At 41.9% G+C, this 121,896-nt stretch overlaps 4 protein-coding genes across 6 annotated transcripts in view; 1 reads left to right on the top strand and 3 right to left on the bottom strand.

The window, feature by feature from the left end:
- Positions 1-1,297: 1,297 nt before the first annotated feature.
- On the bottom strand, positions 1,298-28,475 carry LOC106915532 (homeobox protein Mohawk-like). Of its 2 annotated transcripts, none has more exons than XM_088001310.1 (7): positions 28,335-28,475; positions 16,462-16,718; positions 13,840-13,999; positions 11,750-11,903; positions 9,579-9,926; positions 3,619-3,652; positions 1,298-3,503 (listed from the first exon to the last, which is right to left on the bottom strand). In XM_088001310.1, the coding sequence occupies exons 2-7, from the start codon at positions 16,635-16,637 to the stop codon at positions 3,296-3,298; spliced, it is 1,080 nt and encodes a 359-aa protein (XP_087857436.1). In that variant the 5' UTR covers positions 16,638-16,718; positions 28,335-28,475; the 3' UTR covers positions 1,298-3,295. The 2 variants fall into 2 exon arrangements, with proteins under 2 accessions (XP_087857436.1, XP_087857435.1); XM_088001309.1 differs by lacking the exon at positions 28,335-28,475 and adding an exon at positions 17,419-17,523.
- Positions 19,533-24,150, top strand: LOC148153310 (uncharacterized). Of its 2 annotated transcripts, XM_088001308.1 has the most exons (11): positions 19,533-19,758; positions 20,664-20,750; positions 20,912-21,052; positions 21,148-21,272; positions 21,726-21,862; positions 21,969-22,062; positions 22,354-22,453; positions 22,578-22,837; positions 22,964-23,150; positions 23,283-23,410; positions 23,598-24,150. In XM_088001308.1, the coding sequence occupies exons 1-11, from the start codon at positions 19,614-19,616 to the stop codon at positions 23,913-23,915; spliced, it is 1,722 nt and encodes a 573-aa protein (XP_087857434.1). In that variant the 5' UTR covers positions 19,533-19,613; the 3' UTR covers positions 23,916-24,150. The 2 variants fall into 2 exon arrangements, with proteins under 2 accessions (XP_087857434.1, XP_087857433.1); XM_088001307.1 differs by lacking the exon at positions 19,533-19,758 and having other exon boundaries at positions 19,827-20,750.
- Positions 28,476-31,887: 3,412 nt separating the features above from the next.
- LOC148153309 (outer dynein arm-docking complex subunit 2-like) lies at positions 31,888-47,720 on the bottom strand. Its single transcript, XM_088001620.1, has 7 exons — positions 47,661-47,720; positions 41,774-41,928; positions 37,959-38,139; positions 37,817-37,878; positions 35,573-35,687; positions 32,911-33,099; positions 31,888-32,734 (listed from the first exon to the last, which is right to left on the bottom strand). The coding sequence occupies exons 1-7, from the start codon at positions 47,718-47,720 to the stop codon at positions 32,474-32,476; spliced, it is 1,023 nt and encodes a 340-aa protein (XP_087857746.1). The 3' UTR covers positions 31,888-32,473.
- Positions 47,721-120,531: 72,811 nt separating this feature from the next.
- The window catches only part of mkxa (mohawk homeobox a), a 13,961-nt gene continuing 12,596 nt past the window's right edge, over positions 120,532-121,896 (bottom strand). Inside the window, exon 6 of the mRNA XM_088001370.1 lies at positions 120,532-121,896. This exon is cut by the window's right edge and continues 62 nt beyond it. Within this exon, the coding sequence (XP_087857496.1) occupies positions 121,679-121,896 (218 nt within the window). The 3' untranslated portion in view covers positions 120,532-121,678.

Genomic DNA, 121,896 nt, shown 5'->3' with positions numbered 1-121,896 from the left:
TGCGGTGTGTGGTTGATGCACATCCTTGGTGTATGCACTGGGCTCCTCCAGTGGTCTGTCATGATTAGTGTGTTTAGCTCTTAAAGACCGCCCTGCCTTCTGTCACAAACAACATCTCTAAAGATGTGATCCACGACGAGTGGTGCCCAAAACAGAGATCTGAACAAACCCAAGACACTTTAACTGAGTTGTTTACACGCTAAAAATACGCTGCTTTGGGGGAAATCCCAATACATTAAAAATGCTTTCTGCCAGCATTTTTGTTGTAGCGTGTGTGCTTCTGCCAGTTCACTCCAGGATAATTAAGATACAGAGTGAAGCTGAGGTGGAAGGGAAAGCATGCAGGAGGGACTGGGCAGTCGGTCCCGTCTGGCTCAGGGGCACGTTGTCACTTCTCTGCTTCCACAGTGAAATGTACGAGACACACGTCTGGTCTGTGGCGACCACACGTTTTGGGGAACAAAACCTTCCATTGTTCTTTTCTTGGTTCAATCGGGGTCATCAAGTCTCACCTTCTGGGATGAGAGTCAATGCTTTGCTGATAAATCTCACAACAAAGACAGACACTGCCTGCATAAAAGGCCTCGTGCTGTTTTTGTGATTGTGGAGCAGAGTGGGATGACTGGTTCACATAGCAACCGAAAGAAATCATCAACAAAAAGGAACAGAGATTAAAAACTTCTTTCTGCTCCATATTCACAAAATGAGAATACTAACTATTTAACTCGCATACATTTTAAATGCACAAGAAATGTAACAAACATCAACGTGTTCGATGCCATGTCGCTTCATTATAATGATTTTTAAATTTCGCTTAAATGCAGAAAGAAGTTTAGACGGTTTTATTTCACTGTGGAGATGGTTCTGCAAACGGACGGCGTTAAATGAAATATGACTTCAGAAAGGTCACACTAATCTAAAAACTGAAGACCTGAAAATGTGTGTGTGTGTGTGTGTGTGTGTGTGTGTGACAAAAGAGACATTAGTTACTATGACAGAAAACACCTTTTACCTTCAGGATTCCCAGGAGAATCCTGAAGAGTAAACACAGTTTGCACATCAATAATAGATTTAGGTTCTTAAATTAAACCATGACTAAATTGCTTTTTTTGAGAATTCCCATGATTAAGCAAAACTTACTTTGTATTTGTTTATTAAATAGAAACTAAAATCAAATAACATCCCATTTTTATTAGCTATGAAAGCTAGTGCTGCTAGATATTTGCAAGCATGCCCGAATGTTGGAGTTTTTAGGTAGTTAGTGTCACTAGCGCCAATGGAGGGAAAATTACACCAGTCATGTTGCTCAGATGTTTATTTATCATCATCACCAAGTAACAACAGTTTTATCAAACACATTTTACAGGAAGGCAGATGAAACGGTACAAGAAGATATAAATCTGATCATTGGATGGAAAATCCAGTCTTTATCAAAATAATTTTTTTTAAAAATCCATTCATATAAATTAACAATAAAATACAAGTTACGGTCACCACTTTCATTGCTTTTTCAATGCAATAATTTATACATTTACAAAACACACATTTTCATATCTCTCAGCGTGGTTAAGAGCAGAGTTGGTGCTGGAGAGCGTTACAGTACCGGGTCATGGCTGTGGAGCCCATTTGCTTATACATCTGGTGTTCCTGTTGCTGCCTTTGAACTCCCCTTGACCTTTTTCTGCCTCCGCCACCAGCACGCGGCCGTTGTGCGAGGCGTGAGCAGCCCAGAGGCTCAGAGCTGCAAACTGAAACGCGAGCCGTGGATCCAGTTCTCCCAGCGCTTGGATCAGCTGGCTGAAAAACACCCGCCGGAGGTGGAGGCCAACGTCCCGAGTGCATACACAAACAGAGCCTGAGGTATGGTGTGATGAATTACAAACTACTTCCATGTATACACAAACTGATATAACCAAAAGATTCGTTTCTTTGACTTTTCTTTGTTAAAAACGCCTACGTAGCCGTGAACGTCTGGTTAAACATTCATGTTGAAAAAAAAAAAAGTAATTGTGCAGTTTTGTTCTCTTTTAAAGTCCTTCATCATGGCAGTCAGACCACTGTAAATACAAAACGTTCATTTTCAGGCACACCAATAGTACCTCCAAGACATCCTTAAAGCTAAAAATCAGGTGCAACTGCAATAAGCACTTTCTCAGAAACGGATTCTTTCCACTGTGTGACGGAGACGATTTTAATGCAGCACAGTTAGACGAGACAGTTTTAATCAAAACCGACACAAGATACACACAGGCAGCCATAATAAATGCTTTAAACACTTGGCTGACAAAGAAATAATACTGTGCAGGACAGAAAGAGGCCATGGAAGAGAAAGTTACATTTTTAAGCCTGTCCTCAGGCTTCTTGTAAACAGCAATTTAAATGTAATGCCGAACATCTGGGGAGGCTGCGGATCAAAAGGCAGAGAGGGAGCGGAGCTTGGCTTTTTGGGTTCGTTTCTTTACTCTGCACCATCCTGTTCTTTGCAGCAACAACAAAAAAAAAAAAACAAAAAAAAGGGGGGGAAAAGATACGACACTTCACATGGCAGACTGATAACGTAAAGTAAAAACATCCCTTTTAGGTCGCTGCAGTCTTTTGCTCGACCTCATCGGCCTGGCCACGTGGGCGATTAGCGGCTTTGGGTCCAGCTATGAACTTGTGCACGTTTCGGCGGATACACGGCTCAGTAAGAGAAAAATTCTTCAGCGGCTGACGGAATTCAAGGTTAAGAGGCGGACGACATGGACAAAGCTCTACGCTTCGAAACGTGTTGAGCAGTCACAAAGCAGAGCTCTGTTTACAGCCCAAATGGAAACTCCAGTCAAAATAGGAACAGTTCCTGTGCAGATGCATGCTATTTGAGTTCATCAATGCCAATGAGCTCACTCTGTTCTTAAGGCACATAATGTTACAAGGGACAAATCCTGAATAACACTGACTAACAGCCTGCACTCGACAAAACATTCCTTCACAAATCTCTCTGATCATATATTCCATTGCGCACAATCAGTGAGCAAATTGCTGAAAACAAAGGCACTTTGGAAAATATATTTGTAGCAATAAAAAAACTCAAAAAATAAGTTAAAATTACAAAATATTTGTTTTTCTTTTCTTTTCTTTTTCTTTTTTTAAAGGAATCCATCATTTGAACAGTTTCAGAAAGACCAAAACATTTTTTTTATTCACAAGCCCACCTTGCTCCTAAAGCACCGGTTCTTTAAATGTCACAGAGAGTTTTTGGACTCCATCAAGTTTACTGAGAGAAATGTTTCTGCTTTGCATAGGCAAATCGGAGCTAAAACTTTTGCAACAATGGCACTTTAACAGTCTTCACCTCGGCTATATGGGAGGACTTCTGGATGATGCAGCTGGTTGTCCCGGAGACGCTGTCCTTCCCCTGAGCCAAGTTGGTCAAGGCCATGGCGGCGTTGATCTCCTTCCAGTACGTCTCATCTTTGGCCTTCACCTTCTCCTTCTGCGTCGCTGCGACGCCACCGTTGCCCCTGACGACCGGCACAACACACAAACACGCACAGAGAGAACAAAACACAGAGCGTTACAGCTCACGTTCAGCTGGTGATTGGACACAGGTTATCTGGGGAGAAAAGGTCGACTCACTTGTCATGTTGACTTGATCCATGGTCTGTGGCTTCTGAAAGCAGAGAGAGAAAAGCTCAGTAGACTTCTCTGGGTCAGAACACCAGGACACTCTAGGAAAAGAGGTTTTTAATCTCAAGGAGTTTTTTATCCTGGTTAAATAAAGGTTGATGATGCGGACCTGCATGTTCAGCAGATTAGTGGATGTGTGTGTGTGTGTGTGTGTGTGTGTGTGTGTGTGCGTGCGCGTGTGTGTGTGCGTGTGTGTGTGTGGTTTTTGACTTGTGTTTTGTTCTTCCAGTGGACATCGTGTCCTCAGCAAACATGTGCTGCTCTGGTTTCTGTCTTTATTTGAGATGCTGGAGGAAAAAAACACGTTTTAGCAAGAAGGCTTCAAGCGTAAAGGTGACTGATAGGATGGAGCTGAAAGATGTTTCTTATGACTCATAAAATCCACGGTGTAATATCTAGTTGGAAAACAAATGGAGCCCAGCCAGCATAATTGAGTTGTCTGAAGAAATCAGATCGAAAAAGACGGAGCGAAACAGATCAGAGAGGGAATGAAAAGGCAGCGAGTGAGTCAGTGGGAGAAAGATGGCCGCCTGCTGGCTCTCCTCCCCCCTCCTCAATGGGACCAATCTCCATCTCATCTGTGAAACATTAGTGAGAAACAGCAAAGTCATTAAACAATGAAAGTAAAGTTGTCTTTATGGCAGCCAGAGTGTTTACTTCAGCTGTTTACTGAGAGTTCTTGGTGTTTTCAGACCTCAACCTGTCTTCTGTCTCGCGTCCAGCCTTCGCTCAGATCTGCCCAGCAGTGAAAATGACAACACAAGCTTGGAGTTTCATGAGGCATTAAAAGACAGCAGAACATCTGGACTTTTTAGCTGTGCAGCCTCCAGGCTCTCTCCTTAAGTTCACTAAACATTTAAGAAGTTTGCTCTTTACCAGCTAGAGATGACTGGATGAGCAGAAAATGTTCAGAAGAGGAAAATAATCTGAAAGTTTCCATTTAGTCCAAAGGTATTAAGAGTGTCAGACGTGCAGCAGGTCATCCTTTGTTCAGAATAAATCCCTCACAGGGAAACCCCGTCTTCTACAACCTCACTCTGCACATCCTGCATGTCAATCGGTTCCTCCTCCTGAGTAACATTTTCATCTTCATTGCATCTTTTCTTATGAATATAAAAGTCAAACATCGTGAAAGCCAAAACATTAAACTGCTCTGATTTTACAGCTTTATCTTGGTCACCTCTCTCTCTGCTTTAAAAGCCTCCAGAGTTTCCAAACATCCTGATCCACTGATCTCATCTCTGCAGGCTCCACCAGCCTCAGACTCTCCATCTCCTCGCTGCTCTTCTGTCTGCTTCCCATGCAGTCTGAGCCATGATGACAGGACAAGGTCTGAGACGCTCCGGGCTGATACGGCCTGATTAGGAAATGCTCCTCTAGTTTTCTGGTTCATTTTTGGATTCTTCCACAGAGAGGAGCCTGACCTCACTCACCACAGTTCTCTCCTTAGAAGAAGACAAGGAATGTGTGAGAGGGAGATGAGGACGTGATAACCCAGAGTTACAAACCACTCACTTTTAGTTCAGGTTGTAGTTTGTCAGAGACTTCCAACAATATCCTCACATTTCTGTCTGTCCACAATTCCCTGCTGTGCCGTCTTTTCCTCTGCTGTCGTCCTGCTTTATCTGGGAGTCTCTGTTTCACTGACGTTCCCTCGGTCTCCATCCTCTGCACTAAAAGTACAAACCAGTTTCACAGTTTGATGGGATCTGTTCATCCAAACTTCAGTGTGTGTGAGGCAGCCATTGCTCAGATGATCTGTTCTGATTGGTGGAGAAGGTTCACTAAGCTACCATAAACTCACAGACACCAACTGGTTCCTCTGGTTGCTCACAATCACAGAATGTGGAGACACACCTCTGCTTACAAAGAGTCTATTTCCAAAGCTTCTTGCCTAAAACATCTGAAACTCTGATTTTTCCAAACAAAAGTAGCTCCAACGACTCAATAAATCAGCAATAAATCACTGGCCCAGTTTCTGCGTCTTTCCTCCTTTGCTGCTGAACACTCAGTCAGCTCTGCTGCTGCCTCTGGGCCGCTCTGACAGCACGCTTTATGGAGCACCGAAGGGGAAAAGCTGAGATGTCTGCTGGTTTCTGGCATGGAGGTGGAAAATCCAAAATACTGGCTGACTGAACACTGAGGCGAGAGGAGGGAGAGAAGAGAGGAAAAAGATGGAGTTTAACAAAGACGGAGCGATGCTCCACCTGTTCAGATGACTGTGGTGGAGACTGGTTTTGCTCCCATTGTTACCATCTGCTGCCGTTAGCAGCTAGCACCAACTAGCAACTAGCATGTCCAGTTTTGTTATGAGTCAACTATAAACCTATACCTTAACCTGTTTTCACTGTCACTGTTACTGGTGTATAAAAAAACCCTATTTAAAATAAACAAAAAACACTTAGCCTGGTGAGCTAACTGTCGGCAACACCGAGCTGATGAGGTTGAGAGCTGGCGGAAACAGCTGCAAGGATGCACAGTGTGATCGTCATTCTGTGCAGCACTGACAGTTGTGCATGGCGGCCAGGTGGAGAACAAACAGAGCTAGGTGCCATCTTCTACCAGGAGCTTTTATTACAGCTTTCTCTGAAACATTCTTAGGAATGATCAGCTCTTGCTGGTGGCAAATAAAACGCTCACATTATTGTGGAAAAAAGCAGCAGTAACCACAGGGAAACATTACTCACATTTGTAAGTGTTTACATGTGGACTAAATCAGCCTTTTTTGGGGATCTGGAGGCCAAATGACATGTTTGTGCAGGACTTACTGCATCATTATGTTACAGTTGTTCACATTGGGAGCTCAGCTGCCCTCTCTGTGTGTCCTGACTGGGTTACACCTCTGCTCTCTGGTTGTGAAGCTCTCTTTTCCTCCATCCCGTGGGAACACAGAGGCTACCTATTGTTCTACAGCCGACTCAGCTTTTAAAATGGAAACAGTTTGTGTTTTCCACAGAGTCGGGCAGTGTGGCTCCCTGAGCAGGCGGACAGCTGTGTTCCTCACATCTCAACATCTGATGGTGTGTGTGTGTGTGTGTGTGCGTGAGCCTCATTGTCCTACAAAGTCTTGGCATGCCGACCATTTAAAACCCCTCAGACTGGCAGAGCTTTTTATTCCTCTCTCTTCCAGTTCCATGTTGGGGAGCTGCCTACATGTAAACTGTGTCTGTGTTGATGTTTGGGAACCTTTCTCTGCAGCTTCACAGACAGCATGAACATGCTGGTCTCAGTCTGCTGCTGTCCTCAGTCTGTGTCCATGAAGTGGCAGAAACAACATCACATCATCTTCCAGTGACAGAGATCCACCATCTGGTGTTTTTATTCCTGTCTCTCTGGGTTTTTATCCACCTCCCCATGAACATGAAGCATTATGTCAAGGTCATGCCAGGACTCTACTTCAGCTCTGCCAACTCAGACACACCCTGAGGCCTCTCACATCAAACTCTGCTGACAGTCTGTCTGAGATCCACTCTGTTAGTGATGCACCTTGTCTGCTGCACGTGATGGTTGTTACTTGCTGCGACATTAAAGGGTTTAGACTTAAAGAGTTGGCAAAACACTAAAAAGCAAATTAAGTTGTTTTGTTGCCAAAACAGGAAACATTAGAAGCAACTTTTTCATTAAAAGCTTGTTAAAAAAAGGTTTATCTCAAGTAGCTGGTGAGACTCTTCACATGTTTACAATTAGGGTTAGGGTTACGTAGTTACACGGTACGCTTAAAACATTAACACTTCTCAATTCATTCATCTTAAGACATTGTTACTGCAACATCCTCCAGTATTATCACATGCTGCTTGTTTTCCTTCCACCAGGCAGCTCTAGTGTGGATGTGATGTTTGAGGTCTTGGAGCTTCACCAGTGGGATTCCTTTCAAGTCGACTGAAGTTTAGTTTTTAACTGGAGCCAATCCATGATCTCCATTTGCTGCCACGTCTGACTGCTCTTTGTAGTCAGGAGTTCTGGCTGAGCCCACAACAACCAACTGGGACACAAATGGACTTTGAACCAATGGGACGGCAGCTACCAGGTTCACCACTTTTCCTTGATCAATCCCAACTTTGTTACAAAAATGTCCCTGTACAAACTAAATGTGAAGATTTTATTTTAAAGATAAATAACTGAACCAAGACTGACTGGGCTTAAAGCTTTCAAGGAAAGGAACAGTGTGATGGTTTTAGGAATTCGTCTCACAATCTTGGTGGATTGCTGGTTTGATTCCTGCTGTGCCCAAGGACACTCTAGCGTCGTGTCCTTGGGCAAAACACTTCATCTACCTTTGCCATGTGGTGGTGGTCAGAAGGCCAGATGGTAGCTTCACCTCTGTCAGACTGCCCCAGGGTAGATGTGGCCTCTCTCCAGTAACTTGCCACCATCAGCATGTGAATGACTGAAAGTAGTTTGAAGTGCCATGGTGTCCTTTGTACTTGATGAAGTGCTATACAAGTACAGGACATTAAACATTTCAGTAATCTTAAATCACATTTATTTGGACATTGTGTCCTCTGTGTAGCTGATAAAAAAACAGATTTATGTCAGATATGTCGCACAGGGACACATTTGTCTCCCTGAACATAAAAACTATTTATAAAAGAAGAATGTGTTCTCGAAAGAAATATCTGGAATCTGCATCTAATAGAAGGGAAAAACTGCAGGAAATTAGGAAAGTGTGACCTTGAAATCATTTCTCTCTCCCTGCAGTTTTTAATTTGCTTTGTTCCTCAAAAATCAGATGGAATGAAAATTTTATTTTCTCAACTCTTATTCTAATTTCCCAGAAGGAGCTTGTCCCTTTTGAATGAATCTTTCCATTTGACCCAATAAGCTTCTGTCACATGTAACAGAGTCATACTTGTGTAAAAGTATCAGAGTCCAGGGAGGCCAAGAGGGAGACGTCAGCGGCCAGAAATTATAATAACCAGAGAGATAAAACAGTCAGTGTCTATTAAAGGCAGCAGGTCGGCCAGCTGAATTCAGCCCTGCTGGGATTTGTCTTGATAAAATCTGCTGGAGTGAAGCTTCTGCAGTGAAAACAGCCTGATGTTGGCTCAGGTCAAAGGGTTTTAATTGTTCCTGTCGGACTCATTGATTCATTTCAGATACACACACTCTGTCTGCTTCACACTCAGACAAGAAGAAACACTTTTGTCCAAAAGAGACACAATAACAGCAGCTCTTCCCTCCAACAATCCAGCTCAGATCCGGACCCTCCTTGTTCTGGTCGTGTTCAACACAAAGGGAAAATGTTACTACTGGATGTGAAGTCCACCTGAACAAAGACCCAGTGTTCTCAGCCGATACAAACACAGCTGACCTTCATTGGTTACATCTCAGAAACGCTGCAGGAACTCCTGCAAAGGTCCCACATTCAACTCTCAGTCTCAAGAAGCCTGTTGGACATTTTGCTCTGCTCCCTCTTCTGGAGCCACAGCAGGATCAAAGACGGGACAAACAGCAGCCTGACAGTCTTCAACATGGCCTTGGTGTGTCTGACCTGTTAGACCCTGGTCAGCTGGAGGTGAAGCTCCTCCCACCTCTCTGGACGGCCTCAGAGACAACCAGTGGTTCAGTGTGTGTGGGTTTGACAGTGTGCAGGTTACTGGATATGCTTGTGTGTTTCAGATGAACTGCACCTTGTTTAAATTTTACAAAATACTTCAAGAAGCTCCTGAACAGCCTCTCCATTTCAGCAACCATGAGGAGAAAATTCAGCAACACATCCAACATGTTCAATTAAAGGAAGAAGAGAGAGAGTTAGCAGGAGAGATAGAGACCCTGCAGAGGGACAGACAGCTGGACATAATGGACAAGCTGCAGGGATGAAAACAAACGTCCAGAAAGAAGACAAAGATCAGACATGAGGAATGTGGTGTGTGTTGGAGAGTTCCTGGAAGAGTCAGTGGTCTCCTTACCGGCTCGATAGACAAAGTGGGCCTCAGCTTCAGAGGACGACGGCGACAGCAGCTCGTCATCGAACTCGTTGGAGCTGAAGGAGCCAGAGTGGTTCCTCTTGCGAGCGTCCATGACAGCGTTGGCCACCATGACGTGCCGCAGAGAGTCGTTCAGGTAGCGGTGCAGCAGGCTGCTCTTGTACTTGGGTGGAGACACGTAGTCCTCGGCCTCCACGGCAGAACGCAGCCCTGGGTCCATGCCGATGGCCACGCCCACCATGGGGGAGCCCTCCTTCTTGATGACGCTCTGGTACAAGGGCTTGGTGAGATCCTGAGGACCGCTCTGTGTCCTCTGAGGGTTGTCTCCGTCTGCAACATCAGGACATGCTCACATGACTGTTCTGTAGGTGGAGGACAGGAAGTCTTCTCCACAACAAGAACAATCTCTTAAAACTTCAGAACAAACTTCTGTTGCCATGGTGATCTGTAGTACAAGATAAACATCATTTTTATTCAGGCTCTTGTCCCGACTCCTAACTGGGATCAGTTAACAACATAGAACAGTAAATGAAGCTCAACTCTCCACAGCCAGTAAGGAAAACTGTCTGAATTGATCTCTGTTGGTTTGTCTCTCAGGTCTGTTCTTCATTTACTGACAGTGAAAACCTGAAGGGAATCTGGTCTTCAAGTCTCTCAACCTACAATAAGAGCTCAGTCGACTCGTTGGGTTGTAGAACTCTCTATGGTTCAAGAACATCTGTTGTTGGTCTCACATTGATGCAGAAACAGTAAATCCTGCAGCATAAGGCCTGTATATACATAAGGTGATGTAAACCAGTGGAGCTGACTGGTTCCAGTCTCTCCATCTTCATCTGGGTCGCTGCATTTAGGTCCCATCAGTTTTTATGTGGTCATAAAGTCACTAAAACAATCAGTGGAAGTCCACATTGTAATGACTCATTTCCTCCATCAGATGTTGGACTCCAGGTTCAGTTATTGTCTCAGTTCTGTTCACCAGTCTGAAGGAAAACGGTTATTTGGAGCTAATCTTTAATTCAAACAGCAGAACCAGGAGACTTCATCCTGCTGCTCCTGCCCACATGTTGGCATCGCCTCCAGAACAGAAAGCCCAGTCCAGACTTCAGACCCAGAACCAAACCGTAATGAATGCTGGTCCATTTCCTCTATCTGAACTCAGCCTCTGTCCCCTGCAGAATTAAATCCTTCCCAGAATGCTTTGCAGCTGAGGAGACTGAATTAGAGCCCAGCTTCCCACCTGATGAAAGAAACAGGAAGAAGACAAAACTCTGATGAAAACCCAGAGATTCTCTGGCAGCAGGGAAATCAGAAACACGTCACTTCAGATTGTGTCGCTGCCAGAACTGCAGTTCTGTCATTTGGCCGGGTTAGACGTCTGGTTCAGCCTGGTCCAAATTGAGATGAGAGCTTCCATTAATCAGAACCACATGGTTCTTCCAGCATCTCCTCTGTCACCAAACAATCTGACCTTTTGATTTAATCCAATAAAAGTATTAAACTGTTCTCCTGATCAGAACATCACGTCTGCTCTGGACTCCAAGCAGAAAACAGTTTTTACTTCAGCCTGGATTTGCTGCTGCAGCTCCAAAACAAGCTGGACCGTTTCAGGACAGTAAGAGGAATGAAGACACGGTCAGCGGGGTCAGATCTGCTCCCAGAAATAGTCTCTGGAACAAAAGCATAGGCTTCAGAACATAATGGAGGGCCTTGCAGCACACGGGCCAGCAGTGGGAGCGGGCTGCGGATCGCTCCAGAACCAGAATATGACAGGGAGACGAGTCAGGGAGATATACGGAGCCTCTGGTGGTGCAGCGGCCTGCGGCACACACAACACAAACACCATGCACACATTCCTCTGGGAGCCACACGCTCAGCTTCTCCTCCTCACACACTGAGGGAGAGATTACTGACACCACAGCGCTCTGAACTTTCTGTTCATTCACTGCTGGACGACTGAACTTTGACTTTCTAACGCTTCCTCACCAAAACGGGCCGGACCTTCCCGTGAGAGCCACCCTGTGTTTGCACATTTGTCAGCTCCTCTGACTGATAGAAGGAGAACATGCAGTGTTCTGGTTCTGAGCTCAGAAAATCAGATCCAAGTGTTTGTGCAGTTTGGACAGTTTGTCCTCAGAGCAGCAGGTGAGGCGTACCTTGGGAGCAGCTGTCGTCGCTGCTGACGCTCAGCCTCTCTGCGTTGCCCTGAACGTATTTGTTGTAGAGTTTGATCCGGAGCGCCCAGCTCAGGTCCGGCTGCCTCACCGTGTTCTTCAGGCGTCTCCTGGCGTTGGCGAACCAGTTGGACACCTGAGGGGGACAAAGCAGGAAGGGGACACACACGGCAAACAGGAAGACATGTTAATGTCTAGAGTCCACACTCGTCCACATCCACAGCCAGACTAAACGTTGATCCTCAGTGGAGACGACGCCTCACTGCCTGCTACCAGTCTCAGGGAGAAAAACAGCAAAAGGAGCGAGAAAGAAGACAGAGACAGAAGTCAGAGACAGAAGACAGAGACAGAAGACAGAGACAGAAGACAGAGACAGAAGACAGAGACAGAGACTTATTCCGGCTGCAGGTAGCTGCAGCTCTCTGAACGGAGCTGAGAGGAACATCCCAGACGTTCTGCAGGAAAACTGAAGCCTCTCAGCTTTTTACTGTGTACAAAGAATCGGCTGATGGCCAGTGAACGCATCATTTCATGATCTAATGCTCTGACTGAGACACACGTCCCCATCCTGCTCATTCTGGACACGTCCAGCCTCCCTCCAATAAGACGTTTTTTCCATCTCTGTCTTTAAGATCCAATAAAAGAGACACTTGAGCCGCTGCTCTTTCTTCCACTGGGACTGGAGACCATTAGATGTTCTACTGGAATAACTTTTCATGCTCAATAGATTTCAAGCTGCTTATGAACGGCCGGGGACGGCGGCCTCATGCTGGACTACTTAGTTTTCACGTCCTCTCCTTCAGGATCACATTTCCCACCATCTTCATTCTGCAGCCCAGTAGGCAGGAAGCAGCAACCAGTTGACCAGCAGGACTGGGAGGGGAAGGGACGGTGTCCTCATGAGGACGGGAGGTCCCAGAGGAGACAGCATATTACCACGGAGACAGAGTTCAGGAACCATGGAGTCGGCACCGGATCATCAGCTCCATCTCACAACACTGACATGGAACAAAGCTAACTGCTGCGCTACAACATGACAGATTTAGCTGCTGTTTAACACCTACTGCCAGGTCGGCCTCTCCAGGGAAAAACACGCAGGAAGTGATGCGTTCAACGCCACTGGCAGTCTGAACAGCGGTCTGTCTGGACTAAACAGTGGAAGAACTGGGCTGTTCTCAGCAGCAATCAGTGGAAAGACAGAAAGACATCATGGTCACATCTGAGTTTATGTTCACACTTTGGGACAAAATGATCACTTGTTCAGTCCAAGAATATTGAAAAAGACTGAGAAGAAGTTAAAGATTTCTAACTATCTGTTTTCATTTTACTAACAGGCAAAAAGCAAGATTTTTTATCCTCAATAAAGTGAAAACAGAACCAGGTTCTTCCAACAAGGAGAACAGAGTGAAGGTGCACAATAATTTGGCCCCGAATTTGTTAATTTGGGGAGATCTGATATCTGTAAAGTTGATCTTATCTATCTCAGTAAAGGTCTGAAAATCAACCACGCCTTTTTCCCTCTGCCATGAGAGTCTTGACTGACAGACATCAGGTCATGTCTTCACGTTTGCAGTTAACAGTAGTCACTCCACTGTTGCCAAGTCAACAACTTTCTTGCTACATCAAAAACATCAGTATCAGCCAAAATCAGAATCAGAAAACTGCAATCGGTGCACCTCTAAGGAATATCTAAAGAAAATCATATGGGAATAATTTGCAAACAGGTAAACATCTATTCTTCTTCAACAGAAAAATTCAGCAGGACAAATGTATTGTTATTCAACAAAACATATTTAGTTCTGACACTATTAGACTCTCTGGGACATGAGATGAAGCTGAGCTGCAGCTTTTGGAAGAAACAATCAAAGCCTGAGACGCTCAGCAGAGAGAGGAGAAGCTGCAGGAGGATCTGGAAGGCAGAGGAAACAACACTTCACTCCTGCTCAGCTGCTGCTAAACATTCAGGAACAGTAAAAGCTGAACCATCTAAACTCCAGCAGCCTGATCACTCTCCTGTCTCTGTGACTTTTCTTTCTCTCCTACTGGAATCAGAGCAGAAGAAAGCGTCTCACCTGGACCAGAGTCATCTGTGAGCCGAGCGCCAGCAGGATTTTCTCCGTCTTGGTCGGGTACGGGTTGTCTCTGTGCTTGTAGAGCCATTGCTTGAGCGGCCGCGCCATGTTCTGCAGGGCCTGGCGCTTGTGTCGCACTTTGCTGCCGCTGGGACGACCCCTGTGCACCAGCAGGGACAGCATTTAGACGCAGGCAAACAACCGGACAGACCCGGGGCTTCAGCAAGCAGATGTCAGAAATTCACGGCAAGTCTAAAATGTCGACAGATGAATCAGAGGAACGTCCTGAACCCACAGGAGGAACACCTGAACCTGCAGATGTCTGTATGGTGCTGCTCTCCACTTCTCCTTTAGCTCCCAAAACGGCTCCACTGGCTGCAGATGGAACCCATTTTAGTCGGACCTCAAAGCGGGCCCGAGGTTCTGGTTCTCCAAATATTTTCCTTGTAATCTGGATCAGCCTGAACATCGTGGAGCGCATTTCACTCTGACCTTTGACCCCAGAGCTCTGTTAGAGAACATTCCTTCACCTGATCCTGAATGTTTCTGCAGCTCCTTCCTCTCTCTGCTCATTTCAGCCTCACAAACAGCTGATCCAAACAAACCAAACTTTCTTCTCTTCTAATTGCTTCCTGTTCCAGACATACAATGTCAGATCCATTCAGACCAGCTCTTCATGTGATGAACTAGAACACAGAGCTGAAGGTGGATTTGTTTACTGGAAACAGATGTGGAGTTGGGGTAGCAGTCTGGCGATGCATCAATTGTTATGAATTTAATAGTTATCTTTTAAGCAAAAGTTCCACCTGTTTACACACAGATCTACTATTTGTCCTCTCCAGCAGTACATGTGTCTTTCTGTCATATTTCAGCTGCGCTCAGCTCCAGTCATCGACTCCATGAGACAAACATGAAGGATAAAGCTTCTGCTTCCTGTCAATCAGTGGATGATACACTGGGGGTTGGAGGCTCTGAAAGCGTTCATGGTGACACCAATAGGAGCACCATACATGATGAGCATTTGAAAACTTAATAACTTTCTGTAGATTATTGTGGCAAATTCATCACATTAAACCACAACGCGACCAATGTATACCACTATTGACTGTTGATGTAGGAGGCAAGTTGTCGCCATCTAGTGGAGGGAATTATGCCCAAATATGCGTCATTTCGCATAAATTAATCTTCATATGTGTCCTTTAGGTTCCCCTGCGACGGACTGGTCACCTGTCCGGGGTGTACCCCGTTTCCCGCCCACTGACCGCTGAAGATGGGCACCAGTAGCCCTCATGACACCAATGGGGATGAGAGTGTAATGGACGGATTCATGCATGTGTTCTTTCGATGGATCTGTACCTAATTAAAATTAGCGTGACAAAAGAGAAAAGTATTTTATATAAAACTGTAAAAAATCAAATCAAATCAGGGCAGTGAGATAGAATGTGTTGATGTGAGACTTTGTTCAGTTTTAAAAACATTTCATGTAATTAGTAATTCCTTTATTATTTAAATTTAAATGAGGCAATAATAATAATGATAATAATAATAATAATAATAATAATAATAATAATAATAATAATAATAATAATAATAATAATAATAATAATAAAGAAGTTATGTGTAGTTACAGATACAAGCAGTATAGTTTGATTTGAGTGTTTATTTGAAACAGATTTTTTTCTTTTCGAGGTCCACTCAGCACTCAACTATTTTTTTTTTCCCAGATCAGCTTCATCTTATTTTACATTTTGAACAATCAGATTTTTTATTTGAATATCTTTATGCATTTTACAGGTCTTATTTGGTCATAATAACAAAGGCTTCATCCCGTTAATTTTCATCACGCTGGAGGTGGCACTTCATATATTACATACTTCAAGGAACAAATTTTCATTTACATTATATTTGGTCAGATGTGAAAAATGCTGAACTATATTTGAAAATAAAAGTGTTTTTTGTGAAGAGACAGTAATTGTTTGCATTCACTGAATAATTAGTTAAGAGTTTAATTAATTGAATAGTCTTTAGGTGAAGCTTTAAATTGTGTCTTTGGAACAACGAGCTGCACAACAAGTATGAGGTTTATGATTCTAACCTGAAATGTAATTATTAAATCAGCAGGAGTCGGGGAAGAAGTAAGGGTTCATTATCTGATTTGTTAGATTGTTCTACAACACAACCCCAGGAAGAAAATATCGTGAATTTAAAAAAAGCACCATTACGCAATAATCCGAACGGAGATGCTTTTAAAATTCGGTACAAATGCGTATTTACGCACAACAGAAAAACTTCCATCATGTTCATGAATTGATTTATAGTTTGTCATTTAAAAACCTTGCTGCTGGACTTTATATTCATATGGGTTTTAAATCTAAACCCATATCAGTCTTTAAGTCTCTGGTTTAGATGTTTCATTTGCGGCGCTTATTTGCGCAAAACCCGAAGATTTAATCCCTGAGATCTGAAGAGAGTTTTTCTCCGTTTCTCGCTCAGCTAACGAGTGACCAGCAGGTTGACCTGGCTGTCAGATTTCCCCCCCGTGGGTTCCTTCACCCACTAAAGCCGACCCACATCCACGCATGCTGAGCAGCAGCTTCTACCAGAACAGAGAGCCTCACATACCCGCTCCGCCGGTGTCTGTCCGCCTGGCTGTCTCTGATGGCCGGGCTGCTGCAGAGGAGGTCTGGATGTTGGCCGTCGATGACCTCCAGGTAATTTCTGCTGCTCATTTCCACTTCCTTCGCCTTCTCCTCAAACAGGACCTGACTGCTCAGCTTGTTAAACACAACGGTGTTCATCTTTGGCCGCTCGGTCCGCAGATCTCTCTGCTGCGCTCAAATCCAAAAGGTTCGTGGAGGAAAAGTGTCCCCGCGTCTCTCCTGCGGAAGAATAGATGACATTTAGTTTGAGGATCATATGAACTAAATCCTTCATCTGAACTCCTCCACATGCAGCAGCTTCAGAGTTAAAGGCGAGCGGAGCCGCGGCGCTCTGACTCCACTTCAGTGTCTCTCTGGAAACAATCACAACCTGTTTGCTTCATTCAGAGTCTCCTCCCGCTTCTAACGCGGAGAGGCGCTTCTTTCTGCGCACTTTCATTGCGCATTAATTAGCACAATCAGCTAAGAAATAAATCCGGGATGAGTCGGTGCGGACAGCGGAACAGTTACTGGTTCTAGATCCACTTTCCTGCTGCGCTGTGGGGAAAAACCCACGGAGAGACACGCTGACTGTGGATGGTGCAAAACTCATTTATTCTACAGGAAGAAATTCATAAGAATTCTGTTAAAGCGACTCTAAACTACAGTTTGAAGCAAATGAACCGACTTCCTGCTTCAGAAACGACCTGCTCTTTCTTTCTCTCTGCAGCTTCATCACCATCAGCTGATCTGTCTCGGACGCGGATCCATCAGCAGCAGCTTCGTGGAAAACAGCTGGAATAGTTCCTTGACATCAACTACAGTGATGCTGGCAGTAATGTGACTGATTCAAAGTCGGGCTGAAGCAGCTGGAGCTGCGCCTTCAGAACATCTGAACCTGTCCTTTCATTCAACAAGTGAGTGGATCTGTGGCAGTTACCTTCCCCGGCTCCCTCCTGCGTCTCTCGGCTGTGCTGAACAATAATCCCGCTCCCAGCCGCCCATGCCCCGCTCACATGTTCCCCGCCTGAGTTTCTGAGCTCCAACCACACGGACCGCCGTCTCCTCCTCTGGTTTTATCCGGCGGCCCGGGACTCTGAATATCTGCGCCTGCTCATGTTTCCTTGCACAGAGGCTGAGCCTGCGAACATCCTGCTGCTGCTTTAGGCCGGTTCAGGGGCAGCGGCCCCCAGAGGGAAGGAGAGGGAGGCGGGCATGAGTCTGAAAGAAGCAGGCTGTCTGTCTGAGCCACTGAGCTCGAAGGTACTGAGGATTAGAGATCCAATGGACAAATAATGTCTGTTTAGGAGCTGCTGGCTGCTGCTGATGGAGATGAATTTATGATCTCAAAAGGTTGAATAGATTTTAGCTGCTAAAGATTCAAGGTTTGATTTGTTTGGTCCGGAAGCTGAAGGACAGAGCAACTTAAAACTTTCACAAATGAAAAAGAGAAAACAGCAGCTGTAACTGAATCTGCATTTCTTGTTCCTGTTTATGTTAGCTAGCATTAGCACTGTAGCTCAGCCAGCTGCTGCAGGAGTTTAGAAAAGTTAGAGTTTAAAACTACATTTCTCTAAATCAAATCCAGTTTCAGTGAAAATAGCAAGTTTGTTTGGTAGCCTTCATTATCAATGTTGCTGAGGATGTTGTTTCCTTGGCAACATTGCTGATCCTAATCACTAACAATTATCAGGATTGTTATTCTGATAATTATGAGTAATTATCAGGATAATTGTATTTGTTTAGTTATATCCATAAACAAAGTTGTCCATCTTCCTTTGGACCATCTGCCTAAAGCTGAAGTTACCACGTCTGCTCTCTGCTACTTCAGTGAAATCCAGACAAATAGAAGAATAGTTGGACTATAAATAGCCGTGCCACAGCTGATTACTCCTGTCACATTATGTGCCCATGACTCAGAGGTTCTGAGGTTCTCAGCTGTGGGTTCCTTTGGGGTTTATCCAGAGTAGTTATTCCAGGGATGTGACTAACCATCTGAAGCGTTCAGCCTCTGTGTAATTATTGTTTATTTGTGCTTATTTTCATTTAACAGAGGGAACTGACTTTTACTAAGAGTTTTGTGCAAACATGCAATGATTGACCCAGTCATGTAATGGGGTTAATTAAGGTCAGGAAGGGTTTATTTGCCCAGGTTTTCCACAATATTGTAGGTTGGACTTCTGGCCTGAGGTGAACTTCTGTTACCTCCTCTGTTATCCAAACCTGCGGCTCAGCAGCAACCTGCTGCAGCTTCTCTTTAATCTTAATCCACCTCAGACTGCTGCCTGTCTGTCGTCCTCTGTGGTTGAATAAAACCATTCAACAGGTAGACCAACATTAATCATGATGTCCCAACTCCAAAGGGATCAGTGACGGGGAGTCTGCAGGCGATCCTTATTCACAGCTCTGTTTCATCTCAGACTGGACTTCAGGAATTACACTGGCATCTGCTTTCTTTGGTATCCATTCAATGGCTGCTTGGACAAGTAATGAGTTTTGAGGCCTGGCACCAGAGTTCTGATGTCAGAGACAGTGGATATCTGCTGAGGAGCTTTGCAGACCCAAGATGTTCTGCAGCTTCACATATTGCAACAGGAACTCTTTACCAAATCCTCTTCTGACAAACTTCTTTATGACTCTGAGGTTAAGAATAAAGACATGTAAAGACATTAAAAAGGAACCAAAATAATTTAACAGTTTGATCTGTGGTTTGAAGAGGAACAGAAGAGATTTTCCTGAGAGTTACGTTTCTATTTTCTGTATTGTCCAATTTGTTCACTGTCATTAAACACAGACTTCACCTCCTGCATGTTTAGATCATTCACAGGAAATATAACAATAAAATAAACTGATTCTAAACCATTTAGTTCATTTAGGTGTGAGCTCATTCTGACTTAAAGGAAACTGAAAGGAAAGTTATAGAGTCATTTCATCAAAGTTGTATTTCCTGTCTCGGTTTACGAATGATCTGAGATCTAAGGAAAAATACATTTTAGAAAGACATTACCCTTTTTAATAATTATTTTGCAAGAACAGTGACAGAGGTTCAGTACACAGTAAATTTCGCAGTGTTAAATATGCGGTGTCACAATTCATTGACTCTTTCAGAGCTAATACAACAACAGATTGAGTATAATGGCACCTAGTGTCGGTGTAAATTTACAGAGTGTATACACGTCGTGTCAATTTAACTCTAACAAGCTCCGCCCACCTCCTCCTCTCAAACCAACAAGTCTAACCGTTGCGTGGACGCCATTTTTCTCCTGCTTGAAAGACTTCGGTAAGTTTCTTTTTATAAGATAATAATACAATTTGAATTGTTTTATACGAATATTTTTTGTAAGCCCCATTATCCGAGTGAGTTTTAATATCTTAATACTGAGTTTACTGCTAACCTGACCGAGTGAATGGCTAGCTTAAAATGTTCGCCTGTCCAACTCGACTATATCCGCCTTAAATCCATGTCCAAGCGATATTACATAGATATGTGTTTTATTTATTTAAGAAAAATAATATAAATTTAGCAAAAGATGTCTGGGTTGAGACAAAATAAGTCACGTTGGCTTTATGGCTTTTCAGGTCAACAGTAATGCTAACTGTCCAGCTATTTTTTATTTTTTTGCTAAGTAAATTATATCGTTGGTGCCACGAGTTTGCTAAACTAGCTATTAGCTGCTCTGCTCCTTTTTTACGTTAGTCCATATTTTATTCGGGTTGAGTATGTCTAACACAGTTTGGTTCATTTTCAATTAGGCCTCACGACTCTGAAGTGTTGGAACCGCAAGCGGGGGCTAATAGTCCAGGTAGTTTCATAGTTAACACTGAATTTGGCGCGAGTGATGTCTCTCCCTCGTGCCCAGCACAATACCTCCACTGTAAACCGTGCTCGACTCCTCCATTAACCGTTGCTAATGCTAATGGAAAAGCCGAAAAATAAGCGAGGCAATTTAATAAACTGTTATAGTTGTTACAAAAGGACAGGGTGTTTAGCAACTGTCTAACCTAGATAAGAGTCCAACGAAGTCAAGTTACTTTGTGCCCAAGCCATTAATGTGTAAACTTTAATTGTGTTCTATAAAAATCATGTAATGTAAGCTGTATTCGTTTGTGATGCAGTTGGTACGTTTCACAAATTGAAAGGATTCCAGTACTAAAGATGAATGACTGAGGAATTATGTCCTGCAGGAACCATGTTGATTAAAACAAGACTTGGCGAGCTGCAAAAATTTGTCCGACTAACAGAGCCGAATCTGAAGGAGTTTTTGATAGCAGGTAAGACACTGGTAGTTGTACACAGGAAGCTATGAAGTGCTTGTAATGTTACTTCACATTGTTTATTCAAAAGTAATATCCCAGAGTCTATGCACATGTGAATATTAGAGCAACATAACTTCATAATTGTGGTTTAGACAAGCATTTGTCTTTTTCTCTAGCATTCACAAAATTTGGCGTGCCAGCTATAACAGAGGGCGTGAAGGTTGTTGACAGTTCTGGGACCGAGTTGGATGAAGATGTATTTGAGGATGTTGTTAAGGATCCCTCTGCTGGAGTCCTAACCATCAAATATGAAACCGGTTTGTTATATTAGTAATTCATGTTAGTATTTAATAAGCTTGCTATTTCATAGTGGTTAATGTTTTTGTCTTTCATCTGCTTCTCTTATGTTCAGAATTTGTTTCCATGGTGGAATCGCCTGAGGAATCTCAACCAAGCTCATCTGATTCTCAAGAGACACTCATTCTTTCAGAGAGTCCTTCCGCTAAACGCCAGCGCCTGGACACAGAAGCTAAGCATGTAAGAATTGACTTGCGCAAAACAAAAAGTATATTGTTTTAAAAGCCTTTATCACCGTTTCCCCCAGAAAACCTGCTATGCTCAGTAGGGATGCTAGAACAGTTTTTGTGTTAAATGTTAAAAGTTACAAAAAATCAGAGGTGCAATAACAAATCTCTGCACCTGCCAAGGGACAGGTGCAGAGATTTGTCAATTGGTTTGCACATCCTTGTACCAAGTTCAGTGCGTCAAACCTAGCTTTGTTCATTTTTACTGTTACTAGGGTATAAAAAAACCCTACTTATAATGAACAAACAAGTAAAATAAACAAATAAATGTTGGTGGTCCACCAGTCTTATAATACACGCTGCTTTATTATCGCTTATATTTGAGAAGAGAATGTTTTTTTGTTTTACTAACGATTACTGTTTTGATATGTATTTAATAAAAGCTGAAATGTTTTGTTGTTTGAAGTTGGTGGAATCCATTCTTAACAACAAACCTGGAGGCGAACGGATCATGAAGGAATATAATCGAAGCAAGTGCCTTACAGATGAAACCAGAAGGAAAATGGTTAACATACTGGCAGCTGATATGACAGAGAAGAATGGGTAATTATGTAAAGGGGCTTTAGTTAGCTGTCTAGATGAAATAAAAGTTTTTGTTAAATCCAGTGCATACCTTGGATAATATACCTTGTCCATTTTAATTTTGCAGGACATCACCACCCAGAGAGGTTAAAGAAATGTATGCCAGAGGAATTGTGAGCTTATTCCCCTACCTCAGTGATCCATTCTCCAGGAATGGTTATGTAAGTCACATACTATAATTGACTGTGTTCGGTAATCACAATAACACATTGAAAACTTTTAGTTTTTAATCGGATTATATGTTTAACTGATGCAGTTGCTCTCAGCAGATTTACTGGTTGTATCAGTCAAAATCATGTGATCTGACATTTTATTGCCATTTGGTTTTCTGATTCAGTGCTTGTAGTGGCAACTGTTTGGTTTGCATAGAAATTCTTCATCAGCTTTTAGCTATAATTCTGATGTTCTTCTTTCTATGTCTGTCTGTTTTTGCAATCCTTTTGATCCTCAAGGAGCATTATTATGATGCTGCAAGTGGTACCGGGTACTTAGCCTGGAGGATAAAAACTATTCAGAGATCCACTGCTAGAGACAGACGATCATCATATGGAGGTAAACCATTAATAACACTTGAAGAAGAAATGCAACTATGGGTGTGGTGTTGCATTTTTGGGGGGCAGAGGAGGTTTTATTGTTGTTCTTTTTTTAAGTTGAAGGATTTTCTTATTTTGACTAGCATCTTCCGAAGAAGCATCGTGTGAACATGGGCTTGGAGGACCAGCTGCTAGACGGGAGACCCAGTTTGTTCCAGAGACTGTCCTGAGTGAGGAAGAGTGTAAGGAAGCCATCGCACTGATGAAGCATTCAGTCGATGAGGACACAATCAAAAAGAAGATGAAGCTCACATTTGATTTCCGGCGCAACATGGTCCTCGACCCCCAACAGTCAAACAACATACTCTCCGTCTTTCCACGTTTCAAAGATGTCAAAGGCTTGGTAATTATTTAAATGGTGATTTTGATAATTTCACAGTTACGTAATTTTTTTTATTTTTGTGACAAGTCAAAATGAAAACAATTAATGTGGTTGGGAAATGTTTGTTTTTTACTATCTACATCCTAGGTGGAGCAGGATTTTGTCCTGATGTTTGGAGAAGATATGTCTGGCAAGTTTCTGGAGAAATGGACAACCACATTCAAGAAAAAGATCATCCAACAATGCAGAAAGCTTCCAACCACCAGTGACCTTGAAGAACTTCTCCTGGCAGCTGATACTCCTGAGGATAGCACTGAAGTGGATGATGACATGAGTAAGGATGACTTTCCACATTATGTAGGATTCAGTTATTGTGTGAGCTTCACTTACTGATGTACACATAATTTAAATTACATAATCACTAGATTTTGATGGTCAATTCAACATCAAATTTCTCTTATCACAGGTTGGGACAGTGACTTCTCATCGATTTTGCTGCTGCTACACCTGATTCCCCCCTCTGCCTTGGGTCGGAAGAGACCAGGGAAGGTGTCTGCCTCCCAAGCAGAGAAGCATCTTGTGGTCTTCAAGAAGGTTTGTATTTGTTGCAAATTTTATTTTATATTTTACTCAAGGTTGTGTCACTGGGAGAGTTTCAGTTTTAGGGTGATATCACCCTGGGAAAATGCTGTTTTCCCATATGAAAGCTGTTTTTTGTGTAGCATTGCAGCTATGAAATTGTAATTGTACTGTGTGTTCCCCCTCCTGACTTTCCCCACAGACGGGAACCAACATCCAAGAACATCTTGATGCCATCATGACGAGCACACAACCCTATCTCCTGGCTGTAGGACGGAGGAAGAAAGTAGCCCACCAGTTCTTCATCATCCTTGACAAAAATGCCATCGCTTGCAGGTCAACCTCCTCTCTTGGTGCTTTTGACGAACTGTTTAAGGCACATTACGTGTTTGCCACAACATACAACCCCATGCTGTGCAACATGTTTACGTTCATCCAGACCACTGTGTACAATATAGATGTAGGTAAAGTGAAAGAAAGTCCTCGTGTGGCAGAAATTCGGGCTAGGTTGCTTCACTAGTACTTGAACAAATCTGTTTGACAGAGTTAAGTTGCACAAATGCACTTGTTCGGCATATACGAGTAGTTAGTTCATGGTTACTTGGATGGAAAAACTCTGTCTTAAATGTACTCTGTCAACTTTGACCTCTCTAATGTAATGGGATGTACATCATGTGATGTTTCTGTGACACTAACAAAAGTTAACAGTGGATGTTAAAAATGTGCTTTAGTTCAATAAAGTAAAGTTAAATGCATTTCTGTGGTAATTTGTTTTTATTCAATTGAACATTTAACTCTACAAAAGTGTAAAAATAGCACTTCACATTTATCTGTGCAGAGTTGTTTTTTCACAGCTAAAGAGTAAATTATCAACACAGTAGTGTGTCAGATTAACACTCACTGGAGTTATATGAGCCTCCAGTGTAAACCCTCAATAACTCAATGCAGTGTTGAAAAGCATGAAAATCCGAGTTATGTTGTCACCACTGTGGAGTAACTTATTAACTCTGATTAGAATCATATTTACTCTTATCAGAGTTATTTGACTAGGAGTGTTAAGTTTTATTAACACTGTACAGTGTTAGTCAGTGTTAAATTTTAACTCTATTTTGAGTTAAATTTTACTCTGAAAATGGAACACTATCGAAAGAGTTAAATTGACACCAATTCCGATAAGGACCAAATAGACTCGGACACAGTGTTAAATTTAACTCTTTAAGTGTTGATTTAACACTGCAAAATTTACTGTGTACATGAAGATCCAGACTTGTAAAATCAAAAAGCAGACATCTAGAACCCATCATGGCTCTGGCTGGAACATCCTGTTTTTATTCATTCAGTTAGAATTAAAGGAGCTGCCAGTTAAAGTTGTCCTTTACTCTAAATCTGTGTTTCCTCAATGGAAACATGCTAGGTCATTACAGACCAGATTATATTTATGCTTCTGTCTGTAACCACAATCTCTCATTGAGGATGATGTTTTTCCTCTAGACTTGGACCTCATTGCTCCATGTAATCCAGGCTGGAATTACAAGCCGTCTCACACAAACTAAAGCCACAGGCAGATTCGTTGGGTAGCTTAGCCAACTTTGGAAACTGTGACTGAAGGGAAAGTGAGCAGGTTGCTTAAATGACCCAATTCCAACTTTTAAGATACATTTTCAGCATTTGGGATGCCAGTCAGTGCTGTGAATTAAGTTATTTTGATTGATCTCTAGAATCACAGAGAGGAAGTATAACTGATACAATCCAAACCCTGACCTCTGTTGCATCCCAAAATAAGATTTTCTAAACACAAGAATTTTTGTATATATTAGTGCTGTCCATAGATTACAAAATAATCAGATTAATCACCATTAATCACTATTTTCTACTCTGTAAGCTTGGAAAGTAAATAGTTTACAAATGTTTTGTTTCAAACACTAATATTAATATATATATATATATATATATATATAAAAAAAAAAATTCCCCTCTCACCCTCCGTGGGTGGTCTCTTTCATCCTCTGAGCTCGGGTCCTCTACCAGAGGCCTGGGAGCTTGAGGGTTATATGTTATATGTGATTTAGGAGCAACTTTAAAGGAGCAGTTCCATTTTAAAACAACAGAACTTATCCCACCAAAGAGGAAAGTCTGAAAATCTGACAGGAACTCTTCTCACAGTACAGTCTGGTGTGCTTGCATACACCTCCCACGAGTGAACCACGAGTCTGGAGATGGGGTGAAGGTTAGGCCAGTGGTGAGACACTTTCCATGGTCCCTCAAAACAGAAGAACTGCCATCAGGGTTATCCCTCTCCTTTTCCCTCCACTTGACAATTATTTAAAAAGTGCTGGGTCCTGGATGGTGATATGGAAAGTCAGAGCTGGACATAATTGCTGCACCTGTCAGAGAACAGAGACCGAACCTTTAATTTCACTGAGTAATGTCCCAGAGAGCACGGACAACGTTTCTTCTCAGAAGGCTTGTGGCACAACTAATACTCTGAACTGTGGCTTCATGACAAACCAGCCTGAGGACTGAGTTCCTTGAAAAGTTCTGCTGCTTCCTTCCAGCCTGACCTCAAAGCTGCAGACGTTTCAGCTTCAGGCACATGCAGGACAGATATGCCTCATAAATACTATTCTATGAACTATATGCTGAGTTATTGTTTTATTATAAACTAGTTTCTAAAGCTAATTATTCTATTTCTTTATTTATTTGATGGGCCTTGTGGTTTAAGCTAGGCACTTTCTCCATGTTTTATCAAAGAGCTGTGAAAAAGTACTTTGTGCCCCATATCAGATGTGTTTTTGCTTAAATAATTTAGATCAAACTAATCTTAGTAAAGGATAAAGATGGCCTGATTAAATACAAAAACACAGTTTTCAGTTAATGATTTCATTCACTAATGGGAAAGCTGTCCAAACCACCCTGGACATATGGGACAAATAATTGCCCTCTTAACTTTCTAACTAGTTTTCCCAAAATTTGCAGCAACAATTGGTATTAAGAGTTTGTGATAACAGACAAAGAGTCTTTATAATCAGCAGAGAAGAATTTTGGTTGACTCTGTGCAGAAATGACGTCTTAATCATCGCGAGGACAGCAATGTTTTTGTGGAATCATTGTTTGACATACAAGCATTTTGGGGGTGATGTTATTTCAACCACATTCAAGAGTTTGAGTATTTCATATCACAGTCCAGCATCTGAATGATGGTTTATGTCTGACTTTCCTTCAGCCGATTTATTACAGTTCAGTTACAAACTGTTTCTTGTTTCTTCCATTTGGTTTTTATTTCTTTTGTTGTACATTTCCAACTTCCAAATCATGGTGTTGACAGTTTTCTGTCCTGATCTTCAGACGACTTCTTTAGTCTCTGTGTGTTTTCAGTTTTACAATCTCCTCTTTCTGCTGCTACTTCCTCCAAACTCTAGACCCAGCTGACTGGAAACAACCAACATGTTCTTGGTGCAAATCCTTTGAGCTGACAGATGTCTCGTGGGGATCATCAGTCTTTCATCACTGAGTGATTCCATCATTTCTTTCTGCCGTATTTCATCTGATTGGTTGTTTTGTCCATAATTCATCCTGATGGCAAACAGAAGCTGAGCTATTGGACCACATTAAGTATGACGGTGTGATGTCATATGTTGCCGTTTCTACCTCGGGGTGTTTAGCAGTCAAAGGAGAGTCTGATGGATCAGAACCTAGAACATCATAACAGAACCAGCTTCTCCAGAGCTGATGTACCCTGAACATCAAGCTAACTGCTTTGTTTCCAGGTAAACTCCACATTTTAGCTCCACATGGTGGAGTCACTTTGTTCAGAGTTGAAAAATCTTTAGGACTTTTTCCTGACAGCACTTCAAGTAGCAGTAAGCATCCATCTTGTTGTTCTATTGGTTCTGTGATTTTCCCTCCGAGTTTCTGTCTTCACCAGTTTGTGTTGTTTTGTAGAGGAAGTTCCATCTTCACATGAAACCAGTGATCTCAGCCACTCTTCCCTCATCATGCTCTTCCAGTGACCCCTGCAAGCAGCTGCTGGTGCTTAGACTTCAAAGAGCGATGAAGATCTTCAGCCACATATTTTCTATGTTTTACTAATTTTCTGTTCTTGCATGCAGCACATATTGATGAAAATCCCTTTAGACTTTGTTACAGCGACTGAGGTGGAGAGCCCAGCATGTCGGAGCTTAGTGGGTCCAGGACAGCAGAGGAGGATCAGAGGAGGATCCATGATTGAAGCCAACAGTTTGCTATGGAGGGCCTGTGGAGCCCGACCCAGAATGTTTCTAATAAACAGAACCAGAAGACGAGCCCAGATCAGCAGCAATGATAACCACTCACACATCCCAAGAAATATAATGTCTGCAAGCTGGAAGAACAGAAAGAGATGGGATTAGTGAAGGAATCTGCAACAGAAACAAAAAAAAACAAGTTTAAGAAAAAACCTGAGCAGCTTTTCTGTTGTTCTCTAACTCACTGGGATTTTCTGTAGCTGCTGCTGACTGAAAGCAACAGAAGTGTGTTGGGACACAGATGAGTCCTGCAGGCCAAAAGGAGTTTAAATTTTACTGACTGAAAAAATGAGCTGCTTTATAAAATAGATTTGACAGTTTCTAATAAAAGTTCAAACTAAAAATGGAATCAGTGGGATGAAGCTGTGGAAGCACAACACACTGCTGTTCTACAGATATATGACACTTTTCTCACAGTTGTAGCTAAATTCTTGTTTAAACTTCATGAAGTCAAACAATATTCAAATTAGAATATAACTTTTTTTAAGAAACACATTTATACACAGAATACATATTTTAGGTTTGATTTTAATAAAGATACAGTTTACAAAACAGCAGTGCATATTGTTCCTTCAATAAAACACTACAAATTCTTTAACTCAAATACACAAACAAAACCAGATCACATTTCCAGTAAAACCAAATGAACAGCTTACCGGTACTCCTTTTTAAATCCAAGTCTTTTTTCCCATGAGTTTGATCAGTTTGCCTCTGAAACGCTTCTTTAGTAACCGCTTCATGTCTTCTTCAGCTCTGTTGTAAAACCAGCAGAGTGACTGGTGCATTCCTTATACTGCTGCTGATTTGACCAGAATGCTTTCAGCTGCTGAGGCCTGCTGCAGAGTGGCAGAGAGTGTGCACACATCTGCACCTAAAAGCAGATCAGTGCTACATTTCTTCTCCACTGTTGCTAACAAAATGACATTGATGACCTATTATCACTGGATGCTATATAGACTCAGTGTGTTCAACAGAACCAAAATGTTTTCTTGCATTTTTATAAACGCTGCATTGCAGCTTTGGGTCTGTTCATATAAGTACACATGGATATAAACTACGGCAGCAGACTGAGCTCCCAGAAGCAGATGTGGCTGTTTAGATATTGTGGTCTCCTCTGGATCACTTAACAAAAGCAGAGACGGGGGCTCCAAAGTGTTTCACTTTTAAAACACATTTGGCAAAAGAAGCATCAAAAATCTTTTATTTTGATCATCATAGATTCCAGACTGTAGGAGAGCAAGAGAAGGGTTTGTTTGGATGAACTTGTGATGATGTCATTGATAGAAACAAGAAGGTCAAGATAAAAGTTTCCAGGTAAACAGAAGAAGAGGACAAATAAAAGCACTCTCATCAACATAGATCAAACTTTTCATGTGTCTCCTTTCAGATTATCTGATGGAGAAGATCTGAAACACTTGGAGCTTTTTGCAACATTTTCCTCTTCCATCAAAAAAAAAAACATTTAAAACCGTGTGCAGTAAGTTTTTCTATAGGACACATGATAATGTCAATATTGTTTTATCTGAAATAAACAGGTGGATGTAACCATAGCAACAACAGCATCAATTCTACATGCTCATCGCTGACAGATGGCAGCAAGAACTTTCACTCTGCTTGATGTGGTTCAGAGTGATTTGGATCTTTTTAAGCCGAAACAAAGAGCTAAATTCAAAAACATGCTTTAAAAATGTCCCTGCAGAAAGAGACTCTTCATTGTGTCTTCAGCTTTCAATCAAACATGAGCTCAGTCTGTCTCCAACAAGCTGAGCTGCAACTTGAACATAAATTCTGTCTGATCTCCACCAGCTGATCAGGTTCTCTACATGTTACATGAACTCTCCACATTAATGAGGATAACCAGCAGACTGAGGGGCAGAGAGAAAACATTCCCATGAATTTCAACACAAAGATAAACAGAGACAGGAAAACAAAGGAAAGATGGACAGCCTGAGTCCAATTCAACGGAGAAGCTAACATCCTTCTTTCCGACTAGAATCACATCAGTTTGGGGAAGAAGGTGAGCATCAGACCAACATGTCAGATCCTCTTCGTAAACTTGAGATGAGAATTATTTATGACACATTTAGCAGGATTATTATCCCATTCATCAGAGCTCCAGCAGCACATTTCCCTCCAGCAGCTCCAGAAAACATGCAGCTCCCTAAACAAGGCTCTTTAGTGAAAAACAGGATGCCTGAGAAGTGCCAGGGTTGCTTTATTTGCCAGCCTCGTGGCGTGTTATTCAGACGGGGCCAAATAAGGTCTCCTGAAGAGCAAAGCTAGGCTAAGATAAGCACGTCTCTCTTTGCAGCCTTTCTTCCAGCTCCATCTCTCCCTCCCAGTTGGGATCTCTGGGAATATAATCCAGTACTTGTTACACATTCCCTGACTGAAGGAACATCAACACTTGCTCAGCGTTTGAAAACTGCAGCAGGAATTCTGAAGATGTGTCCAGGGAGTCCAGGGAGTCCCCCTTCCCAGTTTCCCCATGTTTTACACTCAACTGTGGAGGCAAACAGGACAGACGGACGGCTGTGTTCAGCCAGGTCGAGGGGAACTTGCTGCAGAAGTCCAGGTAAACAACATTCCCTGCAGCCTCCAGTCAGCCACAGATGCTGAGCTGCTTTTCCTGGGTCTCCAAAGAGGAAAAGGAGGGAAAGTTTCAGGCTGAACCCAGAGTCTGTTAGAGCTGAACAACAAGAGGGACAGAAGCTTCAGTCAAAGGCTCTGAGACGTTCCCCTCTCTGGATTTAAATTATGGTGGTCCTAGTAAAGCTGTAGCCACAGCTCCTGTGTCATCTGCTCAGCACAGCCACAAGCTGAAAATAGTTTTTGTACAAACTGTGAGGCTGAATCTCCAGGTACTCCTGGTTCCTCTTTTGGTTCATTTGATCAAATCTCCAGAAGAACAAAACATGAGAGAAGAATCAGATGAAAACACACCGTGCCAGGGTGAGAGGTGAACTCAGAGCACCTAAAGAGCAAACGTTTTTCTCATTTAGATTAGTAAAATCCTAAAATACACACCAGGACCTGGCAAAAGCTGCACTCTGGAAACATTCAGCTGAAAATGACCAATAATTACGGTTTGCATTTAGTAATTTTCAGCAATTTCCTTCACAAAGCTTTGCTTATGAAAGAGGCTGTTTAACACAAGCAGCTGTCTGAATCCGTCTGAATGGATGTATGGCTTCAGCTTACAATTCCCAGAACTTTGGAGGCAACATACAGGCCAGGAGGAAGGCAGCTTGATTTGATACACAACACAAAACGAGGCTCATCCAGAGGAAAGTGGGAGATCCTGAGAGCGGACATTAGATCAATCCTAGAGGCTAGTTACTCCCTCAGGTGTTTTGGTTGGAGTGCATTTCCCCTGTGAGAAGCAGTTCCATCATTTCTGGTTGTTTTCATTATTTATCCAACAGAAAAAGAAAAAAATATGATTTCACTAAATCATGAAGTCCAGAGTTGGAGCAACACACTCGGCTGTGGAGACGGACAAGCTCCCACACAGTGTTTCCTCTGGACTCAGACAGGTTAGTATCAGCATCCCTGTTCAGAAGAGCTGAGATGAAGTTCAATCTGACCAATGAGGCGATCTGTGTTGTGTTTCCATGTCTGACATTCAATTAAAATGCTGAGCTGCTGCAGCTACAAGGTCTTTGGTGATTAAGCTCTTTAAAGTCCAAAAATACCTCATGGCGAAGTGTTGCAACTGTGAGCTGCCACATTAATAACAAGCACACACACACACACACGCACACACACACACACACACACACACACACACGCACACACACAGTAAAAAGGAGGAGTGTTTCACACTAATATAGACAAATAAAGGAACAATCCAGTTTCTGATGCGGCTCAAACTTTAAACACATTTGATTTCAGCAGCTTTTGTAAACTGGGTTGAACTCTTTGAGGTTCAGTTCAGCTGAACCATCATGGCTGCTGCTTCTGAGTTCAAGTAAACCAGTTCAATGAACATGGGAACATCTGGCTTCAGCTGCAGAACCAGCTCCGAGTTTAGAGTCCAGTTGGTACTGGGAGGCAGTTTCACACACTTGTGGTCACAGATGGATTTTTATGTGGTAGTTTTTCTGTAAAACCTCATTTAATGAAAGGATCAGACAGAAAAGGTTTTACCAACATGCTGAAACATGAACATTTTATCCTTCATAATAAGACTTCAGTCACAGCATCGTCTTGATGTTCAATCTGTTTTACTGTGAGACACAAATAGAGTGTGTGGAGTTGAGCAGGAAAATACAGAACAAGCTCCTAGTTGGAAGACATGATGGCCTCAATGAAAAGGTTGGTGGATGTAACCAACTGTGAGGAAAATAAACAGAACCGTGGATGGGTTTCAGCTCTCAGCCGTTTCTCCATCAGTCCTTGGTCTGAAACATATTGCTGCTGCATTCTGCCCTGAGGTCCAGCAACAGCCCTTAGCAACAGTTGCCCCCAGTTACAGTCATTTGCCTTGTGCTGCAATGGCATCTAGGGTCCAGTGCAGGGTTGACACTTTGCACACACTGAGCTGTTTGCTTTTCTCAATTCCCATGATGGCTGGAAAGTGGAGACTTGTTTCCACCGACTGTTTCTGCTCCATCGGTCAAAGGCTCTGAAAATAGTCTCGGCCTCTCAAAGTTTATTACTCTGTGTTTTTCACACATCACTGAAACAAGGGCGGCAGGAGACCAAAGCACATTTTCCTCAATGCAGCTATGCTAAAATTAGCTTCAAGACTGTGAAACAGACTGGAAACTGGAAGTGAGCAACAAATAAGGACTTAATGAAGGTATCCAGTCAAAGAGGAAGCCCAACTGACCTGGACGACTCCTTCCTTATGCATGCTGATGATGTTGTTGGGGTCTTTGGACAGTTGGTACAGGGCCATGGTTGTGTTAAGGAGGAGTGAACTGTCGTTCGACTCCAGGTAATGAACCACAGGGCCAACGGCTTTATGTTCAACAAAGCATGCCCTGTTGGAGCTCCACGTGCAGCAGTGGCCGATGGCCTCGGCCAGGTGGCAGCGAAGTCTGACATCGGTCTGTAGAGAGGAGAACAGGAAGGAATTTTTGACCAACAACATCCTCCTGATCAGCTGATATCTGAAGAAACTGGAAGCAAAACACCAGCTAAACTTCAACCTGACTGTAAACCAGACAGAATCTTGGTATTCAGACATTAAAAGCTGTTTTGTTGTCAGTAGTGACATGTTCTTACTGTGCTAGTCAGCCCGGCCAGCAGCGGGACAACCCCGCGATCAGAGAGGACACCCAGGATCTCCTTGTCTTTGGCTAGTTTGGCGATGACGGCAAAAATGCTCGTCAGCACCTCGTTGCTTGGTGACTTCAGTAACTGAATGATCAGCTTGAGTCCACCAATCAGGAAGAGAACCATTTCCCCGGCGTCCTGCAGTCACATAGACACACATTAGCTGCTGTTCAGTGAAGGTCAACACAGGAGACGATGCAATGGAGGGACAGTGATGTGGAAAAGGAGAGGAGGGCAGGTTAAGTTAATAACATTTAGGAAATCTGGATGAAGAACTGGAATCAGTCCAAACCTATCCTGCAGTTTGTTTGGTTTGTTGAGTTTTCCTTCCTATATCATAACTTGTCCCAATGATTCTGAAACTGGATTTAGAGATTTAAAGGAACATGTAAAACTTTGTTCCACAGTGAGGACTCTGTGCCCTCCAGCTTTGAGTTCCTGGTACCGCAAGTCTCTGAACCAGTTGTGGTGAGATTCCTACCAAACAGAGTGAACCACAGAGGAAGAGAGGCTGCTTTCAGCAGAACTTGGAGCAGCAGGCTGATGTTTAAAAACTCAACATACCATATCACTGCCATAGAAGAACACATGAAGGTGGCTCAGTCTGTAATGTTCAGGGCTTTTAAGATGCAGATGAAATATCTTTCAAAGCATTAATTTTGGATGACTGAATGGAAAACACAAAGTCGACTGAAGTCAAGTCTGTTTCAACATCGTCTGTATGTCAGCAGCCGATGCATGGTTCTGTGCTGCCGACCAGAAAAATCAATTGATTTTCTTCATTTTTCTGGTTAAATCAAGCAACTTGATGAAATTCAGCAAAGATAAAAAGCAGAAGCTGATTTGCAGTTTGACTTGTCGACTCCTGGGGGAGAACTGGATGTACTTTAGTGTTCCTCCCTCCACCAGGGAACTCAGAGCTGGGATCAGGAGTCAGTGCAGTGTATGGGCCCTGTGATGCCATGCCAGAGGATGAGGCGTGTGCACAGTGCAGGCCAGTGAGGGAGCTGCCAGGGCCACAGACCCCCGACACACAGGAAGCTTTTCCTCAGGAATACTGATGATGGCTGGCTGGGAGTCCCTGCGACAGAGGAAGCTCTCTCAAGCCACCAGCTGCCACAGACTACCCAGAATCCCTTTCATGCCCCGGACGGGCCCCCAGTTCTTAATGCTGCCGCATTAAGACGCTGCACTTGGAAAGACATTTGTTGCTAACCTCCCCCTCCACTCTTACTCAGGATGAAATGAAATAGAAAACACATTATCAGTTGTGTTTGATATGAAGCTGAGATCAGAAGAACGCTCTGAGGCTCTTCTCTGCACCAATCAGACTTCCAGGACTTACACTGCTCACATGCAAAGGAAAAATCAACCGAGCATTTAAATGTGCTTCTGCAACCAGGCAGATTAATGACACAACTCATCATGTGGAACTGAGAGGGGTGTGTTTACTTGATTGGAAGGACCTGCTGCTCTGTAGTTTGGTTCATTTTACTGAATAAAATCAGTTCCAGTTAATAACCTACAGACAGTTGGTGTAGCTCCTGTAGATATCTGTGTCTGCAGAGCAGCAACATCACTGCATGAAGTATTAGAACAGTTTATATGCATTTATACCACTGTTCTGTCATAAATTTACAACCGATCTGCCAACTCAACATTTTGGGTTTTTGTCTAAACAAAGACGGCAATAAAGCAGTTGGATCAGGTTCAGCTCGTCACTGCCTCGTCCATAAAAACACCAAGAAACTGTCTTTATGAAGCTCCCTCAAAACTGGAATGCAGATGTTCAAATAACACTTGTTGTTGAGAAGAGAAGGGTAAAACCACAACCCTGCTAATGTGTTTATGATTATTGATACCGACTGAGTGGGTCGGATCGCTCTGTTCTGATTGAATGTCTTAAATTTTTTCATGATTTCACTTCTGATGTAACAAAACAGCTCCATATAAACTGAGCTAATGTCTGACAAATTATGTTCCAGCAGATGGTCTGGCCTTGTAGACAAAGATATATTATAACATGCAGTGTTAGTTATAGTGATGTCTAAATGCAGGTAAGATCTTTTGTTTTCATGACAGAAAATCGACCAACAAAAGCTCTTAATGTTGAAGTAAACATAGCAGCAGCTAAAATGATATAAGCAGCATTTATAGTCATGTAGTTGTTCCAGTTTCATAGTGTTTTTATTGTAGAAGTGGCTTCTCAGAAGTTGCATGGTCCACCATCTCTCAGCATGTTGAGGGAAGATTTTCAGGAAGGAAATCAGACCCACAGGATATTACAGACTTTTTCTCAGTCTGTTCCTCACTTCATCAGTCCCAGTGTGCCAAGGAAGCTCCTCTGCTTCATATTAGCCCAGGGTTCATGTAAGCCTCTGCTGACACAGCTCTGCCTCTGCTGACCTCCCAGCAGAAGCAGCAGCTTGAAAGACAAGCTGGGTGACAGAAACAGGCTTCTGCCTTCTGACTGAGACAAGCCTTTAATGTGAAAATGTATGATTGATAAATGTGTGGACCAGATGATTTAAGAGGCAAACATTCTGCATAGATGAGGAACAATAATGGACTTAATGTCTCCCAGATCTACAAAGACGTATCTTTACTTTACCTTTGCATTCTCGATGCACGGACAAATGGCCCATGCAGCACTAGCCTGAACTTCTGCATTGGGGTTCTTTAGCAGTGACCACACCAGGCGGACTCCATCAAGCTGGTCAATGATTCTGAGGCAAACACAGAGAATCGTTTCATTGTAAAATCAAATCAAAGTGAAGATTTGTCTCCATCAGACCGACCAGAAGCAGATTAAACAATGACTATGACTAAACAGCACGGAAGCAGAAATTGATTTCAGCACTTTTTATTCCCACTTAGATCTTTTTCAGGGTCTGTGGCCCACCCACTCTCTACTCATTTTCCACAAAAATCTCAGAAAAGCTCAGGTCAGAGGTCAACCAGCACACATCTGGATCTAGTTCTTCCTACATGGATTTATAAATAGATGCTGAGACAAACTTTGACTTGATGTTTGCCAAAACTCCTTTCCTGAATTAGAAGGGAGTTCTGTTTGACTCCTTCCCAAGACAAACAGAACCAGAGACAGGTGGCTCCGTATTTCAGAAAGTCTGAGTGAAGTTTTCTGAAGGAGCAGTTTGATTTCATCTCATTTACATGACTCGTTTCAAACTGGAGTTGATTCTGAGAGGTCAAAGATTTACACCACAGACCCTCCATTGTCTGCTATAAAAACATGGAACATGTTCCCCATGTGTGCTTCAACCAACAAAGCCCACACTGATGCTGTCATAATGACCTAAACGCTCCCTAATCACAGTGTCTTCATGACTGCAATGAGTAGACGCTCATCAGGGACGTCCTCTGCTCCATCTGTCTTCCTTCTGCACAGAAATCAGTCCAGAGGGATCAGAACATCAGACTCCAGTCTGCAGGGCCTCTTCAGTCCAGGACCAAAAATTAAAGTGAAGCTTCGTATCATCCTCCAAAACGGCTCCATCTTCCCATGATGAAGCTAGGAAACAGATTTCAATGAAGCTGCAGCCGACAGTGACGGATTATAGGGGAGACCACAGACGTTGAAGGCATTAAAAATCCGTCTTCACTCTTGTTCTTCCACTGGACTCATTGGAGGAAGTGTGATGCCATTAACCACACACTGGTGGAGAATGAAAACAACAGGAGGATCTGATGGAAAACTGGGAAGTGATCATGGACCTGATTCAGGATCATGATGAGAGAAGAACTGTGGTGACCAGCAGAAGGTTTGATCTGAGAACAGAAACTTTGTTGGTAACATGATGTCCAGCAGGGACAAACATGTTGCAGCTGATTGGGTTTTACCACACATCATCATCAGCAATACATCATCTAAAACTGGTGATCTGACAAACATTTCTGTCAGTTCTGGTTTGGAATAAATATCTACTGTGAGTTATGCTAATTGCTCTGCAAACGACTCAACATGTGTGGAAACAAGCCACCGGGCCCAACATCCAGACAAAGGTTGTTTGAATAAGAGCTCTGTTGACAGATGGAGGCTGACAGACCGGAAGATCTGCTGTAAAAATGTAGAACATGGAGAACATGATGATCTGATGTAATAGACGTCTCTGGTTGTGTCAAGTTTACCACAGTTAGCAGCTTTATTTAGACAGGCTTCATTTCTATCCAGCCCAGGGTTTGTTTGTTTCCCAATGTAACAGAGTTGTACCACAGCAGAAGCAGCTAATTAACACCATAAACTCACAGGTTCAGTGATATTTCTGCCCAGTGATAATTAAGGCAGCTCTTATAGCCTGGAACAGGTTTATAAAAGCGACGAGGTGCAGATGGAAGCTCCATGATGCTTGAGGTTAAATGCAGAGAGAAAGCCACCGCTCTGGACTGCTTCTCTGGGTTTTCCAGCCGTGGAGTTTTGGACGGGGCAGGGCTTTAGGCACGTTAGTCTGAGCAGCTCAGTGACCGCATGGCTATAGTAAAACACTGAGAATGAAACCACAACCATATTTAACACAGCAGCTACAATAAACAAAGCTTTTAAAATCGGTCATTGGGCTAAGGATGAAAGAGACGCCTACCTGCACAGCTCCCAATGAAAACTACAGGAATCTTTCTGAGCAGCAGCCCAGGACAGGTTAATGAGGCTGTGTTTACATCCTACAATTGGTCTCATTTCCTTGTGAAAACACATGACATCAATAAACAGCCAGGAGTGAGTTTGGGCTGATTCACTGATTCACTGATCAGCCACTAATCACATTTTAACAGGCGCCTCATGGATCTACTGTAAATATAAGCAGAGCGTGAAACATTGAAAAGGAAGAGATAAACTTACGCCACGTTGTCCCTTTCTGTGGCACAAGCTCCCACAGCCTTTGCTACATTTACAAGTAGAGCCTGGTTAAATGACACAGAGCAGATGTTGGACCAATAACTGAGTTTGAACAAGAACTGCAGGAAGAACCAATGTTATATACCTGGTTTGTTCCATTGAGCAGATTAATGAGAGCCCTCATGCCCCCACCGTTGCAGATGATGGACTTGTTAGCTGGTATCTGAGCAAACTGTCCCAGAGCTCCCACTACATTGACCAGGACCTCTTCAGGCTGCTCAGTCAGCAGACCAATCAGGATCTGCAGAGCTTTGTACTCCTGGAAGCTTTGAGGGAACAACAAGAAGAAGAGATGATTGCATTAGAATATAATTAAGGTGCTTTGATTCATTTATTACAGAAACTGGACAACTAACATGGACCAAGAGTCAGTTCAACAGATCTTGTTGCTCTTGAGAGACAAGACGAAACTGTGAAACAAAACTGAAACTAGTTTAGTTTTCAACCCAGGTGCCAAATTTATTAAAGATTCTAATGATCCAGTGATTTGACAGCCAGACTAACGGTGTGTCTCCTGAACCTGACTCTGTACAGAGCTACATGATCATCCGATGACTGGGTCAAAGGTAAAGATTGTTGTCCCTTCAGTAACATCAGCATCTTGCTGTAACTCAGGAGGACAAACAATTTTCCCACGGCTCCTCACAGCCGTCACTCGTCTTTGCTTTGCAGAACCAAACCTTGGAAACTCTTCCTCCGTCTTTAACCGAGTGATTTTGCCCTGTTTGCCTTTGCTATAGAGTAGTAAACTATAGTCAACATTCAGAAGGGATATACTGTGGTTCCACTAAAACCTCAGCAACCCTCTGGTGCACAGTTCATTTCTCTGACTGTTTTTATTCCCAGTTACGGTTGCTGGCATCATAGCCTGTAAGCTACTGTAGACGGCTAAGGTCATTTGGTTCTGGGCAGGGTCCACTGAACCACAGCCTCTTCTTCAGAGTGAAAACATTGCTAATGAACAGAGGAGCTGCCAATGTTAACTTTAGTCCAGTTCAGCATCGTGAACGTCAATGGTCTTCCTCCATCATCTGAGGTATCATCTGCAGCTCACTACCCTACAATGATGTTGTTTTGATAAATCAACACTGTGTCATGTCTATTTCTGTCAGGTCCTGCTGAGGAAATTGTTTTCTGGCAGGAGTAACTTGACACAAAGCTGCCTGAAGCAGCTCCAACTGAAAACACAGGCCTCTACATGGCTGGAGGCTCATAAAGCATGTTAGAGCAGACAGGGACCACAGAAGAGCTTCTGTGTGAACAACACGTCGTCATCTTCAGTCTTTTCTCCACCAATTCATCATTATAGAGAATTAATTTTCTACTGTGATGACTATGAGCTTCACAGAAGGTCCAGGTGATATTAAGACGTTTCAGGGATTCTGAGATCTCCAGCAACAACCACAGAAACCTGACAATCATTAAATCAATGAGGAATATAATAAACAGATCAATCTATCAGAGCAGAGACCAACATGGGGGAACGCTGAGCTGCAGTCGGATAAAGAGAAGAATCATTTAAAGAGGAGATTATGTTCTGCTCATGGTCGGCCTGCAGCAGAACTACGATGGAAGGAAGCCAGGATCTGGAAGAAAACTTCACAATCTTGACCCAAACGTTGCTGCTCTGGCAAACACACTCCAAGACTTGGCAGTCTCCACTTTCCACTGCAAACTTATTGCCTCAGCCTTTTGTTAAAGCCTTTTACAGCATTTCTGTGTGTCTATAACACCTCTGTCCACAGACCCAAGAGGCCACATCTGGACACAGCTAAAAATCTGAACTAAATGTTTCACTGTTGCTCAGTCCTCAGATTTTATTCAGAGCCTTGTCCTTGGTTCAGTGGGAGGCCTTTAAAAAGTACAAACTGTGACAATGTGCTTTTTACACATTTAGGTTTCAGGACATCAATCATGTCTCATTTCATTTCTTCATTAAATCAGTGAAGGTTTAACATTTGCTGCTACTTGTCTCAAGTCCACATGACCTCCATACTGACTAGACCAAATAAATCAGCCACTAAAGTAAGACTGAATCCTGTCTGCAGGAAGATGAATTTAACTTAATCAAAGACAGAAAATCTCAGACTGCTCCAGTAATTACAGCAGCCTAAAATCTTCCAAAAGGATTTTCTTTTCACTTGTCAGCCTATGATAGATTCTGAAAAGAGGGTGGGGCCTTAAAACCTTGTTTGATTATCAGCCTCTTTTTCCTGACAGTAATGCTTTAACTTCACTCAGATTCTGATCAGAGACTCAATAATCTTGAGAAAACAAAAATAAATCCACTGACATGTTTCAGTGAACATCAACATCCTCACAGCATCATGCTGGTTTCCTTTCAAAAAGTCAGCCATGTTAGCAAACAGTCCAAAACAACAACATGTGACAGTGAAACTTTACAAGATGAGAGCGCTTTTATTCTGAAAGGTTGTTAAAATGCTGCACCAAAAGCAAAGTGTTCTTACCATTTCTAACTGAGTTGTTACTGAATGTGACGAGGAATGATTAAAGCATCATAATAATCATTCCTATTAGAGTTATTATTAGTAATAGGGTAACTATTTTACCTAGCAACAATGTGACAGGATTATGTTTGGAGGAGTGTGTGTGTTCTGGCTCTGAGTGTATTAAGCTGCCACATTTTATAACAAGCTGCTTCATCATCATCATCATCACCACCAAGTTGGGACAGCTTAACATGGACTTTAACTGGTCCATGTTAAGCCACTTGGTCAGTTCTGATCCAGGAAGTGATGACAGATCCTTCTCAGAGCTTTACAGCAGTTTTGAGCCAAACATTATTTTAGATTAAGAAAAGTGTTTTTACAACATTTCACCTCAGCTGAAACCTTCAGATTCATATTTATTTTCATGAAATATTTAAAAGGACAACAACAGAAGAAGTTGCAGATTAATGAATGTGTTTCTGTTGCATTAAATCACTGCATGTGGGTTCCTCGTTACACTCTCAGAGTCACCCTGAAGAAGAAAATAAATATGGATCAGTCAGTCTGTCAAGGCCTCAGTAGTGGGAATGTTCAGGGCTGCCAGGACTCACCCTGAAGGTTTGATTTATTTTAGAGGCAAAATTACTGACTCAAAACTCATCTGACACTAAAGTCCGAGTCAGGAACCATTCCAACCATCCTAAGAAACACTTCAATAAATCTAGCCTTACATGACTAATGATTAAAGTTCCCATCAACTCTCTAACATTAAAAATGTCTCCAGGCTGATTTCACTGTGATCCTGACTGGTGCAGTTCTAACGGGCCTTAAATGACATGACTGAGGCCTGTAAAGTCTGCACATCTGCCTGATCCATTGTTAATGGAGGAAAAGTCTGAAATCTAAAAGTAAAGCACTCACATCAAAGATCAGAGCTGATAGAATCTGAACAAAATCTGAACATTTTACACCAATAATCTCTTTAACTGCATAAACAGAGAAAGGATCTGACAGAGTAGAGTGGAAACAGTGACACAGTGAGTCGTGACTAAGTGATGGCTGCATATTAAACTCACATATGAACTGATGGCACAGAGCTGCAGCAGGCTAAACCTCCTGTTCTGGATCCATTGTGTTAATTCTTTACACACTGAGCAACTGCTGTGAAGCACATCAGCTCCGCAAGCACAGTCTCCAAATGTTATTTGACACATGGGGATAAAATGTCTAATTCTTATTAAACCTCTTTCACACAGTAATGCATCAAACGCTGCTCCAGTAAGCAGGTAGAAATTTGTTCAAGTCACTCTGATCTGTTATCCCCACCCCCCCAAAAAAAAATCACAAAAAGAAAGGCAGAGAACATGTGTTCTGTATGTCTAACATGGTGTTTTAACATGTATCTCCATGTCACCAGGTGGGACAATATATAGTAAAGTTGTGTGCGTACATAGCTACGTTCTCCATGCTGATTGAACACTTCCAAATGGCCCCGGTGGCAGCAGCCAGTAGCTTCTTGTTTTCTGCTTTAGAGAGCAGTGACACCAGAGGCTGCAGGCCTTGGTGGCTGCGGACCAGATCCCGGGTCAGTTTGTCCTCTGCACACTGTGAAGCAAACAAGAGGTCTGAGAGAGATCTGGAGTCTGGCTCTATTCAGTAACACAGAGATCAGGTGTTTGGGTCCATGATATGCAGGAAGGGCTTTGTTTCTCGACTGGCCTGGGAACATCCTGGGATTCCCTTGGAGAAGCTGGGTCAAGTGGCTGGGTAGAGGGAAGTCTGAGCTTCCAGAAGAAAATGGATGGATGTAAATGTAGGACTGTGCTAAATATGTCAGCACATGTCACCAAAATGTTAGATTTGTTCTTTGGGTTGTGGAAGCTGGTAAAGTGTGTCCGTTGAAGAACGCCTTACTTGGCGTCTATTACTGTGCGCTGGCAGTACAAGATAAGCAAAGCAATACTGACCACCAGCTCCTCACTGTAGCCAAATGTTACTTTTAATGTCCAAGTAGTTAATTTTGTATCATTTTGTCTTTGTTAATTTATGCTGTATCTGTAAAAAAATAAATAAATAACTGCGTTAATGAGACTTATGTTGACATGCAGTATTTGCTGTGAATTCTGAAGGCAAAGCCGCTGCGCTGTCGGGTGGTCCGAATAAACGGTTTGAACTACAATCTCAACCGTGTGCGTACCTCATTACACTCTCAGAGTCACCCTGAAGAAGAAAATAAATATGGATCAGTCAGTCTGTCAAGGCCTCGTGTTTGTTTGATTCTTGCCTCAAGTTTCCTTCCGACAACAACCTATTAAAGAAAACACGATGCAGAGTCTAAAGAACAGCGAGGTGTCATCTCACACGGACAGGGTTACATAAAGATCAATAATTTTCAAACAGGCTCATCAGTGGAGACCTACATCCACAATCTCAGTTGTGTGATCAGATCTTCTTCACAGAGCAGTTCTCTGACACTGCAGGACAACAGGAACATGTGTTCTCCATATCATGAAGCTAAAACCTAAATGTGAACCATTTGTCCATTAACAGCAGTGGATCTACTGCTTCCTTTGTCTCCTCCATTCTAACTCTTCAAAGGATTTGCTGGGCCAGCTTCATACCTTGTAAAAACAAGAAAAAATTTGATGTTCAGGAGCGATAGCTGGGAAATCAGTAAACAGATCATATGTTTTCATTTTCAGACGCTTTGGTCTGGAGGGATTGTCGACATTGTTTAAAACATCGACACCATCTGAAGGATTTCTGACTTTCCTTCAGCAGGACCAGAGCAGATGCTCCAAGACGAAAACATTCAACCATAGAAGAAATTATTCAAATCAATGTAAAGTGTTTAAAAACTGCATCAATGTTTTCTTTGTCCTCAAGTGTTAACTGTGATTATTTAACAATCTTTGTTTACTGAGCTATAACTTGTTTCCACATGTTGCAGAGCTGACATTGAAAGAAAATCTAAATAATTTCAACAGTAATAACCTCTGTAGCCCCATGGCATTACAACATGGTGGCTATAGAAGATCTATTGAAGGTTTAATGAATATCACAACATGAAAGAATCTTCTTGGAGGTCACTCTGTAGTGATCTTTGAGGAAATGCACACGGGCAAAGGAAACAGCATTAGCATGAGTTGGTACCATGGTTCTGAAGGAGATGACACACAGAGAGAGTAAAACTATCCAGGATAAAGTCTAGAGCTGTTAAAATACACCTAAATAAAGCAGAAGATGTCAGTATAAAGGCTGCACAGTGGTACAGTTGGTAGCTTTGTTGACTTGCAGCAAGAAGGTCCTGGTTTCTGCATGGAGCTAGCATGTTCTCCCTGAGCATGTCCGGTTCCACAAAGACATGACTGTCAGCTGGATTAATCTCTCTAAATTCTCCTTAGGTGTGGGTGTGTGTGATTATAGTCACAACCCCACAAGCGTGTTGGGTAATGGATGGATGTGAGCCTCATGAAGATTCCTTCAACATGTTGCTGCTTCAGGTTTCTCTGCCTGAGCTGCTAACAGCAGAAGCCTCCACGTGGCTGAATGAAGGTCTTCTTGTAATCGGGTTCCTCTGGAGCTGCAGCTGGGATTCTGCAGACACAGTTTGACCTGCTGCAGCTCCAGGCCAATAAATCACAGCACTAAGGATGTGGAGCAAGAACGAGGTGAGCAGCACTGCCAGTGAAGCACTGGTGACCCTTTATGCAGCGCTTTTCTGCACGTGACCTGGACATGTTGCTAGAAGGAGTGAACATCTGTGGTTAGTGTGGAGTTCTGATCTGCAGCGTTTGGTTGGTGCAGATGAATGCAGGCCGCTGACAGAGCTTTGTAGATCTTAATGTCAGAGAGGAAACCTGGCAGAATTTAAACTGATGAGGACAGATCAGTGTTCAAACTGCAGGTTCAGAGTGAAGATCACCCAGTAACAAGAACAATCCAGTCTCTGGATGCTCCATAGGAAGGATGCTGGTAGAACTGGACAGAATGAATGATTACTGATGTCCAATAAAATAAAACTGAATCACTTAATATTCATCAGTGTCATAAAAGGAGTTAACCTTTTATGGTTAACCTCTAAAAGGTTAGATCTTGATCTAGATCTAGTCAAAGATCTAGTTTTTTGACTAGATCTTTATTCTAGTCAAAGACCCGACTAGAATAAAGATCTAATCAGGTCTTTGAGTTGAGAAATGCTTTGTTCACAAAAAGAAAAATTATGTCATCTTTAAAGAATAAATAATTATTAGAAAAAATAAAACAAACCATCAGATGTTAGACAACATAATGAGACAGAAATGAGCTTCTGGTGATAAAACCTGCTGCTACCGACTACTTTATGGATCAGTTTTATTACAGCAATCAGTCATGAAGAACTGAGAAGAACAATGCAGCAGTTCTGCTTCTGGCCAGCAGAGGGAGGAAACCTTAATGAGGACATAGCTTGTAGCAATCAGCTACTGTTAAATTCATTAGTTTAATGAAAATCTCTGTTGATATTTAAACAAATTTAACATCGTCTTCCTAAAATATCTCGTTTTATCAGCTCAGTTTTTTCTACAATAATTAGACTGAAGTTTTAAAATCTAGCATTAGTTCTACCTGCTGCATCCTTCCTGTTAAAATAAATCTGTTTATAACAGGGATGATGAAACGAAGCTTGTACTTTAATACTGATGCATTAGAAACTGGAGATTGAAGTGAGAACCATGTAAAACAAACACATAAGTTCATGTTTGTCAGAAACTGACTTCAGATTGGATTCTGGATGTTGTGAGAATCAACATGAGCCTCATAGAGGAACAGGTCTGTAGCCGTCCAGGTAGAAAAACTAACACTTCAGACCCCTGAGCAAATATCCCCACATAAACATCATTAAAACATCAAACAGATCATGCATGTGTCGCTGTGTGAAAGTGTTTCACTTCCTAAACAACAATCAGCAGTCTGTGGTGTGAGAGGGAAAAGATCTGCTCCTAAAATGAAAACAGATATTTTTTATTTGTTTTATTTATGGTGATTATATTATGAAATGACTGCAGATCTAAGGTCATAAATAACTGCACTGTGGGGTTTCCAGACAGAAAGAAAGCAGGGACATGCTGTGTAGAGTTACATGCATCTTTCTGCGGCAGGAAAACACAAAACCCTAAAACCATCAGCACAGTCCTGATGTTAAACTTTAAAATACACTGCATAGTGTGTTGATTTTATCTGAATGTTGCCTCTTTCATATCACTTCCATCTCTTTGTTCCCCTTTTGGAAAGAGTGAATGCCTACTTTTAGACAGGGAATTTCCTTCCATTATTTTCTATTTTCTTCTCACTTCGAAATCTTCTCAACTGCAGAGTTTTCCACAAAACATTTTCTCAACTGAAGTGAGAAGGATCTTATTTAGCAACAAGCTCTGAAAGTCACAAGGGAATCAATTCAGAAAATCACAAACTGCTTCCTGAACATCAAGCCCTTCAGTATCACTAAGATTATTGAGCTATGATGGTATTCTACTGCTGAAGAATGATAGAATTAAGGAGATCATTTTCTAATGTAGTCTGTTCGAATGATCCTGTCTAGATTAGGGCGGCAACTAACAGTTATTTTAGTAAGCAGTTATTCTATAGATTATTCTGATGATTAAATGGATTTAAAAAGCATTTTATTGCCTAAAATACAACAACATTGCATCCCTTTATTCTACACTAAAGGTAAATACTTCTACCATCAACATGTGAAACTCTCAGCCCTTTCTATTTGACATACAGTATAGGGCTAATCTGTTGATTATTTTTTGGATTAATAGTTGGATAACTAAAAGTGTTGAGTAGGAGTTCCTTCTTTTGTTTTTCTAAAGAATTTGAACCACTTGAGACTGAAACCCTGTGAGTAGAACTCTGGGTAAAACATACTTACAGAAATCTTTAATCTCTTAAAAGGAAAATGTATATGCTTTGTACAGTGTTGGCTTTTTTATTGCTCTGATAATCTGGCCATGGCCTTCCTACGCAAGTCCACTTGATTCTAATCGAGTTCAGGGCTCCATCTGGACTTTCTACAATTAAAGTGGATTTCTCTGGTAGAATTTCTATTGAGCCAATCAGTGAACAAAAGGAAAAGTCGTGAACGATGACATCCATTTTCTGCGCTGCAGAATTGTAGCACGGCTGTAGTTTTAGCAATGGCAGCAGAGGAAGTGAACAAAGTTGTTCAATCCGTGTCTGCCAAGCTTCAAAATACTGGATTAACATTAACAGCCTTTTTGTTAATAACATGGCTCTTCTTCCACTTTCTAACAGCTTCTGTAGCCCTGTTCTGGAATTTGCTTTATGATGTACAAACGATGTTGAAACCACAACTAGGTTTCTTTATCAGATACAGGGTTATTTTAGATCAAACAGAACAAAGTTGAGAGAGCTTTGGTTTTCTCCAGCGTTTCTGGCCTTCCCTTCTTCATTTTTTGTGAATTTGTTTCCATCACCACTTCTGCTGCAGCTGCCACATGTAAACATTGCTGTAGTTGTCGGAGTTACAACTTTCATCACTTCTGCTGCTTTCATTTAACAAAACACAAGCTTCCTTTTTCTAGTTTTTGTGATTATGTAAACTGGGAGTTTTTCAGCTGTGGAGCAAAAACCTTTCCTTCTAGACCCAAGCACTCCGCATGGTCGAGCTGAACTGCAAAAGTGAGAAATCAGTTCTAACTGTTGCAGGTGCGTGATGAAAATTGTGTCATTTTGTTTTCGTTCTCATCCTCATGTCATCCATCCTTCTTGTCACAACCTCCCCAGTGAATTGTTCGCCCACGTCTCTATGCAAACCTATCGTGCGATTGGTCTGAATTTCACAGGTACTTTTATTTGTGTGCTACTCTACCTCCATGGCTCATGCTGAGCAACCATGAGCCTATATTCTGACTATTTGTGCAAGGTAGGACAGATTTTCAGGTAACACAGATGGTTATAATGCTGATTTTAGTCAGATTTTGAGGAGCAATTGTCCAAGGGAGTGATGAATTGTGTACTGAAATATACAACTCTGCCATTTGTTCCTTTTTCTTCAAATTGTGAAAAGGTTTTCCAGCCCATCAATTATTATATCCTCCTCCTCCTCCAAACTTGTGAACTCGTAATAGTCGTTCCTCTCTGCAATGATTGCTGTGATTACTGTGTCGCAAGTCACGCATGTGTAACACCATGGCGTATACTGCAGCGGGAGGGGGAGTTTGGCTCGGTGTGCCTTGTGGACTGTGAAAAGTCAGTGCAAACGAACATCAAACAAAAGCCGACAATTCAACCAAGCTGGGCCCTTGAGAAAGATAATAATCTTGAACACTTACCTTTTCAGGAATGTTGTGAGTCCAGGTGAAGATGATGCAGAGAGTCCACCCTTTCATCATGGTCTTGGTTTTGGATCCCAGTCTTTTCCACTCTGCAGAACTCATCAAGAGCTCCTCTTCCTCTGCTGCACTGCAATAATTTCAAGTAAGAGTCTTTATGACTGCTTCTATTTTTTATCATCATCATCATTTAACAATCTGAGACAAGGCTGGTACTTTTTAGCCACTGAGATCCTTTCAACTTGAGCCTCCAGTGTGTCCACTTATCAAAAGCTCCAGCTGCAACAGCTCAGCTCTTTCTAGATCTATTTATCAGTCAGAGACCAGATGTGATCGCTGGGTTTTTTTCACAACTTCTCTTGGTTTGGTGTCTGTAATTGGGCAGACATGGTTCCCACACTATGAAGTCTTTATTAACTCCGATCACTGAGCCATCAGGAATATTACCACTGATATTCATAAAGCATCCAATCATCTCTTCATAAAGTGTGACTGCTGGCAGGCATGCTGAGCAGATGTGGAAAGAGCTCGGCATCCTTCTGCTCCAAAGCTCCTCTGCACTAACAGAGGGATCACTGCCTCGCTCTCTTCATGGTAGTCTGGTCAGATTTAAAGCCACTTTTCTTACATCACTTCTCACTTACCCACATATAGTCAGCACACCAAGATTCCTCCATCTCTGACATGGCTCACGTTTCTTCCTGCCGTACAGAGCTCGCCGTAGTTTCTCCCACTCTCGTTTTTCAGGTGTCTTAGGTTGGGCTTGTTCTATTTCATAAACCACGTGTGCAAGATGAATACTCCTACGAGGTTTCTGTTCTACAAAATACTGATGGTGACAGAAAAAGACAGAGATTAGAAATAGAGACCAAAGATTCCCTTTTGTCAAATATAATAAATCTTGATGGAACAAATCTGTAAAATACGTCTGTAAAACTCTGCAAATGTTACTTATTAAACCCAAATGGTCAGTTTGATTCCTGCTACTTGTGAAGATGTGTTCTGAATATTGTCCCAACCAACATCAGAGTTTAGTTACGTTTCATTGTTGGACAAAAGGATATTAATGTCTAAAAGTGTTGTCATGTCAGTCCAAGAAGAGTGAAATGAAAAAAGAGCAGTTATTAGAGGCAAACGAGAAACCCTGAACTCCCATAAAATCCCTTATGAACAATCTGCAGGCCTGCAACAGGACTAGGTCTTTATTGAGGAACTGGAACAAAAGAACATGTTCCCAAAGCTTTCCAAAGCACAAATCCCTCTTTAATCATTAAATGACAAATATCTCCCATTCCTCAGAATCCAGCTAAAAGCTTCCAGCTCAGTCTGAACTGAGCTGCTGCTCTTCCGGTCTGATTCTGGTTCTGGAGGATTTGAAGTTCTAACAACAAACTTTACAGCCTGTAGAAAAATGCCAATGTCCCTGTCTGAATGGAGAGCAGGTCACAGTTTAATCACAGACACCTGCTTCTGCAGGAACAGCTCAGACTGTGATTGGCTGTTAGGAGCTGCACATTGTTAAGGGCAGGGAAAAGAATGAACATGTACGTCTGCAGGTTGGGTTCACCATCAGCTGGAGCCAAGCACGGCCCATCGTCTCTCATTAAACACAAAGTGACTCGCTACTGGAAACATACAAGTCAATTCACCCAACCACAGACTAACAGGCAGACTTTATTAGGCTAACCAAGATTCTGTAATTCTCTTATATGTGAAATGGACAAGAGCCATGTGTTTGCTGAAGGGAACACTCCCTAGAATAAAATCAAACTCTGTTCCAGATGCTTTTAAAACTCTGTGAGAGTGATGTTGGAGAGTTCTGAGCAAAACCCATTTTATTTGTAGGTGACCTAACATCCCCTCTGGGATCCTCTGGGATCCTCTGGGATCCTCTGGGATCCTCTGGTCCAGCACTGCTCAGCATCTTATCAAAAGCTAAACTTTAACTGTTGGTTAAACTTCAACAACAAACAGACATATTTGGAGATCAGCTGCTGGTGTCTCTGGCTGCTGCTTTGTGGGTTTGAGCTTCTGCTTTCCCATCAGGCGAGGGAGCTGCAATGATGCAACTTTGTTTCATCAATTAGACCCTGAAGAGAGCCTGTCCATAAGAATGACTGTGATTCCTAAATATCTCCCAGATATGGTGCTTGTTGTTCCATTTCACTAGAATCATCAGCAAACAACTGCCATAATATATCCTGCAGAGATAAAAATCTAAACTAACAGGACAGTGAGCTGTATGGATCAAAGCAATGAAGGAATCTAAGGGGAACAGATCCAGACAATGATTTGTTGAGAGTATTTGAATTGATGCTGCTAGAGAGCAGAATGATATGGAAACTTGTGCTGTTGCATGCTTTGTTTTCAGTTAGACAACAAGCATCTGCAGACTAAAGACTCTGTAAACCAGAATCTGTCAGATAGAATGACCTCCATGTTGGCTCCAGCTGCACAATATTAATATTTTTGTTATGGAAAAGCCAGCATTCCTGTTAACAGTGAAATGTGAAGAAGATTTCCACCTGATGTGTATCTCAGTGACTTCAGCAGCCTCTTCCCCCCTTCAGTGCAGTACTGTCTCAAGAACTCCACTTCCTCCTCCACTGCGGTGGGTAAAAGCTTGACTTGTCTGTAGTCAAAATGTAGAAAGATAAACACAGATCAAAGATCTTATCTGATTCAGTCATGGTACCATCTTTTATCATGCTGCCTGTGTCTGTCAGACAGAAACAGGCTGCAGCATAATTTCAGAAACATGAAGATGTGTCCAAGTAGAGAGAGAGAGAGGTACTCACTTTGCTATTTCTCCAACAAACTTGAGGATCTTTTCATCAGTGTTTTTGAGCAGGACAAACAGCTTGACTCTGACGTCTAACTCCAGAGCTGAGAGGTCTTCCTCTGATGTGTTGGCGAGACTCTGACTATCAATCTTAACCATGAGGTCTCTATTTTCTGCACACAGAACAGATCATATTTACAGTCACACACAAACAATGATAGTTATTATTTTACATAATTTCTTCCCCAGAGCCAAGGAAATCAGTTCCACCTTCTTTTCTCAGACACATACTGTCCATATTACCATCTCTGTCTATGGTGCTAAAGTAAAAAGCCATCAATGAAAAAGTGCCAAAGGCAACATAACTGGATGCTTTCAGAGTGCCAGCAGGAACACAGACAAATGAGATCAGGTGGTGATGGAGGAACGCTGGACAGCTTAGGATGGAAACAGTTACCTTCTAGACACACTTGGACCTCATGACGCTTCCTGTCATCTGCCAGATGCAGCAGTTTAGAGAGCTGGCTGAAGGTACGAACAGAAATAGAAGGTGGAAAAAACTGCAACAGTGGCTTCCCCTCACTGTCTTTTTCAAGGGACTGTATAGCTGTCCCACCTCTACAAACTATTTTTAATTGAACACACAGAAAACTTAAAAAGTTCAAAATAAAAAGTAACAAAGTGTTGTTTTTATATCCCGTCACTGCATGGGAAATAAAAGCAAAAAATAAAATAAATAACAGGGTCACCTAAAATTTTGGAGAAACTAGGCAAAACTTCATCTGGCACACAAAAAAGACAATAATGGCTTTCGCCTAAAAAAAATATGGAAATGAAAAGTGAAAAATGAAAGGTTGATTTGATTATGCTTAATTTAACTTGACACACAGGCATGTAGCTGCCTTGCCTCTTGCTCCAAAACACTGGAAGGAATGTTTAATCTGGTTGTTGCATTTCTCCACTACACACCTCGGAGGTTCAGCTTCAATCACACAATAAAAGCAGACCAGAACATCTGATTATATAAAAATGGAACCTTCTCTGTTTCACTGAAGATGAAAAATACATTAATTGCAACAAAACTAAGCTATTCAGCTGGATAGAGTCTGAATTGCTACAGCAGAGCCCAGGAAAACGAACTTTCTGAGATTGTGTTGACACTAAGAGACTGAGTGATGACAGCCTGCCTCAGTGAGACAGATAATAGTGAAAGCAGCAGCCAGTTCATCATTAGACTAACTTGATGTCTTCTTTGAAATCAGATTTCGCTAAAGTGGTGTTCCACTGAAGCGCCTCCTCAAACACGTTCTGCCTCCTGCGGGTGTTTGGAACCTAAATTCCCCAACAAGTCCAGGATTTCCTTATACCCGGTAAGTTACGTGGACTCCAAATTGCCTGTGCTCGTACCGGTGTTCTGGAGCTGGTCCACTTGGCCGCCCTGGTCAGTATCAGCCCAATAGCGACTCCTGAAGTTCAAAAGTAGAACACATTGGAGGAAAAACTTAACTGTCGCTTCAGTTCAGTGTGGTTCCTGAACAAAGAACTTCAAGCTGAGGAAATTCACATAAATAGTTGTCTCTTGGTTTTACCAGTCTTGTATAGCAAATAAAATAACACGAGCGGCAGTTACGAGCGGAGCAGCTAGTAGCCATATTCTCGCTAAGCTCAGTTTTGAGACAGAAAGCAGCTGAAGCTCAACTATCGTTGAACAAACTCAGTTATTCAGCTGAAGGCAGTTTGAACACATCGAAGTGCTAGAAACTAGTTATTGTCCATTGTAAAAGTGTTTTAATATAATTAAAATATAACATTACCGTAATTTAACAAGGAGGTTCGGTAGAATCGTCAGCAGGTGACATTAATGGTTACCAGGGAAACCAAACTGGTCAGGGAAACCCGTAAGCAGCTATGATACTGCTATGCTGTATCTTACTGCGTTAATTAAGTCTTCTCAAAATTTAAAATTCGTTTCAAAATTAATTTCAGTTCAATTCAAAAATACTTTATTGATCCCAAAAACAAATAAAATAAGGAAAAAATACATCCAGGTGTGAGCAGAAGTGGCTATAGTAGTCAAGAATTATTCTCAAGTAAGAGTAAAAAGCGACTTGAATACTGATTTATTGTTTTTGATACTTTAATATTTTAGTGTCTTAAAATAATTAGACAGACAAAAATAGAAGGTTATGTCCAAATTCTGTATTTTTAACAAATAATTACAGTATTTTTAAAGACATACTTTCAGAATGTACACTGCTCAAAAAAATAAAGGGAACACTCAAATAACACATCCTAGATCTGAATGAATGAAATATTCTCATTGAATACTTTGTTCTGTACAAAATTGAATGTGCTGACAACAAAATCACACAAAAATCATCAATGGAAATCAAACTTGGAGCCACACACAAAATTAAAGTAAAATGTTCCCTTTATTTTTTTGAGCAGCATATTTTAGAACAGGGTTAAGTACTTCCAGTGACAGTATATAGTGTTTCAGTAATTTGGTGAAAAATGGGTACCTGAAAAATATATTTTTATTGCAAACCATTTTTTTTTTTTTTTTTTTTGCTTTTATTTCACCTACTGGTTGTAATTCTTGTTTTTGTCAGTATGTGGTGCTGTTTTTACAAAAAGGTCTAAAACGACCAGAAATTGAAAAAAACCTCTTGTTCACGTATTCTGGCATTCTTAACTTCGGAGCCCTCTAGGGGACGTGGGGAATTTTTTTCTTTTGCATTACCTCGCAAAGCATTTGCGTTCCCTCACAATATGTTTCCTGCAATATTTGCTGGTCTATTTTGTATACAGTTACAAATGTCAATTTAAATTTTCAATTATATACACATTTAAAGTGCCTCATTGAAAATTTGTTTATTCTTAACTCCTTGGTGCAAAAATCTGATTGAAAATCGACTTATTCACTGCATGTTTATGTCTATTTGTATAAGGTTGAGATGGAAATGCGCATTCAGACCACCAACACAAAACAGACAATCAAAACTGTCAGATGACTTACCTCGTGTCACTTTGACCGGCGGAGGCTCTGCGTTAAAGAAGGAAGTGAGGCAACAAATGTCTTTGAGGTGGATTTATTTGGGAGCTCCAAGTCTTCATTACACCAACACCTTTTTTTTAGTGAAACAAAGAAGCTGACATTTATACCTGAGGCAAGTTCCAACACTGACACCAGGTAAAGGGGTGATCAAAAAGAAAAGACAAACAAACACTACTTACACAAAACTAACAAACAATAAATGATCCAACAAATATTTACATGCATGCAAATTATTAAAATTAAACTAACTTAAAGTCAATCAAAAGTAAATACAACTAAATATAAATCCTCAGAGTATTCCCCCTCCTAATGGAAGCTGGTATGCTCCAGGAGCATTCGTCTCCCTCTCTGCTCCACCTTGCTGAGACACACCCAGAAAGGCAAATACTCAATTAACTCAAATTGAACTAATCTAAATCAAAACAAACTGACATTTTCCCCCACATTCTCTGAACAGGAAAGATGGCCAGTCTCCCTACCCAAAAAGAATGTTCACCAAATGTCACCATGTAACTGAAATAAAGAACTAATACAAAACACATTTGAACTGAAAACAACATAATATCAATAATCAACATGGGATGGAACCCCTGGTCTCCATCACATTTCCTCCCCCGTCACCCAGGACAACAGTACTCAGTCCTCAAACATCCTTGACAGAGAGTCAGCCACAAGGTTAGACTTCCCTGACCGATACTGCACTGTAAAATCAAAAGGTTGTAATGACAGATACCATCTTGCAATACGCATATTAGAGTCTTTCATTTGGTGTAACCATTTCAGCGCCCGATGATCTGTCTCCAGGGTAAAATGGCGGCCCAACAGATAGTACCGCAGTGATTCCACAGCCCACTTAACTGCGAGGCATTCTTTTTCGACTGTGGAATACCTGGTCTCTCTGTCTTGAAGCTTCCTACTGAGGAAAACAATAGGATGTCTCTCACCATCAATGTCCTGCAGCAATACAGCACCAAGACCTACTCCAGAGGCATCAGTTTGCAGTATAAACGGTTCATCAAAGTCTGGACTGTAGAGAACAGTCACTTGAGATTGCAGACTTCAGGTCCTTGAAAGCTTTGTCACACTCCTCAGTCCACTGTACTTTATTTGGTGCAGAGACTTTTGTTAAATCTGTAAGAACAGCAGCCCTGTCTGCAAAATGGGGAATGAACTTACTATACCACCCCACTAACCCAACAAAGGCACGGACCTTCCTTTTTGTTGTAGGAACTGGGTATGCATGAATCGCTTCTACTTTTCCCACTTGAGGTCTAACTTGGCCATGTCCCACCACATAGCCCAGGTATTCTACCTGCCTCTGAGCCAACTTGCATTTATTAGGGTTAATGGTGAGGCCAGCAGATCTAATGAGCTGTAAAACATGCTGCAAATGATGAACATGCTCCTCCCAGGTCTGGCTGAAAACCACCACGTCATCCAGGTGTGCTGCAGCAAAGTCAGATGCCTCCCTCAGCACCTGGTCCATGAGGCGCTGAAATGTTGCTGGTGCCCCCTGCAGGCCAAAGGGCATCACCCTAAACTGAAAAACCCCACATGGTGTTTTAAATGCAGTCAGTTCTTTCGCCTCTGATGCCAAAGCCAGCTGCCAGTAGCCCTTGCTGAGGTCAAGTGTGGTAATAAAATTGCATCTCCCAACTCTCTCCAACAGTTCATCAATGCGAGGCATTGGATAAGGGTCAAATTTAGAGACACTATTGAGGTATCTAAAATCAATACAAAATCTTAAAGTGCCATCCTTTTTTGGTACTAGCACTACTGGACTGCACCATTCACTCACAGAGGGCTCAATGATCCCCAGCTCCAACATGAACTGTATCTCATTTTTGAGTTGTGGGACGAGACGTTCTGGAACCCTGTAGAACTTCCTGCGGGTGCAGCATCGTCTCTGAGGTGAACCCTGTGTTTCATCAGGCTTGTGAACCCAGGTTTTTCCTGAAACAGCTCTGGATCCAAAAGGGGTTTCATGTCCTGCTGTTGGGATGGCTGAAGATGAGAGAGAGAAATTGCGACAGGTGCGGAGCTACAGGCTGGAAAAAATAGCTCATCTTCCTCCTCATTGTCCACCACACGCACAAAGAGTTGCGGTACAACAGTTTCTGCATGCTCCTCATTCTGCATTGGAACCTGTTGAGATGACTGAGAAGCAGACGGCATTGCAAACTGTTGTGGTGAGTCGTGGTATTGTTTCAAAAGATTAACATGGAAAGTTTGATGTTTCTTCTTTCTTTCTGGCATATACAGTTCATAATTAAGCTTCCCAACACATCGTGTGACCTCATAAGGGCCCTGCCATTTAGTGAGAAGCTTATTGTCACTGGTGGGGAGCAACAACAACACTTTCTGTCCAGGATGAAAACTCCTCTCCCTAGCCTTTTTATCGTACCAGGTTTTTTGTTTTGCTTGACCAGTTTTCATGTGTTGATGTGCCATTACAGCCATTTGTTCAAGTCTCTCTCTCATTTTTATCACATAGGACACCACATGCTCACCCGATGGACTTGGGCTTTCCCATTGCTCTTTAAGAAGATCCAACAGCCCCCTCACTTGTCGTCCATACAGCAGCTCGAATGGAGAGAATCCAGTTGACGCTTGTGGAACTTCTCGATATGCAAAAAGCATATAGGGCAGCCATTTGTCCCACTCTATGCCAGTCTCTGAAACAAACTTGCGCAGCATGTTCTTCAGTGTTTGGTTAAAATGTTCAACCAGTCCATCTGACTGGGGGTGGTACGGGGTGGTGTTTATACCCTTTATACCTAACAACTGATAGACCTGCTTCAAAAGGTTTGACAGGAAATTAGTCCCGCAGTCTGTAAGGATCTCTTTAGGAATGCCTACCCTTGAAAACAGATGAAGCAAACAGTTAGCTACTTGTTTAGCTTTCACTGATCTCAAAGGAAAAGCTTCAGGGTATCTTGTAGCATAATCACAGATAACCAGAATGTAACGGTTACCAGAGGAGCTTTTCTCCAGGGGACCCACAACATCCATTCCTATCCTTTCAAATGGTGTGTCTATGATAGGTAACGGCTGTAGAAGTGCTTTAGAAACACCTCTGTTCGTAGTTAACTGACACGTGTGACAGGAAGAGCAGAACTGTTGCACCTGTGTGTACATACCTGGCCACACAAACAGACTTGCTATTCTATGAAGGGATTTCTGAAATCCAAGGTGCCCAGCCCAAGGAACTGAATGAGCGAGTTCCATCACTTTCCCCCTTAGCTGCTGTGGTAAAGCAATGGCTTCTGATCTACCTTTAACCTGATAAAGGACACCATTCTTCACAACATAAGTTGCATCTTCCAAGGCATTTATTTTACCCTGCTTCTTTCCCTCTACTTCTGTAACCTTATCAAACCATGGTTTTAATGTTGGGTCTGATCTCTGATGGGCAGAAATATCTGAAGGAATATCAAAGTCAAATAAAGGGCAAGGTTTCATCTTTCCTTCCACCTCCATTCTGGCTGAACCTGAAAACTTCTCCTTTCTTCTTTGAGCTCTGGATTTGGATGGTTTTATACTGCCCACCTCCAGTTCTACATCATAGAATGGTAATTCCTTAAGTGAATTCTGTACCGCCTGGGCTCTAGTAGTGACCAAGCTACAGATTGGAGAGGAAAGTTCTGCTCCTGTCACTATGGGAACATTTTTCTGGAAGAGTGTAGTGTTCTGAGTCTTTAACTGTGTTCCCTCATGGCCATCAGTTTGAGTCAACTGTCCAGCTGCTGTGTTTGACACTAAATCAGTCAAAGTGGGGACATCCAAGCCCAAAATGACAGCATAAGGAAGCCTTGAAGCTAATGCTACAGGTAACAGAAATGTCTGACCTCCTATAGTTAAATAAATCTCAGCTACAGGATACTCCATTTCATCACCGTGAATGCAACTTATTTTTGTCCTAGCCTCACTCCATAGTTCTCTTGGCACTAAGCTAGACAGAACCACAGACTTGAAACTTCCTGTGTCTAACAAAGCTGTTTCACGTTGACCATTAACTAACACAGGGACTGTGTGAGCAGGTTCAGGGGCAAGGGATGGGGTGGGTGGTCTGGGAACTGAACAGAGAAGGGAGGGCTTACTCCGTGTAGTGGCAGGACATGTATACTGTGTATGACCCATTCTGTTACACTGAAAACACCTGACATCTGGTCTTGAGGAAGAGTAGTTCTTAGCAGGGTTGGGTTTAGCAAAAGAAAATGACTTGGTAGCTGAATAACTCCTAGTCTGACCTATAGCACCACCCCTTTCACCCCCATCAGACTTACTTCTTCCCGTAGGAAAGTTTTCCCAGCCAAAGTGGGCTCTTCTCGTCCCCATCCTTGCTGACAAGAAGACTTCTGCCAAACTTGCCGCCTCCTCTGCAGACTTTGGGGCTCGTTCCCGGATCCACACCTCCAAGTCCGGATTCACCATCCTCAGGAACTGCTCCATGATCATCAGTTCTGAAATGTTCTTCACTGTAGAAGTCTCTGGTTTGACCCACTTATAGAACATGTCTTTGAGTCGAACATAAAGTTCTTTTGGCGTCTCACCCTGATGAATGTCCAGGGATCGAAACCTCCTTCTATAGGTGTCGGCAGTTATCTCATATTTGGTCAGAATGGCATCTTTCACCTTATCATACATGTGAGAATCAGCAATGTCCATCAGCACATAAGCACTACGTGCTTTCCCAGTAAGTAGTGGAACCAGTCGGACTGCCCACTCATCTTTAGGCCAATGACAGACCTTAGCTATCCTTTCAAAAGTTGTCAAGAAGTGCTCCACATCATCATCAGAAGCCAATGGAAGCAGCTTTGGCTCCCTCTGTGTGGGTGGAAGCTGGAAAGACATCTGACTTTGTCCATCATCATGGCTGTCTCCGTCGTCATCATGAGTGTGAGGATCCTCCTCCAAATAGTCACCCTCATGCTGTCGTTCCTCCTTCAATTCCTCCACATGAGTCTGGAGTTGTCGAAACTGTTGTTGTAAATTCTTCCATCTTACTTCTTGGCGTGCTGATTCCTTCTCAATCTGCTGGTCTCGGGCAGTTTGAGACTGCATCAGTGACTTGACGAGGCTTGCCAGCTGATCCAGTTTGTCATCAGTGCTAGCACCAGTAGCTGCTTCAGCTCCACTCATAGCAGCACTACTCTCTGGATTCTCAGTTTCATTACTTCTTTTACCACCTCTTGTCATCATCGTCTCATTGTTCCTCCAAAAACCCCACTTCTGACACCATTTGTCACTTTGACCGGCGGAGGCTCTGCGTTAAAGAAGGAAGTGAGGCAACAAATGTCTTTGAGGTGGATTTATTTGGGAGCTCCAAGTCTTCATTACACCAACACCTTTTTTTTTAGTGAAACAAAGAAGCTGACATTTATACCTGAGGCAAGTTCCAACACTGACACCAGGTAAAGGGGTGATCAAAAAGAAAAGACAAACAAACACTACTTACACAAAACTAACAAACAATAAATGATCCAACAAATATTTACATGCATGCAAATTATTAAAATTAAACTAACCTAAAGTCAATCAAAAGTAAATATAACTAAATATAAATCCTCAGAGTATTCCCCCTCCTAATGGAAGCTGGTATGCTCCAGGAGCATTCGTCTCCCTCTCTGCTCCACCTTGCTGAGACACACCCAGAAAGGCAAATACTCAATTAACTCAAATTGAACTAATCTAAATCAAAACAAACTGACATTTTCCCCCACATTCTCTGAACAGGAAAGATGGCCAGTCTCCCTACCCAAAAAGAATGTTCACCAAATGTCACCATGTAACTGAAATAAAGAACTAATACAAAACACATTTGAACTGAAAACAACATAATATCAATAATCAACATGGGATGGAACCCCTGGTCTCCATCACACCTCGCTATTATAACTCAATAGTCCTAATAGTTTTAATGTATTTTTTCTTTCTTTTCTACTTTCGGAAAGTTTCTTTTTATATCATAGGTTTGTGGTGCATTTCTATCCTAAAGAAAAAATTCTAAAACTTCAGATATTTCACAACAAAATATTAATATTCATGGAAAAACCTTACATTAACTTTATATCAAAACAGAAAGTATGATGGCCACTTTAACAAAAGCTTACAATATACAATTATACCGCATAAACTGATCAGTACATTATTGCGAGAGAACGCAAAACCTTTTGCGAGGTAACGCAAAAATATTGCAAGGGACTGCAATAATTTTGCGAGGTAACGCAAAATAAAAAAAATAAATAAATAAAAAAATCCTCCATGTCCCATAGGGGGCTCCGTACTTAACCTCCTTTCACTCCTTAAAACTGAAGAGGACATTTTTGAGCCGAAACATGTCGGAGAAGACAACTTTAAGGCCTCATCCAGATTTTCGGTAATTAATGTCTGAACTCTATTATTTTCCGGATATTGCTGACGTCATGTTTTTCTATTTTCCTCTTTTAGAGGTGCCACTGCCGTAACTGTTCAGTTTTCTGTGAAGCTACTTTGCGACGTATCTGCTGAGTAATAGTGCTGTTGATGCGCCATTTTGTGGAAGCCGTTGCTTGTTAGGAGCTTTATACTAATTTTATACTAGTATTTACTCACTAGTAGGGCTGTTGTAAACGAATATTTTAGTAATCGAGTAATCTATCGATTATTCTTACGATTAATCGAGTAATCGGATAAAAAAAATTACAAAATGAAATATTGGTAAATCTGGCATAATACCGGTGTTACTATCAGATATCAATATCAGTCCAATTTTTCATATTTGAGCATCCCTAACAGTTGCTTTTTTGTAGTTTAGAAAACTAACCTGTAACAATAATAGCTCACTTTCTAAGTTAACCAGAAGAAAAGTTATAGAAAAATCTGAAATTATATTGAATTTAATAACAAATAGGCAGGCTAACAAATATGCTTATAAAAAATGTCTACAATCCAGCTTTTAGTTTATGTATTCATCTTCAGTGAGTTTAATAGATTAATTAAACTCACCTTGCCACCTAACCTGTCACGCTTTGGGTTTGAAAATACGGGAAATGCCGCCTGGAGTGGGAGGAGAGGGCGAATGAACGAACGTAAGATGGGGTGGAGGGGAGGAAATAGACCAGCGGACTGACGAACCGTTAGACCGGGGGACGAACACGGGGGGAAGCAATACGGGATATTTACGACACCTTCACTGGTCACACTCAGAAACTCATCTACCAGCCATGTACGATGCGCTCCGCCACCCGTTTCTTCAGACCGGGATATGAAATTTATTGTGCGGTTCGTCGGTAAAGCTACATTTACACGGTAAGCATCAGCTACTCAGCCGCTGAGTAGCTGATGCTCAGCCTGAACGGATAGCTCTGTTCAGGGCTATCCGCCTGAACAGAGCGGATAGCCCTGTTCAGGCTATCCGCTCACCTCAGCGCTCTTCCCGCCGTTCGCTTTCAACCAGCAGCCCCGGAGGAGAAATGCTGCCGTACTCCAGGCATTCCCCAGTCATTTTAAGGATGCTTATTGGTTCCCCAAAAACGATAAAAAGTCGGGCATTATCATCAATCAATAAAATCCCCACGGGCCAATCTTGAAGATTGGACTTTATGCCGCTGAGACTTAGCTTTTGTCAACAACTCAGAGGCGGAAGTGAGAGCTCCGCGCAACGCAAATGAAGTCCCGGCCGGAACACGGTGCGCTAACTAATAAAACATAAATTAACGAAGCTTCGAGGCAGGTAAATTTTCCTCGAGGAATTTTAGTAATCGAGGTACTCGAATCATTCGAGGAATCGTTTCAGCCCTACTCACTAGTATAAAATATTTCGTAGTATTTACGGGCCATTCACTTAACAAGACTATTTTTACTCCATTTCTTGAACTTTATTTTAAAATTTTGCAACTTGGAGAAAATTGTGCCTTTTGAGACTAAAATACTCCTTTTATTTGAAGTTCTGTGTGTTCTATTAATCTCGGCTTCATTAACTTGAGCACCAAATGGCACAGCAGGCTCAGCAGATACAAAACATTACAACTGAAAAGAACACATTTTTGGTTAAACATTTGTTCTTCTCAAGTATCCAGAAATATTACTCAAATAAGAGTAAATAGTGCAATGTAGTAAAACTTTTCCTAAAAGTTTTATTTTGTTTGTTTTCCATAAAAAGTTACTTAAGAAATTTTTGGGAACGTGAGTACCCCAAAAGCAGGTTAGAACTAGTTACAACCCACTTTTGATGTGAATCACCCAACATAATAAACACATTGTTTTGTAATGTTACACAGTTGCTTGCCTTGATATTATAAATAGAATCATTAAAACTTCTAGGAAGTTTTTTTTTTTTTAACTTAACACAGAAAAGTTACACAGTTAAAAATAAAAGGTAACAGTGTAAAGACTACATGATAAGATGTTTTTTTTTACCTTTTACATTCAAACATAGAAGGTACTTTTCACATTTAAACAAAAATATCTTAAGAAAGTCTCAAATTTTTACATTCAAAATTTTCTCAAGTTTATCACTTATTAGAAAAGTTAATCAAGCAAATCGGATGCCTTCAGATGTGTTTTTTTTGTTTGTTTTTTTTGTAAAGCAAAACTGCAATGGAACATGTAGGCAGGCAGATATATGTTAGCATGAATTACAGAATATGTGAAAAAATAAAATAAGTATTTTATTTTATTTATTTTATTCCACCTCAGCTCATATTTGAGAGCCTGTTTCCTCTCTTGCTCCTGGTTTGGCTCTGTCCTGCAGACAAACACTGAGGACTGAAAATATTCTGTTTGTGTTCACTCTCTCTGTTTAGACCCAAAGGTTCATTCAGTTCAGAGTTATTCACCACAACCTGGAAGGTCCTGCTTTAAGATGAACGTTCAAGTTCTTCTGCAGGTCTTTCATCTCAGTGTTCTCTGATTTTCCACAACGTTCTGTGTGGTGTTCTGTGTTTGAACCACTGAAACCAAACACTGATCTGCCACAGAGACAAGGAGACGTCTTCAGTCTCCATACTGTCGCAACCTTCCTGCTGTCAACCATCCTCTCCAGTCATGACGTCGGACCCAGAGAACGTCTTTCTGATTATCAGTAAAATCACTGATTTCCTCTGATGCTGACCTGTTTGGCTCTTTATCTGCCAGCTGAACCAGTAGGAAGGTGAGCTCTGTCTTTCAGATCGTTGACAACAAAGTCAGAGCAGGTGGAGTGTCTTTGTCTCCACAGCTTTTAGGAATCGACTTGATGGGGTCAGAATGTGAATCGATCAGTGAAATTCCCCCTGAGGGGAGGAGAGGCAGCAGCTCTTCTACAGTAACAAGACAAATCATTTCGGTAACACTTTATTTGAAGGGGGTTGAATAAGACTAACATAACACCTGTCATAAACATGAATAAGCCTTCATGAATATTTATGACTGTTGTCATAAAGCGTCATTCGGTAAATTATGACACTTTTAATACAAAGTTGACATTATTCAAAATGTCTTTGTTATGACAACTTGACATTAACCAAGAAATCATTACTGATATAAATTTGTTATAAAAGTATTACTGATTGCACTTTAAAAATTAGGTAACTTTATGTTATTAAAGGTAAAGTTTAAACAGTAATGATTTATTGATTAATGTCAAGTTGTCATAACACAGACATTTTGAATAATGTCAACTTTGTATTAAAAGTGTCATAATTTACTAAATGACGCTTTATGACAACAGTCATAAATATTCATGAAGACTTATTCATGTTCATGACAGGTGTTTATGACAGTGTCATGCTAGTCTTATTCAACCCCCCTTCAAATAAAGTGTTACCATCATTTCTGATGCTGTTGTTGTTAGAGAAGTGAATTTATGAGCTTTCCTCCTCCTGCAGGTATTTTACTTGGAGGAGTTTCTGAAAATGTGCCACTGGCTGCTGGAGTCAATGTTGAGTTCTGTGTGCAACAGAGTTCAGACACACTAACTTAGTGCATGATTTAATGTGAGCACCTGACTGGCTTTGAACAGGAAAAACAAAGAAAGAAGATGGATTGAAGACTGGGTGAAAATGTGGAAGCAGAAGCAGAAACGAGGGTCTTTAAATATCTAACCCAGGTCTCTTTAGCCGACCTAATTGCTGTTTGTTAAAGCAGAGATTAAATGGAAAGATCTCCCAGACTGGGTCTTTTCCAAAGGAAAACTGATCTGCAGCGTGTTTAGAAGCACCTGCTCTCTTAGATGTTCTGTGACTAAAACTTAATACAGCATAATAAACACAGGCTGCTCTCCATACTGTTTCTCCACTGCAGGAGCTCAGGCTCTGATTAAACTTCATGGAAACTGCTGGATGACACACAGAAACCTACTGCGGCCTGCTTTAGTTCACAGTGTGTCCAACAATCCATTAAGGCTCAAATGAAACACACACAGAGGGAGTGTGTGAGCAGTTAGAGTGATGATAAGGTGCTCAGACTCCTACTACTGTTCCTGTTCCTGGTTTGGAGAGTCAGAACGGGTCTCTGTTGTCATTTTTCAGTCACATTCTTCTCTTCACTTGTTTTACAAGCTTTGTGTTAAATCCAGATCAGTGGGGCTCATGTGGTTAAAGCAGGGAAATATGAAGGTGACTCTGGTCATTGTAGGAAGGAGCTGCTAGATATGTGTGACCATATCCCAAAGTTGTAAAATACTCCCAGAAACCAGCCTGTCCTTTCCCACAATCCTCTGTGATTTAGGACAAACGGGAAAATGGGAAAACCTTTTAAACTTGGTTAAGTGGGGCTGAGAGATTCTTTAAAACTGACCGGTAACGTTCTTTCTTATGGTTCACATTTACAGTACTCAAATTCACAGTTTAGCTGCACAGTGTCTTTTACTTTAATGACAGTAGAAAGATCACTTAGTGACTCTAAAGAAATTACTAAATTCGAAAGATGCATTAGACAGACATCTGAAGTAAAACCTGCAGTTGTGGCTGAAGGACAAAGAAATGTCTTCTACCTGTTATTAGATTTATAAGCAGCAACAGCAGTAGCTGCTGTTTTCTTTCCTTCCTGATGTTGAGTTAAACTCATTTGCACCTGACAAACTGAGATGATTTTGAACTATGACCTAATTCATGAGGTGGTTGAATTATAAGAGGGTCATTGAGACATAATTTTTGCTACATGAGAACCAATCAGATCTGATCTAAATGAGTCTCGGTAAACAAACCCTGATACCTCTGAGAAGATTTCCATATCACTTCTTGGACTTTTTATGCACACAAACCTGTAATTGTGGCTTTGGAATAATGTGGTTCGTTTGTATTTAAAGGGGTTGAGGCCTCAGTGCCACTGTTTTCTTTGGAGGGGACAGACTTTTGTCAAATATAGAAGCATTGTGAGATTTATGGCCATAAAACTTGTGGAGAAACCCAAAGTCAAACTCTGCATATAGGAGTTGACAGACTGTTCTGGTTCCAGTTCTGTTCAGGGACACTTGACTCCTATGTTTTAAATGCTTGAGCCTAATGGAAACATTAAAAGCACACAAAACACATCTTTAAGAAAATCACATCATCATAAACAGGAATATTTTCATTTGCTCTGATTGGCTGGTTTCAATGCAGGTTGTCAATTTATGTGAAATAGAAGAACAATTATAAAACCATGGGATCAACACTTTACAGCAGCCTTTGAAAATCTCTGAAGGCTCCTGTGAGGTTAATCTTGATTTGTTTACTAGATGGAGGTCTCTATCAGTCTTTGACATTATTGATCATAAGATTTTGTTGAAGAAACTTGAATCCTATGGCCTGGAAGAATCACCATTGCCATTTATCAGTTATCTTAATGTCAGGAGGCAACTGGTTTGTTATAACGGCTGCTATTCAGACAGTAAAACGGCCCAATTCTATATACAATATTTACTAATGACTTACCATGAGTGCTAAGCAAAGAAGGGATCTCAATGTTTGCTGATGATACTGCAGTACATATAGCAGCAATGTCTTTTAGTCAAATTAAAACTGACTGCGAATGAGAGCTTGAATGTATTGTTGACTGGGTGAACAGCAAAAATGTTTCAAAAACAATGAGCATTGTCATTGGCACAAATCATTCTCTGGGAGCCAAATGTCGACATAATGTATCTGTTAAATAGGTGGAGGAGGTGAAGCTCTTATGAGTAAATGGTAAACATGACCCATTTTTGAGTATGGTCTCAAAAATGGGTAGTAATTTGCCTGTTATCAAAAGATGTTCAGACTAAACAAACAATCCAATTTGTCTTTCTAACTCTAGTATTCTCTCATTGGGAATTTTGCTCTGTTGTTTGGTCCAATATGTCATTAAGAAACATTAACAAATTCCAACCAGTGTAAAACTATGAGGGGCCGTTTAGGACAAAATTTACGTTTTGTCTCTCACACACTACCAAAAACTCTCGCATACTCCAAAAAAGTAGCCACGCACACTCAAAAAAATTACGTTTCGTCTCTCACACACTACCAAAAACTCTCGCACACTCAAAAAAATTACGTTTTGTCTCTCACACACTACCAAAAACTCTCGCATACTCCAAAAAAATAGCCTCGCATACTCAAAAAAATTACGTTTTGTCTCTCACACACTACCAAAAACTCTCCCATACTCCAAAAAAGTAGCCACGCACACTCAAAAAAATTACGTTTTGTCTCTCACACACAAACATTAACTTTCTCGCTCACACACACTACTATCAGCTCGCTCACATACACTGTACTAACAGCTCGCACATTCACAAACGTTAACTTTCTCGCTCACATACACTACTATCAGCTCGCTCACATACACTGTACTAACAGCTCGCACATTCACAAACGTTAACTTTCTCGCACACACACTATCAGCTCGCTCACATACACTGTACAGCTCGCACATTCACAAACGTTAACTTTCTCGCACACACACTATCAGCTCGCTCACATACACTGTACTAACAGCTCGCACATTCACAAACGTTAACTTTCTCGCACACACACTATCAGCTCGCTCACATACACTGTACTAACAGCTCGCACATTCACAAACGTTAACTTTCTCGCACACACACTATCAGCTCGCTCACATACACTGTACTAACAGCTCGCACATTCACAAACGTTAACTTTCTCGCTCACATACACTACCAGCTCGCTCACATACACTACCAGCTCGCTCACATACACTACCAGCTCGCGCACATACACACAAACGTTAACTTTCTCGCTCACATACACCACTACCAGCTCGCTCACATACACTACCAGCTCGCGCACATACACACAAACGTTAACGTTCTCGCTCACATTCACTACTAACAGCTCGCACACACACACAGACGTTTATCTCTCACATACACAAGACTAAAGTTGAACACACACACACAGTACTAAGACTCGTTTTTTGAATGTGTGAGAGCGAGACTCTTTGAATGTGTGAGAGTTGTCACGGAAGAGGCGGGGCATAATTTTTGGATCAAACTGCGCATGCGTAGATCCTAAACTATAAGTTTCGATTGTTGACTCACTGTATGTTCTATTACTTAGTATATTTGTGCTTTTAAATATATATAAATATATTGAAACTATCTTTCAATAGCTACCTTATATTAAACTATGTTAAGGACAAATGTCAAACATAGTGCAAATATTTTGAAAACAAAGTAAAAGATCTTGCAGGTATATTAATCTCCTTCCTCCTTCATCAGAAATGAAAAATTATAAATGCACACTACGTGTTGGGAACCTGTGTTTGTTGACTGACTTTTATTTGTCAGGCTTACGAGACAAAAGCTGAAAAAGGATCGATTTTCTTCGCTTTCAAAATAACACAAAACAGCGAAAAAAGACCTCCACACCAGACCTCGTTTATTTATGTATGTATTTTTATTTTGATAGCTGCCGATTAAACTGAAAGTTACACATTGACATGATCATATGAGTAGTTTTTACCGAGAAATTGATCAGAAGCGCCGTGAAAATGGTCAGATTCACCGGATCCGCGTCTCTGGCTGCAATGCGCGCTCCCGTCACAGGGGGAACAGATTTTCACGGGGGAACAGAATTTCTCACAAGACCTCTTAATAATTCCTGTAATGCTGGCACCCAGTGGACAGATTGTACTACAGCAATTTTGCTATTTTTAATCAATCAATCAGATTCATTTATTTCTATAGCACATTTAATCTACAAGAAAGTTAAACGTTCTATATATATTTAAAAGCACAAATATACTAAGTAATAGAACATACAGTGAGTCAACAATCGAAACTTATAGTTTAGGATCTACGCATGCGCAGTTTGATCCAAAAATTATGCCCCGCCTCTTCCGTAACAACTCACACATTCAAAAAGAGTCTCGCTCTCACACATTCAAAAAACGAGTCTTAGTACTGTGTGTGTGTGTTCAACTTTAGTCTTGTGTATGTGAGAGATAAACGTCTGTGTGTGTGTGCGAGCTGTTAGTAGTGTATGTGAGCGAGAAAGTTAACGTTTGTGTGTATGTGCGCGAGCTGGTAGTGTATGTGAGCGAGCTGGTAGTGGTGTATGTGAGCTAGAAAGTTAACGTTTGTGTGTATGTGCGCGAGCTGGTAGTGTATGTGAGCGAGCTGGTAGTGTATGTGAGCGAGCTGGTAGTGTATGTGAGCGAGCTGGTAGTGTATGTGAGCGAGCTGGTAGTGTATGTGAGCGAGCTGGTAGTGTATGTGAGCGAGCTGGTAGTGGTGTATGTGAGCGAGAAAGTTAACGTTTGTGTGTATGTGAGCGAGCTGGTAGTGGTGTATGTGAGCGAGAAAGTTAACGTTTGTGTGTATGTGAGCGAGCTGGTAGTGGTGTATGTGAGCGAGAAAGTTAACGTTTGTGTGTATGTGAGCGAGCTGGTAGTGGTGTATGTGAGCGAGAAAGTTAACGTTTGTGTGTATGTGCGCGAGCTGGTAGTGTATGTGAGCGAGCTGGTAGTGTATGTGAGCGAGAAAGTTAATGTTTGTGAATGTGCGAGCTGTTAGTACAGTGTATGTGAGCGAGCTGATAGTGTGTGTGCGAGAAAGTTAACGTTTGTGAATGTGCGAGCTGTTAGTACAGTGTATGTGAGCGAGCTGATAGTGTGTGTGCGAGAAAGTTAACGTTTGTGAATGTGCGAGCTGTTAGTACAGTGTATGTGAGCGAGCTGGTAGTAGTGTATGTGAGCGAGAAAGTTAACGTTTGTGAATGTGCAAGCTGTTAGTACAGTGTATGTGAGCGAGCTGATAGTAGTGTGTGTGAGCGAGAAAGTTAACGTTTGTGAATGTGTGAGCTGTTAGTACAGTGTATGTGAGCGAGCTGATAGTGTGTGTGCGAGAAAGTTAACGTTTGTGAATGTGCGAGCTGTTAGTACAGTGTATGTGAGCAAGCTGATAGTGTGTGTGCGAGAAAGTTAACGTTTGTGAATGTGCGAGCTGTTAGTACAGTGTATGTGAGCGAGCTGATAGTAGTGTGTGTGAGCGAGAAAGTTAACGTTTGTGTGTGAGAGACAAAACGTAATTTTTTTGAGTGTGCGTGGCTATTTTTTTGGAGTATGCGAGAGTTTTTGGTAGTGTGTGAGAGACAAAACGTAATTTTTTTGAGTATGCGAGGCTATTTTTTTGGAGTATGCGAGAGTTTTTGGTAGTGTGTGAGAGACAAAACGTAATTTTTTTGAGTGTGCGAGAGTTTTTGGTAGTGTGTGAGAGACAAAACGTAAATTTTGTCCTAAACGGCCCCTCATATAAAACAATATACCTGTAAAGACCCATTGAGCTTCAGCAGCTCCCTGTTTTCCTCTCCTTTTTTTACTTTCAGAAGAGTCAAATCACCTATATAAGACCCTAGAATGTTGCACCTCTTCTACTGAAGCAGGTTGGATTTATGAGGCATTTGTGTCATTTAAGTCCAAGAGGCTGAAATTCCAAGGGTGAGATTTTAAAAAAGTTTCTATAATTAGCAAAGAAAACTAAAAGTAACATGAAACACATTATGCTTGATCGCATTAAAAGCCTTATAGAGCTCAGCATCTTGAGGCATTTCTTTCCTATCTTAAAGCAGAAATCTAAGGCAAGAAGGCAAAACCTGATCCTCAGATAATGGCTGTCAGTAACCCATTAGGCCCAAACAGGAATGTGTCCAGAGCTCCAACAAAGAAAAGCAGCTCTTAGGGACCATTTCTCTGACCACTTTGCTGTTTAAGAAGTTGGAAAGTGAGAAGATATTTCTGTACAACTGTAGAACAAACCAAGACATCCAGACTGAGTTTTTCAGACGCCAGCCCTTTAGCTGACTCCCAGAGCTCTAAGGACTGATCAGCCTGTCTGCAGCCTGTGAAGAGGGCTTAGTTTCAGCCTTGAAGCAGGATCTTCAGATGAATGAGGACCCTCAGCAGAGTGGTCAGAGCATCAAGCAGCCAGACTTTAGCCTGACAACATTTCTCCTCCTCAGAAAGTTCCAGTTTCTGGAAGGCAGAGCTCCACTTCCTCATCATATAACTGGTTGTAAACCAGTCCTTGTGGACCATCAGTCATTATGGCCAAAAGCTGAAAAGCTCCCCATCTACTGCAGAACCACTCCCTACCATCAACACCTACTGAGACCTGACATGGAGGTTCTGACCGTCGGCTCGGAGGATTCCCTTTGGTCCTGCTGCCTTTGCCTAATGAGTCCCCAAACATTTCTCTCTGGCACTTTTACACATTAGAAGGTTCTTTCTTCACTCATTTCATGTTGACCTCATGCTGTACTTCCTCATCAGCACCTCAAAGGTCCACAAGTCCTCTCACTGGAGGATAAAAGTCTCTGGCACTGGTGTTGTGCTTTATGGTTTGTTTGTCTTCAGACCTAGCCACATGATTTCTCTCACAAGTCAGACTGATTGGTCAGTTTATGATGTTGGATGGAACCGATTTTTTTTACAGATCCGTTCTCTGTTCACCAGCTGGGCCTCAACAGAACCTGGTAGCACTGTCTGCTGCCTGCTCAACACATAATATACTGGCATCCTCTGTGGACCAGCGGTTCTTTACTGGAAATGACATCAGCTCATAAAGGGACAGGCCTCATTACACAATCACTCTGCTTCTTGTTGGGTTTCTTAGCCAAGAAGAAAGTCTCACAGCCCTGTTTCATTTGGTCATGGTCTGAATCTATCAGGTGAATTCCCATCATGCCTCTTCGGGCTGGTGGTCCATTAGACTAGATTAGAATCACACACCTGTAAACCATCAGAGTGTATGCAGCTACCCTGAGCTCAGGGCAGATCTAAGACTGATATATGTGTTCTCATCTTTTTCAAGAGATTACTACAGCAGAGCTACAGAACTAACTGTTACTGTGACTTTACTGAACAGGAGCTAAAACCTTGGTGGCAGCATGTTGGTGAATTTGGATACAGCAGAAGGCTAACAAGCTTGTAAAGAGCAATATGATTTATGGTTTTCCTGTCAATTAATATAATCATATCTGGTTATTACGTTAGTATCTTATCTACAGCTGAAAACTCCTTCAACAATCTTATATTTGATAGCGATATGTTTCAATAATACAAGTGAGCTACGTATCGTCCAACGTGTGCTCCTTCAGAGTGGATAGTTGGAATATGGAGGGACACGATTTAATTTCTTGCATTTGAGAGTTGAATCTTTTCATGTTAATAAAATTCACTACAAGAAGAATATTTCTTTGTAATAAATACAGAGATTTAGAGAAAGAAAATTTTGTTCTTCCGCTACTGATGGCAGATCGAGACTAATTTGTAGAAAAGGAAGGTTCTGACCTTTAGAGAACCCGGCGTAGAAGATGGCAACTGTGAGTCTGTGTCAATACAAACTGCTTCAAAAGCAGTTTGTGACGCTTGGAGGAAGGCCACAATAAAAGGTTAAGAGGATCCAGGTGGTCATCTGTGAACTCTAGAACTTAGACAGAGTCCTCCTTCAGCTTTGGCGAATCCTCCTTTCACTCCATGCTGGTCAGTGGAATTCTCCAGATGAACTTTGACGTCTTTGACCTTATTTTTAACCTGCAGTCTGACACATTGCAAGACCAACTGGTCTGTAGTTTTTACACTGAGCATTTTGCTCTGATTTCTACACATCTCATCAGGGTTAAAAATGTGTTTTCAGGCTAGAAGAAAATGAAGGACATCTTGTGTTCACTCTCCAGCTCTCCTGGTGATGAAGTACTTTAACTGAGCAACTTTAACTGAGCAAAGTGATGAAGTACTTTAACTGATGAAGTACTTTAACTGATGAAGTACTTTAACTGTCCAGATAACATGACCTAAAGACCTTTAGATGCAGACTTGATGTGATGCTGAGGCTGATCAACTGGGGAACATAGAGGTGGTGGAAACTCCAGGCCTGATGCTCTATTTGTCGGCAACAACATCTCCATGTCCATTTACCACAAAATGAGGAAAACGGAGCGTCCTAGGCTGGTTTCTGTGGTAAAGTGTAGGTAATGGACTGAGTCGCCACATGAAAGGCTGGGCAAAAGGCAGGATAGAGAAACAAGAGAGAAAGAGCAGCAGGAGCCTCAGAAAGAAAAAGCCCAGAGTTCTCAGCAGGAGTCCTTCTGATGCTAACGCTGAACAATTAGACACATTATCCAGACAGAGCTCCTCAGACTGGGCCCTGGTTAGGATACGGTCCGTAAATAAAAATGATTGCAGCATACATGGAGACGGGAGACGGAGACATTTCGGTTTAATGGTTTCTAAAATGCACCAGGGGAACGCTGAAAGACCCACTATGGCAGCTCTCTCAGACTGAGACTTTTCCATTGCTTCTCCTCCTGTCCTCTTTCTCTGGCTGTTTCCAGCTTCTGCTAAACAATGGCTTTCCATAGATTTATGGAGATGAATATGAATTCATCACACAGAAAGAAAGAGCCTCATCAGACCTTTCTACACAGCAACATGAATCTCCTGGATCTGAGATACAAGCAGAGCTTTACTTCTTATAAATCTTCAGACTTCCAGCACGTTCTGTTAAAGCGTTCTGGTCGTCAGATTTTTGATTTGGTGGCTGCTCATGACCAAGCTGGGGAAGTCATTGGCTGCTCTTTACTCACACAGCAGCTCACTTTTCAAAGGACATCAGAGAAACATGAAGAAAGGGAAAACAGGGATTTGTTATCTTAACTCAGTTAAGGCCAGACGGCCTCCTTTCACTGCATTAAATGAAGATTTATGAAAGCTTCCCATTCCTGTGCTTATATTGTGCAGTGCCATTTAATACATTACATGTAAAGTACACACATAGTTTTAAAGCATCATCGCTCATGTTAAGTACCTTGGTATATGTGGCTGATCCTGTCTGTTCATTAACCAACCTGATCTGTGAACACATGTTTCTGTCATCTTCAACTGGAAGTAAATAAAGAGCAACATCTGGGCCGACGCAACACACTCCTCATGGAAAAAGCTGACAGCATTTCAATAACTGACAAGCAGAACCAGAGGGTCCATCAGTACCAATGATAACAGTCCATCAGAAACTCATTGGAATAAAAAATGCATGTCTGAAGAGTCCAGAAACCATTTTTACAGCAATCTGAGTGGAAGAATCAAAACACAGCTCAGATTCCTTAAAGTGAAACGGAGTCAAAAAACACAGAAAAGTTGGAGCAGATGAAATACTTGGTTATTTAACACATAACTTTATGTGAGTTGGACAATAGAGGCAAAAATCTAAGAGGTTAGAGGCAGATTTCCTTAAATCTACCACCAAGACACCTTTGGTTCACTTCTTGTGGTAAAACTGAACATCTTATTGTCATGGTTTTGTTTAAATACCTGACGCCCATATACTTATTAGAAGACCAGAGAAAGATTTTAGAAAGTTACTTAAGCAACGTAAATGGTGGAGCTCCTGGTCGGGGAGTTGTAGCTGAAAGTTTGGAACGGTGAGCCATTGAGGTGGTGAGGACAAAGTGAACGGGGAAAATGTGAAGTAGATTATTGAGCTGGAGAATCTGAGCTTATTGAGAGATGCAGAGGTGGAGGACAGGCTGTTTGGTTGGCCTGTGGTTGGTGGAAAATGGAAAGCGGTGATGGAAGCGGTGGAGGTTTGCACAATGATAGAGGAAGACTTTAGAGGGCTTAGGTTACCACTTGTACTGCTTTCCAGTTACCTGGGAAGTGACTTGGCACTGGGTTTGACGTCAGACACGGGGTAACAACATTCTACTTAAGTCGTCAGAACGTCAAGATGGCGACGCCCATCAACATCATTTTAAGCTTTACCTTTCATAGGCAAATTTCTAGATTGTTCTCTTCTTATTTGTTCTGTTTAGAGTTGGATGTGCTACATGTAACATTCATTTTCGATGCAGATTTTTTTATGTGCATTTTGTAAAATACCCACATAAAATTACTATTGTTGATGCGATGAGCAGCCACACGGAAACGTGAAGTCCGTCTGTCAAGTCGTAAATGGCAGTACTCAGGAGCTTCTCCAGGTTTCCCAGCAGGACGTTCAACTTTGGAGGGCATTCCAGTTGGAATTTCCTAGTTCCAAAATTCAGGTCAATGCTCAAGCAATGAAGGGTCAGCTCTTCCTATACGCCAGATGATGATCCTGAATGAGGAACAGGTGCTCAGAACAGGATCTGCTCAGCCCCACCCTCCTGACTTGGTAACTGCGGTCCTGAGCGCCCTCCATTTGGGAACATGAAAACTCCAGAAAGGATAAACCAACTTTACAGATACATCCACCCAGATTCCTGTCAATTACCATCCCATCTATCTAGTTCTGACAGCACAGAGACCTGTTAACATCGTGTAAATATTAACCCAAAACATTGTCAGCTTCTGGTCAGGCACTATATGTAGCTTAATGCTCAGCATTTTAAGTGAGACGGAGGAGATCAAGTCCCAGTGAGCGACAATGCTATAAACCAACTGGATTAATATATTAACTGAGGTTGGAATGTAGATGAAGTTGTTCAAATTCAGCTGGGATGACATGAAAGTACGGAAAGTATTTGTTGAATGACTTACTGCTCTCTAGTGCTCTCATTTACAAGATAAAATACATGAACTGGGATATTTTTTTTCTCTGAAATAGAGTCCAGTGACACTCAGTAGGACAAATCTCTAAACCACAGGAATCCTTTTTAATGATCCTCCTCACAAATCTCCAAGAGCTTTGTTAGATGCAAAAGTGAATACAACTTTAGAAGAGTTAAATTAAAATTTATTTCATAAGAAATGTATCATTTCATACAACTTGCCTGATTAACATCATTTCCAGAAAGGATTTAAACCCCTTGATTTTCTCGACTGTACAAATTGAATTCTGATCATAAAACAGGAGTCAAAAAGGTAAAGACAACAGGTAGTAAAATAAAACCTACATTGATTAAATGGGGAAAAAAGTGGTGGTAATTACTGCAGATTGATAAGAATGTTAAAAATGTGGGCTTGATGTTAAAATGTAGTGCCACAGTCATCATTTCTCTCTCCTGTTTTATTTTTCTTCAGGTTTGTACATGGTATGATACACACCAAACTACAGTAAGATGTTTACAAATTACTCTTTTCAGTAGATAGTACTGTGAAGTTGTTTCTTTGCACCTTTTTGCTATAATTTGTAAGTCATAGCCGAGTTTAGACTGGCAAAATGTCTCACGGGTTTAGGTGATTCACAGATTGTGATGTCCCTACTAACTCCGGTTCTAGGAGTATTATTTTGCTTTTGTAGTGAATCATATTCAGTGTATTTTATTTTGTAACTCTTAAAGTAGCCTGGAGCCTGAGACGAAAGTGAGTCTAGCCAAAGCTATACGCAGAGAGACAACTCTTTGTTCATCAAAGCTGGGGTATATAACTTGTATATATAATTTGGGTCTTACTCATTGTAAGTCTTGTATTTGTATTTTTGATCAATAAGTTGAAAGTAGCGTACATTTTGATATTCAGACAATGCGATGATCTTTGCCGCAATGTTTCACCCTCTCTCATTCTCAATTTTATGTCTGACCAATCTCAAATAAAGGCCACTAGAGTCAATTAAACCTGTAAAAAAAATCTTTATATTGGGCCGATAATTTTTGTGCACCCCTAAAATACTTCAGTGGCGTTTATGTCAGTGAAGGATGGTAATGTAAAAAATGTGTTGAGGCTAATCACTACTTGTGGAAAAAAAACAAACAAGGCTTGTGGAAAAGAAAGGTAATCCATCCATCTTCTTACACCCTTGTCCCTAGTGGGGTCAGGAGGGTTGCTGGTGCCCGTCTCCAGCTAATGTTCCGGGCAAGAGGCAGGGTTGCCAGTCTATCGCAGGGTGACACAGAGACAGACAGGACACACAACCATGCACACACACACCTACGGACAATTTGGAAAGGCCAATTAACCTGATAGTCATGTTTTTGGGCTGTGGAAGGAAGCCACAGTACCCAGAGAACCCACACATGCACAGGGAGAACATGCAAACTCCATGCAGAAAAGCCCCGGGCTGGGAATCGAACCCAGAACCTTCTTGCTCCAAGGCAACAGCTCTACCAACTGCACCACTCTTCAGCCTGAAGAAAGGTAATTTCATAAGTTGATTCAGCTGTTTGCCTTTTTTTTTTTTTTTTTTTTTTTTAAGAAAGGTAATAAAAAACATTGATATTAGCATTAGCAGCTGTCGTTCGGTACATAAACTGGAATATGAGTGGAAATCTGAGTTACGAGTCGTGCTTCAGGACGCCACCGGTAGTTGGCGTCTTGAAGCTTCTTCGTGTGGATCTCGTTAATCCACACAAAGAAAAGAATGAAGTTTATTGAAATGACGCAGGAATTCCAGTTGGTGGTAATGCACATCCAAAGTTTTTTCCCAACCGCCAAAAACACCTTAAAAGAAGAACTGAAGCAGAAGATCATAGACAAGAATGAGTGCGTGAGTTATCAAACTACCAAGGCATCAAATGTTACACTGTGTGCAAACCATCCTCCTTCCCTTCTCCTGCTCCCAAGGTAAGAACACTTTAAGCATTTATTCTTTTATTATGCATGAGCAAAGTATACATGTCTCTTTGCTAACAAAAAAATATGTATTTTTTATAATTGAGCATGTCTTCGGAATAGTTTTAAAGGGCAAAGAATGGATAAAAACTATTATTTTAAATGGAGAAAATTAATTTGAAATGCAAGGAAATTGGCTTACAAGCTTGGTCACAGAATTAAACTTGAATCTCGAGTTTCTGCTGTATTTGTCGAGTTTTGACTGTTTACAATGGCATAGTTATTTTTAAATAACATGGCAAAGGTTATGATACTTTTAATCAAGACTGTTCTAGTGCCACAAAATACTAGCATTGCTAGCCTAGAAGTGAAGTCATCATTTACTATAACCTTAAACAGCTGACCGTACTGACTCTCCTTCATCTCCTGGAAGTCCTCGTCCTGCAGAGACAAGACCACAGAGGAAGACAAAATAAAACAGGTAGTAAAATTAGCTCCGTGAAGACATTAAAAGTATCTGCATTGTAAAATGGGTCTTAAACCCAGAGAATAAAACAAAAACACTGCTTTGAACACACTTTTCCAAAAGTGCAGAGATTGTTCTATCATGACATGATTCTCACACATGAACCCTGCCACAGAAAATGCTCTGAAACTTCAAGGAATTTTCATTTTTTCCTTCCATTCAACACACAGGAATATCCACTCCACTCAGAAAACAAGACATCCTCAGAAATCTCCTCCAAACAGGCAGAGAGCAAAACACACAGCTCTAATTTACAGACAGGAAAGGGAACATTTGTGTCAGTCTGCATTGTGTGTGTCGGGAGATGGGAGCTTGTGAACCGACTGCACAGCTCACTAAACCGACTGAAGCCTTGTGGCTTCTGGTTGACCCCCGTGACCCTGACCCCCTCAGTGCAGCAGCAGAGCTGGAACATGGCTGCACTCATTTAGCCTTCTGGTTTTACTGGGAACATCCAGCTTTAGACTGGAGGACAGATATGGTTTTATGCAGACCCACTTTGCCCAACAGACAATTAGAAACACACAAAGATACAAGTTCATGCTGAGAAACTCAGAGACACAAACAACCCTGCAGGATTCAAACTGAGTGGGAGCAGAACACATGAACACACACAAACACACAGGCTGGTGAGAACTTCTAACTCCTGACCAGCTCAGTTTCTGGAGACGCCGCCTTCGGCCAGGAGCTGCTCTAGAATATCTCTGCTGGTTTTCTGCTTCAGAATAGATGAGTGTTACAGCTAAATTGAAAGAGTCTGTTTCCCAGCATTAAGAGGAAACAGTCAGAGAGGAATGTATATTTATTGGATCCAGTGATTGAGCCTAGTCAGAGGTAACAGCAGCCAGAACTTATTCATTTGCAGTTCATGGAACAGCATAGCCCTGTTGAAGCACTAATGGTTATCCTGAGGCCAAAAACTCTCATTGTATGTAGTGTTTTTGTGTATTTCTAATAGTTTTCTCTGTTGCATTGTGTCTGTTCTGTGGTTTTATGATGGCTTTCTGCTGTAAAATCAGAGCAGTAAGAAAAATCCTCCTCATGGACGCTAAAATCTCTCAGCCCTTTGCTGGCAGTGTGTCTTCTTCAAATATTGACTTTTAATAGTCGAACCCAACGATTCCTCAGGAGAACACCTGCTTCACTGCTGTACTAAAACTCACCTGCTCTTTGTTGAAACCAAACCAGCCAGGGATTTTTGGTGGAACGCATTAGGTTTTCTCTCTTCCACGCTACATGTTCACTGATGTAACAGAGTCAAATGTGAGGTCGTCTGGTTTTTTGACACAGAAGAGGATTTCCTCTGGGAAAGCTCTTCAAGCTGAGCACACAGTTGTTGTGGCCTCTTATTTGGGAGCTGAGAGTATCGTTCTGCTGCTGCAATGAGCCACAACACAAACAAGTTCATCTCCTCTCCTTCACTGAGCTGCCTGTAATTTCACAGTGGACATTTCCACTCGTCCAGCCCACATCACAGCTCTGCCACTCATCCCTCCGACTCAGTGAAAAACATCGCATGCCTCCACCTCCACCGCAGCATGCCCTAAATATAACACCTCCTCCAACAGCGCCACCACCCTCCATTCCTGCTCTCTGCATGCTGGGATTGTCTGCGTTCACTCAGGACCACAGACTTCCTCCATGTCCAACTCTGGATGGAACTGTGTGTGTTTGTGGACAAATGTCCTGCGTGTCCACCCTGCAGCAGGACTATGTCTTTTTTTTCTCCCCTCCAGCAGCAGAAAGGCATCAATCATCCTTCTGAACTTTACAACTAGCACTTTAATTAGTCAGCCACAAATGTGGAGGCAGAGCGACAGCGCTGAGGCCAGTTTCAGAGAGAAAGGGCCCCGAGCAGAGGAGGAAGCCCAGACGGAGACCTGGCGTCCGCTGTCTGGACATCAGATACAGCACTGGGCCAGACCCCATCATCAGCAGCTCACTCTGAGTTACAGAGACTCACAACTGACAGCAAACTGTGGAAACAAACTGCCCTCTGCCCCTGGTGGAGTTTGGAGGAGACTCTGGGGAGATCGATGTTAGACTTTTGACATACGTTTATGCAGAAACATAAACATGTCATGTCAAAAAATGCAACAAGTAGCAGAAAATAATCACAGTCAATTATCAATAATTTACAATAATACATCCCATCAGTATGGGACAAACTGAGACCTGATTCTAAAAGGTCTTGATTTACTTAGATATTGTTTATATCCTCACAGCATAATGTTGATTATGCGGTGCTAGGACCTTATTTCTTTTTTTTTTGGGCCAACTGGTGTCTGAGAGAGAGAGACAGAGACAGGGAATGATGATGTCAGACTCAGATTGTATGATCTGCTGCTACACAAACTAGGGATGCACAAAATCTTTTTTTAAAAAGCGATACCAATAACTGATAGTTTTCTCATGCCAAAGGCTGATAACAGATAATAACCAATAACTTACATGGAAATAAGAAAGGCTCGTGAATAAAAATGTATGTCTGTGAAATAATTTTTTTTCTTCACTCATTTATAGATTATTTTTAGATTAACATATTTGTGCATGCTATTTATTTATTTATTTGTATTCAGCCATATTGACGTGCTTTGATCACTATTATATTACAAACTTTATCTCTTATGGTTATTTGTATTCATATTTAACACCTTCAATGGAGTAGCTTCTCAACTAATAAGCAATTTCCACTTGGGGATTCATGAAGTAGACTCTCTCCTATTCTATTCTATCAATACACCAAACAAACTGTTTGGTTAGTAGAAGTTATTAGTAGAAGAAGATGCTCATGTCATTAATGTTGTTGTCAATCAAAGTGTGAATGTATTTGGCGATTGAATCATACTTATCTGAAAGATGCACATTAGATAAGTAGCGGTGGCTCTGCATATTATGTATTATGTGATATTATGTTCTCCGTTTACTGACAGGTTGGGCTGCATTTACACAGTGTTGGTAATTCCCATGGTGTTGGAAGTCATTCTGACCTTTTATGTCTATATTTCTGTTGTTCACATGTAGCACTCTGGGGTAATTGCTATATTATTTTAAATTATTATTAAAATGAAAACTGAGTTGTTTTCTGACATGAGATAGTTTTCAAATTATTTATTTCCAGTCAGAAAATTGATTTCTCCAATTATACTGACACTACTTGAACTCTTTATGGTCTCTTGCATGAGTTTGAGCGCTTGATTTTCAAAGCCGATAATTACTGTACACCACTAAAACCAAATGCTTGAAACTGGACCACGTTAGCTGTTTTTCTGTATAGCTGAAAAACAGCTATACAGACCATGCCAGGCCTTGTATATATGAGGCTTTAACAGACCAATAAAACCCACAACCTGCAAGGGCTGCAGCAGCAAACACTCAGCTCTGCTTTACACAGTCTGAGTAAATGTGTCTCCTGTAACGTGGCCACAAGGCCTGTTGGAACAGAAGCTGTGGTGTTAGCAGCTGCAATATGACCAAGTTTGGGAGCATTTATTCAGTCATTCAGCTGGAAGCCTCACTGCACATGGGTGGTGGGAGTGACAGTTGGAGGGAACGTGAGCAGGAAGCCTGATCTTTCAGGATCAGGGGATTAACTCTCCTTCATGTCATGAACACCAAGAACGTCACTGTAAAGAAGCCTTTCATTCAGAGCAGCAACGTCAACCGCACATTGTTCTGGGCTCTGCTTGGTGGAAGGAAAAAGAAATCCAAGCACATAAAAGAAAATGCATTTGTTTTGTAATCCTGGAGAACATCCATAAGCATGGATCAGGATCACAATGTTTAACTTGAGTTCTGCAGGGTGAATGGAATGCTCCTTGTGTCAGATGGCTGATATCTGTTTGTAGCTGGCAGCCGTCTCCTAAATTTCTGTTTTCAGATGAACATAATGGTTTCAGGTTGTATCTGAAACAACAGTAAGGGTTGAAAACTTGCATGTGTCTACTGACAGCAATCAGCAGAGATGAACTGGACACTTTCTGGACCTCTGTCCTCTCGGAGACAAAGCTTTTGCCAATCTAGTTTATATCTGACTATCTGAGCTGAATTAAACATCACATGTGAGAACTGATAACAGAACTGCAAACAGATTTTAATACCAGGGACATTTTGGGTGTCTGACTCTAAAGTGAGACATGCCCAGCATGCCTCATGCATGTAACAAATACAGCAGTTAATATCAGAAGTCCTAATAATTCCTTTAAACCCAGACTGCAGCTTTTCTACTAGGGGTGCATCAAATGTTGCTCATCTAATCTGATGGTCCAGAACAAAGATTTCTGTTGGACAGAAAACACTCAATTAGGGCTGTAGCAGTTCCTTGAATGATTTGAGTATTTCGATTATTAAAATTTCTCGAGGAAAATTACCTGCCTCGAAGCCTCGCTAAATTATGTTTTATTATTTAGTGCACCGTGTTTCAGCCAGGTGATTGCTTGTATTGCGCAGTGCTCTCACTTCCACCTATGAGTTGAGGTCAGTCTTTCAGTCTGACCTCTAATCACTGGAAACCTTTACACAAGGGTCAGTCTTACAACTCACATTTTTGCCCCTCCTCTTTGACACAGCCGCTTCCTCAGTGAGCGTAGGGCATCTAGAGCAGGGGTGGGCAACTCCATGCCTCGACGGCTGGTCTCCTGCAACTTTTAGATGTCTCTACTTCAACACGCCTGAGTCAAATAATGAGGTTATTAGCAGGACTCTGGAGAACTTGACTGCACTGAGGAGGTGATTCAGCTGTTGGATTCAAGTATATTGAACGAGGGAGACATCTAAGAGTTGCAGGACACTGGCCCTCGAGGACCAGGATTGCCCACCCCTGATCTAGAGTGAAATCAGAATGTTTCTGAGCAATGAGAGCATGGGGCATTCTGAACACTCTGTGGTCACCTTCTCAAGTCAACAAGCACAAACTGAAGCAAAGGCAGCGATCAATCTTAGCCAGAAAGAAGTTTTACATTCGGAGAAAAACAGTTGGAGGAACAGAGGAGCTGTCTCATTGTGCTCATGCCTCATTGATCACATTTATTCATTTTATGTTTCTTGATTTCAAGATCAATTTCCTGATTTCAGATCAGGAAATTGAGTTCATTTGGACTCAGGTTGTGGAATGTGGGAGGAATGCAGCGCTGCTGTTTGAACAAGGCTCAGGACCGATGTTGTAGGACGTAAAGGTGGCAGAACGTGGTAAAAGAGGGCTCTTTAATGATCCCTATCAGTTGTGCAGACGGGCAACCCAGCAGGACACAAAACCACACACAGGCTATTTTTCCTCAGCCTGAGGAGGAATATGGGGTCTTGGGACCAGAGAACCAATACAGTAGAGGTCCAACAGAACCACCTCGCAGTCATAATGCTCCAATCTAAACTCAAAACCAGCAATAGTGCTGCTGTTTTCTCTGAGCTGTGTTCCTGGGTTTCTCTCTCCTTCCTTCTGCCTTTCTGCTCCCAGTTCACTTTAGCACTAAATGTGTCAGACTCTATTATTGCTCTCATTAGAGAAGCTGCCTTTAATGTGGTACGCTGAAGAACATCCAGGCCAAATATGAAGCTGGTTTCATGCAGCTTAAGCAGAACAGACCAAGACCTGAGTTCCTCTCATCAAAACCAGACAACGTCACAGCAGTGCTCACACTGCTGCTTCACCCAGTGGACAGCAGCAGGGACATCAGCAGCCTGCAGCTTTTCATCAATAGAAGCTTTAATGAAGTGTTCCAAAGGTTCTGTTTGTGGATTCAGAGTGGGTCAATATTCATCTCTCACAGATGCTCAGGGTAAAGCTCAAATTAGAATCCACCAACTGTTCTGTGAATTCATTGGGTCGACCTTGAGGGAAAGGCTGAAATCCACACTTAACTTTGCTGATTAACAGTCAGATTTCTTTCAAACTATCAGAGGTTTGGTCAAACTCTGCTTGTATTATGTAAAGCTGATTTTCATTAGCTGTGTGTCCTGACAGCTACAGAAACCCAGATAAGCATCTGGATTCATCTTTGAAAAGACTTCATTTCTTCAGCTCCAGTCAGGTCAGAGAGGCAGGCTGTAGCTCTGTCATTAGAGGCTGCTTTGGACGCTGCTTTCACCTTAATGAACAAACGCCTTCAGGCATTAGGAAAAAGCTTTTAGAGAGAGGGATGTTTGATCCAAAAACACTGTGCAGGAAAGCTGGTGGGCTAAAGAGAGGGAAAGGTTCTGGGCTGACGCCCAGTCAAGCACTGAGTGCCATGTCCTGTGTGCAGCTCCTACAGACTTTACTTCTCTGCAGAAACACATTTTAATAGTTGACAGGAAGATCTACACTCAAAACAACTGGTGAGGTTAGAAAGTAGAAGCTGCTCCTCAAACACTTTTATGCTCTCCACAGATGCAACAGGCTGATCTTAAGTTTGGTTAATGTTCTTTATGAATATTCTAAAACCTTTTAAGTCTAGTAAATAAATCTGTTCGAAAATAATGTAGAGATGCAATGAAAACCAGGTTGCTGCTTTGAGGTTGCTGTAACCAATAATACCAACTCAATAACTCCTTTTCATAGAAGTGTTGAGTGACAAAACCATAGACTATTTGTTGTTATTTCTGAGATTAAAGAAGGAGTTTGTCAGTAATACTATGGAGGTGAAAAGAGTGCCTGGTAGGTTGATGAGTCTGAAGTTAGAAATTGAAGGTGGGATGCTCAATGTTATTGGTTATGCCCCACAGGTAGAATATGAGAAGAGGAGGAGAAATTCTGGAGTGAGTTAAATGAAGCAGAATATCCCTAGAGGTGAGAGTGGTGATTGAGACAGATTTCAGTGGACATGCTGGAACAGGAAACGGAGGTCATGAGGAAGTGATGGGCAGGTTTGGCATCCAGAACAGGAATGCACAAGGACAGATGGTGGTAGACTTTGCAAAGATGATGTAAATGGCTGTAGTGAATACTTTTTTCCAGAAGAGGTACAGAAAGGGGTTAAGAATACACCAGTAGATTACATTTTGTGTAGATAGTGTAATCTGAAGGAACTGGCACTAAGGGTGACGAAGATGAAAAGGAAAAGTGGCAAAGCACAGGACAAAGTGTAAGCTGCAAAAGGAAGAAACATTCATTCTCTTCCTATGGCTAACCTTCTATAAAAAAACTTTCAAATACTTGACAAAATCATCTTATATTTTAGACTGTAAAACTGACAGACATGGAGTCACTTCTAGAAAAACAGAGTGAAGTAGTTTAAAAAGAAAAATCCAGAGTCTGGAAAGATGCAGAAAAAGATGAATGAGAGGTTGAGAAACACAAAGCAGAGTCCTTCTTTCTCCACTTCACTCTGTCCACAGACTGTTGTCCAACCTGTGGAAGTTCTCTGAAAATATTTTCAGGAATGTTACTGGTGGGACAGGTTCAAAATCCTCTGTGTTAGGCTGGGACATACTGACAGGAAAATAGTCTCTCAATTAGATTAGATATTTAATAAAGAAAGAAAACCTCCTGAAATATCCAACCGAAGCTGCTGGAACAGATGTGTGAGCTTTCCTTTGATTAATGGAAACATTGAAGAGATTCCCAATGAAAACTTCAGGAATGCTGTTTCTCCGTTTGTCTGAGAAGTTCTTCTCATTTTTGTTCTCATCAGAAACCTAAAAAGGGAAAACAAGGAGAAGTCGACAGCTCCCTGCTGCTCCAGTTGGTCCAGACAGTGATTTAAAGCTTCACTGCTGCACCTGGCTCAGCTCATTGTTCCAACATTTACTGCCAACACTCGTCTTCCAACCACAAACCCAGAAGGAGGAACCACTAAATTCAATTCAGGACCTCGGCACATCATTGTGAAGCTCTTTGGGGAGCCTAGCAGCAGCTGCTGCTCCATGCAGGTGCTACCAGTTCCATCATCTGGACAGGTTTAAAGGACACAGAGAGAGAGGTCCAGGAGGTGAAAGCGTTTAATGGGACTGACTGATGCGAGTTCTGCACCGTCTATCCTTCTGAGAGCTAAATTAAGGACCGCGTGTTTCTCCTGGGTCATGGAAGACTGAGGCCCATCCATCTGGAGCTTCTGGACTCCCAGAGGTCACACATCTAGAAGTGTTTGAGAAGTTTCATTAAAACAGTTTCTACAGAGCCAAGTCTAACAGCAGCAGAGTGAGAGGTGAGCAGTGATTTCACTGATTACCATCGGGCTCTTTACTCACCCACTAGGACCACCAGCCTGTGTTTAGCTCCACTCTGCCTTTATTAAAACAGAAATAGTATTTTGTTATTTAATAGTATTATTTAAAAATGATACTATTTTAAAATAATAATTACTTGTTGTTCTGGTCTAGAATAACAAGATTATTCTTGTTATTCTTGTTAACAAGATTGTTCTAGACGAGCTGTTGGTGAAAACATGGCCCACAGCAGTTCATCAGTTGAAGAAACCTCCCAGATCCTGTCAGATCTTTGATGAAGTTTGTTTCTTAAAAACACTTTGTTCTTATGCAGTTTGTTAAAGTTTGCAAACATTACTGTCAAACTTTGTTTTTCAGAATGCACTGTTTGGAACAGGAAATCTGCATGATTGATGAAAACAGTTAAAACTTGTTCCTACATCACTTTACGACTGCAAGAATTTGTGCTTTATATGACCCAGATTTAGCTGCACTACAACCTCTGAATGTCAGACTCTTATGTATAATGTATTTAAGCAGACAATTATATTTTTTCAGTGTTGCTGAAACCTGAAAAATAATTCATTTCTTCTGCTTGCTGCCCTTAAGTGAGGCTTGATTTAACTTTTAGGATTTCATTTTATTTCAGTCAGTAATAAATAAAGTCAGATACACGACACAGAATGAAGCAAAATGAAATGAAGTGAGAGACTAAATAACAGCCTCATACTTTCCACAACATCCTCAGACAGCTGTGTTTCTCTGCTGACTAACAGCTCAGTCACATTTTTCTCAGCTTGTTCTTTTCCAAACAGTCCCTTAATAAGAGACGGACCTGCCGACCAACGCTGAGCTCCAGATGAAACACGCTGTAAGTCACAGCAGCACAGCAACACTGCTTTTGGAGAAGCTCGTGTGTGTATGAGAAGCAGTGAAGGCACGCGGCCTGGATATAGTCTTACACTGAACTGAGGCAGACTTTGTTCCACTCTGGCCAAGCTGTGGCTTTCATGGTCTGTGCCATCTCTCCTGTGAGTAATCTACTCATTCAGCACCAGAACCCCTCTTCCCTCCCCCTCACAGTGGAAAACATCCCCCCATTCATCTACATTTCTCCTGTAAAAAGCCATCAAACTGGAACTGATATAGAAAAAGTTGGCATTATCACAATGACCAATCAGAGTGGAGCGTTAGTGATATCCTGTTGAAAGGGAAAGAGACAGGTTCTGAAGATTTAGACCCAAAAAACTCACACTGGTCACTCATTGAGCTCAATGTAAACAATCTGCTCGCTGATTAAGCTTCGAGTCAAACTACGAAACTTAATAATTTTGTTCACTAAGGTGACATGTCTTTGAATCAGAGTGAAGAGGGTCCAGTTTTAGACAGATATTGGACACAAGCAAAGAATTTATGATTTCAGTCCAGCTGAAGAAACTCCCACTGGAACCATGAAGTTCAGGGTAACATCGGCTTCAGGTTTCTGCAGCTTCTCTCCAGAAGAAATCAGCAGGAAACGCTTGAAGAGCCAGAACAGTCATTCTTCAACAGACATTTCATGTTTTGTTGGACAAGACGGTAGGGACAGACATTAACATGATCTAGTCTGAATGGATTGACTCATGTCCAAATGAAATGATAAAATTTAGAACATTTGCCAAGAGAATCCTGCCTACAAACAGCAATAGCAACATTGTAAGAAGACGATCCGATGATCCAAGGAAAAAGCATAAGAGAGGGAGAAAACTGTAGGATACACATGCCACAAAGATTAAATATCTGCCTTCTTTGTGAGTTGTGTAAAATCAGAATTGTTCTGAAGTTTCTTACAACAGGAGCTAAGTCGAAGCTGGGTCCTGTGTGGTTTTTCTGTCTTGCTCTAGAATGTTTCCAGCTGTAAAAGAAGAAAATGTTGACACTTGTTCTCATTTTTCTCAGGCTTCTGTTGAAGAAACATGGATGTGGTTGAGAGTCTGTAAAGAGAACCAAGTCACTTGTCTCCTCAGCTAGATGGAAACTGATGAAGGCTCAATATACAAAATATACAAGATAAAGTTTTATCTTGCTTTGTCAAACTTACATGACAGTTGTTGCAATGTCATAGTAACAACCTTCTGCGAAACTTGTGTAAGAAGGGTTGTGTTAGCATCTTCCATCATGATGCTGCATGCTTGTAATGAGATCATGGGAGTAACTCAAATTAAAAAAAAAAATAAAAACAAGACGGATGGAATAGGAATAGATAGAGTGAAATGTTTCACCATAATTTAAAGTAGCCTTTGAATTTTCTCCAGATGCTCCTGAGTTGCATCAACAGCAGGTTAAAGATCTCTAAACGGCAGCTGGAGCAGGGTCATGTGACTTCTGCTCTGATCTCTGAGGACATTTGGAGACATTTCTAGATGCTTCCTGTTCTTCACTAAGTCCCATTCAGTCGAATCATGAGAAATAAAAACATCCACCACAGCATGAGGCCAGCTTCAGGCCAGTGCTGTTGCTTCCCAAATCACAGGGAGAAGCTGCATTATGGATGAAATAAGTGCTGCCAGCTGGCAGTCAGGACTGATTTCTGAAAGGTAGTTTGATGGCAAACCTTCGGGCCAGGGGGCAGAGACTGGTGTTGAGGTTTGGACCAAATTTTCTACCTTTATCTAACATCTAGTTTCGCATGTTAGAGCTCACATCAGTTTCTGCTCCCATGCTCTCCTCCTTCTCCTGGAATGGGACATTTTAAGCTGAGCCAACAGCCAAACCACATTTCTAACAGGATGAGATGTGATTTGGGAGAGAGAGGATGAAGCAAAGCTGAAAGAGCAAACAATAAGGACAACAGGAGAATGAGAAAGATATCTTAAATCCTTCCCAGAGCTGCCTTATTATTCTGTGCAAGGCTTTCATCTGCTGCCTATCTGACCAGGAATGGTTCACATTGTCTAATGGCCTCCTGGCCTTGTACATGAGCATTCCTGCTGTAATGAAGCACCATGTGATAACAGAGCAGGATGGAGATCAGGCAGGAAACGGTCTGTCTGAGAACACTGAGATCCTGCAAGCCAAGCTGGCCAGTTCAGAGAGCTATTTATCCTGACATCCAAGGAGAGACATTTGGGGAGCAAAAGACACTGAGCTGAAGCCGGGGTCTGAAAGGAGTACGACCCCTGTTCTCCCATGCCTGCTGCTAATTCACCACAGAAGATGACAAATGGAGGAGATGAGGGCAGCATTTAAGTAGATGGAAGCGCAGAGGGAAGAGGATGTGCTGCTGGTTAGAGGACCAATCAAGTCTGAAGACACATCAGCCCCGAGCAACAATCAGACATGTTGTAAACAAAGGTTGAGCCAAACTGTTTCAATGAAGCTAGAATCAAGAAGAATCAACCACATGTTATTTATAATCTGCTGATAGAAGCGAACGTTGGCTGGACTGCAGGAAATAAGATGAGCCCAAGTTGTTCCAGAGCTTTCTACTTTGTAAGCTGTCATTGATGCTTCCACTGCGCAATCTGGGAAACTATTTCACCTTTTGTGTTTCAGTCTGAAAACCCAGTCTTGCTGCTTGGTATGGAAAGTAGCCTGATCCACAGCAGCACCGTTCAGATTTCAACTGATCTCTTAGTATGGATTAGACCATCTGAGCTGTGATCTGATCTCTAACCAGGAAGGAAGACAAACAGCAATGACCTCTGGTAAGAGCCCTGAGTTATGAGCACAGAGTGTAACTAATAACTCAACAGTTGGACTGAAAATGAGGAGATCTAAAAGCATGAAATGAAAATGTAGGACGTGGCTGAACCGTGAGGGTGGCCTCCATAGGGCTCTCCTTGGGAGAATAACATTGCTTTTCTTGTTCATTACTCTCGTCAGTCGACCCTTGTATCTGAACCTGAAGCAAATGACGGGTTCAGGACTTGGACTTGTTTTCAAATGGTTCAGTTCTTTACTGCAGAGAAAGGGAGCAAGAAAAATATGGGAAACATTTTAATGTATTGAGTGAGACTCAGAGACCCCCAAGGTGAGAGATAAGTGGGTCCACATGTTTATCAGACTGTAAAGCAACCAGTCACACAGCGGAGAGGTCTGCATGTCAGACAGAAACAGACTCGCTGTCAGAAAGCAAAGAAAGTCATCAGGGTTTTCAGAGAGTCTGGAAGAGATCCAAGGACTGATGGCAGGAAGCTGGAGTGAAAGGCAGGAGGCGGTAATGCCAGGCTGGTCAGTCAAGCTGAGAGTTAGCTGGTCTAACACAGAGCTGATTAAAAACTGCCTGAAACGGCACTGGAGGCTCTTTAAAGGTCAGTTTCTAACCAAAGAAGGAATCAATGGAAGCAGAGAGGGAAGGGATTATTTTCATCTTACAAATGTTCAGTGTAAATGGACCCACTCACTGCAGCTCTCGCCAACACCAATATTATTCCAGCTGATGGAGCTCCTGGACTGGAGAGGAAGAGGAAGAGACCCCCTCTTCAATCAGCACCTCTGTCCTCCGGTTAGTAACTTCAGGCTCTCTAAGGTTTCCTCCAATTAGCTTGTAGTTTATGGTACTGGGGCACATTGAGATGGCCTGAACTAGGCCCTGAGTGAGGCTCATCTCCTTCCATGTCTGTAGAACCAGGCCTGTGTCTGCTGCTGACTGTGCTCCTCTCTCCTTATACTGCTCTGCAGCTCCATCGTCCAGCTCCTCCTCTCACTTTTTTCTTTTTTTTTCAGCATCTGTTCAAAGTTTTTAGCTTCATGTTCAACTCTGGTTTTCTAAGGATTTGTTTTTAAAATAACTGAAAAAAAACAGAGAGAGACTTATCTCATGCTAATTCATTATGAACATTGTTGGTCATGTCAGGGGACTGCCTTCCACTGCTGCATCTCAACTAATCAATTTAGTCAGCTGAACTTCAGGAGGAAAGTTCTGCAAGACCTCATAGAAGACTTCTGCTCCTCTGATTAGAACTGCAGCGGATTACATTTCCTACCTGCCCTCTGCTCATGGAGCAAGGAGGAGCTTTAGAAATCGCAGAACCCCTAAGAGGAAGTGGGTCATTAAAATGAACCAGTGAGGGAACAGCAGACCAGTGTCTGTCTAAAACCTTTCAGTGGGCTGTTTCTGGCCATTGAATTATCCCTCCTGACCACAGGTCCATACTGCTCAGTATATGTGGAAGAAGGTGTTGCTTTGCTGCTCCGCTCTCCTGGCCTGTAATAAAAACAAATCTAAGCAGGGAAAGCAACAGCCTTTCTTACTGTTGCTCACTTTATTTTGGCCTGAAACTGACCAGCCACTGAGCTACCTGGAATCCAGTAGAAGCACTCAGTTATTTTAATGAGCATCAACTGAGGTTTTGGCACCAGTGACTCTTATTCAGATTAATTCAGACTCTTAAATCATTCATCCCATAATGACAAAACATGTAAGAGGTCTGTTCTGTCCTCAATGTCTCTGTTAAACATACAAGGTGTGAATCATTATGAGTAATGATCAAGAGCCTGGAGCTTAAAACCAGAAAGCAGATCCAGCCTCTGTTTCCTGCTGATGGATATTAGAAATAATGTAACAGCACCACAGAAGGGGAGGGTGATGAACTGCTGGCATGGCACACCACTAAACTACCCTAATAAGCATATGAAGGATCTTAAACATTGATACTTTGTTTATGGTTCCAATAGAAACAGGTACTGTAGTGTTCTGTAGTCAAATAAGGAGCACCACAGATTGAGTCTCCAAAGAGTCATTAACATGTGGAACTGGGAACATGAGCAGGAAGAATCATCCATACTGGACAGCTGCTCCTTCTGCTAAATTCCAGCCAACCTTACAGTCTGATGTCTTCTTACAGAGACAGTTCAGCAGAGACCATTCCATCAAGCTGCCAGCCTCTTTAACTTTACTCCATTAAACTAAACTGAAGCTGCTATTTAAGTGGCTGTAAGTCCACATTTGATGTAGGATGTCTGAGAACAGTTTGTCCCAATCAGTGGTTTGCATCTAACTGAGAACAAAGGGGGCTTTTTCTCTTTAAGAGTAGAGAAGGTAATTAACTGGTTCTGGTTAGTGGTGAAGTAGGCTAATTATGAGGAATGATGCTTTGTGCTTGTTTTAAAAAGCTGGAGGATTTTGTGTCTGCGCAGAGTTTAGGAGACACTCTAGTTCCTCCCTGGAAAACTTCAGTCCCATAGTGGAGCTCATTTGAGGTCTGTGGAGAAGACTGCTTGGAGGAACTCCAGCACTGGTTTCCTCCAAGGAGACCCTGCAGCTCAATACATGAGGTCTAAAGGTCTGAAAAACTCATTGCACAGATAAAGCACTGTCTGATTCTTAGAGTGATTGGAGGCTTGAGGAATGGGAGAAGAATAAGAACTCTTTTGCCTCCACAAAGAATATTTTCCATTTTTTGCCAAGATTCAGCTTCTCTATCTTAGACCTGTGGACCTAAAAGACAGAAGATAAGCAATGGATCGTCCACAGCGATAATGTTGATCTTCAGTTCATCTCCAACATGAATCAATCAAGACACATAAGCATAGCAAGCTTATATCTCTATCATCACTCTGATGTCTATTATTCTAATCTTCCAACTCAAGTGAGCTACTGTGTGAAAGTGCAGCGTGTTCGGAGCCGGAGGTTGTGTGCAGAACGGCAGATTAATGTTTACAGTGACGGTGATCAGTGGGCCTGGAAAGGAATCATGATGTTATTGAGGACATGTGTGGAAATTTGCCTTTGGCTTGACTCTGGCAGAGTCGACACACACAGGCTGGACGCAGTGAACACACACACACACACGCACACACACACACACACACGCAAATGTGAAACATGTGGACAAACAGCAGAGCTTTGTCATCTGTGTTCACTTTTAAAGAGTGGATTGATTTAATCTATGGCACAAAGGTCCTTCCTGAATACATCGCTTCTCTGCTGCACAGTCAGGATATTTCACACCTCTGACCTGCTGACAAACGTGGAAAGAGCAAGAAGAAGAAGAGCTAGAACTGACCGCTTCTGTCTGCTGCTCCTCCTCTCATGATCCGGGCCACAATGATGGCTCCTGTTTCATCGTCACGTCTTATTGTTGCTCTTTGCAGAGGAACCAGAGAGGCTGCTAACATCAGTCACATCAAACTGAGTTTTTCTGCAAATGTTAAACAGGAACTGGTTTAGAGCATCATGTTGTGGGGCTATCTTTTTACAGGAGGGACTGGGGCACTGTACTGAATACATGATGTGGAAATATTGAAGCAACATCTCAAGACATGAGCAAGGAACACTTGGTCATAAATGGCTCTTCCAACCTGACAATTATATTTTCTGTATTCCTAAGAGCTTGTCTTTCCTTACAACCCAATAAACTCAGCAGTTTCCAACCAATCCCAGAACTACTCCAACATCAAGTTTCAACCAATCATAGCACTCTTCCAGCATCAGGTTCCAACCAATCCCAGCACCCCTCCAACATGAGATACCAACCAATCCCAGCGCTCCTCCAAACATCACTGATTCAGATTCAAGAGAGAGACTAACACAGCAACACATGTGGAGTCATCTTCACTCTGACCTGATTACCAGACAGTCTGGTTGTCTGGTCCACACACAGGTTGTCATGGCTGCAGTTCATCCTTTCAGCTTTTATATCCATTATTCCCATCATCTCAAGAGATTGTTTTGTTTTCTGACACAAAATAGCTTCTTTCCCCCATACAGCTGAAGAGCTTTTTCACTCCTCCTGCCTCGTTGGTGCACCAACAGATTACTGCATCTTTCATTGTTAGCTTTCTCCTTATTCCAACATACCCAGAGTAATTCTGGCAACTATCATAATCAGAAGAACCATAAAAAGCTTTTATTTTGTTGCACATTACCAACGCCATTAGTGTGACATCCTGGTTGTTTTCACAACACATTCAGACTTGATGGTTTTCCACTCAGATAATGGTTTCCTCAAGGCATTTGGGATCTGTGAAGAGAAGAAAACAATGAACATATAAAGATGAGATGTAGGACCTGCTGACCTCATAGAGACAGGAGAAGGGTCTCAGAGGAGGGAAGTGAGTGCAGCAGATCAGTAGTAGGAGGAGACACCATCTGACCTGAAGTCAAGCTGAATCTTCTGCTCTGAGACTATAAGCAGCTTTCGCTGATGGAGAAGCTGGCTCCCCAAACAGGTAGAGCGACAGAGAGACAGGACTAGAGTTCAATAGTGATATATTCAGACTCTAGTCCTGTGTAATATGGAGAGTCTGCACGAGGTCTCAGGAGAGGATTCACACATGTGCCCATTACATTTTTAGTATTTTTCTTGAACGTAGTGTCTTAAGGGCTGAGAGGAGGTGGTATGAGGAAGGTTTTTAGTGTCCCTCGAGATTTCTATATGTCAGTGGCTAATGGTTAACATCTAACTAAATAAAGAAGCAGTTCAGACTGAGTCCAAAATACTCCAGGAGACACAGCAGTGAGACAAGCAGAAGGTGAAGAGACAGACCAGAGGCCTGAGAAGATGACTGCAAGGGAGGTGAGGCACAAGCTTAGTGGGTTGGGTTAGAGATGTAAATAAAGATGCTGAAAGTGACAGAATTTGTGAGAAAAACAAAATGAAAGGAAGAGAAGTTAGGAAGGTAAAAGGGAAAATAGCAGAGACACAAAGGGAGAGAAACAGACATGATGAATGTTTGTTGACATTTTCCAGAGTTAGTCTCACCTATTTCTTTATGAATGAAACATTCCTATTGCTCACACCCAGTGTCCAAGCTAAGTGTTCAGTGATGCAGTGGCAATGCTGGGTCACACTCCTCCAAAGTCTGTCAGTCCCACCATGATGTCGCCTGATGCCTTGGAAGCAAATCTGAGGCAGCTGGAATAAACCCAGGAAATATTCCAGGCTCCTGAACTCAGCATAACCTTCTCTGTGCTGTGATACCCTCTGGGTGCTATCATCAGCAACCAGCCATGCGTGGCCACTAACGAGGAATGCTAAACAAATCCATCAACTGTCCTGGATACAAGAGGAAACTAAAGACTCAAACAGCCAAAAGAGTCTTGGTGGAGCAGCTTTGCATGGACTGATAGTGAGGCTTAAACTGAGGCGTCATCACCTACTGGCTCATGGAAACCATTTCCAAACTGGTCCTAGAAAACAGCATGTAAGGTCAGAATGAGAAGGTCTACATGTACATGAGTGTCATGTGTATGTGTGTTTTTGGCATATTCAAGTGTTTCAGTGTTTGGACCAGAGCTAACTGATGCTGGACAGTCACTGAACTTGATCAACACACTGCAGTGTGTTGGGAACTAGAGAGACTTAACCATCAAGTCTGTCTACTAAATCATTGAGTGAAGCAATCTTGCAAATCTAAGACAGAAAGTGTTAGTGCTGATTATGTCAAGCAGGAAATGTTGGAGAACAGAAACATGATGAGGTTCATATTAGTCTGAAGTGAAGCCTCAAGCTGTGCTCAGTTGAAGCAAATCAGAGACAAGCTCACTATCCAGCAGCTTTCTGCAGTTTTATGTGTTGGTTTCTCAGGTAACTAATGTTCAGGCTGCAGAAAACACATCAGGGTCAGTCTTTGCTCTGTGATGAAAGGAGATGGCTTGTCCATATTCATCCAACACCCCTCTCAGCACGCACTGCAGTTCACATATTCAGACATATTACATATATCATGATAAATGACCAACACCTTCCTTAGAAATGAAAAAAGTGAATATGGACTTAAACTTGGAAGCCTTCATGTATGAGGGGGGGGGGGGGTAGTCTGTTGATGAAGCTGTCAGCAGACCAGACAGTTGTGCCATGAAACATCAGCAGAACAGAGAAGGAAGTCCAGCTGAATGTTTTGCTACTCATAGCATTTGGTTGTCTTGGACTGAACACAAAGAACTTCTGGAAAACCAAATAGTTTTGAATTGGTAAGAGCACCTCCTGGCTGATGAATATCTGGATGAAACAAAGGAAGCTGGTTGGTCTGTGCTCTGTCTGATTGGTTGATGGGAGGCCTGGCAAGTCATCTGCGCTGAATCTGTGTGGCTTTAGTATCACTGACAGACACTAGAACCTCTGCAGCTCAGCCACGGCCTCAACTAAAACCACTTTACTCTTCTTGACCTGCCAGTGAAAACAAACAAAGCTCCATTTTAAACTCACAGCTGCCCGGCCGGAACAACCACTCCAAACATCGGCCATGAACCCAACTGAACACCGGAGCATCTGATAAACATCGTTCTCCTCTAGATTGAGAGTGACAAGGAAAAACAAACGGGAGCAGCCATGGCAGATACGGACATGTTTTGACATGTTGTCCCTTAAAGCACAAGTGGAACAATGACAGTGACCAACTGCAGACTACTGAGTTGATGTTCAGAGCTCTAAATACTAATGTGGTGGAAACGCATGCTGGTGATCTTCACAGGAGAACACAAATGACACACGGAGTCCTGCAGATTTACCTCTTCTTACATATTTCTTGAAAGGCCATGGCTCCAGAGCCGTACAGATGAACTAAAGTCAAGTTTCTGTTATTGTATTTGATCATTGTATTTGATCAGCTGGAAATCAAATGGAAGTTTCCATTATGGTAAAGATATCTAATGATTTTGTGGCGATGCAACCCCCTGCTGGGTGACCCTTCACCCAGCATCCCACCTCTTTTAATATATCAGGTAGGATTATGACCAATAACAGCTTACCCTGCTACTCTACTCTTTTTCCCTGTCAGCATCCAGACCGCTTCTGGTTTCCTTTTTGTTTCCTTAAGCCCCGTCTGGACCTTCCCTTTCATCATTAACAAGTCAATTGAAGACTTGCTCTGATAATTACGAGGAACAGAAGTGATTCCAGGAGAAGCTGCCATCTGATGCACCGCAGACGACTCTTTGACAGGAAGGTGCACCTTCATTTATCTTCCTCCTCTGAATCTTTACACCTTAATGTTAGAACTGGTCATTACCCAGTTCTTATGACAACACTTGGCAGCCCACCTCACTGCTTCAGACAGGTGGGGGGTGTTTGGGTTTGTGAATTTCACCAAGCGTGTCTGTCTGTCTTCATGCTGCTGCCATGACTCAGTGTGAAGAGCTCAGTGATTCATGCAAGATGAGTGGAAATGCCATCTCCCTGCTAGAAGCTGGACAGAGCCACAGGTTTTCTCTCTGCATGTCTATGTGAGAGCTGGATGAGCTCATATAAAGAGACTGTTGTGTCACAAAGAGGGGTCCATCTCTGCCCTGGCATTGTTTCAGGTTTCCCCCTTGGTTATCCTGTGTAAAGAAAACACCACTTTCACATGTCTCTTCTACTTCCCAGAGTGAGCTGGAAGCAGTGCCGCTGAAGAGAACATGGCCTGACAGGCAACAAAAGCCTCATTCATCCTGCTGATGCTCAAAGCACAAGGTGGAAATGTGCAATTGAGCTCCAAGATGTGAGACCAGAATCACAGATGAGAGAAGGATTTATTTAGAGGGCTGTCAGATCAGGATCTGGGGATACCTGTGATGGGATTCTGGAAACTGTGAATGTTTTTAGCTTCACTGCTCTGCAGGGTGAAGGTGTGAAGACCTGTGGAAAGACCTAGACCAGGGTTCTTCAGATCTAGTCCTTGAGGTTCGATGTCCTGCAATCTGCAACTTTGAGATGCATCTCTGCTTCAACACATTTGAGTCAAACCATGAGGTCATCAGCAGGACTCTGGAGAACTTAAATACACTGAGGAGGTAATTCAGCTATTTAATTAATGCGTTCGTGGGTTGCTGACATGTTCTGTCTGCTTAAGTCTCATGAACTGCTTCATTTTTCTCCAGTCAGTCGTTCCTTTTTTTTTCACCGTTCAGGTGGAAGCAGATGACAGAGAATTGCTTTTTCTAAACCTCGACATCCATCAGGTCTCTTATTGGTCAACACTTCATTCAGGAGCTTCTCTGCTAATTCAGCAGACAAATTGGGATGCCACTTCCTGTGTAAAGCCTTCGTTTCCACCAGGGATGGAGTCAAGGCCAGTTCTTCCAAGACCGAGAACAAACCTTCTGAGACCAAGAGCAAGGGCAACGCCAGATGTTGAGAACTTTGAGAAATATCTCAGCACATTGCTTTTTTACATTACAAAATGCAAAAACTAATGGAAAAATGGTTAATCCATCAAAACTATTTCTCAGTCTTAAGCTTAGAATTGACATAATAAACAAATGTTAGTAAATGCAGCCATACTTTAATACCCATTCTCTAAATTGATTTCAGCGGCATAAATTTCACTACAGTTGTATGATCATTAAAAAATACAAAGTCTGTCGTGTTTAAAAAAAAAGTCATTTACTTGATGTGGGAAAAACAATCACAGTATCAGATGTCAAAAAGCTTATCGTTTCTAAAAATATATTCTAACTTAATAAATTATTAGGCATTTTAACACTATTAGACCATTCTGGCACACAGCCTCACAAAGGGGGAATTATAGAGTCAGAGCCAATAGAATCTGAGTAATTTATAAAAATTGCATAGCTATCAGGGATAACAATAGATTACAGGAGCCCAGTGGAAATATTTTCTCTAACATAGACTATGACACATCATAAATCATCAAAGGTAAGGCTGAATATATGATTTTGTCTTGAGCGAAAGAGTCTTAATTGTCATTAGCTACTGACTAAGTGAGTTTTGCACTTAGAGAGGTGATGCTGATACCAGTGGAAAAAGTAGTGTTTGAACCTTAATTTAAAAGCATGCTTGTATGGCTAAGACAGTGTTGCTGTATGTTACTCTTATAATGCAAGTTTAGTGTTTATGTACTTTGTCCTATTATTTACTTTGTTGCTCACTGTTGAAACTGGGCGTTCTGCATATTTTTGTCATTAGTACTTACTTTTTCTTTGTGTAAGAAAAGTAACTTTTAGAAGACGTCTATTAAAACTTACTCACTCAGCATATCATTAATCATAGACAAAATTTACAGGTTGCCTGGTGGTTTTTTGTTTCCCCTTTCCTGTCTTCAAATTTTTGATGATTTTATAGAGCGTTTTTAATAATTTCAATGTTGTAAACATTCTCATGCAACAAGATTTTGCAGCCATTAGCAATAATAACATTGTTTATTTTTTTCTGAGATTGTGGATTGCAGCTTTAATTTGATCATTTATGTTTCTTTAACTTAACTTAAAAGGTAGTTAGGTTTTGGTAATTTTCACAAAAACCATAGCCTCAAACCAGCCTTGACCCAATTTGTCAAATTAGATCAAGCCCAACACCGAGATATGACAATCCCAGACCCTGAAAAGGTTTGAGACTAGTCTGAAGTGTTCCATCCCTGCTTTCCAAATCAGCCCACACTGACCTCAGAATAATGTGGACGGCTTTTAGGTTAAAGGGAGGAAAAGGATGACTGAGATTAGACCAAATTTCTAGATGCTCTAGGACCAAAGTGGTTCTGATCAGACTGTCCTAAATGTGTCGGAGGGAAAAGGAGCTGTGCTGGCCAGAGATGGAAAACCATGGAATGTCATGCAGCCAACAGCTCATTCCCATCACTGCCATCCATGGAAACTCGTATCCCAATCTGGACTCATCTCAACTTTGTCAAGTCTCATCAAACTGATCAAGTCACTACTAAACACAGAATCCAGAGACATCCATCCAGAAGCTGGAGCTCAGACAATAATAATGTTCAACATGTCATCTGCATTCATAGATGCAGTCGCTGTTCAGGCTCTGAACTTCTTCCAATTGCGGTCCTATAATGAGAAGTCCAGCTGATCCACTTGTTCCCAGTGGCTTGAAGCTGCACAGATTGATTGGTGCTAGCTGATGCCAGGCAGAACGTTGCGTCTGCTGGATGCCACAGAACCTGCAGTCTCGTGTTTCCACTGACTGGGAGCCAGTGACTCTCAGCTATAATAAGAAATCCCAACATGTTTGTTCAACAGACAGAGTCAGACATTAATGCTGCCATATTTCTGACTGCTACAGATGCTTCATCAAATCTACTCAGACAGAAGATTTGATGAAGGAATAGATGGACTGAATATTTTACACCAAAAAGCTGATATTTTGTTGCAAGATGAACATAGTTGAGCTGCAGCCTCTGGTTTGATCAGATCCATCATCTTAGAACACTAAAATACAAAATGAGCAGAATGGGTAAAGGTTAAACTGAACCAGAGGAAGATGGTGTGTCAGTGGGAGGATGACTGAAGATGAACTGAGCAGGAAGTGAATGAAGCAACAGGAGCCTCCACCGACCGAGTGGCTTTGAAACGGCAGACAGTCATGTAGAGAAGGAAGGCGGACACAGCGGGGCACACACAGCCTGAAGCTCCAAGTCTGTTTTCTCCATCCAAGTCCCAGAACTTCCAGTGGATCCAGATGAGAGAAACAGAGTCGGCCACAGCAGCTTGTTGGCCTCGAATGTTCTCACATCGTAGCCATGGTGACCCTGAGCAGCTGTGGGGACCCATCTGGAGGCGTCCTCTTTGGCTCGGGGACAAACTACATGACTTTTACAGTCTTGACAAGTTGTGAAAAGACAAGGTGCTCCTAACAGACTTGTTTTGTTTCATGGCTGAAAGACTGAAGATGTCAGAGTGGACAACTGGACCTGCTGGGGATCACAGACTACAGGGTAGGGTAGGGTTAGGACCATCAGATATCCTGATGGTCCTACCCATCAGACCATCTGAGGACATCAAATTCTAGTGGAAACACTCATTAGGGTGACAGTTTGATAAACATACCACTAGGTGGAATTAACAGAATCCTCAGAAATTTGGACAGGTTGTTTTTCATTCCCTCACAAAATAAGAGCTATAACTGGTAAGTTCATCTGAGAGGTGAATAGATTTAGACTTATTTTATTGTCATTGCACAAAGAAACATAAGTGAAATTGGCAATGAAATGTCATCGCTTGGCAACCGGAGCACACATAAAAACACAAGTGTGCCTATAATTACATAATAAACAAATAATGTTTTGCTAAATGTATATAACATAGTATTTTTCAAGCAGTCTCAGACGGTCTTGGTGATGGGATTGTTGAGCAGGGTAACCTAACCCTTACCCTAATGATATATTTTATTTATAATGCCCTTTATATCTTAAGATCTCAAAAGGCTATTAGGACATTGTTCACCATGAAAATCTCAGCTCTGATTTGAACTTAAAGTAACACAAGTAGACAATGTTCAGATTAACATTTACAGGATAACAGTCAACAGATCCGGTCCTGACATGTGTCTTTCCTGCAGGTTGCAACTGAAAGAACGAACCTGGATTTGAAGACCAACTCAGATACAGAATGTTACCAGGGTTGCTAAATGCTGCAGATCAGCATTAATTACTAAATTTCATATAGACTTCATAGAAAAATAAGACCTTGTTGGGCCTCAGGCTCTCATGAAGGGAAGGGGGGAGGTGGGACAGCAGGGACACTTTCTTTTGTTCTAGGCAGAACTGGGACAAAAAACATCTAATCGCTTCCTGAAACAACAGGAGCTGGATGATGAAGGTGCTTGTGGCTACTCTAAATCACATTATTTTTCAGAAAACTGGATCCATTATCATGCTCTGGGAAACCTGGAGCAGGAAGTGTCCTCACTAATGTGTGCTGTGAGACAGAAACACAGAACTCCTCCGAGCCTCATCGTTGAGCCCAGTAGCTCCAGAGAACAGGCAGAGGCAGGAAGCCACAATGTTTGAGGTGTGTCCCCCTTTAGGGTGTCGTGACAGGAGCACTGGCCAGGAGCCAAGATGGTGGTCAGAGTGAAAACCACTGAGTGAAAATAGAGGCGGCCGGGTCCAGGACATGTCTGGTATTGATCAAAGACGGACGGGACCTCAGCACACAACAAAGCTCTGGAAGGACAAATGGACGTCTGACAGACCAAAGAGGACATTTGTGTTGTTGAGTATTCATTATGGTGTACGACACTGAGGTCAGTCAACACAATCACCATAAAGACACAAAGGGATAATTATGAAAAAAAGATTTGTGATCCAGACCAGCACAGTGAGTGGCTCCAGAAGCCTGAAAATCAGACTGACCTTTGGGAATGCTTGGAATGGCAGGCATCACACATAAAAGACACTCAGGATGTGGAGTGATGGAGAGCAAATGAAACATTGAGACCCAGAACTGGGAACAGGCGCGAGGGATTGTTAACATCTGGTACAACAGGAGCAGCATATCTCAGAGTCAGCAGTGATGAGACAATGAGCCCAGACTGGCTGACAACAGTCTGGGCAGAGAGAAGGGGTTGGTTTGGTTAAAGGCAACCAGAACTCACACTGGGCCACTGGTGACCAGGAGCTTTTGAAGGTTTTCTTAAGAGTCAAAGCTTTACAAATTTTCCAAACTATTTGGAAAATATGGAAAGGCAAAGCAGAATGGTCCAACTGGACACATTCTGCTTCCTCCATGAACAGGTTGGATGTTGTTCATGGACAGGTTGGAGATAGAAAACATCTTCTGACTCATATTGGAAACAGAAGAGAAACAAAGAGGAATAGTTGAGGTGTGAAGGAAAGAATGCAGCAGCTTTCAAGATCTTGGTAACTTGGAGCAGATGAGTGGAGACGACAAGAGAGAAGTTGTGTGTCTCGATCCGGAGATAAACTGACTGCAGCCTAACAGAAAAGAGTCAGATTTATTACAACTAAACCTGGAGCCAATGTTTTTATTTTAATAACTGAGTTAATCCAGCTTCACCTCCAACCCAGAGTCTGACGTTGATTCCTTTCCTGAACAAAGATCCAATCTGAAATGGACACGGCAGAGGAGTTCAGGCTAGACTTTGAGAAATTGTTCAAATTCTCAGGAAAACAAGTTCAATTTCATTCCTTCTCATCTATCGTCCCTGTAAAGCTTTTGTATCTGTTGATGCTCCAGGTTAAATCTCTTCAATCCTGTCTTTTCTATATCTCTCATGAACTTTTCCCCAATCATACAATGTGCTCCTGGATTTTATTGGCCGCTTTTCTGTCTCTGAGGATGATTTCATCATCATGCTGCAACATTTTCTTGGATCACCAGAAAACATTTCTTTTTGCGGATGAAGACAAGTAGTAAGTTGATAGGACTGGGATCAATCTGCAGTATAAACCAGCAGCAGCTAGAACTTTGCTTGCTTTGTTTTATGCATCCTGTCTTCCTCTTCCATTGCCTCTGATTTATAATATTGAAGAAAATCAAACCTAAACACAACTTGAGCTCAACTGTTCAAAAACTTCAATCTTCAAACTTTGTTTCAAATTTAGATCAGAGGATTTGTTTTTTTCCAACAAAGTTCAGATTTATTTTTTCTTTCATCTAATCTCAGCCTTTCCCCACTGGAACCTCTGAATTCTCTCAAACAGGCCAAACGGCAGAATCTGCGATTCTACGTTTATCCACAGATCCTCCTTAAACCTGGATCTGCCGTCCACCTCCCCTCCTAACAACTTGGAACAGAGCCACAACCGATTCCCTGTAAAAACCTTCTTGGAAGTTGCAGCAGCAGCTGGATGGTAATGGGGAGCACATGGAGCGTGTCCTGGCTGCTGATCACCGACACGGAGCAGAACACAGGTCCAAATGTTTCACACACTCAGGTCTCTAGAGGGAAGCATTGCTGCTGGGCTGATACAAATCAGTGGACATTGTTATGCCTCGGAGTTGGTGGATTAGCCAGCCAATGAGATCTAGAGTTGGATTCCTGGAGAAGAAAGATAGAGAAAAGGAAAACCATCCTTGTTCTCCAGGTATCTGGTTCAATCTCTGTTAATCTATGGGTTCATTATATATAATAATAATAATAATGGTAAAAAAGCAGATCAGAAAACTTGACTAAATAAACGTGCTGGACATTTCTGGCAGCAGCCTTTTATTAAACCCTCTTGGTCCAAGGTGAACATTTTCCCCAGAACCATTAGATCCTGATTAAGGGATCAGAGGACCCTCACACCATTGAGTTTGAAAGTGTGATTTCTGTCTCCACTAGGAATGCTCCTTCTTAACAGAAATATAGACTGATACACTTCCATGTGCTGTTTGGAGTTCATGGAAGAACTACACAGCTTTGTCATTTTCAATTTGTTAGCAGAAACATACAAAGGATTTGTTCTTGTTGGATTTTCTCCTCCTGAGGTTAAGGTTTAGATTCAAAGTTTATTGCTGACTGACGATGGCAGATTTTAATGTTTACATATGAGTGATGGGAAACAGGAAAGTTAACCAGACACATTTATAAACTCCCAAACCGAGAATGATAAGCTTTGAAAGAAAAAGGAGAATTTTCTACATTATTGTGAACTTCAAAAAGGACTGAAGAGTGTGTGTATGTGCATGTGTGTGATCTCAACCAATCCTCAGTCTCATCTCCTACTTCACCTCATCAATCCCAGCTGATTTGCTTCCTGACTGATGTTGTCTGCAAACTCTGTGTTGGGTTGGATTGACCTTTCCCCCACTGGAAGCTGAATTAAAGGAACGACGGTAAGATGTCTGACACAGGATTCCTTCTTGGTGGTGCAGCAGCAAAGCAGATCACTATGGATCTCTGTGCAGCAAGTCAGGATCGATGCTGACAGCGTGTCTGCTGTCGAGTGGCTGTGGAAGTTCATCCCTGATATCCGTCCACTGATGATGCAATATCAGGGTTTTGTTGACATGATATATGTCGTCACTATTTTTACTCTCCAGGTCTTTAGTGCTGAAGTATTCCTGGTTTCTTTGGGAGTGAAAAAAAATGAATCATCAGCAGCACAGAATTAGAAAAACCTTCTGAGCCTGAATCTTTGGAGACGACTGATCTGTTCACACCCCTGCAGTCTGACACACACACTGACCGACTATCAGTGTGTGTTGTGTGTGTGTGTGTCTGATCTGCTGGGACAGAACTTCAGAGTGAAGTGTTGTTTCTGGCAAGAGCCAAATAATCCTGAGGACAACGTGGTGAGAAGCCTGATCCTCCAGGGTGAAGCCAGCTCTGTCTGGCTGAGACACCTGGAGGATTTGACGGACGGCCTCCAGTCCAGGATTAAAAAATAAAAGGAGTGGACATTTATTTTGGAGCCGTCTGCGTCTGGTTAATGAGGTCAGCGGCTGCAGCCAAGAAGAAAAACAAAAGAAAAGGCCTGAAGCTGTTTGAGACGTGGAGGAATGAAAAAACAATGTTGTTGCAATAATGGCAACTTACAGAAGCAAATATTTGATTTAGTCAAAATCTTACAAAGAAATCAGCAAGCAGCAAAGTTTATATAATGCTTATCCTGATGGTTTCAAAATGTCTTTTAGGTCTGCACAAGAGAAAGATCTATTAGTTTCAGGGCAGAGAATGAAAATATGAAGAACCCAATTTTGGTCTTAAAAATTTCAAATATTCAGTTGTGAAAAAACTTTTAAATTACTGGAAAGGCCATAAAGAGAAATATTTTTTGTCCTTTTTAATATAAAGGTTTTCACCTAAAGCATCAAGAGACACACGGATCATCTCACTGTCTGCGACGTCATCAACCTGAAGAACAGAAGATTTACATTTTACCTAGAATGAGGAACATGTGTTACCTGAAACCCGAGCCTGAGATGAATCAAACTGTGGATCTCTCCGTTTTCTCTTTCGTCTTCAGCCACCACTTCAGTAGAGCTCATTCGGAGCAGCATGATGGCTGAAAGATAAATAATCTTAAAAATACACCATGTGGCTCTGAGCCGACAGGAGACTCAGGTCTGTGGTGGGATGAGATGCTTTGATTCACCGTCTCTGGGCTCCAGCCTGATATCTAGTAATCCCAAGGAGACGCTCTGCAGAGTATTCACCAGGAGGCAGATATGTAGCAGTGAGTAATTTAACAATATGGGATGAGAAGGGAAGATAGAGGCTGATAGTAGGTGGGGATATTTTCAACAGTCTGGACTCCTGACTGTGAGGCAAAACTAAGAAAGAAAGAAGATATGATGCTGCTTAGGTGCTATCTGGTTAGCAAAAGCTATGGTTAATAGGAACCGTGTGGGAGAACAAAAACAAAGTGATCAGGATCTGTAAAGTATCTCCTTCTTCAGTGAACATATCCGTACTTAACTTTCTTCTGAGTCCTGGTTCTGACTTTCACAGAGTAAACAGTCAGCCATATTTCCAAATGTTTGGATTACTGTTGTTACACTAAGGCCTCAAATACCCAACAGCATAGCCAAATGAGCTGAGAAAGACAGGAGAAGAAATCAGAAGGTGAAACTCAACCTAAACTGACCTCAACAGCAGAAATGCAGAAGTTTATGTTGCAGACAAAAAGAAACACCAGACTTGGAAAACATCACATCCAGCTGGAAGGACAGGTCTGAGGCGAAACCAGACACCCCGAGCTCCGACTCCATCATACAAAGCGTCCAGCTTTCGACCAGCATTTCATCTGCTCTGAAGGTCCAGAGAGGCCAGAAATAGTCCAACTGCCTGGTGAAACTGCTCCAGTGTTCCCTTAGTAACCACATTACTGCAACTAGACAATGACGAGACAAAGTTGTGTCTCTGAGATGAGATCTGACTCCTCAGTCTCTTCTACTGCAGGAGCGGTTCCGCTCCCTTCATCTGTCCTCATCATCATCATCTCCTGTGGACACCTGGTGAAAGGAGTGAGTGAGGCTGCCAGTGTGTTCATCGCTCCAACATACCACAGTCCCAGGAACATCTGCTGAGCTACTTGCTGCTCCTCCACCTCCACTTACTGAGGAATTTCTCCTCTGTGACCAAAGGCTTTTATTTACTATTCAGGACACTTTCCAAGCTTTTGTCCATGACGCATTTATGGTTTTTAAACCTTTAGCAGAACACCTCTGTCCCCACAGTGAGGCAACGCTGCTGCTGGGTGATTAAAAATCTGTCCGGTGGAATAAAAATAATTTAAAAAAAATAACAGACTGGAGCCAGAAAGGCTTCGCTCAAAGCAAAGATCAATCCAGATCAAAACCACAGCCTGATCTCGTGAAGTTTCTCACATCAAACATGCTGTTACTGCTTTCGTGAAGATTTCAGAAAAGGTCAGAAAGCTCCGGAATCTGAGAAAAGTTGAATGAATGGAGCTGCTTCCAACAGAGTACTATTTGTGTCCCATTTCCTCCTACAAAGTTGTGCTTGCCTCCGGAAACAGCCTGCGGCTCCAAATCCACACAGAAACACATGAAGAAAATCAGAGGAAAAACTGTAGCGCTATCTGGGAAGGACAGATCTAACAACATTCCAGTGAAAATGAACATCCATCTTCATGTTTGTTAGAAGACCTCAGAGTGTTGTGGAGGACCGCTTCAGGCTAAAGTTAGAACACCTCAAAGACTTTAAACCGTCTATGGACTCTTCTGTGACCAAAGCAGGAAGAACAGCAAAAACATGTTGAGCTTCCATCACCAACATGGAGAAATAGTTGAGGAAAAGGAGCAGCATCTCAAACTCCGACCAGGGAGGATTTAGGATTCCAGCCTGGATCAGAGGAATAGACAGAGTGTTTCAGGAAGCAGAAGATGAGGTAGATGAAGAGGTGAGCTGTTGGAAGGAGAGGTCTGGAGATCTCCAAGATGATCACGTTTCTGTTTCTACATCCTTCAGGGAGAATCATAATCTCTACTTAATGTTCACAGAAAAAATCCAGTCAGCCCAGTGGATGATCTTTCTCCTGCTCCAGTTTCTACCTCTACCCACCAGAGGTACCAGTATCTTCTGTCTGCTGATCCACCTGGGTCAGATTCAGAACACCGCATCAAGGCGCCACTGCCTAGTAGAACGGATCCAGTTCAGGAGACAGGAAGTGGTCGATCACAGACAGACCTGCAGGGCTGCAGCAGGGAAAGCTGAGAGATGATCCGTTTACTCAAACAGGATAAGAGGAAAAGCTGGGATTTGGGCTTTATTCTGTCACAGTAGATGCAGTTAAAGGATTCTGGCTTAACAGCAACAGGTTCTGGACAATGTGCTGCGGTTTGTGAAAGACATCCTGCAGATGGCGCTTATGTTCACCACCAGCCCGGTGAATGAGTCAGAACAGTATGAATGAGTGAGGCATCAAGTGAACCCACTTTTAGTCAGAACACAACACATAAGAGGACATTGTATCAGTGATTATCCATACTCCATTATGTAAATATTTTCTCTGCTGCAAAAAAAACAGTACATCGGAGGCTGGACATGTGGACGTTAAACCCAGCATATTTCCGTAACCAGGACCCAGTGCAGAGAACTATGGACCTCAATTTGCTCTTTATTGTGGTGGAATGAGCCTGGACAGGTTGAGAGCTAATTAAAAACTGGCAGAAGATCCAATAAATGAGAAAGAAACTAAAACAGGTCAGCTAGTCAAACAGTTATGGCAGCCTCATCACTGAGACAGGATACATAATTTCCCCCTGGAACTTCTGAGAAAGAAGACAGAGGACACTTCTTTTCTATACTGCCATAGATGTTCTGGATCCTGGAAAACCAGAATCCTGAAAATACAATATAAGGTTTCAGACTGCAACATATGGATTTTATGTACAAACAATGCAATGAGAGAAGATTCACTTATGACTTCACCTGAATGTAACCACAGTAGATTGAACTAATCATCACTGCTGCTTCATTCTGGTGGGAGTTGAAGACTTCAGAGCATCAGCAACATCAGGGGAGATTTTGTCTATTTTTCTGTGATAAACTGGAAGCAATAACTAAATTATGTCCCACAAGAAAATTCTGTGGTTCGTTTGCAAGACAACAATACAGGAGGGTGAACTGGAACTGGATCAGTCAGTTAGTCTGCCTGATACCCAACAGCTACAGACTGAAAATGAGCTGAAAACTGTCTCAACTTTCCACTTGGGTCCATGAATCCCCAGCAGCAAGGTGAGCCATCATTAAAGGTCTGCAGCACTTTGTGCAGAACAAACTGTAGAGGCCACATCAATGATGCAGAGGAAGAATGAAGCAGGAGCCAAGCCTATTAGCAGCTAACAGGAGAGGGATTTATGGCAAGCTGACTGACCACAAAATGAGGGATCTCAGGCCGCCTAAAGGCTGCTGACAGAAACTTGGTCAGAGGAAAGAGTTCCACCTGAGGCAGGTGGAAACTGAACACTGCTTTAGATTTCCTGTGGATTTTTCTGGAGTGAGAACTTGGCAGTAGAACAATGAGTGAGGCGAAATTTATAAAAAGTTTCCTTCAGCGACCTGCTTTCATCAAGAGGGGCTATATTTATCTAGGGTAACACTTTATTTGAAGGGGTGTGCATAAAACTGACATGACACTGTCTCTGTTCACTGTCATAAACATGACATAACATCTGTCATGAACATTAAGAAGTCTTTATGAATGTTCATGACTGTTGTAATGAAGTGTCATTCGGTTGAAAATTACACTTTTAATGCAAAGTTGCTGTAAAAGTTGCATTAAAAGTGCCAACTTTGCTTTGATTTTGTAAATTATGATAATTTAATGCAAAGTTGGTATTTTTAATGGACTTTCAATGCAACTTTTAGAGCAACTTTGCATTAAAAGTGTCATTATTTACCGAATGACACTTCATGACAACCGTCATAAACATTCATAAAGACTTCTTTATGTTCATGACAGATATTTTATGTTTATGACAGTGTCATGTCAGTCTTATGCACACCCCTTCAAATAAAGTGAAAGTGTTACCTTATCTAGCTATACTAGTTAGCTCTCCACAGCAGAGCTCGCATTTCCTGCCAGTTCTGTTCCTGAACTGATGAAAAGTCTAGCAAACAAGGAGAAATGATGATCCTCCAGTCCTGCTGAGAGCCACTGGAAGGAAGGCATCATTTCATCTGGATGAAATCATCTGATCCCAAAGCTCTGGTAGAGTCTCCAGTAGCATGTTGGGGGTCAGGGATTAGGCACACATCCTCATCAGGAACTGAATGCTGTCCTCTCTCCATCTCCATCACCTCCTCTGGTTCTTGGCCTCCAGACAGAAGCAGCAGAACCTGAGGAGCCTTTCTGAACCAGGTGAGGCCTGAGTGTTTCCATGATGGGAAATCTGTCAGATTAACAGGATGTGTGTGTTTTCTCTGCAACGTTCAGTTTTTCAAACTATCACAGTTGCTGCCTTGACAAATAACAGCTGGAACCTGTGGAGGTTTGGAGGCAGAGCGTAAGAGAAGAAGGACAGTTAAGGTTTTATTTAAGGGTGCGTTGCTGACATTAGCCAGGTTCTCCTGAATGGTGTTTCTGAGTGACTGCTGCTCTCTGCTGTAAACTGAGATGGTTGGACTGGTGTGTACTTTACAGTCTGGAGGTCTGAACATTGGGTAGATTTGCAGACATCTGTTTTACATCTCAGTACCAGGTTAGAAGCAAAGGAAACAGCTCTGTCTGTCTCAATCAGAAGCATCTTCAACTTTGCTTCAAATGAGCTAAAGGAAAATAAGAATGTGAAGAGCAAACAGAGGCCAGTTTTGATGAAAAGCACAAAATGTTTAATATTCATAATTGCAACCACAGACAGTAATATTTGGGAAGCTGAGTTTCTTGCTTGGTAACTTGAGTTACTGAAGTAAAGTATCTGGTCTGAGAAGGTCCGACAGAAGAACTCGGACTCCTCTTCAAAGAACATCTCCTAATAATCAGGCGTGGTCAGGAAGCCAGATTGAACCCAGGAGCTCCACCCTCATGTCTGGCCGAACATCTCAGAAACATAACCCAACCTTCATTAGTCTCACCATGAGCCCTGAACCACGCCGTGTTTTCTTTGGGGCCAGAGAGAACCACAGCCTGAATGTGAACAGGCCCGGCCCATCATTATCTATGTTCAAGCTGCCTTGCTCTGTGGCCATCCATAACAATCTGGGCATCAAATGAAACCCGTCTGGTTTCCTCAAGACCCACCATCAGGGTTCTGACTGAACCGTTCTGAGGCAGACCATAAGTCAGACTCTTTTACATGCTCAACCCTGGATCCTGAACAAACGTTTTCTTCAAAGAGATCATTGAGAAATGATGTGGAGTTTTCTCCTTCAGTCGTCTCTGACAATATGAACCTTGTGGCTGCATATAGAGAGACCAATGGGTGAAATATCTGTTTTAGAATATGAAAATGGTGATTGATATTCTTTCAAAACATAAGACAACATGCAGAGACTAAAGTCAGGAGTAACACCGCTGGAGATGTTTTGTTTGTAATTCTGTCAGTAAATTGGTGAATCAGAGGTAAAATAATCTGAACATGGGAGGTGATTTGCTGCAATGAAGTTTAATTTATGTAACTGTTTTTGTTTCTGAAGGATAAAAGCTGGGATGGCTGGACATTCAGCTGAACCAAGAGTTCATCATGAAAATGGGAGGTCTGAGGAAAGACATGCAGAGTTACACATTTTGAACAACATTCACTGACAGCTGCTTGAAGCTCTGCAGTATAGTACGGGATTAGCTGAAAAATGGGAAAAGCAAAAATAGAAGCAACATAGTCTCTTAAATATTGAGTGCTTACACCAGCAGGAGCTAGCAATGAACTGATGAACTAGGAGAGATTGATAATAGGAAAAGGAATCAGTGGATAGAAAGCAGGTGAGCTGATTGGCTGAGCGGGAGCAGCTGAATGGGAAATTGAGATGGCTGAGGTAATCTACTGGGGGAAGCTGACCCACAATAACAGGAAAACTAAACTATGACTATGCAGAACATAACACCACAGAAGAATGGCTGAACATAGAAAAGTACATTTTGATGATAAAATTCAGATTTAAGACCTGAAATGATGTTTCAGAGACTGCAGAGTCTTCCCTGCACGTAATCCCTTACCTCAGCCCCAAAGGCCCATGTTTCTCAAATGCATTAAAGCTGAGGTGCAGGAGGGTCTAACAAAGTGGGACAGTGTAGGTACTAAACTGTCTTTTAAATATTGTTTTAATGACAGAACAAAGGAAAAGATACACAGGAGAGAGCACAACACAATGAGATCATCTATAGATGTGGTCAATGTTGGTGTGATTAATTCCAAAATCCTAATTCGTATTGGCTGACCTGAGATGGTGAAAGGATCTCAGTTCTCTGTGTCAAAAACCAAGCAGTGGTGCATCATGGGTAACACATCAGCCCCATTATCTGCTTTGAAACAAAACATAAAAAGAGAGAAAAGAATTCGTCTCATGAGGTTTCTGTGTCGGGTTGAACTTTATGAATCAGAGAAAGTCACAGCAAGAGCTGCAGAGGAACCAAGAGCTAAATAAAGACCAACTTTAACTATAAAAACCTTTGGATGGGAAAGCATGGAAGAAAGATGGAGGAAGAAGAGGAGAAGGCAGGAAAAGACCCACTGAGGCGATAAAGTCACTGTGAGGAGACTGGATGATGAGGACAGATGTGTGGACATACAGAGATCAAAAGAGAAACTCATTTCTAGCAGCTCTGCCCTGATTTGTTTTGGCCGGGCTGTCCTTAACTGTTACAGGCGGCAGTTATGTGGACTGGACCTGGCAGTGTCTCACCGTGGACCACAAGGTTCTGTTGTGGCTGGTGGTGGACCAGCCCAGAGGTCCTGAGGCCCAGTTTGACGCTGCACAGGACGACTGAAACAAGCTTCAGAGTAATTGGAGGAGCCCGGGCTCGCAAAACGTCCCATACACAGGAAGTGACCACTACACTGCCAACCAGCACTTCCTGTCTCAGACCCAAACCACAGAACCAACTGAGAAAAGAACAGCTTCACAAAGACCTGGTTTATGGAAAGCATTCAAAGTGAAACAAATCAACTGTGATCCATCAAGTCAACAGCAGCGTACTGTCAGGTGTTTAAAAGACAGAAAAGACTGGAACTAATCTAACATTATAAAACTCTGTGTCCACACACACCACTGGGACAGATCCATCATCCTGTCTGCGACTAAAATACATCTGTTGTTGTTCGATGGAGCCACTGATGTACATTCAGAGAAACTTTCTGCTTCATTTACCTCTTACTCAGTCTGAAGAAAACAAAGTGAAAGAGGCTGACAAGGCAACATGATATCAGAAGCAGTTAAAGATAAATGTAACATCAGAAATGGTCATCATCATAAATGACACCTCACTAATGGATGTTTACAGACAGAAAGAGAAAGAGAGGGAAAGGACACAGTGGAAACAGCCGAATATAAAGAAATGATCACAGCAATAATGAGTTCTGCACAAAATTCAGTCGATTTTTGCAAGACGCTGGTTCAGTATCTAAAGAATTGAAAGATTACCTCAACAAGCCTCATGGATTGTTCTGGATCACTACAATTAATGATGGTTAATTGTAGTGAGGAGTTCCCTTCACTACTCTACATGCCACATGAAGCCTGAAAGAGTCTGTTCCGTTTGTGATCTTGTTTTATGTGTCAGCATCTTAGTTCCATTCCAGATCAGAAGAAATACAGGCTGCAGGTTCTGTTCACGACCTGAGGAATGCATTGTGTTTCAGTTCCAAAATTTTAATGATCAAACTGGAGTCAAGATCAAGCTGGAGTGAAAGCCTCCGATGAGTCCAAAGAAGAAGGAACTGAGAGGGAACTTGATATTTTGTCTCAATCTATGTAGTTTAATTGCTCTCCACTCCCAAAGACAGAGTTCTGCATAGGCACAGGTAAATAACATGGAGACTCTGCAGATTGCCCCTTCACCTTTCAGTTGGTGTCAGGATTAGAAACCTTGCAGGTGGCTGGAAGGCCGAGTGTGGCAGTGTTCATCCAAAGTCCTGGTTCTGTTCAGCTGGATGCTGACGTACCAGTGCCACACGTCTCTAGAAGGTCTGCAAATGGTCTTGAAACTTTGACTCAACATCCCACAGCCTGCTGGTCAAACAGAGACAACATTCTGAGAAGCTGTTTTAAGGTTCTTTGTAATGTAAGTGAGCATGTCCAGCCCAACAATAACTGATTTAATACCCAGCAGAGTTTGGAAGAGCATGATGGAGGAAGGAAGTCATCATAACCCAATAAAAAGAAGAATTCTGCATATTCAAACAAATAAAACTCGTCTTTCCCTCTCTGTTTGGTCTTCCCAGTTTTTTTATTGGATTTTCTATTAACATCTGCCTCCTTTGAATTTTTGTTTTTCTGGTAAGATGATGTGGAAATTTCTACTCTGATATAGCTGGAAACAGGGAGCTATTCCAACAAATCCTAGCATTTTGGTACAGTATCAGTGTGGCAGTGAGCCGCCTGCTGGCTACTGACCAGGACAAATGTCTGAAGCTCCCAGAGGATCCACCAGCCCCCTCAGCACAGACCAAGTCGGCCCCAAAAACCTCCAAATGTCTCCAACAAGCTGAAACCGACCAAAGACCAGATGCTCGGGATTCTTTTCTTTCAGGATGGAAACTTTGTTATCCCAGACAGAGAGAAAAATACTTGGACACATTCTTATTAAAACAAAGATATTATTCAGATTTATGTTTCTACAAATGCCTTCGTTCTGCACCACAGGACCTGTATGGAGATAGTGACATGATTAGAAAGGGAGAGTGTTTTGCTGTACCTATGTCTCATTACTCAGTGTCATTATACAGCCATCTCCTTTACCACATCCAGCCGGTGGTTATTAGCATGTCTGCTAAAAGCTTTGTCTCGTTCAAACATTTCCATGTGTCGTCTTTCAGCCTCCTCCTCTGCAGCTGTGCGTGGCTGAAGTGTCCTCACCTTTAACTGCTGTGTGGGAGCCGTAAACCTTGATAGAACCTGCAGGTACGGCTTGGAATAACACTGCCAGCTTTAATGAGGTTAATAAAAGGCCAACGGGGTCTTTAGATGAGACAGGGCAGCCCGGCTTCATGTGTTCAGGGATCATATTTATCTCAGCAGGAACCTCAACGATTTACCAAATAAAGACAATGGCTCTTTATTCAATAAATGAAGCTGCCCTAATGAAAGTCAAAAATATTAACTGCATTTACTTTCAGTAGTTAGAATCTTATTCTGGCTTTAGCTTAGAAAGGACTTTTATGAGAGTTCTTTTGGGGAAATTCACTTATTTTCTTCAGTGTGAGATTACTTTAGATCACATCAGGTGATTTAAGCTTGATTCTGCAGGCTGTAGTTGTTCAATCTCGTCAACATACAATCAAATTTTCCTGACATGAACATTTTTTGGAATGGGCCTATTGCTTTTTCTGATTTGATTATTGTCCTCTTTTTTACCCTAAGACCTCTACCTTAGTGTCCTTTTCTTTATCCTGCTCCTCCTGCTTGCCTGGACGTATGTCAGTGACTCACCACTAGCTTCATGCTCTGATTAGATAAAAATCAAGAAAATAGTTATTAGACGAAGGTAAAATAGTAACTAGTCAAAACTCCTCCATAGAACCCCTTTCTAACAGCAATTGGAAACATCCCTTCATGTCTGAAAAGATTAGATTACTTATTTTGATCGGTTTGGTTTCAGTGGGAAACATCCCACGATTCTCCCTCTCCCCGACATCTGAGCCACTCCACCAGAAGACTAGAATTTTTATATTTTTATAATATATAATCACAGAAACAGAGGAAATGAAGCTACAAGGAGCCACCGCCCACTCTCCCAGCAGGAGGCGCTCTGACCTCTGAATGGCATAAAGCAGACGCTGGTAGTCAGGAGGTCACAGTCAGGAGAGCAGAGATGTTTGCATCAGGAAGGTGGGAAAATCCATATTAACAAACCAAAACAAGTTTAATAAACACCATAAATGTAAAAAAAAATTAGTGGAGAGAAAAAATATCAGCTGATGAAGATGAGCAGGAAGCAGCAGACAGAGGAGTGGGTTCACCGTCTGGATCTCCCTGAGTGGGAGCCCAACCAAACTGAGCGGAGGCGAAACGGCTCCCTGTCTCCGGCTGAGTCCAGAACCAAACTCCATCCCAGCAGAACTGGACCAGAAATCACTAAGCAGCAGCTGTCTGGAGGAGAGGAACGACCTGCAGAGCAGCTGCTGGACAGTTTTCCTGCAGGCCGGTGGGAGGTGGAAGACTGTTTCTGATTTCTGATTGATGAATCTCCTCACTACGAAGTGTTTGTGGCGTTAAAGGCTCGTTTTACGTGTCTTCTTGTTCTAATCAGGATCAGAGTGTGTTAGATCTTAAAAACAGGGAGCAGCAAAGTGTCCTGATCAGCTGTACTGGAACAGGTCCACTCAGCTAAAATGTTCCAAACCACTAGAACCTCCATCAGAACAATCCCTAAGCTCTGCAACCCGATACATTTCGAGGACAGTTTTAACTGTTTATGGTTTTTTCAAAGTTTATTTTCTCACTATTTGGTTTCATGTATTAGACTAATCGACACAGATGTCTGCTGTTGATTTAGGCTGAACACATTAGATGGTTTGATCTTAAATGTGTCCATTTGTCTGCTCTCATGTTTTCTCTCCAAATATTCCAGTAATGAGGGTTTTAATGGGATGGATACTGAAATATTTTCCTGTTCACATCTGCTGATGAAACCAGAGATCTGTTATTAAACAATTATATCAATGGAAATATTATTAGTAATGTTATACATTAATAATTTACCAATCTGGGTCAGATAAAGTCAGGAACTGTTCTTAAGACAGTATGAATGGTTTTGTGAACATTATCCTAACCTGCTACAGCTTAACATCCCTGCAGAACCTGGAGCTCCAATGTTGCATTGAAGGAACCAGCCTCCAGATCAGGATGCAGCATCCTCCACTGTGTGGTGTAGAGCATACCGCATTCCCAATGTCATGTAGCACTGGGAGTCATCAGGACAGTCCAGATAGAAACTTTTGTTTGGTCAGAGAAAAACATTTTTATATCCAAACACTGGTCCAAACAGGCTTGTTTGTGGGAGGAGACATGAAGTTTTTAAGGTTTGTGTTCTTGAAGCTCTCGTGTTGTGCTATGACATCAGAAAGGATATTAATTTAGTTTGAGGATCTGGCCTTCACTCCGTCAGATTCTCCATGTCGGTGCAGGACATAAAATAGTTTTATGGAATTTAATGGACTGCGTCCAACCTTTGCAGTGCTGGAGTGGTGTGAGAGGTCTCTCTTGTGCAGCTTAAGAATCCCACCACGTTCAACGTCAGAAACGCAGCATGAATATCTGGCAAAATAAACTGAAAGTCAGATTTAAACTTTTCACAACTATAGTGTTAAATCTTTGATCAGCTGATGAAACCCTTTCAATAGTTTTTCTTCTCTTTGCATTTTGGAGCTCTACGTACAACTTGCCTATGATCTACCAGAAACAAACCCCAACATTCTGATTTCAGTACAATTTCTTTCCTGATCTTCAGATTCTGTTCAGAATAGTGTTTCATATTTGCTGAACTCTGAGACAATGCCAGTAAATGTCTGTAATCCTAACTGGTTCTCTGGATTTCTACTTTATAGCCACAAATTTCTGCAGTGATGAAGCTTCAATAACTTTGTTAAAGTCTGGAGGCAGCAACACACACTTCATCCATCAGAGCAGAGCTGCTGTGTCCCTTCTGGCAGCTGCTTCACTGATGACAAGCTTGATAAGTTCTGACATCATGCTCCCATCCACACGTCTCCAAGGAGGAGAAAAAGTTGCCTTGTGTTGTTAAACTGTAAATTTGCAGCGGTTTGTTTCTCATTTACTCAACTCAACACTGAAAACAGACTCTGGGTTCTTTTTCAACCACAGTCAGATGGCCCAGTGTTAAGAAAATCAACTGAAGGAAAATAAGACTGATTCTTCTCGACCTTGAAATGAATTGTCTTCGTATCTAAGCGTAGTTGAATGAGACCCGGTTAAAGTTTACTATAAAGATGAATTCAGGTCTCAGTTCAAGACACACTTTTATTTTGGTTGTTTGTGCTCTGGTAACAGGCAAACTAAAGCAAGAAGCAGAACTTCTACATGTCGTTACCTTCCTGAAATAATGACCCAAGTCATTTTTTGCCAAAAGTGATTTTTTGCAATAGAAAGGGGGTGAGTTGTTTTAGGAAAGTGATGATATTCTAATTATACAGCTGCGTGTTTCTGAAGCAAACTCTGTTACTGAATGAGTTCCTTGCTGAAAGGTCCATACCTGACTCATGGTCCGGTCCGGTCCGGTGGTTCCCCTCAGGCTGTGGAAAATGGCAGCAGCATGTCAGAGTGGTGAGTTGCTGAACAGAAACCCCACAGAGCGGCTGGACCTGAAGACGGCCTTTATGGACTCTAGAGGCAGCTCGTCAAATACTTCATCTACATACATGTGTGCTACAGCAGCCTGTCACCATGGAGATGAATATCTATCATATCTAACAGACACGTGCATGTGTTTGTAGCTCAGCCAGCCGCTGACTGACTGTGTGTTCGACACATTCACACTCTGGGTGTTTACGGTCCAACAGGTTTTCCCCAAAGCTGCAGAACATCCTGCTGTGAACATGAGCCAACCACACCTCACCTGAACCCAAACACACATTCAGCTTCACACACTTCCTTCAGAGTCCAGCAGAAACAAGGAGAACCTTATCCACTGAGGAGAAGGAAGGAAATGCAACAAGCCTGAGAAAAATCAGACAGATGTGGAAACTAGGGCTGGGCAATATGGCCTAAAATATATATTATTGATCAGTTAACCTCAATAATAAATCGATAACATTAGCTGACCCCCCAGCCCCTTAAAATAAAGAATATGATACCTCAGCATAAATTCTTCATAGCCAATGATATTGATTCCCCTGGACTGGACTGTTTTTTTGTTTTGTTTTTGCTGTTAATTTTACTGCCACTTTAAAATAGCAGCATCTGCAACTAAATAAACAAAATCTAATTTTTCAGTTAAGAGTTATTGAACAAATATTTGCAACTGAATATGTTTTGAAGTATACAATAATTTCCAACATCCTTGCTGAACCCAAAATGTTGCCAAACAATTGAAGATATATTTCTGGGGGAATGAGCTGCTCTTCGTCCTTCTCAACCGAGTCGACATGGCTGCAGCTTGGAGACCTCCCATGTTGTAGAGCTCATCTCCTGGTGGCTCGTCTGGTGAATTTACCCCACGCTTTCTATGCACTTACTTTTCACATTAAAACTCATGTGACGTATTTATATCATAATATTTCCTTCTGTTGGCTGACCAAATTTCCAGGTTTTTAGAGTCACATGACTACACCTAGCACAGCATCCTAGAAGGGACATGAGCATATCCTACAGACAAAGAAAAGACAAAAACAGTTCTTTAGTTTTGTAAAACACTGAAAGTCTTGGCATGGGGAAAGTTTGTCATAACTTCAAAAACCTGTTAATTTCCTTTCTCACCCATTCCTAGTTTAAACAGAAGACAATATAAATGATCAAGTGAAGGAGAGCTCAGAAACAGGAAGAGATGGATGGAAACAACTGATCTTTCCTAGAACAGAAATGGTTGTCTGTGGACACAATGAAATATTACTAACAGCTCATGCTCTGCCTTTTATCATGAAACAACATCTCAATGGGTAAGACCTTTTGAGAATTTGTTGTTTTGTTTTTTCCTAATGTTTCTTTTTTAAGTTGCCGAAGCCGTCTTCAGTTATATAACCAGCAAAAAAAATATATGAAAAGCAAAATAGAAAGTTACTTGGCTCTTTTCATCATGCAGTTTACTGATCCAGTAAGTCAACAAGAACTGTGGAAAAAGATTCTGTTAAATCCAATGCCAAAGATGTTGGATCAAGCAAGTGACCAATTTAATAACAGCACATCATCATGTCTACTGAGATGAGTAAAGTATGGTGGAATCATCAAACAAATCTGAAGTGACAATCGATTTTCCAACATGAGGAGATCAGAGTCCAAATCCAGCTTCTACTTCATGCCAACACTAGTTTGTGGTCCAGATTTCTCGGGTATTTCAAACAGCTTTGCCTGAGCCTGAAGTGAAAACGGAAAACCTGATGAAACCAGAGAGCAGGGCAGCGGTGCCTCAAGCCACGACTACAACATACTGAACAGAGGACCAAACCTGACAGCCACTGAGCTGCTGCCAAGAGAACCGACCCATGTTAAATCAGTTCAGTGTTCCCCAGAGAGACTCTGCACCGTTCTGTTGTAAACTTGGTGATTGGAAGGACAGACTTGGAGAAAGACAAAGGACAGAGGACATGAAGAATGGAGCAGTTTAACAGCCCTCTAATATCAGTTGGTCACTTTTAGTTTGACCACATAATCTTCACTCTGAGGAAGGATTTGTCATTTCTGGTGGAGCTTTCTGAAGGTCAGGAGGAACGGTGCCGGTTCAGGAACACCTGGGACTTTTAACAAGACCCAACAGGCTCATGATGGACGGGCTTAGAGAAACATTCTCCACCCTCATCACGCTCCAACGGTGTCTGCTCAGATCACACAGGATCAGATGGTCACTGGGGAAGTAAAGTCACTCTGCCATGTGGTATAAAGATGAAATATGATAAATTGAAGTGAGATATTTCTCCTTCTCATTCAGATCTTGACTTCAGATTGTTCTGTCACCATCCAGTGGAAAGTTTCTTTACTGCAGGGAAAGCTTTCAGCTCTTAATTGGGACATAGTTTCTACCTGACCAAAGTCAGCACACCCCATCTGTTCCTGCTTAACCTTGATGTGTGAAACACAAGGTCTGATCAGTATTTAAAGAGAAAATAGCTCCAGGTGGTGGATGGATAGATGGGACATGGGGAACACAGAGGAAACTGTTTTTCTTCCTCACTTTTCCAAAACAAGCCTGTCCATCCAACCGAGGAACATGGGTGGAGGTGTTCGGCTCTCAGCTGGATGTTGTTAAAGTTCCTCTGACAACAACAAGGTCAGGAGGTGAAGGACCGACAGGTAAATGACCTGCAAGACCTTTCTGAAAGAGCCAATCAGTTCAAAGCTCTGTTCCAAAACTTAACATCAGTTTTATTATTCAGTCTGTTCCTGTTTCTCTCCATCCTGACGTGGATGGGTCTGAAGAATGACAAGTGTTCAAAGCAAAGGGCCAAAAGACAATTAGAGCCTCATCAGGGTAGCTAAAGGAGTAGAAAAACATGTCAGGTTGTGATATGTTTCCAGGGATCCCTGAGTAGAATGGTTCCATGTTCATGTTATGGTCATCTAGGCCTTGACAGGAGGAGCAAGAAATGGACAAAGGAGAGGTGAATTTTTCCAGTCAGAGCCATTTAAACCTCCCCAAGGCACCATCATTTATCCAGCATCAGATGACTGGAAGACCTGCTACTGCCAATGGATTGATACAGGTCAGAGGAATGCTCTGGAGAGCTTCAGAGTCTGCAGATCAGCTTCAGCCTCATTATTTTACAACAGGGATACTTAAGTCCAGTCCTTGAGAGCTACCGTCCTGCAACTTTTAGAACGGCTCGGAATCATTCCTGAAGTTTTTTTTTTCTATTAATGCTATATTAATGTCAAACCCATAATTCAACAAAAATATTTCTGCTAACTTTAATCTCAGATCAAAAGACAATTAGTCAGTCTTTCTATTATGAAATGTGAAATAAATTCTGAGAGTTTATGAAACTTTCTGGTGATGCTCAGTTGCAAAAGCTTTGCTGTGTTTTGTGCGGTGGGTTGTTCTGTCATTGTTAGTCTCAGCGTATAAAAACAGACATGACTCATTCCATTCAGAGGTTTATTCATTGCTTTTACAAACCAATGTATAAAATAAATTTTACATGAGAACAAATCTGAGAACTCAAGGAGATACATACATGGTCATTGGATTGAACATCCAGTCTTCACCTGAATAAACAAATATATTAGTAAATAATAAAAACTGATGGTTACCACTTCCATTGCTTTGATATAAATACAACAAAGTCATCTTCTTTCTGTTTCATCCCTTCGTGTCCTGATTTACTGTGTGATGCAACAACATGCATAATGACTGTTGTCAGGGGAACAAGGTTCTCCCTGTTAAAGCATCAGTTCTGTTCAGGATCACAGATGATGACTTCAGTTCATTGATGCAGAACCTTTTAATTTACAAAATAATTGGAATGAGCTTCACTGTTTGTCCTCATTTGACCTCCTCCCTGACTTATTTACTGTACTGTCCACTCTAACAAGGTTCTGCTGACTGGCTGTAAAATAATACAGACAGATTGTGGTTCTTCTATTATCCCACCAGATGAAGTAATGTAACTTTGTCTCTCATTAATTTGACTTTCCTTCATCATTTCGTTAAAATACGTTCCCAACCAGGAACTCTTTGAAACATCCAACACCAGAAACTGTGAAACGGTGCAACTCAGTTCTTTCTCGAGGTCACAACAACAGTTTGAGTGTCAGAAAATATAAGACGGCGATACTTCTGAACTTATGTCCATTATGACCCACATGAACAGAACCTGGATGAATGAGGGGGAAAAACCTGTTTTGATCCAAAACAGAACCAGTTGACACATCCAGGCAACAATCATATAAGCTTAAGGCTATAGTGGTTCATATAAACACCTGGTCTAAGGAGCAAAGTCAAGGTTACAGTGAAGCTTCACTGTTGCTGACTTTTGTTGTAGATCTGGACAATCAGAGCTGATCTGCTAAAACAAACAAAGGCACTGTGGAGAATACAAAATTTGTACCAGTAAAAATAGAAATAAAAAAAGAGTAATAAAAAAATAACATTACAAAAGTTTCTAATTTTAAGAAAAGGATGGTCAAGAAATCGTATAGACATTTTCAATAAGAGCAAATACTGACGTTTTTCAACTTGAAACACCTTTCTTCTCCTCCAGCACAAGTTGTTCCTCTGTCAGGGTGAATTTATTTGGCCTCTGTTTGCTGAGAGAGGAACGTTTGCTGCTTTGCGTAGACAGATAATGTCAGAGCTAAAACTTCAGCAGCAGCAGCTGAAGGTTTTTTAACAGTCTTCACCTCGGCTATATGGGAGGACTTCTGGATGATGCAGCTGGTTGTCCCGGAGACGCTGTCCTTCCCCTGAGCCAAGTTGGTCAAGGCCATGGCGGCGTTGATCTCCTTCC

Source organism: Poecilia mexicana, unplaced genomic scaffold, assembly GCF_051168715.1.
Source record: "Poecilia mexicana isolate PSO_F unplaced genomic scaffold, ASM5116871v1 scaffold_20, whole genome shotgun sequence".
NCBI lineage: Eukaryota > Metazoa > Chordata > Actinopteri > Cyprinodontiformes > Poeciliidae > Poecilia > Poecilia mexicana.
The sequence above is the reverse complement of the archived record's forward strand: the minus strand, read 5'-3'. Positions and strand labels throughout refer to the sequence as shown.

Coding starts and splice junctions, on each gene's coding strand:
- LOC148153310 (XM_088001308.1), top strand. CDS start 19,614: ATGGCACCTAGTGTCGGTGTAAATTTACAGAGTGTATACACGTCGTGT. Junction 19,759..20,663: donor CTCCTGCTTGAAAGACTTCG/GTAAGTTTCTTT, acceptor TATGTCCTGCAG/GAACCATGTTGATTAAAACA. Junction 22,454..22,577: donor CAGACGATCATCATATGGAG/GTAAACCATTAA, acceptor TATTTTGACTAG/CATCTTCCGAAGAAGCATCG.
- LOC106915532 (XM_088001310.1), bottom strand. CDS start 16,637: ATGAACACCGTTGTGTTTAACAAGCTGAGCAGTCAGGTCCTGTTTGAG. Junction 9,927..11,749: donor CGACGACAGCTGCTCCCAAG/GTACGCCTCACC, acceptor CTGATGTTGCAG/ACGGAGACAACCCTCAGAGG. Junction 3,653..9,578: donor CCACTTTGTCTATCGAGCCG/GTAAGGAGACCA, acceptor CTCTGCTTTCAG/AAGCCACAGACCATGGATCA.
- LOC148153309 (XM_088001620.1), bottom strand. CDS start 47,720: ATGATGAAAGGGTGGACTCTCTGCATCATCTTCACCTGGACTCACAAC. Junction 37,879..37,958: donor TGCTCAATGGAACAAACCAG/GTATATAACATT, acceptor TCATTTAACCAG/GCTCTACTTGTAAATGTAGC. Junction 35,688..37,816: donor ACAGAAAGGGACAACGTGGC/GTAAGTTTATCT, acceptor TGTTTGCCTCAG/AATCATTGACCAGCTTGATG.